Source organism: Mauremys reevesii, linkage group 4, assembly GCF_016161935.1.
Source record: "Mauremys reevesii isolate NIE-2019 linkage group 4, ASM1616193v1, whole genome shotgun sequence".
In the NCBI taxonomy this organism is placed as follows: Eukaryota; Metazoa; Chordata; order Testudines; family Geoemydidae; genus Mauremys; species Mauremys reevesii.
Genome location: NC_052626.1, coordinates 78023188 through 78167366, shown reverse-complemented (window position 1 = coordinate 78167366; position 144179 = coordinate 78023188).

Below are 144179 nucleotides of genomic sequence, written 5' to 3'. Positions count from 1 at the left end.
TTTTGAAGTTTCCATCCGTGGCTTGGTCCCTCCAGCAGGTATGTTTATAGAATTGCCAAACTATAATCTATCATCATGAACATATAGCAAGCAGATTTGTGCTTTCTTCTCCCACAAATCCAGAGACTAAAGGCACTGCTTATAGGAGGCATCAGGTGCCTAAGGGTATAGGGAAGAGTACCAGAGTCATGGCAAGAAGTTGACTATTTTCTGGCATGTGCTTCCTCCCCACCCCCTACCTTTACCTCAGACTCTGATTATCCTAAACCCTTTTAGAAAAATCATATTGAGAGTAACATGGTATCTTTGGTGACATAATTTGTATCTAAAGGCCAAAAGTTTAATTACTCAGTCAGTGCCCTGTAACTTGATCTCTTTGACCCTGAGTAGTAATTAATTACACTGGTCTGTTGCCTCACAGTATGAAGGAGTATAATATATGGGCTATTATAATGTTGGCACAGTTACAGTGTTTGGTATCTAACACATGATCAACACCTATTGGTAAAATGTAATTGCTTTTATTACTACATTATATCCTAGATTTGTTCTTTCTGTTTAATTACCGGAAGGATTAGGTACTAGAAAGGTACCTAGTAGCCATGTAAGTGTTATCTGAAAAGCATAGTTAGTAGTATTGACAGCCTGTTTTCTCAGTGTCATTCCCAGAGTCAGGGGGCGGCTAGGCAGCAAGCGCGCAGCGCAGGCGGCGGCGGCGGCGGGGCAGGCTTGAGCTTTTGGCTCGGGCCGCGGGCGCCGGCGCGGAGGCGCACCGAGGCCCGGCGAGGCCGCACTGCCGCGGCGCCCTCCCTCTTCTCTTCCTCTTCCGGGGCCCCGGGCACGGCGCACGAGAGGCAGAGAGGAGCCGCTGGGAGGAGAGAGGACCGACCGGGGGGGAAAGGCGTGCAGCGCTCGCGCGCTGGGGGCAGCAGCGTCTCTCTAGCCGCCCCTGCCCAGAGTGAAAACTTAATTGACACAGGATGCAGGCACCACATCTCTGGTTGACGTATCAGCACTGACAACCGTAGCATTGCTCTTCACCCTCCGCAGAGGCAATGGTACAGTAGCGAGTTAGTCTGAGAGCATGGAAAGCCCAATGGGAATTTTGGGATAAGAGTAGTAGCTTTTACCTTTGTGTTTCAGGGGTACAGTATAATTTACATGTTTTCAAAGCCCTTTAGCTGTTCTGTGTGGTGGAGAAAGGACAATAAAGATTTCAGAAATGACAGCTGACGCCTCCCCTGCATTATTATAACAGATTCAGCTGAGACCAAAACATAAGGCCTCTGTGTTTCTAGGTACTTTTCTTGCCACTAGACTTTGCTGTTCACTTCAGCTGTTAAATACCTGGTATTAAAACATGTAACTGTGTGGGAGTATATGTGTGAGAGACACATCACACAGTTAATCTTGGGCTTCCTTTCTCATTTTTCTGAGAAAGGAAATAAAAATAATCCCAACTGGAGCCTAAATCTTTGATAGTAGGGACTTGACATTCCCCAGAGAAAGCAAGTAACAGGATAAGCCTTAAAGCCAGTTATTATGATAACTAATAACATAAAAGAAAGCTGTGTTTTGTTTCTTGTCTTTTTTTAATTTGTTTTTTCAATTTACTCTGTCGGGTAACTTAACCCCCTATGTTCAATTATAAAACAATGACCATGGGATACAGAGATATTCTCCTCTCCAAGCTATTATGTTGAAGCTACTTGGAGACAGAGGCTGTGATTCTCTACTCTGATAAAATTGAGAGGGATGACACAGGTGCCCAGTTGCATCTCCCTGATTCAGGATTGCCTGGACAAGGGACTGCTTAGGACTGTTCCACTATGTCCCATCCTATACACACCTACTCCACCCCTGCTCTCTTTGTGCTGGGGGTAATGAGGTCAGCTGGTACAGGAGGTGCTGGCAAAGAATTCCCATTGGAGAGGGTAATTGTCTACCAGCTATACTTGGCTAAATGAAGATGCTGATGAAGTGCAAAGTGGCCTTCCTTAAATGGAGAATCTGGCCTGAAGGTAGAAGCTGTTAAACATACATCAGCCAAGAAGGTAGAGAGATATAAAACTGAGAGTTTTTTTCCATTGGCTTCAATGGGTGCAGGATTAAATTATTAATGAAGATATGTTTCAGAGTGATCAGGTGCTTGTTTTGCAGGGAGTGTAGTTTCAGCAAGCAGCAGTGAAGGCAGAGAGTGGTGGGGAGAGAAGAGGGAAGTATTTGTGAATACACTAAAGACCTGATCCTTCATGTGAAATTCCCTTTACTCCAATGGGAATTCTTGATTCTGCAAGTTATTTTGAGTCATTCTTATTGCCTCTATCCTTTTCCATCTCTCCCCCTCTTTTTTTTTTCTGCAGTAGGGAAGTAGCTGGGGAGACCAGGTAGGGTTACTGATAAATTACAGAGCCCTAAAACTGTTGTTTTTAGTATTTATAAATTCGACGCTGCCATGTTTCTTCATTGCCCCATGTATGCTCAATGACGAGAGTAAATATAAAAATGCTCTTATTGCCTCTGCCTTCAAAGATGAACCCCTTTTATATGAAATCCAAAAGCCTCTGATAATATTCCTTTGTTTTTATGCTAAATAAAGCCTGGAGTTTAATACGTGACAACATGTAATCTAAAATATAGAGATTACAGAGTCAAACAGTGTACAAAATCCACACGTCTGTGTATTTAACAACAGCTGAGGATCTGGCTGAATGTTTATAATATATTTTGAAAAATATAAATGAAATAAAATTGAGCTAAATATTTTCAAGATTCAAATACCAGCAAAATTATGATATTTGGTTTGATTGTTTTGCCAGTTTTTGAACAAAAAGTAAACACATAATAAATAAATAAAATAATTAAAAAACTATTTATTTTTATTTATTAGCTAGTGTTGGGCTAGAAGCTGTACCAGTGTCTTGTACCAATTTATTCAGATGTAGATCTGCCAGGGACATGGGGAGCTAGCAGAACAAATGTACTCTTCTTGTTATGGTACAGAGATCTCCTATTAGATCTGTTATGGATTATAGAGGCCAGGTTTATGATTCTGCAATAGTTCCATGAATGATAAACTGATTCAACAACAGCCCTAGTCAGGGAATGTTTTCCAAATCCTATCTCTTGCAAAACTCTATTGATATTTAGAGAATGGGAAGAAGACTACTTCTTGTGCAATGATAGAGGAAAATACTTTTCTTCCCTCTGGAAATCACCTAGTAATTGCTGTGGCCTACATTATAAATCAGAGTGGCTCAAATCTTCTCAATTTTAACATGTGTGAAATGACTTGGTGGTTCCCTTTCTATTCCTGGTTTCCATTTTGAGCACACAGACACACAAACGCACACACATACCCTATGGTGGCATCAATTGTCCCCTTTCTTAATGCTCACAGAAACGCTGCTATGAGCTGAATGGGGATGGAATCTGACATGCCTCCTAGCTTCAAGAGATTGGTTTCCAGAATAGGGCTGAGACATATTGGTGGAGGAATTGTACGAGGGAGCTGTTACTGTCACTAACTCATGCTGTATTGGTTCTGTGAATTTTTCATTGTGCAGTAACTAGTTAGTAGGATCACTTGCCTTTTCTTTCTGTTGACTGCTATGGAGGAGTCTAAGTAACTTTATCTGCCAAATGACTACAAAATTATCTAGAGAAACAAAAAAAATGTATGGATCAAATCTTAATGAGTGTCTCTCTTAGTGCCAGTTTAGTCACATGGGGGTTCTTACCAGGTCTTTGAGGACATGATAATTAAAGACTTGCAAAATACCCACTATTATGAATTATATTTGATTAATGGGGAAAAATGACAACAATAAGCAGTAAACAATGGTTGCTAAATCTCTTCTGTATGTCACTCAGTGAGCTTTCAACAGAGATTATACCTTAAGAGTGTGCATGACTCTGGTGTGGACATTATTCTTTAGGAAAATTGAAATCAAAGTATGTTATTCTCCAAATCAGTAGTGAAACCAGTTTTGAGTAAGTGTGATGAATGTAGTAGTATTTCTACCTTACACCCATTCTATAGTAGTCTTTCTATATCTGCTGTTTTCACTTCAAGCATGACTTCATTTCTGGACATTTTAATTCATTATTTTATTTGTATTCCAGTAGCAACTGGGGACTGCAATCAAGACTAAGGTCCTATTATACTAGGTGTTGTACAGACACATGGTAAGAGACAGTCCACATCCATAAGAGCTTACAGTCTAAAGAGAAAGTGCAAACAAAAGGTGGGAGGGGAAAGTGAGGGCCAGAGAGGTTGAATAGTTTGCCAATGATCACACAACATGTCAGAGTTGGGATGAAGCACACTTTAAGTCCGTGAGCACTCTGCAACTTCTCTTGGAATGTCAGTGTTTTATACTTTTTTTTACTACATGCTGCTGAAATTTACCAAGAATTCATTTACTAATAAAAAATGCTTGATATATGATTCCATACTTAGGGTTGGTCTACACTTGATAGTTAGGCCAACATGGCTACCTATATCAGGGGTATGAAAAAAATACACCCCTGACAGACATAGCTATCCTGACCTTAACCTAGTGTTGATGCTAGCTATATCAACATAATTTTCCATTGACATAGCTGCATCATTCAAAGAGATGGTGTCCCTACATGGAAGAGATTTCTTTTCTGTCTATCAGTGTGGACTGTCTATGGGCTTTTGCTGGATATCTATGCCAACTTAGCTAAACTAGTGTAGTGTAGTCTCCTTAATGTAAACAGATCCAGATTCTGAAGAGTGCCGAGAGCCTTCTGCTAGGGTCTCTGTGCCCTCAGACCTGACAATCTTCAGTGGAAATGACCATCAGTGAAGAGCAATGGGCCCCAAATCAAAGTATTGGCTAAGTAAAATCTGAAAGACAATTTTGGAATTTGGCCTCTTCATTATAAAAAGATGGCAGTGTAGGATGCCATGTTTAGTAGAAAAATAGGCATAATCCATTAATTGTTTGTTCCTATAACAAACAAAGACAACATTTAACACCCCCCGTCCCCTCTCCCCCCAAAAAGTGAATGATTCCACTTTGGGATTTACCATTATGCCTTTTCTTTTCTATACCTATTTTCTAGACTGTCAGAACTTCAAGGAGTAGATTCTTTATCTTTGTTGCATGCTCACAACTGATACAAGAAGCAAATACATAATAAACACTACTAACAAACTAATAACCCTACAAACCCATAAACATTTCTACTGATTTCAGTTGGGATACTCAACTAAGGGCATGTCTAGCTAGCAATTAGAGATGGGCTTGTTGCATGTGTAGACATTCTCGAGGTAGCTTTAATATAGCTATCTTGGGTACCAATAGCAGCAGAGCCTCAGCAGCATAGATCAGCATAGGCTAGCTGCTTGTGTACATATTCAGGGTCCTGGGGGTGGGATTACACAGCATGTGCTGCTGCAACTTCATTGATATTGGTACCCAAGCTAGCTAGCACACACGCTGCAATGACACACCCTGATTGTAGTACAGACATACCCTGAATTAGGATTACTTGCTGAATACGGATTTGCAGTGCCCTATGGGTAAAATAAGACAAAGGTGAAGTATTATAATACAGACACACCCTCTTGTCCTAATTTCTGGTGTATCTGTGGTACTGCAGGGACTGTGTTCAAAAGATGCTTGAAGGGACATTATTATGTAACAAACTGATTTTATATGCAATATGTAGAGTCTGACTTTCTGTCCAGAGGGAGGTGTGTGTGTGTGTGTGTGTGTGTGTGTGTGTTAAAAATCCCACCCAAGAAGTCTGTTAAACTCTGCATCCTAATGATACAGGCATAAATGCTAATTTATTTCTGGAGCAAAAATTGTAAGACCAATTAGAAGATTATACAAAATTATGCCCACCAAAATGGAGGCTTGATTTGAAAAATTAGGCCCATAACCTACTGTATTGTGGGCAAGTTGTGTATGTTAAAATCATTGTCTGAATTGTCTGTACCGCTCCCCCATCTTCCTCCAAACTCAACCAAAATGGCACTAAACTTTTGCATACGCCAGTACATTGATAACAGTTTTAAAAAATGCTCTTTGGAAAAAAATAGTTCTTAATATTTTAGCCACTTGTGGTGCTCAAATGAAAGCTTACTGCAGAATTATCCCTCAGTTATATAGGGAGGAAATCGGTTCATACAATAAGTAATTGCACGCATATTAAATTGATGAAAAATGCCAATTTCACAAGAAATAGATTTGAATGCCTGAAGGGACCATTGTGATCATCTAGTCTGACCTCCTATGACCACAGATCATAGTAGTGTGCCCAAATAATTCATACAGTACATCTTTTAGAAGAACATCCAATCTTCATTTTAAAAATTGTCAGTGATGTAGAATTCACCACATCCCTTGGTAAATTACTCCAAAGGTTAATCATTCTCTCTGTTTTTAAATACATGCGTTATTTTTCAGTTTGAACTTGTCTAGCTTCAACTTCTAGGCATGGGGTCATGTTATGCTTCTTCTCTGCTAGTTTTAAGAACCCATTATTGAATATTTGTTCCCCTTGTCAGTAATTATGGACTGTTATCAAGTCACCCCTTAACTTTCTCTTTGTTAAGATAGATAGATTGAGCTCCTTGTATCTAAAAGATTAGAAAATATGTCTTTGAGTGATGATCATTGCTGTGACTCTTCTCTCCAATTTATTGACATATTTCGTGAAATGTGGACGCCAGAACTGGACCCAGTATTCCAGCAGTGGTCACACCAGTGCCAAATACAAAGTTGAAATAACCTCTACTCCTACTTGAGATTCCCCTGTTTATGCATCCAAGGGTTTGATGCTCTACTTCTGTCAAGATCAGTGGTTCCTAAAACACAACAGCTCCTGCATTAAGCGTCTGTGCAAATTAAGAATTATAACCCAGATTCACATGTAAATTTCTTAAAAAAAAAATAATTTGCATTATTTATATTATTAGAATATATTAAAGAAATTTAATAAACTTATATAATAAATAATGTAAAAAACAAAAAAAAAAAAAAAAAAAGGTTTTCAAAATTTTTACAATTAATTATATAATAGAACTTATAAAATAAAAAAGCTACTTATAAAAAATCTTCTTATCTTCAATATCTTCAAACTTTACTAAATTCATAAAATTCTATCTATTGCTTATTTCACAAAAATCTTCCATCCAATCATCTTTTCATCCATTATTTTCAACCATCTTTATTTGATAATTTTATCTTCTTCTTTGATAATAATATAAATCCTTCATCTTCACACTTTCCCACACAATCTTTCTTTTCAAATTTTAAAAATTCTCAATACCTTCTTCATTCCTCACAATTCGTCCTCATGCTCTTTCACTTACCTTTGAATTTTATCCACTCAAACAGGCTATGAAAGCATTTCATTTGAGTATCCTCCTGGAACATTCATTTTATTTGTTTTTGCATTTGAAATTCTCATTTCTGTTTTTTCTTTTTTCTGGCTTGAAATGTACTCAATGATAAACAGTGATGTAAGTCCTCCTGAGGTAAGGCGGCTTCAACTTTTTTTTTCTAAAGCCTTCTCTCTTCTTTTTCCATCAACCTTTGGGGTGATGATGCAGTACCTGAGTCCAGTACTAACAAGGATGGCTTCTTTAACTTCCTTTTCTCCTTAGGAAAAGTTTTCCTCAAAGTTTTTCCATTCCTACAACTTTTCAGTATAATGATTTTGCATGCAGCCAGTTTTTTTTTTCATTTTTTTTTTTTTTTAAAATGACCAATGTTGTTTGTTTGTTGGAACATGCATTTGTTTCATTGAGTGAAGTTATAATATTTTTTATTTGTGATTTTTCATTTTTTTGTGTTTTCCTTTTTCAAAATTTGTCTTCTTCTCTTTTTGATAACATTGATAATAAATTTATGATCTTCACTTCATTCTCTTCTGGAATACGCTGAAATTGCCTCTCTTTTTTTCTTTCTAATCTCATGCAAAAAATCTTGTCTTTCTTAAATCTTTGCTTCTCTGAACTTTGAGCTGATTTCATGCTCTTTTGAATTTCATTCATGTGAGCTTCTGAATCTTTTCATGATGATTTGCAACCTGTTCTTATGATTTTTTACAAATTTTTTTGCCATTTTAATGATCTAGCAATTCCATTTTTTTTTTGATATTTCAATATTTTTTTTCTATGATTTTTTTTTCTCTTGTTCATTCTTCTCTCTGTTTTTATCTCAAAATGCCTTGCTGCAGCCTTATTTTTTTGTTTTTTTGCTTATTCTTTTCCTTCTTTTCCTGCTTTATTATCTTGCATTCTTTTGGTGCTCCAAAATTTCCATTGTTTTAGTTATTTCCAATTGCTATTTATTTTAGGAATTAAGTAGTGCAGAAATTTCCTAGTCATTTTGTCAGGAATGCAGTGGATAGCAGTGGTACAGTTTACTTTAGTCCAGATTAGTCAAAATGCAGTTTTAAATTTATTTTTTATGTAAGTTTAAATTAAACTGCAGTGGGTAGTATTCATGTGTGTATGTTTTGTGTTATAAAAGTGGTGTGTGTGTTGTGGTAGTGTGGTGCATGGTGTGTATGTGTGTGGTATGGTAATGTGTGTGTGTGCTGTTATGTGGTGTGTTGTGTGTGTGGTGTGTGATGCTGTGAGCGTATGGTATGGTCAGTGTGTATGTCAGGTTCATAAAATCGCACATACACCCGCTATACAGCATCAGGCCGGCCATGCGCGCACACCGCCAATCGATCTCAAACACGCCCATGGATTAAAAGGAGCTGGACAAATGAACACACACTGCTGCTACGGGGATTGGAGAAGGGTCCTGTGGTGCTTGATCCCGATCCCTATCTGAGCAGGGGAGTGGAGCAAGCTCCCACAGGATCTGCTTTGCAGGGATGGGGTATTGCTCATCAGGTCCTGCCACCTGCCATGCCCATCCCCTATTCCCAGTGTGTGTCTCTCTATTGCCATCCAGCATCCCTCTGTCAGGTCAGCTTCTCTCCAGTGCACACTGCTGTAGGCTTCTCCCTGGGCCTGTCTCCCTGTGCCAATCTGTTTTTCCTTCTTTCCAGGAGGGGTCTGCCTGCTAGTCTTTGTTGTCCTGCTCCCTGTTGTCTCTTTGTCCAGTGTCCCCTTTGCTCAGTTGCAGCCTGCGATATGCCTGCAGTGGCCTGTATATGGTTATTTATATATAGTATTTTTTTCATGTATTTTTACTTGTATACAAGATACGGTGAAACACAAAGAGAGGTAAGAGGCATAAGGAGGGTTTTTAAAAAAATTTTTTTATTACAAGACTTTTATTAATAACTGAAGTTTAAAAAAAGGAAACAAAAACATAATTTAGAACATTAAGCAGTCACAAGTACTTTTTAAATTTTCCTGATAGCGAGTGGGGGAAGAGAAAGAAACACAAAGCAGCGGCAGCAACGTCCACTCCCAGAGAAAGCATTTTGATCACTCTCCAGCGTTAGCAACTCGTTACCTCAGCGGACTCGCCACTTCTACCTCACTGCAACAACTGAAAACTGCTCTGGAGGGCTCTGAGAGGCTGGCGGGAGGGGAGGGGAGGGGGCATCTCGGGGGGAGGGGGGGGGGGGGCGGGGGCGGTGGGGGGGTAGGGGGGGGAGGGGGGGGGCGAGGCTCGGGCCGGGGGGGCGGGGATCGGGGCGGGGGCGGGCAGGGGTCGGGGGGGGGGGGGGGGCTCGGGGGGGGCCGGGCCGGCCGCCTCGGGGAGGGGCGGGGCTAGGGCCGGGCGGGGAGGCCGGGGGGGCGCGCGGGGGGGAGGGGGGCGGGGGGGCTCGGGGGGCGGGGCCGGGCCCGCGCGGCGGGGCGGGCGGGGAGGCCGGGGGGGGCCGCCAGGGAGGCCGGGGGGGGGGGGGGGGCGGGGCGGGGGGGGGGGGGGGGGGGGGGGCCCGGGGGGGGCAGGCGGGGGGGGGGGGGGGCGGAGGGGGGCGCCGGGGGCCGGGGCCGGGAGGGGGCGGGGGCCCCGCCGGGAGGGGGGGGGGGCGGGGCGCCCGGGGGGGAGGGGGCCGCTGGGCTGGCGCTGGGGGGCGGGGGGGCGTGGGGGGAGGGCTGGGGGGGCGGGGGGCGGCGCGCGCGCTGGGCGCTTTTCTTTTCTTCTTCCTGGCTTCTGCCTCAGAGCCTGCCCTGCCTGCTGTTATTATATCGGCGTATAACACGCACACATCATTTGCCCCCTATTTTCAGGGGAAAAAAGTGCGTGTTATACGCCGATAAATACGGTATAGTGAATAGCTTATACGTGCTAGAGGCTTGAGAGAAAAACTCACTGATTACACATCTTTCTCACCCTGTAATGGACTATTTTTCATTCTCTCTGAGGGCGAGACATAGTATTAATTAGTCTGACCAAACACTTGAGGCTTTGGCTCTGTGCTGGCAAGCTTTTCCAGGACTTCACTGCAGTGCAGCCAAAAGCTTATTAAGACACACAAATAACATTTAATTTGCCCCGCCATTTCTGCTTAAATGAACATGCTGCCAGCAACAGGAGAGAACCCAAAGACAATTTCAAAATATTTTTAATAATACCAATCACATCTATGGAGGATTGCAGTGCCCCTCCTACACTTTTGACTAGTCTCACAAGGGATTTCAATTGGATAACATTAGGAGTTCCTGTAATAAATAGAGAATTTAAGGCCAGAAGGGACCACTGGATTACTCAGAGCACCAGTATATCACAGGTCATCGCCGTGACCAGCACCCGTATACTAAACCCAACAACCAAAACAAGACCAAAGTATTACAACCCACGGGAAAGTAGACTATTATGTGCCACAGGCAGAGACTAGGAGGAATAAAAATGCATAAATTGCTGAGGTCCCTGCAATAGCAGGGAAATGATTAAGCAATATATACGCAGATAGCCTGGAAGTGACCAACACCCACATGCTTCAGAGGAAGATGAACACTGCCCAAGGTCACTGGCAATCTGAGGAGGAAAAAAATTCCTTCCTGACTCCATGTATGGCAGTAAGTTAGACACTGAGCATGTGAGCAAGAACCAGCACAAGTAACTGGGAGAGAGTGTGTGATGCCACCTCAGAGCCCTGACCCATCCCATCCAATGTCACTTCCAGCTGTGGATATTCCTGACGCTTCAGAAGGAGATTTAAAAAAAAATCCCCTTCCAGAATATATTCCGGGGTAAAAGTCCCTTCCTAATCCCTATTTTAAGTCTTTCTCTTCCAGCAGAAGGAAGCTTAAGACTTCAGGAGTGTTGGTACAGGAACCAGAAGAGTCAAATACCACAAAAAACGTGATTTGGGACTGTGTTTCCAGCACAAGAAATGTTATATGAAAGAGTTCACCCTTTTCACAAGATTTCCAGTCCAATTTTTGTGGACAAGCATACAAAACTTTTTATGTGTATACAGAGCAAACCTCTGAACCCTCAATGATTTGAGTAATTAAATAATCTGTTGAGAATACAGAAGTTACTTTCCAAAATGCTTTGTAAAATGCAGATTAGGAGCCACATTTTCAGACATTGGTGGCTTCTGTTTTTGGTGGGTGTGTAAAATTGCAGGGACAATTGAGTCTGCAGTCTTGATCACTTAGGCATTCGACTTAGATCCCCTGACTTGTGGGATAAATCCATGATTCAGACACTTAAGTGACTTTAACTGTATGCTCAGATAATTTTGGAGCCAAAATTTGCATCCATGATTATTTATCTGAAATTCTGCAACAAAAAAAATTTAGTTCCAGTTAAGCCTGGACTGATAATTTGGCCCTAAAACATACTTATTTCTTCTATAAAGGCTAGCATTACATTTATCAGGATTTTGGTGTCTCACAAGGGTATATCTGAGATTTTTTCTGTTTGCTGGCATGGGCTGAGGGTGCTTGGATATAATATAAAATTAATCCAGTGGCTGGCCTGCATTGGGGTTTTATTTCCCCTTTTAGCCTGCCAAGTGTTCGTATGGTTGAAAACCCATTAGAGCACAGCACTAATAAGGACTTCTCTGCAGGAAATTATCAGCATTGGAGAAGGAAAATGAAAGAGAACTGAGGAGGAAGTGTATTAAATGCAAGCCCTGAATCAAACAACTCTTACACAGAGAAAGTCCATCTAAAAACATCACGAGGATTTATTGGGATTGCTACATGACTTCATAGTCAATGAAGGATGAAGGTTTGAAGGTTTTTAAATTTATTTTATTTTATTTTAAAGTTTTTTGTGCTGGAAAATATTATTTACAGTGTAATCTCAATTTGAGGATGTTCTAGTCAGCAAGTAGCCTTAAGCCAGCAATCTATATAATTTTGTCACAATTAACTCAGAATGAAATACATTATGACATGACCACCTATTTACCTGTATACAAATGATAGGACAAAGTTTGTTTCCAGACAGTAAACTAATCTCTTCCCTTCTTCTCTCCCCAGCCTTAAAAATTACTTATAACATCTAGCTAATATAAATGGGCGAGAAAGAGAGTTCAATAGAAGCAGGATTTCACCCATGTTCTTTAGAATATCTATAGTCCATAGAAACTATTTGAATATTCAGTTACAAATCCCCTGGTTGTAAACTCAAGGTGTGTTCAGATTTGGGATGAGCATACTCATTAGGATGAAATAAGAACTGACATGAATAGTAACAACAAACGCAACTGGGATCCATGCACATTTTAAGGAGTCAGTGATTCCATGGTATTACACCAGTCCTTCTAGACCTTGCACTAGAAGAGATATGAAAACTTGTATCCCTAGGAGGGATCAGTTAAGGTCTGTTCTAACAGTGTGTTTTACTTGACTGTAGACTAGTCTTCAAACTGAAGTCAGAGCCATCCTTTTGCTTCTGTCTCTCTCTACAAATTGAGAGGAAAAAGCATGAGCAAATATGCTGTAGTGAACTTCCTGCACTGACAAGGGGATCGTCAAGATGACCTAATAGAATTTAATAATCATAGAATCGTAAGACTGGAAGGGAACTCAAGAGGTCTTCTAGTCCAGTTGCCTGCTCTCAAGGCAGGACTAAATATTATCTAGACCATCTCTGACACATTTGTCTAACCTAGTCTTAAAAATTGCCATTTTCTAAATCATTGATGAACAGAACCAGAATTGATCCATGTGGGACCCCCTTGATATGCCCTTGCAGTTTGACCGTGAACCACTGATAACTACTCTCTGGGAATTTTTTTTTCCAACCAGTTATGCATCCACCTTTTCGTAGCCAACTTATAGTAGCTCCATATAGGTTGTATTTTCCTAGTTTGTTTATGAGAAGGTGTCACCATGCCTCAGTGGGTCACAACTGAGGATAACAAATTTAGGATGAAATGCTGAGAAATAAGGCAGACTCACCCCAAACTGGCAGTTAATCTATTATTAGATATACTAAGCCAGAAACAAAAGTAAACTTCTGTCTTGCCACACTAGTTAACAAGAAGTCCTGACTACAGTCTCCTTAGGCATCCCAGCCTTTGTTTCACCACCCAGCCACTAGTCTTAATGATGAATGGCTACTGAAAACCAATTTCATCAAAATGTCCTTCTGATCTCAAAAGATCAGCCACATACCCAGGTCAATATATAACTCAGATCATACCCAATAATCATGCTGTTGCCAATCCTTTAGTATCTAATATCTAAAGGTTTAGTTATAAGAGAAAAGAAAAAGGAGTGAGTGAAAATGGTTAAGGAAATCGAATACATATAATCATTTCAGAGTTCTTGTATCAAGTTTGAAGCAGTGATGTTACAGAGTGGTGGCTTATAAAGTCTCTGGTAACTTCCAAAAGATTAGAAGGTCCTCAGTCCATTGAGTGGAATGCTTCTTTTGGTGTAAGTCCAGAGATCTAGGTTAACTTCACTCCATTTCAAAGATTTCACATTCGCTTTTTTCCTATGAAGATTTCAACTCTTAACTCTGATGTATTTTATAATGAGGTTCTCTACCATGATGGGTAATTACATTTTAATTTAATTTTACTTAATTTAGATTCTTGGCCCTACTGTATTTATCAATCATGTGGCGGAAAACATAAAATCATTATTGATGAAATACGTAGATGGTAAATATTTAAGAGAGCAGGTCACTGATATAGAGCGATAGGGATTTCTCGGTAAGACAGATGTAAACAAACATTGTGCATTTTAAATGTATTAATTAAATGTAATATTGTATGTGTCTTTAAATGCGTACAAAAAAGAATACAGGCCATATTTATAGGATGATAGACTTTATCCTGAAAGCAGTGACTCTGGAAAAGACTTGGGGGTCATGGTAGATATTAGCTGAACAAGAGCTCCCAGTGCAATGCTGTGGCCAAAAGGGATAATGTGATCATTGGATGCATAAACAGGGGAAATGAGTAGGAATATAGAGACTATAGTGCCTCGATATTAGGCACTGGTGTGACCATGCTGACATACATTGATTGGTTCTGATATCACTAATTCAAGAAGGTTGTTGATAAATTGGAGATGATTCAGAGAAAAGTCATGAGAACGATTAAAGAATTGGAAAATGTTCTTTATAGTGATACATTCAAGGATCTTAGTCTATTTAGCTTAACAAAGAGAAGGTTAAGAGGTGACTTGATCAGTATCTATATGGGGAACTCAAATTTGATAATGGGCTCTTCAATCTAGCAGACAAAGTAATAAGATCCAGTGCCTGACAGATGAAGCTAGAGAAATTCAGATGGGAAATAAGGTGAATATTTAATAGTTTGGAACAACTTACAAAGGGAAGTTGTGAATTTTCCATCAATTGCAATTTTAAAATCAAGATTGGAGGTTTTTCTAACAGATATGCTCTAGTTAAAACAGAAAAAAAAATCAGGGAATTTCTATGAGCCGTGTTATACAGGAGGTGGAATTTGGTGATCACAGTAGTCACTTCTGGCTTTAGAATCTTTGATTGGCCCACTCAGTGTCTTAGTGATACCACAAAAAATTTCATAACTCTGCCATGCTGAAGTAAAATCCAGAGTGCTGTCTCCACTATCACTTTTCTACCACACTTACAAACCATCCATTGCACAGCAGGATTATTCTAACATATATGGCCAGAGTTCATGGTACCTTCTAGCTTGTGATGCATCACTTACTCCTGGGGGAATTCTGTCCCCCCCCAAAAAAAATTCTGTGCACAACATTGCAAAATTTTGCATACTTTATCAAAATAACACAATATATTCACACCAGTTTCAATTATTTTGGTAATTCATTTCAAAATACCAGTCAACAAGCATATCTGTGACAATATAGTCAACAAAAAAGATTTAGAAAATATTTTTTGACAAATAGATTCCTTAGTAGGCATATTAATACAGAACTTTGAGTAATAATTCATTTAAATTACAGGACAGAATCATATTTCCCACATCCCTCAGAAATGGTACAAAGGCTTGGGGGAGTCAGGGGTAACGGAGGAGCTCAGGGAAAAGGATGTAATTGCTGGGAAGGAGCCTGGGAGTGAACCTGGAAGGTTGTTGGATGTGGGTGGGAGAAGTATGGAATAGTTCCATTGTGGGGAAGGATTGTTAGGGAGTAGGGAAACCTCCCCCAGTAGACCCTGGCTGACCCCTAACCTCTCCCAATCAGTCAGGCACATTTTCCCCTGTTTCCATGTGGCCCTGCCCCACTCAGCCACTCCTCCTCTTGACTGTCCCCATGCATCCCTATACCCCTTTCCCATCCATCCCTGTACCCCCCTCTCCCATTGCCTTACACCCTGACCTTGCATCCCCACTTAGCCACCCCTGTTCCTATGTGGCCCTGCACCTCCACTCAGCCACACCCCACCACCTGTGGCCCCGCAACCCTCTGCCCCCCATCCCAATGTGTCTCTGCAATCCCACTCAGCCACTGCTCCCCCCATATGGCCCCTGTGCCCCCACTCCCATTCATCCCCCTACACTCTTCCCCCCCCCCCACTAGCCCTTCTGAACAAGAGTCTGTGACACACACACACCCCAGCATCCCCATGTGCCCCGCTCTGTCTGTTCTCCCCACATATACACACATCCCATGGTTCTTCACCTGGCCCCTCGGGCAGGGCGCTGTGAGGAATGCAGCCTCTGCTCTCTCCCTAAAAGCTGCTGACTGTTACAGCCCCTGAGTGATTAGCCACCTGCCTCTGTTCTGGCATCACAGCAACCGCACCTGGTGGGTGAAAAGCATAACTGCAGCACTTCTCTGACTGAATGTATTTTTTTATGGAGAAAAAAAATCTGCATGACACATGAACTGTGCATATGCGGGATGGCACAGGATTCCCCCAGGACTAATCACTAACGCTTGTTATAGAATTGACAAAACATTGATATCTATGATAAATTAGGTGCATGCTTGTTTGTACTATAAAGCAGAATTCAGTTCTACCACCAACTTCCTTATTGATCCTGTTAATATTCTGGGAGTCAGGTGTTCCTATTTACATATTTGCTGTATCTCTAAAAACAGACTATATATATACTATTGTATATATTTCTTAGTTTCCTTACCTCCCAGGATATACAGTAAAAAACAAATTGCATTACAAATATTGGACCATATCCTGTAGATCTTTACTCACTTTAGGAATCTTATCTTTCACAAGTAAGTCAATGGACAGTAGTGTGAGTAAAGGGTGTGCAGTATTGGACTCACTAATTGAATTCAAAGCTACTGAAACCTTGACATAAGTAATGTTGATCTCTATTATTTCCTGTCTGATAACTGACATGACCTCTTTTTCTTCCACTCAGTGAATTCCACTTACACTTTTATTTCTTTATCCACCAGTGATATTTTGGAAGCTATTAAACTTGGGTGAGCTTTGTTTGTGGCCTGAGGCTGTTTCTGTGGTGTATGTTTTTTTTGTTTTTTTTTTTAAGTTTAGATATGCATTTAGCAAACACAGATGAGGGTTAATGGATTGAGTGTCCTCATTGTGTGAAACAAAAAGCTTGTCTTAATAAGGTGACTAATAGACATTTACCAGTTGCCATATCCTTACAATAATTCAGTTTGGCTGAATGTTAATTTTACCTTGCAAATGTATGGAAACCTGTAGGCGGTATTTCAATTTGAGTCACCATTCAATTTGTTGGTCAGACAAAGGGAAATATAGTTGTGTTCATACTTGCTAATTTGTACATGTATGACTGTGTGTGAGAGGGATACCATGAATGTCTCACAATTTTTTTTTAAGACAAAGCATGTTAAAGTTGATAAAAAATTTCCCTCTCCCCACTCTCTTTTTCTGGTGTTTTGCTCATTGGAACTTTTGGAGGAGAAACAAAGTAAGGACCCCTTTACCTAGAGTCAGGATCAATACTACTTACCCAGCCATCAAACTGCAGCAAGAACAAAATGCATAGTTCAGAACAAAGGAAATCCCCATTTCCCAGCAATCTGGGCAAGAGTCTTTTCTGCAGATCCATTGGCTTATCTCTGACTTCCTAGTTTTCTCCTTGGCAGAAGTTTGTAGGTCATGTACCTTTCTCTCTGACTGATACTTCTCACCACATCTTTTACCAACCAATGATGTCATCCTTCATCATCTATTTCACAAATGTTTGACACCTTGTTCCATGCAATTCCCTATGCATGGAATGCCCTCTCTAAACTCCTCTATCCTCCCCTCCCTCAAATCCCTCCTCAAGATCCACTTCTACTCAATTGCTTATTCTATATTGCCAACCTTTAATGTCCAGGTAGAAACACAATAGGGACATATTCTACAGAGACCCCTTGGCAAAGGGTTCACTGTTCTTATCAAACAACTTATCTCAGACCTGACCAAATTCATCATGTCAAACATGTCTTACAGCATATTTATCCATAAAGAGTAACATGGAAGATATCTGAAAAAGCTTGTAACTTACCAAGATTCATATTCATTGTGAGATGTATGTATTGGTAATTGTCAAGGAATAATGTATTTATATGGAAAGTATGCTTTATGGATTTGGAGTAAAAATTAGTCACCAGAATATAATGTTTCAAGTGGTAGCCCATTCAGACAGGAGGGAGTTGACTTCTTGCTCTGGCTAGCTAGTGATGCAGTGCAAGGCTCAGTTGTTTGGCCTTGATCAGTACTAAAGCCTGGTCTAAACTAGAAAATTAGATCTGTTTAACTACTTCAGTCACAGGTTTGAAAAATCCACATCCCTGAGCTGCACAGTTAAGCCGAACTAAGTCCCTGTGTAGAAAGCACTAGGTCAATGGAAAAATTCTTCCATCCACCTTGCTACCACCTCTCAGGGAGGTGGATTACCTACACCAATGGGAGAATCCATCCCTTTGACCTAGGTAGTGTCCACACTGAAGTGCTACCGCAGCACAGCTGTGCCACTGTAGCATTTTAAGTGTAGACAAGCCCTAAGACTTTCAGTGGCAACTGCAAACCATCATAACTACTTGAAGACAAAAAAGGAACATTACAAAAAGACAAAGGTTTTCCCTGTCTATGAATAGAATCAAAACTGCTTCAGTATAACAGAGGAGGAGGAAAGACTCTCTGGATACATTCACTGAGGAAAACCCTTGTGGATTGGTGGTGTTTTTATAAACATTTGGATCCTTGTTCTTGTGAAACTAGACAGTTCTGTAACAGACTGAACTTTGGAGGAAAACATACTTTATTAGATAAGAAAGGTCAGTATTAATAAGTGTAGACCCAGATTCATGTTTTATGATTTTGTTTTGTATTGTATCCATTTGTTTCTATCACCCTCTCTCATTCCTAGTTAAATCATTACCCTTTCTTAAGTAACCCTTCTTGTGAGCAATAAAACAGAAGTGGTGTGTGGTTTACAGGAACAATGGTTTAAGGTAAAAAAGGTAGATTGGGGTACACTGAACCTTTGGGTGAAGAGGATCTGGGATTTCTATGAATAGCCACTCTCAAGGGTTGCATATCACAGAGGAACTATTCAAAGGGACTCAGGGATTGAGGTTCACTTAGTGTTAACTTGAAAGGTGAAAATAGGGCTGCTATAGCCCAAAAGAGACTGCTTGAGTGGCTGAAAGGCGGATGGTACTAGGGAACTGACACTCAATCAGGCACAGGCAAGACTCCCATATGCTGGAGTCAGAGGGTAACAAGATGACTCTTAGTTCTGAGTGCCCCAAGAAGCATCACAGAAGGGACCACTGAAATGGGAAAAAATGCTCAAAACAATGAACTATGTATGTTGAGGGCTGTTGTGATAGGTGGACTTACAAATTGATTCTGATTGTGAGCTCAGTTGTAAAAGTATGTGAAAGCTCATAAGATGATAAACGCTGATGGGAAAATGTACAGAAAGGAGACTGACTGACTGAATTAGTCTAAACCAAGAAGTGTACTTGATATAACTCAAGAATTGTATTAAGACTGTGCATGGTAAACAAGAAAATGTGGGTCTGGAAATTAATGAACCAAAATTGGTGTGTTAGGTATTAGGACAAACTGGGGGACAAAATAATGAGGGGATGGATTATTCCATCCAACACTCTCATTTTGGGTCCTTAAAGAAATAGACTTTGGGGCAGGGGGAATTGAAGAACAAATGGAGGCTACTGAAGCAAGCTTCACCAACATGGCTGCCACCATCTTGTGAGACGCTGTGCCTAATCGGAAGAAATGTCCTGGACAACCTTGGCCAGAAAGGGGGACCAAGATAACATTGCCGCTTCTACTGGCTTCATCTGAATCCCAGCTATCTCTTGGGATGAAATGAGATCAAATTCTCACAGCAGCAGTGACAATAACAACTCCAGCCCATCTCAACTAACTTTTTCTCTTTTCCCCAAATGGACAGTTATTACTATCTTTGATACCAGCTAAGAGACTGTCAAACATGGTGTTTCTTCCCCCTAAAAACTCTCTCCAGCTAAAGAGAGAGGAATGATGGATGTTGTTAAAATGAAAGCTTTATTTAATACTTTACAGTTCAATAGCTTTAGCTAACTTTCCTTCTTTACTTTAATGAAAAAATTGAAAAGATTTTTAATAGTCTGTTTGCCAGAGTTCTAAGGAGGCTGTATACCAAACCTCAAACCTTATTTAATGCTGTTTAATATTGGACAGTAACTGGTTTGTTAACACCTTTAGCCCATTTGTTCCATCTAAATTAATATAACAGAACCTATACCAACACATGATCTTTTTGCAGTTTTTCTCATTTTTCTGCACCTAATATATTGAGACATCAACTTGACTGGGGCTTCTTGGTGTGCCAAGAAAACCCAACTTCAGAAGCTTTGTTAGCCTTGGATGAAGCTTGCAGTAAATTCAGGGGGTTTATTTATGGGGCCCAGTTCAAAATTGATTTATTTTGGCAAGGCCAAAAATGTATAATTTTATAGAGACCTTTAGATTTGAATGTCATTTATCATTCTTGGCAATATAACCTGGTGTATATTTTGCTGCAAGATAACTGAGCTCAATTATGCTGAATGACCTTTTGAAAATACTGATTTACTGCTTATTTATGGCATCTGGTACTCTTAAAGTTACTGGTAATCTTTGAAAAGCTATCTGTGAACTTCAATATTGAAGTAGTAAAAATACTTAAAGGTGAACTGAAAATCATTTATTTGAAATGTGAAGGTCCCAGAGTGGTAACAGATTATATGTTTACACTTGAAAATAACAAATATTTGTGTCTTAAAAACAAAAGGATGGAAAATTGGTTCCTTTTTCACTTATATGCCAAGACTTGAGTTAAGGTTTCCCTGTAACTCTACAACAGCTAATGTTACAAGCAATTATGGCCTGATTTTTCAGAAGGAATAGGTGTTTCAGCCTATTTAAGTCAAAAGAAGAGCAGCTGGTCACCAATTTAAAAACAAAACAAAAACAAAAACAAAACAAAAAAAACAGACCCTTGAAGCATAGCCAAACATATAAAGCAGTGGTGCATGTTTCAATTTTCAATTAAAAGTTTAAGTGTTACAGGGAAAACACACAATCCTAGACTTGCATCTTGTAGAACACTGTTTTCCAATAAAGTAATTTGTTTATGAAGGTTTGGTAATTTTTAACTCCTCCTATAGAATATATTCTGGTGATGGGTGGTTTTCAAAAGAAGCTTCAATTCATTGTGTATAACCATCACAAAATACAAATTCTTATCTGGACATCTTTGGACTGCAAAAATGGGTGAGAAAGAGTAGAGAATCTTGGGCATGATTTTATTCCTTTTTGAAGTCTATAGCAAAAGTTTCTGCAGTAGATGCCCCTCTGAGACCATAGAGATTAGAGACCCAAGATACTATGATCAGGGTAAACACAAGACTGTCTTCATTTCTTGTTTACGCAGATCCTTTCCTCCTTGCGATATGCCCAGTGGACACACTGGATAGTGGCTATAAGTAGTCACAGCTAACACCAGGGACAATCATGAGGGACCAAGATCTGGGCCTTGAGTTGCATAGGGATCTCTGAATTTGAAGTCAACTGGGTTCAAGAATTGTATAGCTCTCAGTAGTCAAGGATAATGGCAAAGGGTCTAGACTGGCAGCATCCATATAGTAGGATTAATCTGCACTCATTGTGTTGCCTACTTTGCCTTTGTGTGACCAGCACATGAAACCTTACACTATCGTATCACTTGTGACCAGGGATTGAGGAGTGTGCAGTAGTGAGATTTTGCAGTTTGTGGGGTTCAGATTTGGTTTCAGTTATAGACAAAGCTTTTAGGGTATAAAACATAAGAACATAAGAACGGTGTACCGGGTCAGACCAAAGGTCCATCTAGCCCAGTATCTGTCTACCGACAGTGGCCAATGCCAGGTGCCCCAGAGGGAGTGAACCTAACAGGCAATGATCAAGTGATCTCTCTCCTGCCATCCATCTCCATCCTCTGATGAACAGAGGCTAGGGACACCATTCTTACCCATCCTAGCTAATTGCCATTTATGGACTTAGCCACCATGAATTTATCCAGTCCCCTTTTAAACATTGTTATAGTCCTAGCCTTCACAACCTCCTCAAGTAAGGAGTTCCACAAGTTGACTGTGTGCTGCGTGAAGAAGAACTTCCTTTTATTTGTTTTAAACCTGCTGCCTATTAATTTCATTTGGTGACCCCTAGTTCTTGTATTATGGGAATAAGTAAATAACTTTTCCTTATCCACTTTCTCAACATCACTCATGATTTTATATACCTCTATCATATCCCCCCTTAGTCTTCTCTTTTCCAGGCTGAAGAGTCCTAGCCTCTTTAATCTTTCCTCGTATGGGACCCTCTCTAAACCCCTAATCATTTTAGTTGCCCTTTTCTGAACCTTTTCTAGTGCTAGAATATCTTTTTTGAGGTGAGGAGACCACATCTGTACACAGTATTCGAGATGTGGGCGTACCATGGATTTATATAAGGGCAATAATATATTCTCAGTCTTATTCTCTATCCCCTTTTTAATGATTCCTAACATCCTGTTTGCTTTTTTGACTGCCTCTGCAAACTGCGTGGACATCTTCAGAGAACTGTCCACGATGACTCCAAGATATTTTTCCTGACTCGTTGTAGCTAAATTAGCCCCCATCATGTTGTATGTATAGTCGGGGTTATTTTTTCCAATGTGCATTACTTTACATTTATCCACATTAAATTTCATTTGCCATTTTGTTGCCCAATCACTTAGTTTTGTGAGATCTTTTTGAAGTTCTTCACAATCTGCTTTGGTCTTAACTATCTTGAGCAGTTTAGTATCATCTGCAAACTTTGCCATCTCACTGTTTACCCCTTTCTCCAGATCATTTATTAATAAATTGAATAGGATTGGTCCTAGGACTGACCCCTGGGGAACACCACTAGTTACCTCTCTCCATTCTGAGAATTTACCATTAATTCCTACCCTTTGTTCCCTGTCCTTTAACCAGTTCTCAATCCATGAAAGGACCTTCCCTTTTATCCCATGACAGCTTAATTTACATAAGAGCCTTTGGTGAGGGACCTTGTCAAAGGCTTTCTGGAAATCTAACAACAAACTTTTTCATCTTAATCTTTAAAGTACTCTGCCTCAAACTAATTAAAAATATTGTTTAATAAATTACTTTAGTATTTTCTGCTCCTAGGGACAATGTTGCTGCAAGTTCTATTATTAGTGTTATTAGAGCTAGTCAAAATTCTTACACCAAAACATTTTCCAAAATCTTCTGATTTTTTTCCAACAGAAAACTAAAAACTGTGAAACTTTTGGTTTGTTTCCATTCATGCCCCCCTCTCTCTGTTTCTCCTAATCCCTGTTTACTTCCACCTTCCCCCCCCACACACACTTTTTTTTTCTCTTCAGTGAAAACAAATTCAAAATTCCCAATTTTTCAGGTTTCTTTTTACTGGAAAAAAAAATAAAATCCCCTTAAAAAGAAACATTTTGGGGAGATTGAGGGGCGAATACTTGCCAATTTTTGTCCAGATCCAATTATTGTTGTTATAGTCCTAGATACCTGTACACATGGACAGTCCTTTATTTTTTTTAATATAATATAAACAGACAAGGGTGAAAGGGGAAACAGGCAAAGTTGAGAATAGAATACCCAGGTCTCCTGTCTCCACTCCTAACCACTACACCGCACTGTCTCTCCCCAGATTCCACACCTTGTGGTAGTAATATTTCTCAACATTATTTGGTCCACAGGGCCAGCGATATTTTAAACATTAGAAGTGGTGTTGTACGGTCAAGTTGCATCATTTACTATGTCTGGTATGTGATGCAGCATGGAAGTAGTTATACATTTATAGACATAATTATTACTTGATAACGAGTAATATGGACAGCATGTGGGGGTGGAGGGAGGGCAGAATTAAGCATGGTTGAGAAAGAAATGATTCAATGTATTCATTTTTGCGTAAAAGACTTGCTGGGTAGTGAGATTTTTTTTTCCAGTGGTCAACACAAATCAGCTGTCTCAAACATAATCAGATTAAATGGAATACTGATGTTGAAATGTGTTGTTTTAATTGTAGTCCTGAGGCTTTTAGACAGAGAAGATGCCAGGCTGGGATTTGTTATATAATGCATGTATTTATAGCTTTATGTGTTTTGAACAATTTAAAAATAGGTAATAGGTTTTCCAGTCTCCACATTTCTCCAAACAGCAGTATTTTATCAGGCTTTTATTTTGTTTTCTAAATATCATTATACCACCTTACATGTATCTATTATTGTGGGAAGAGACTTTCAGGCACAATGTCTAGCTGCTGTAGGTTGGAGTGCACAAATATCCTTCTAAAACATGATTTGTTTTTCTTCAGATAGTAGCACTGAGATTGGCACACAAGGTAGTGGGGCAGCTGATGAGATTGTCTCTAAGAGTTTGCATATTCTGCAATCACACCCTGTGATTGCAGCCAAGATAGCTTTATTCTAGCTAGCTTGCATACCAGAACAGTGAAGCAACAGCAGTGCTTTCAGCATAAGCTAGTCTCATGAATAGCTATCCAAGGTACAGTATATGTGATGGGTTCCCCCCCTCCAGATTGCCACCTGATGTACTGGGGTACCACTGAGCCCACCTGATACAGCAGCCGGGGCTCCCTTACACTGTCTTGCTGAGCCAGGCCCTCTCAAGCCTCCTTCAGGACACACGCAGATAGGGACACAGCTGCAGAAGGAGACAGACACTGAAATCAGCACTGTATGGGAAGACTTCAGCTAAGGAATTGCCCAGCACTCAAGTGCACACCCCCTCTGGAGTGTAAATGCAAAATTGTATCATCTTGCGCTGCACAGACAACTATGCAGTGTAAGCTTATTGAAATCCGCCCCCTCTCTCAATGTGGAGGAAGAGATGCACAGCTTTTTGCCCTTCCCCCCATTATGAATTACAAAAAACAGTTTTAGAGAAAACAAAAACAAGTTTATTAGCCACAGAAAATAGATTTTAAGTGATTATAAGGGATATCACACAAATCAAAGCAGATCACTCAGCAAATAAAGCAAAATTCAATATAAGCTTACAATACTAAAACTGGTTACAAGTAGTAATTTCTCACCCTAAATGTTGTTTTAGGCAGATTGCATAGGTTCTTGAAGGCAAACTGCTCTTGCTTGTAGTTTAAAACTCCAGGTATTTCTTTCACAGGCCAGACATCTTTCCAGCCTGGGCTCAGTCTTTCTCCTCCCCTTTGTCCTTGTTTCTTAGATGTTCACAGCAGTCATCCTGGGTAGGGATTCAGTGAAGAATGAACCCTGATTATGTCACTCCCCTGCCTTAAATAGGTTTTACATATGGCGGGAATCCTTTGTTTTCCAATGTTGTTTCCCCATCCTCTCAGTGGAAAAATACTGGTATTCTGTCATGGAGTCCAGCACCAGATGACTTGATCACTTGAGCCTGCAATGTCAAAGCAGCCATTAGTCACAGGTTATTTGTACCATCCCAGGAAAGCTTCTCAGGAAGGTGGGAGATTAGCATCTTCAAAAACCTATAGTTCTCCCTAATGGTCCATTGACTTGTTCCCAGCTAGCCAGCCAGACTAATTGCATTCTCTCTGGTGTGCATTCCCCAGGTGCAAACACTTTTGTAGTACAGATGTATAGTTAATATTCTTAACATTAGATACAAAAATGGTATGTGCATACAGATAAAATAATCATATTCAGTAAATCATAACCTTTCCAATGATACCTCACATGACCTATCTTGCATAAAACACACTGATTATGACACAATCATATAATGTTACTATGAAAAATATAGGAAGCAGTGTCACAGTATATACATACCCTCGGAAGCTTTATTAAGAGCTCTGTAATAAAACTACTTGACAAAATATGTGGGATTGAAGAGGTGGACAGAGGGTTGCAAGTATGTGCCATGCATTAACACATATAACCGAGCATACATCCTGTCAGATTTCTTACACTTGGCTTACTTCCACTAGACAGATCAGCAAAATCCTTTGCAATAGGACTGGGAGAGAGATCACAGCTCACTTCTTAGGAAACATTAAGTACACTAGAGTTAAGGCTAAGAATATAATTTAGGGTAAACTACAGTACAAGGGTTTTGTAAATATCCCAAACCTAAGAAAATACCCAGGTAAGGATGAATTTAAAAGAAGTTAAAGTTTGGAAATGTATAGTGAGGGCATATGCCTGATCACAGATTCTTCAAACTTCCTATATTGCTAAAAGTCACTGAACTCTTGTGCCAAGGCTAAATATGATTTTTTTTAAAGATTGATGATCAATTTTTCCAAAGGCTTTTCTTCAACAGAAACCTTAATTCTGCCCTGTTGTGACACCAGTAGAAGACAAATTATAAAAATTGAATATGTCTTTAAAAATCAGCTTAATATCATTAAGGTCCACAAACACTAAACTATCTTAAACATAAACTACAATTATGCATATATATTTGAATGGTGTTACTATCTGACCACCATCTCCCATTGTTCTCCATGTGAATGAAGCCACAATTCTCCTCACACAGCACACAGAAGACAAAAATGATGGCAAACGAGGAAGGAGTAAAGATCAAATTGGAGACAAAATTAGAGATAGTGGAAAAATTGAGTAGCTTGGAGGACTAGTGTCAAAGAGTGGAAATAATGAAGATGACATAAAAAAAGAATTGAACTAGCCACTGTTGCATTCAGAAAACTCTGCAAGATCTGGAAGGCTAAAAAAATTAGATAAAAATAAGTCAATGTCTGTTAGACAGCTGTCATGCCAATACTACAGGTCAGAATGTTGGAGTATGAGGAAACCTAAAAGATACTGACTGCAGAAATGATCTGGAAGAGAAGTTTCAAGACTACAGAGAATAAAAATAAATGAAGTGATAAGAAAATGGCCAGGACAAGAAATTATGCTGTTACAGAAAATTCAAGAAAGACCACTGTGAAGCTGGTGCAAGGGAGAAAGTAGTGGAAAGACTTAATTTGGCTCATCGTCACTGCTGAGATGATGGACAGGAATAAAAAGAATATATTAATCTAGTAATCTTTTGATGTCAAACTCAGTATCTTAGTGCAAGGTGCCTGAATAACAGATTAATTTTCATTATTTGAAAATTATCCATAAACAGTAAAGATATTCAGGGCACAAACTCAAAAATCTAAATGAATAGCAATAGATTATGGTTTTGTCTGTTTATTCCCAATGGAAGCAAGAAAAAACAGAGCTCTCAGAAGAAAGCTTTTTGTCATGAGGTTTCCAGGTGAGCTTTTCAGATACAAGGGTTTAGATAAAACTTGAATATGTATTCAAGGTTTTGGAGGGCAGGTTACATGAAAATCATCTAATCTCTGAGGGTGAAATCCTGGCCCTATTGAATTCAATGGCAAAACTTCTATTGATTTCAGTAGGGCCAGGATTTCCTCTTCAATCTTTTGATATCCACTTACCAAAATGAAGAAGAATATGAAGCAAATGGAATAGATATTTCAATAAGATTCTTGCCATTGAGAGTTTTTGTTCCCTTTGCAAGATAATTTCACATGAAATTGTTCATCAGTGCAGAGCTTGGCTACACTGGGTTGTGCCTGTTGCTTTGGAAAAAAAGTGCTTATTATTGTAACCAGTTTCAACTAGGTAGTGGCTTTAACTTCTGGTACTGAATATGAAACTTTGTTCATTAAAAAGTGGGATATTCAAAGAGTCTATGGGATTTATGTGTCTCAATCTCATTGCTATTAAATGCTAAATCCTCTAGGTCTCTTTTAAAATCCTCTAACATTAAATATCCACACAAGCAACACACCCTCACTTTTCCAAGAAAATCTTGTGTAATTCACTTGTATTTAACTCAAACTTATAGTACCTGATCCAGCCATGCACTTAAGCACATGCTTACATTAAGCATGTAAATAATCCTATTGAATCGGTCTATTCTCACAGTTAAAATTAAGCATCTGCTTAAATGCCTTCCTAGATCTGGACCTGAAACACAAATATAAATCAGGTATATTGACACAGCCATACAAACTTATATCACAAATACAAACTTCATTCTCTTTCCCAATGTGACATTTTCACTGAAGCAAGAGGGACCCCTTTAGAAACAAACTTAGGCTTTTGCAATACATCTGTTTCATCGTAATTATTATTTGCATGATTACTGATAGAAAGTAAATCTTGTTTTCTAAAATATGCAGGTTTTTTGTAAGTCTATCTTTTTATCATTACTTTGCAGCATTACTCATAGTGCAATAAAAGATAAAAGCATTTAAAATATATTAGTAGAGTGTAAGTGCAGTTTACCTTTGTGTAAATGATACACAGAATGTTTTTCAAGTAATTTAGTGATGTCTATGAATCAGATCATACTCAGAATAATAATGGGTGTGAATGGCATTTTCCATAATAACTTCCATTTTAAATTCTTTAGCTATACAGGTGGATGTAACATTTAATTCCACAGGGGTTTGGGTTTCATTTGGACACACACTGTATAAATATTATATCTTGCAGATCAGTGCTACTAACAAACTGGAAAACAAACAACAAACAACAAAACCATTGAGGTGATGCATACATTCCCTTTTACACCCAACAGCAATTAAAAAAAAAGAAATTAAATCAAATAAAGACCAAAGTTGATCATTTATACTACATGAACGTATTTTTCCTGTGAAGAGATGTGAGTGGCTCCATCAGCCCTTTAATAAAATGGAAGTATTTGATTCACTCTCCTGATGTTCCAAGGAATATCAGTCTATAAAAAATTAATTACATTGTGACATGCAGCATTTTTCACTTGCCTGTGAATCCAGGCTTTTGAGAGCACATCTGCCTCCTTTGATTAAATAAATTCCCACAAATGATGCAAACTCCCAGAACATCTTAAAATGATTATGTAGTGTATTACTGTAGTACTTAGGATCTCCAGTGATGGAACAGGACCCAATTGTGCTAAGCACTGTACAAATACAGAACAAAATGTTCCTGCCCTAAACAGTTTACAATCTAAGAATAAGACAAGACACAACAGATGGATACAGGGGTAGCCTAAGGAATGATTTAAGTTAAGACATAAGGAGGCCAAACCCAAATTTATAAATGTAGAGGAGCATCTAAGAAGGATATTGAAGTTGCTAGTCTAAGAAAGATAAGTTGGATACAGGGAATAAGACAGGGAAACTGAAGTTAGGAAGGACATGATCCAAGGTTATGTTGCAGTTATGTTTTGCTTAAAACTGTGTTGAGCAAGGTTTAAATGAGTGTTTTTTTAAGAATTGTGAATATTTTATTAAAATGCTATCTAATATTATGGGAAAGACATTTGTGCAGAAGTTAATTTAAATAATGTGTAATGTAAAGAGCCACTAAGGAGGTGGTGGACATATAATTAAGGTAAGGGGCTGTTTAACTTTAATTGGTATTACAATGGATTATAAAAGGAGTAGTTTTGCTAAATTGCAGGAGAGCTCCACGTAATATCAAAAGTGTACATTAAGTTCCAGGACGTTAAGTCTATACTTCACTCTGTCAGTGGACTCATCACCCATTGATACACTATTTCATCTTTGATTGTATGTATAATAATTAATGAGGATATTGATATTACAGAAACTTGGTGGAATGATGATTAGCAACGGGACATGGTAGTTCCAGTGGACAAAATATAGGAATGACGGAGTGTGATGCTGGTGGTGGAGTGGTACTATATTTGAAAGAAAGCATAGAGTCAAATACAATAAAAATCTTTTATGAATCAAACTGTACCATAGAATCTCTACAGATAGAATATGCTTGATTAATAATAGTACAGCAGTAAGAATATACTACCAACCACCTGACCAGAATGGTGACAGTGGTTGTGAAATGCTCAGGGAGATTAGAAAGACTACAAAAACAGAAAAGCTATTATTAATAGGCGATTTCAACTCTCCCTCTTTTGAGTGAAAACATTTCACCTCAGGACAGGATGCAGAGATAAAATTTCTAAGCACCATTAACGATTGCTTCTTGGAACAGCTAGTTCTGGAATCCACAATGGGAGAGGCAACTGTTGAGTTAGTCCTAAGTGGTGCACAGGTTCTGATCCACAACATGAGTACAGCTGAACCACTTTTTAATAGCGACCATAATATAATTAAATTTAGATTCTTATAAAGGGTGGGGGGATTCTAAACAAACCGACCACTATAGCACTTAATTTCCAAAAGGAGAACTACACAAAAGTGAGGAAGCTGGTTGAACAGAAATTAAAAAGAACAGTCAGAAAAGTTAGATGCCTGCAAGATGCATGGAAGCTCTTTAAATACACCAAAGTAATGGCTAAAACTATATGTATATCTCCCCCACCCCCTTTCAAAAAAAGAAACAAACCAGTAAAAGATCTAAAAAATACCATCATGGCTAAACAGAGTAAGAGATAATGAAAGACAAAAAAAGACATCCTGTAAACATTGGAAGATAAAGAGAAGTAAAATAGAAAGGAGTATAAACTGTAGCAAGTCATGTGTAAAAGTATAATTAGACAGGCCAAGAAAAGAATTTGAAGAGCAACTAGCAAAGGAAACAAATATTAACTGCAACATTTCTTAAGTACATCAGTGGAGCTACTGGATGATTGAGGTGCTACAGGAACACTCAAGGAAGACAGGACTGTTGTATAGAAGCTAAATGAATTTTTTGCACTGGTCCTCATTGAAGAGGATGAGAGGGAGATTCCCACACCTGAGCCATTCCTTTTAGGTGACGAATCTGAGGAACTATCCCAGACTGAGGTGTAATTAGAGGAGGTTTTGGAACAAATTGAGAAATTAAACAGTAATAAGTCCCCAGCACCAAATGATATTCATCAAAGAGTTCTGAAGCATCTCAAATTTGAAATTGCAGAAGTACTCCCTGTGGTATGCATCGTATCATTTAACTTAGCCTCCATACTAAATAACTGAAGGTTAATTAATGTAATGCTGATTTTTTAAAAAAGAATCCTGTGGTAATCTTGGCAATTACTAGCCAGTATGCCTAACTTCAGTACCAGGTTAATTGGTTGAAATTGTAATAAAGAACAGAATTATCAGACACGTGGATGAACACAATGTTAGAACATAAGAATGGCCATACTGGGTCAGACCAAAAATCCATCTAACCCAGTATCTTGCCTTCCAAGGAGTGGCCAATGCATGGGGCCGTGAGCACAGGCATGTACTTGGTGCGGTTTACCCCTGTCCCAGACACCTGTCCCTTCTGCGGCGCGAGGGAGACCCTGGTGCACGTTTACTTAGAGTGTGCTAGGTTGCAGCCCCTATACTGACTGTGGGGCTTGTTTCTGATCCTCTGTCTATTCACGCATCCTGGCAGAGTTCGTCTGGGCGGTGTCCACTGGCTCCCTTGATGCCTTCGAGGAGCAGTGGGCGCTGTCCGAGGTTCTCTGCTCAGTGTCCCCGTCAGGATCCCTTCCTTTGACCCTTTGACCGCACTCCTGTCCCTGTTGTTTTATTAGTTGTCCCCCAAACTCAGTTGGGTTTTCAGGTCCTGTAAATCCTCCCTTAGGCTGTGGGGGGGGTGATCCTTTAGCAGTGGGCGGACTTCCGGCAGCTCACTTCTCGGAACCCAATAGGTACAGGGAAGTAAAAAACAGTGGCCAATGCCTGGTTCCCCAGAGGGAATGAACAGGTAATCATCAAGTGATCCATTCCCTGTTGCTCATTCCCAGCTTCTGGCAAACAGAGGCTAGGGACACCATCCCTGCCCATCCTGGCTAATAGCCATTGATGGACCTATCCTCCATGAATTTATCTAGTTCTTTTTTGAACTCTGTTATAGTCTTGGCCTTCACAATATCCTCTGGCAAAGAGTTCCACAGGTTGATTGTGAGTTGTGTGAAAAAATACTTCCTTTTGTTTGTTTTGTGATGGGGTAAGGCCAGATGGCTACAGTAAAGTAGTGAGGAACAGGTATGTTAGCCCCAGGCTAAACAAATCCCTGGTACCATGGTAATCAAATGGCAGTTACTCCAGATAAATCAAGACATCTACGGCCAATTAAGATCATTCTAGAAGGCAGTGGAGATAGCTACATTGATTGGAACACCTGAAGCCAATAAAGGGCTGGGTGGAACTAGTTAAAAGCCTCTCAGTTAGTCAGTGAGGTGTGGGTGTCAGGAGCTATAGGAGTGAGTTGTGCTGTTGGAGGAATGAAGCAGTATGAAGCCATATCAGGTGCAAGGAAGGAGGCTATGAGGTAATGGTGAAGGAGATATTGAGTGGGGGCTGATGTGGGGAAGTGGCCCAGGGAATTGTACACATCCTATTTCCAAAAAGGCAGCTACCATAGCTGCTAATTTTAGGGTCCCTGAGCTAGAGCCTGGAGTAGAGGATAGGCCTGGGCTCCCCACTCCCCTCCCTGATTAATCACTGAGACTGGGAGACAACGGAGACTGTCTGAGGGAGGATTGCTTCTCCTCATCTCTGTTGTTGGCTTATGATGAAAATGGCTCATTAAACTGTGACCCTTGCCTCTAGAGAGAGAAGGGCTATGTGGAGGGTCACAGTGAGCCTCTGAGGCTAGCAAAATCTGCCAGGACATGCAGGACCTATGGAGTTAAGGACAGAACTTTGTCACAGTTTTAAACCTGCTCAGGGCTGCCCAGCGGATTCAGGGGGCCCGGGGTCTTTGGTGGTGGTGGGGCCCCTGCTGCTGAATTGCTGCTGAAGACCTGGCACTTTGGTGGCAGGTCCTGGAGCAGAAGGACCCCCTGCCAAATTGCTGCCAAAGACCTGGAGCGGAAGAAGCTCTGGGGCCCCTGGAGTGAGTGAAGGACCCTGCTCCAGGGGCCCTGAAAAACTTGTGGGGCCCCCTGTGGGGCCTGGGGCAAATTGTCCCCCTTGCCTCTCCCGGGCGGCCCTGAACCTACTGCCCATCAATTTCATTTGGTGACCCTCAGTTCTTGGTTTATGAGAAGGAGTAACTAACACTTCCTTATTTACTTTCTCCAAACCAGTCATGATTTTATAGACCTCTATCATATCTGCTCTTAGTTGTCTCTTTCCCAAGTTGAAAAGTCTGAGTCTTATTAATCTCTCCTCATACGGAAGCCATTCTATACCCCTAATCAATTTTGTTGCCCTTTTCTGAACCTTTTCCATTGCCAATATATATTTCCTTTTCAGATGGAGCGACCACATCTGCACACAGCATTTAAGATGTGGGTGTACCATGGATTTATACAGAGGCAATATGATATTTTTTGCCTTATTATCTATACCTTTCTTAATGATTGCCAACATTAAGTTTGCTTTTTTGACTGTTGCTTCACATTGAGTGGATGTTTTCAAAGAACTATTCACAATGACTCCAAGATCTTGTTCTTGAGTGGTAACAGCTAATTTAGACCCCATCATTTTATATGTATAGTTGGGATTATGTTTTCCAATGTGCATTGCTTTGCATTTATCAACATTGAATTTCATCTGGCATTTTGTTGCCCAGACACCCAGTTTTGAGAGAGCTTTTTGTAGCTCTTTGCAGGCTGCCTGGGACTTAACTATCTTGAGTAATTTTGTATCATAGGCAAATTTTGCCACCTCACGGTCTACCCCTCTTTCCAGATCTTTTATGAATATGTTGAATAGGACTGAGCCAGTACAGACCCCGGGGAACACCACTATTTATCTCTCTCCATTCTGAAAACTGACCATTTATTCCTACCCTTTGTTTCCCATCTTTTAACAAGTTACCAATCTGTGAGAGGACCTTCCCTCTTATCCCATGACAGCTTACTTTGCTTAAGAGCCTATGGTGAGGGACCTTATCAAAGGATTTCTGAAAATCTAAATACTTTATATCCACTGAATCCCCCTTGTCCACCTTCTTGTTGACCCAACAAACAATACTACCAGATTGGTGAGGCATGATTTCCCTTTACAAAACGTTGTTGAATCTTCCCCCAACAAATTGTGTTTATCAGTGTCAGACAATTTTTTTTTCTTGACTATAGTTTCAATTTGCTGGTGTGGCTTGACTCCTGTGGCACCCGCTCATTGATCTTGTACGTGCCTGGCCATGGTCCCAGGCTTCTTCAGACAGGGCAGTCATACGGTTGGTGCAGCTGAACCCCACAATGATTCTTGGCTGCAGTTACCTCACTTGCCAGAGGCTCATAGGTCTCCTCCACAGTCTCCCTTGGCTGGGATACAGAATGTACACAGAATGGGACACAGCTGCTTTGGCTGGCAGGCTGGTGATCCTTCCTATCACGTAGGGCAGTAGCTAGCTCCTGACTTTCCCCAGTCAGCACTGAACTGAGCCAGGCTCTCTCCTTTTCTCTCCCTCCAGGCCCGGCACTGGCTTCAGGTATAATGGGGTGGGAATAGCTGGGCCCAAGGGGACTCCTTAACTCCAGCCAAGCTAGTGGCCAGTTTCTCTGCTTCATCACACTATTATGAATTATTTATTAGTATTGTGGTAGAATCAAGGAGTGCAGTCATGAATGCTATTGTGAAAAGTACTGTATAAACCCAGAATGAAAAGACAGTCCCATGAAAAACAGAGATTGCAAACTGAAAAAGTCTGAAGTCCAAGGGTTGCTATATTCAGTATTTACCAGTATCAAAAAACTACTGTCAGATCCAAGGAACAAGAATGATTTAAAGGTCCAATATCTTGTAAACTATCACAGGCAGAAACACAGCTGTGAGACAAAATGATGGAATGCAGACAATTCAGTGTTGTGTCAAATAGTGTGGCCCCCATCAAATACCCTTCATTATGCAGATTGATGTACGTCATTGAGCAACCAGGTTGGCAGTCCAGTCATCCCACCATTTGTTTCAATATGAGCTGCAAATACATGTTTTTTCATGTCTTCAGCTGGCTTACATTAAACATTATAGTGTATAAGAAAGTCTTATATGAAGATAGGAAAAGTGGTTTTGTGGTTTGGGCCACGTGCTATAACTGAGGCCTGGTCCACACTAGGACTTTAATTCGAATTTAGCAGCGTTAATTCGAATTAACCGTGCACCCGTCCACACCACTAAGCTATTTAATTCGACATAGAGGGCTCTTTAGTTCGACTTCTGTACTCCTCCCCGATGGCTATGTCGAAGTAGGCTAGGTGTGGATGCAAATCGACCTTAGTAGCTCCGAGAGCTATCCCACAGTGCACCACTCTGTTGACGCTCTGGACAGCAGTCCAAGCTTGGATGCTCTGACCAGCCACACAGGAAAAGCCCCGTGGAAATTTGAATTCCTTTTCCTGTCTGGCCAGTTTGAATCTCATTTCCTGTGTGGACGTCGTGGCGAGCTCAGCAGCACTGGCAGCGATGCAGAGCTCTCCAGCAGAGGTGTCCATGCAATCTCAGACTAGAAAGAGGGCCCCAGCATGGACTGACCAGGAAGTCTTGGATCTGATCGCTGTGTGGGGCGAGGAGTCTGTGCTTTCGGAGCTGCGCTCCAAAAAACGGAATGCAAAGACCTACGAGAAGGTCTCCAAAGCCATGGCACTCAGAGGATACAGCCGGGATACAACGCAGTGCCGCGTGAAAGTCAAGGAGCTGAGACAAGGCTACCAAAAAATCAGAGAGGCAAACGGACGCTCCGGAGCCCAGCCCCAGACATGCCAGTTCTACGAGGCACTGCATGCCATTCTCGGTGGGTCTGCCACCACTGCCCCACCAGTGTGCATGGACTCTGAGGATGGGATACTGTCGACGGACTGTTCCTCGGAGATGTTCGCGGACGGGGAGGATGAGGAGGACGAGGCAGTCGACAGCGCTTACAACGCTGATTTCCCCGACAGCCAGGATCTCTTCATCACCCTCACTGAGATCCCCTACCAACCCTCCCCAGCCGTTACCCCGGACCCTGAATCAGGGGAAGGATCAGTCGGTAAGTGCTTTAAACATGTAAACATTTTTTTCTAACAGAACAGGAATATTAACTATGTGAAAAGAAGGCCAATATATATGGGGATGGAACAGAAATCCTCTTGGGAGATTTCTGAGAAGCTCTCCTGCAGGTAATCAAAAAGCCTCCGCATGAGGTTCGTGGGGAGAGCTGCCTTATTGGGTGCTCCGTGGTAGCACACTTTTCCGCGCCAGGCTATCATCAGGTACTCCGGGACCATTGCCTCCACGAGCATGGCTGCATAGGCCCCTGGTTTGTGCTGGCTTTCACACAGCATGCACTCTCTATCTGCCTCAGTGACCCTCCTCAGGGTGATCTCGCTCGGAGACTCCTGCATTTAATTAGAGTAATTTGTGTACTATTAGTATTGGGAGTGCTTCACTGTTCCTTTGCATAACAATGAGCGTCACTTTACAGCCACGCGGTGGAGGCTACAGAGTGGCATCATACAGGGATCTTTCCCAGGGAACAGACACGAGGGGGTGCAACAGGGGCAGAGTTTATGCTTTCAGGATTGACTGTAGCAAGAGGACAGTGGTATACATTCACTTTTAAGCAGCCAAAAGTTTTTGGCTCACCATGCCTGGCTGCTCCACAGATTCTGCTGTCCCGCCCCGCTTGTCTGGTCTGCAGTGCAATCCCCCAGGCAATGAAAGCGAATTCCAAAAATTCAAACTTTCCCTGAGTGAATGCTGTGCATGGTCTTGTTCACAGAGACTGACTAGACTATGTTTCCTCTTTGCGGAAATGTATCTTTATAAGGAAGTCAATCCCTTTTTCCCATCACACAGCTGCACCTGTATCCCGACCTGCTCCAGCATGCCCCTCAGAGAGGCTGGCGCAGATTAGGCGGCGCAAGAAAAAGACACGGGACGAGATGTTCGCTGAACTTATGGGCTGCTCCCGAGCCGAGGGAGCCCAGCAGAGCCAGTGGAGGGAGAACCTCTCTCAGCAGCAGTGCTCACACAGGGAACGGGAGGACAGATGGCATCTGGAGGACCAGCAGGCGACTCAAACGCTGCTTGGACTAATAAGGGAGCAAACGGACATGCTCAGCCGCCTTGTGGATGTTCTGCAGAACCGCAGGCAAGAGGACAGAGCCCCCCTGCACTGTATCTGCAACCGCCCTCCCCCGCCACAAAGTCCCATACCCCCCTCGCCCAAAATAACGAGAAGGAGGTGCACCAGGGGCCGTGAAAACTGTCACTCCACCCCAGCAGAGTGCTCAAGTACCAAAAAGCTCTCATTCGCTAAATTTTGAGAAGTCCTTCCCTTCCTGGATCACCCAAGCCCAAATCCCAGTTTCGTTCCCTCACTGTGTAGTTGATTATTAAAATAGTTTGCTGTTCATTACTATTTCCGTCATGTTTCTTTACAGAAGACTTTGTGTGAAGGGGGGGGTAATTGCATAGGAGGGTCACCATTACCTGGATACATACACGGAGGCAGGATCTACAGCAGGTCACACACACATAGTGCAGTCACTAGGCACCCTGGTCAGTCTGGGAGGTGTTTTTCATGTTTTGTGCATAGGCGGCAGGTGCCCTGCTCCAGCTATATTTGGAGTTGGGTCTCTTCCCCGCTTCTGCCTGGATCGGGCCCTGGCCCCCACGGATCTCTCCCCCGCCCCGCCGCGCTCCATACCTGCCTGACAGTAGAGCAGCTCCCCGCAGAAATGCTGTCTGGTGCCCCAGGGTCCTAGTGCCTGCCATCCACAAATGGCAAGGCAGGCTGCCCTTACCCTGCCCTTCCACCATAGCCCTGAGCCTCTCCAATGCCCCAAACCCTCAGCCCCAGCCAGAGTCCTCATCCCCCTCCACCTCCTCCCCCGTCCCACCCCCCCCTCACCCCGTCCTACGCCCCCACCCCCAGCCCAGAGCCTGCACCCCTCACCCCTTCTTTCACACCCACCTGTAAACGTCCTGCCCCCAGTCCTCCCCCGCCACAAGGCCACATAGCCCCCGCACACAGAGTCCCGAAAAGGAGGGATGGCAGTCTCCGTTGAAACAACCAGTCCGGCAGTGCAGACCGCTCTAGGGGCAGGAGCCTGTCATTCCTCGAGTGTAGAAGCGGTCTGTACATCACTGCACACCCTACCCACCACAGTCTGCGTCCCTGTTTCAACCCTTTAACGCGAATTCATTAGTAAAGAAAACGTTGCTAATTAACAATATTCCATTAACTTTATTTTTAAACGTGTGTTGGAAGGGGGGAAACGTGGTGAACGGGGTATGTAACCGCAGAAGAAAGTCAACAGTAACTGAAGCAGGGGCAGGTTCAGCTTCTCTGTAAAGAAACTGAACAGTCACAGGTTACCCCACTCCCTGAGGAACCTAGCTTTCAAAGCCTCCCGGATGCACAGTGTTTTCCGCTGGGCTCTTCTAATTGCACGGGTGTCTGGCTGAGCATAATCAGCAGCCAGGCGATTTGCCTCAACCTCCCATCCCGCCATAAAGGTCTCCCCCTTGCTCTCACAGAGATTGTGGAGCACACAGCAAGCAGCAATAACAATGGGGATATTGGTTTCGCTGAGATCCGAGCGAGTCAGTAAGCTTCGCCATCTCCCCTTGAGACGTCCGAAAGCACACTCCACCACCATTCTGCACTTGCTCAGCCGGTAGTTGAAGAGCTCCTTCTCACTGTCCAAGGCGCCTGTATAGGGCTTCATGAGCCAGGGCATTAGCGGGTAGGCTGGGTCCCCGAGGATCACTATAGGCATCTCCACATCCCCAACACTTATTTTGTGGTCCGGGAAGCAGGGGCGGCTCTACAAAGTAGGCTGCCCCAAGCAGCGCGGAGCGCTGCGCCGCCCTTCCCCAGTCCCGTGGCGGGTCCCCTCTTCCCGCGGCTCCGGCATCCTGGGGAGGGCGGCATTTGGCTCCGGTGGACCTGCCGCAGGCATGCCGGCGGGAGCTCCACCAGAGCCAAATGCCGCCCTCCCCAGGATGCCGCCCCAAGCGGGCGCTTGGCCCGCTGGTGCCTAGAGCCGCCCCTGCCGGGAAGAAACTACCTTCCTGCAGGCGTCTAAACAGACCAGAGTTCCTGAAAACACGCGCGTCCTGAACCTTGCCTGGCCACCCGATGTTGATGTTAGTAAAACGTCCCCTATGGTCCACCAGTGCTTGCAGCACCATTGAAAAGTAGCCCTTTTGGTTAATATACTGGCTGGCCTGGTGGGCTGGTCCCAGGATAGGGATGTGAGTCCCATCTATAGCCCCACCGCAGTTTGGGAATCCCATCACGGCGAAGCCATCTATGATGACCTGGACGTTTCCCAGGGTCATTACCTTTGAGAGCAGTAGCTCAACGATTGCGTTGGCTACTTGCATCACAGCAACCCCCACGGTAGATTTGCCCACGCCAAAGTAGTTTGCTACTGACCGGTAGCTGTCTGGCGTTGAAAGTTTCCAGAGGGCTATGGCCACTCGCTTCTGCACACTCAGGGCTGCTCGCATCTGGGTGTCCTTGCGCTTCAGGGCAGGGGACATCAAGTCACAGAGTTCAAGGAAAGTGCCCTTACGCATCCTGAAGTTTCGCAGCCACTGTGATTCATCCCAGACCTGCAGCACTATGCGGTCCCACCATTCCGTGCTTGTTTCCCGGGCCCAGAATCACCGTCCCATAGCATGAACATGACCTATTGCCACCATGATATCCACAGCGCGGTGTACTGTGCTTTCTGAGAGGTCTGTGCCACTCTGAGACTTCATGTCCTCACCGCGCTGCCGGAGCCTCCTCGCCCGATTTCTCAGCATCTGACTGTTGAAGAGGTGGACGATAAGGTGCGAGGAGTTGACAACGGCCATAAGTGCAGCAATGATCGCAGCGGGCTCCATGATTGCAGTGGAGTGCTGTGGCGTCCACGCTGTCACTAACAGGAAAAGTGCGCGAACTGATTTCCCGCCGGAGGGAGTGACGGTTGAATGCTGACAGTTACCCAAGACCACCCTCGACACAGTTTTTCCCCCAGCATGCATTGGGGGGAAATCTCAGAATTCCAATGGGCAGCGGGGAGTGCAGGAACTGTGGGATAGCTTCCCACAGTGCACCACTTCCAATTTCGACGCTTGCCCCGTTAGTGTGGACTCACAAAGTCGAATTAGTGTCCTTACTGTGGACACACAAATTCGACTTTGTAAGGTCGATTCTTCAAATTCGACTTAAGTTGATTCGAACTACTCTTGTAGTGTAGACATACCCTCAGAGTACCATGTTCTATTACTAGCTCTACCAAAGACCCCTGGTCCTACTCCCCACATTTGTAAAATGCTAATAGTAATTCTTTCTTTCTTCCACTCTTTCTTTGTTTTGTCTGTCCATCTCGGGCAAGGACTGTCATTGACTCTAATTATGTGCTTATAGCCCATCTAGCACTAGAGAATCCCTGTCTCAGTTGGAGCCTCTGGACTCTACTGTAATAGAAAATAATAAAAATTAAGAGAACAAATATTTGAATTAAAACATGTTCTTAGTTCAAACATTTCCCTGGAATCCAGACACGAGAGCCCTGTGGAATTTGCAAGAGAATCACGAAGCAGCCCTCACTCCAAAGAAATGTAAATGTGGACAGTCATTGTTTAGGCTTAAATGTAATTGTGTATATTTTTATAATTTTGATTAATACTACCGATGTTTATTATTTTTCCCCATTTTATCAAATGTTCACAGTTGAACAAAAATGTTTAACATGTTTTAATTTTTTTATTGATTATAAATGATCACAGTTGAAAGAAATTATGGGGGGGTCAGACAACAATTATTTAATAACAATAGATGTTGAGGGTGCAATTAGACACCTATGGCCAGGGCCATCCCTAAGGGAGTTTGGGGCCTGGGACATAGGTGCCGAGTTTCTATCTGCCGGGGGTTGCTGCTCCCCAGCTCCACCCAGGCTCTGCCTTAATTCCACCCCTTCCCCCAAGGCCTAACCCCTCACTGCCTCTTTCCACCCCTGATCTACCCTGCCTCTTCCCTGCCCAGTTCTGCCCTGTTCCCCCACAGTGCCTCCAGATGCGGTGAAACAGCTGATTGGTGGTAGGCACTGGAAGGGAGAGGGAGGTGCTGATCAGCAGGGCCTGCCAGTGGGCAGGAGCCAGTAATGGGAGGGGATGTTGGGAGGGGGGGCTCCTTCTTGCCCCCTCTGACCTCCTGCCTCAACTCCCCGCCTGCCTCCTCATGAACTGTGGGCCCCCTCAAAGCGATTTGCCGTACCCTAGGGATGGCTCTGCCTATGGATGGCCTGTGCCAGCTGACTTGAACTAAGGGGCTTTTTAATTGCAGTGTAGATGTTCTGGTTCAGGCTGCAGCCCAAGCTCTAGGACACTACTACCTCTCAGTGCTTTAGAGAGCAGGCTTCATCCGAAGACTGAATGTCTACACTGCAATTGAACAGCCCCTTACCCTGACCCCTGTGAACTCTAGTCAGCTGATACAGTCTAGATGGGGTGTGTAACTGCAGTGTACACATAGCCTGAGAGTCAAAAAGTTAACATTTTATAATCTTTAAAACACAGGTTGTCAACACCACATATGAAAATATACAAAGTATGTATCCTTACATCAAACACTAAAGTTTTCAAGCAGCATTTTTCTTGTCTATTTTTAAATTTTATTATCTCTTGGAAATATTTTTTGTTGGTCTGTGTATGTTGAAATTGGCATTTACATAAAAATCAAATCCTTCCAAGTCTAACTATGTTTCCTGGTTCAAACTGAGTCGAATGTACTGCTTCCTGTTGGATGGGGTATTTATCATTGGCCTCACTTTCCCTTTATTTCAAGTAGGAGGGGCTATTCTTTTAGAGAAAGAGGATTCAAGTTCTATTACTGCTGTCACCCTCATGTTCTGAGTGGCCATGGTGTGTGGCATAGTAATAAAGTCCTATTTGACCACAGATTTGTTATAATAGTTAAGAGTAAACAAAGGTTTTACACTTTCATCTTTTGCACTATCCAACTTGTAGATTACAATGACCCAAGCAGCTATACACCCCAAATGTTGCTCTATGAAGTTTGTCTTTCAGAAAAATAAATAAATAAAAAATCAGAAAATATGTATCAACTTTGTATCTTTAGATGTCAAAATATTGTGATTCACACACAATATATTAGCAAGATTCCATCCCAAACTGAGAACAAGAATAACTGGTGTTCTAAATAATCAGATATTAGTAAACGCCACACGAACTTCCCTATAAAAAGTTAAGTGTTTCCTCCAGCCATTGCACTGTAGATTCCACCCATTGATTTGCTGATTGAAAGGTTGTCATCAGTAGTTGTCAGAACTCTGAAAGAAGAAGGAAGAAAAAAACAGACTGCAGAACAGAAAGGAAAATACCATTGAAAATGTTTTTTCTTCAAAGACGGTTGACAGACTGCTTTGATGTGGTCTATACATAAATGGAGCTTTGAAGTGCTTAGATATTCCCTACCTAATTGGGTGCCAACGTTCATTATCATTCTCATAGTCCCTGAATATTGCCCAATTTTTTTCTTCAAACATTGATTTTTATCTAGAAATTGCTGCAGTGACTTTCCCCCAGGCAAGATCCACCTTTTGGAGTGCAAAGCATTATTTTTGATTTCCCAAAGATTTAGGCTAAAGTGTCTTTTTACTGTTTGTCATTGTAATTTTTTCCTAGTGAGATATCATTTGAGTTATCTTTTAATTCAGAAATGCCAAGGGGTAAAAGAGGAATGTGATTTTGTTACCATGCATTTCCCAGACCCCCCAAAAAGTCTCAGGATGCATGGTTTAGAAATGGATTTAGTTCTGCTGTAATGCTATTCAACTAAAATGAATAGGGGGGTTATATTTTTTCTTCGTCACCTGAGCTGGAAAATTTAAATTAGCATGTTCGACTCATTGAAGGGGGGAAGAAAAACCTAAGGGTACGTCTACACTACGGGACTATTCCGAATTTGCATAAACCGGTTTTGTAAAACAGATTTTATAAAATCGAGTGCACGCGGCCACACTAAACACATTAAATCGGTGGTGTGCGTCCATGGTCCGTGGCTAGCGTCGATTTCTGGAGCGTTGCACTGTGGGTAGCTATTCCCTAGCTATCCCATAGTTCCCGCAGCCTCCCCCGCCCCTTGGAACTTCCGGGTTGAGATCCCAGTGCCTGATGGGGCAAAAATCATTGTCGCGGGTGGTTCTGGGTAAATGTCGTCAGTCACTCCTTCGTCTGGGAAAGCAACGGCAGACAAGCATTTCGCGACTTTTTCCCCTGGATTGCCCTGGCAGATGCCATAGCATGGCAATCATGGAGCTTGTTTTGCCGTTTGTGACTCTCACCGTATGTGTACTAGATGCCGCTCACAGAGGCGATTCAGCAGCGCTACACAGAAGCATGCTTTTGCTTTTGCATGACAGCAGAGATGGTTACTAGCCATATTGCACCATCCAAACCCTTCCATAAATTGGAACTGAGGATGATCATGGCTACCAGTCCTTTTGTACCATTTGCTGCTAGTGCCCCTGGCCAATCAGCCAGGGGCGCAAAAGCCAAGATTGGTTACTAGCCATATTGCACCTTCCATCGTTTTGTACCATTAGCTGCTGTCATAAGTGCCCCTGGCCGATCAGCCAGGGGCGCAAAAGCAAGAATTGGGAATGACTCCCTGAGTCAATCCCTCCTTTTTGGTATCTAAAAATAGAATCAGTGCTGCCTAATATAGGCAAGTGTGCTAGAGAACCACCGTATCATAGAACCAGAGAGCACAGCTGCTCTGTGTCAGAGCCTGCAGAAATTATCTGTATGCTATTCACAGGGGGTGCTCCTGTAACAACCCCACCTGTTGATTCCGTTCTTCCCCCAGCCTTTCTTGGCTACCGTAGCATTGTCCCCCCCACTTGGGTGAGGAATTAATAAAGAATGCAGGAATAAGACACACTGACTTGTTAGTGAGAAATGAGTGGAAGGCAGCCTCCAGCTGCTATGATAGTCCAGACAGGACATTAAGCAGTGTGTAGGAGAGAAGCCCAGCATCCCACTGCTAGTCCAGGGGCAACTGAATCTTTTCTTTACACATGAAGGGTGGGGGCTGATGGAGCTCAGCCCCCTGTTGCTATGATGAGGATGGTTACCAGCCATATTGCACCATCCATCCACCAGAAAAAATTAGGGCCAATAGGCTGATGACGAGGACGGTTACCAGTCCTTTTGTACCATCAGCTGAAGCTGATCATGAGGATGGATTTCCAGCTTTTTGCACGATCAGCTGATGCTGATGATGAGGATGGATTTCCATCATATTGTACCATCAGCCGCCCATGGCGGGGGGGGGGAGCAAGGATGTTGGTGTTGAGTGCTGCACTATCACGTCTATCTGCAGCATTCAGTAAAGATAGGGTGACATGTAAAAGAGTCAGAGGATTGTTTTACCTTTCGCTTCTGGGGGTGGGTGGGGGGTGGGTGAGTAGATTGCCAAGCTATGCCCTGACCCGCGGACAGTGTGTTTGACCCTAGAAGCATTTGGAGCTCAGCCAAGAATGCAAATAATTTTCGGAGGCTGCAGGAACTGTGGGATAGCTTCAGTCCTCCAGTCCATGAGCGTCCATTTGATTCTTTGGCTTTCCGTTACGCTTGTCACGCTGCAGTGCGCTGAGTCCCTGCTATGGCGTCTGTCTGGAGTTTTTTAAAAAAGGATTCTGAATTTCATCTTCTGTAACGGAGCGCTGATAGAACGGATTTGCCTGCCCTTACAGCGATCACATCCGCATGGTCCATGTGGGAGCTCTTTTTTTAGTTTGATTTCAGACTGCATCGCCACCCGTGCTGATCGGAGCTCCACGCTGGGCAAACAGGAAATATTCAAAAGTTCGCGGGGCTTTTCCTGTTTACCTGACCACTGCATCCGAGTTCAGATTGCGGTCCAGAGCGGTCACTGGTGCACTGTGGGATAGCTCCCGGAGGCCAATACCGTCGATCAGCGTCCACACTAACCCTAATCCGATATGTTAATGCCGATACTGGCGTTACTCCTCTCGTTAGGGAGGAGTACAGAAACCGGTTTAAAGAGCCATTAAAATCGATATAAGGTGCCTCCTAGTGTGGACGGTTGTGGCGTTAAATCGGTTTTACGCTCCTAAAACCGATTTAAACGCCTAGTGTAGACCAGGCCTAAGTAGCTCAAGCTCTCTGATGTCCACAGTATGTGGAAATACGTAATGAATTAGGCATATAAATGTCGAGTTAAAGCTAGTGGCAATCAATTTGAAATGGAATGAGACTGTTTCAAATGAATCACATTTCCCTAGTGTTGAACATACAAGGTTCAAAAGGAACACAGTTGTTGTTTGTTTATTGTATTGCAGTCTTGCCCATAGGAATCAATCTGGTATTGAGGTCCTATTGTGTTCGGCATTGTACAAGCCTCTAATGAAAATCTGGTAGTCCCAAAATATAAAAGAAAAATATTCTAATTTAACTTTGCATCTTCTGGGGCATCTTGTCTTTTCTTTTTCCTCTTTGTCATGTATGAGTTTGAGGGCAGGAACAATGTGGAACCAGTCCAGTCAGTTGTTGAGCACCATCAAGATTAAAATACTTAATAAGGATTCATGGGAGCCATTTTAAAGTTGGCCTAAGTATTAGAAATAATTGGAAAATGTCCAGTGAAACAAGGATTTTAAAGATAAAACAAAATATATTCCCATATTTGACACGATTATATTTTCCATTTTCTAACCAGTTCTGCTAAATATGGAAAATTGAAGTAATTTTTAAAAAGAGGTTGTCACAAACTTACTCTAACTTTTGGCAAGTGACTTAAGCACAAAGTAGCTAAGTACCCCATCTGGAAAATGAAGGTGTACACATTCTTCCTAGGACAAAGGGATATTTTGGTAGAGAATGTCAGGAGGAGGAGATATTTGAACAGATTCTATAGTTTTCTTTCACTTTTGAAGTGTAACCTGAAGTTGACACTGCTGTTTTTTTCTTTGTTCGCATTGCTAACAGAGAAATTAATTTAATTTACAAATAATGAAAACTTAAACATTTTACACTTTTGGCCTTTAAAATATTGCCTCTTGCACAAGCCCGTGGTCATCAAATACCCTAAGGCAATTTTACACAAGTAGGGCATTAGTCCCAGTTTAGTGGCCAAGTACCAACATTGTTAATTGTGCTGTGCATACTTAAACTACCTTTGCTGACATTAGTTATTCTTCTTCCCTTCCTGTCCTGAACTGGTGTGCACTGTGGTTGTGCAGTGATAAGCTGATAGAAGCAATTGCTGCATGTAGATTGTATATAAACTGAAGTTTGTTAAGCACTCTTTGAATCCTTGTGATGAAAGGTGCTCTAGAAATGTTAGTGTTATTAATTAGCATTCCTTTTATTGGGGAGAATAAAATAAAATAAAAATGTTGCAAAGGTTCCCCCCCTCCACTCCAGGTGGCTGAATACAGCACTAATATCATAGATCTGTTCAAGGCAGTCTAGCACCAAGTGGGGCTCTCCATCTCTGGTACCATACTGACCCTTGTAACAATATTAATTACTATACAATGGTATTTTTTAATTTATTCAGTTGATCTTTTTTAAAGGCCAAATCTCCTACCTGCAACAATGAAAGCAGGATAGAAGAGGACTCCATTCTCTCTTTAACCTTCTCTCTCGTTTTTATATTTCAAATGAATATAAATTGTTAAAACACAAAGAAACTTTTATGTTCTCTCTAAGCCTATCAGAGAAGGATGGAAGAAAGTCTGTGTAACTGAAAGATATGCACCCACTTTACAGGTCACCTTTACTTACCATGTGTGCTTCAGTGACTTCTTGAAGTAGCAAAGATCCTCTCATTATGTTCCTTCATGAATTTGAACATTCCCTGTGGGGATCATGCAACAGAAGTCTTTGCATTTAATGTAGCACTTTCCATCTGAGCATCTCAAAGCACTTTTCAAACATTAGTGATTTTTGTCTTCCCAACACTCCTTTTACATAGGGATGTATTATCATCCACATTTTACACATGGGGAAATAGAGGCACAGAGTGCTTTGAAAACTTTGGCTTAAACCACTGTGGCCAAAACTATTCTGTTAATTTTGTGAATAGTTTCAAACCAATTGAAGTTGCATTTTTTCAATGAATAAACAATTTAGTTAAAGTTCCCAACTCTACTCCTGATCTCTTCTCTGAAACACTCCCCACAACCTGTCCCTATTGAACAACAAGACTTCCCTTTTGTCACTCAAGACTGTTAGCTGGAGGATATATTTGAGTCTCCCCTATCCAAGGCCACCCAGAGGATTCAGGTGGCCTGGGGCAGGGCTCGGTCTTCAGCAGCAGAACGAAGCGGCGGCGGTAGACCAGCCTAAGTGCTGATCGCAGCTCCCTCCCCCCCCCCCACTGCTTGCAGTGCTTGTACTTGGCGGCCTCCGAGGCTTTGGCAGCACTCCAGCGGTGGGTCCTTCACTCGCTCTGAGTCTTCGGCTGCACTGAAGGACCCGTTGCCAAAGACCTGGAGCAAGTGAAGGGCCCGCCGCCGAAGTGATATTGAAAACCCGGGGCAGCTCACAGGGCCCCTGCAGGGCCCAGGGTCTGGGGCCAATTGCCCCACTTGCCCTTGCCTCTGGGCATCCCTGCCCCTATCCCTTACTCCATTCTTCCGACTGTTTCCAAATCCTAGCATTTCTTCATCCTCATCTCTAAGATCTGACTTTTTCTTTCCTTTTAGACAACTAAAATTCTTTTTCCTGGCCCTTAACCACAGAACTCAGTCTGAAGCCGGCCGGAGCCCTGGATTTTGCAGACACAAACCCAGCCCAGCGATGGACCCAGCTGAAAGAGGAGTCTGAGCCTACACAGACCTGGCCATGAACGAGGATGAGAACAGCAGGGAAGTAAAACAATTATTGTACCTTATTGGGGAACAAGGCTGATAGGTCTGCACCACTCCAAAGTGCACCACCGCCTCAAGCCTCACAATGATACTTGGAGCCGTGGGGACTTATTGCTTCCCAAAAGCAGAATGAAACTGTGGAACAACACAGGTTTTTCACTAGAGACCAATCCGAAGAGGAGGAGATACACCCCAATGTTACTCCATTACACACACTTTTTGCACCTGCTACATGCAATTTCTGGGACTTGACAGACCCCTAATTCAGGACAGGATAGTCTGTGGCACTTAGGATCACCACCTGTAGGAGTGGGTGATATAGGAAGGGTGATCCCACATTAAACAAATGCTTAAATATGGGGCACACAGCTGAAGCCTAAAGAGAAAGGATAAAAGCCCTCGAAGGCACAACTTCCCTATAAGGACATGCATGAGACAAGAGCAGGTGGCCAGGGTGTCAAATGTTCAGTAAATGCATTTACTTTGGGATACAGCATGTGTGAGTAAAAGAGAAGTGCTTGGCATTAAGATGACATTGCAAGGAATATAGCAAGTTGAACCACTTTATCAGTGTGTGCAAGCATCAGAAAGAATTAGTCAGACTTATACAAGAGGGAAAGTCACATCAGACAGTGATGATGACATTGCAACTTTCTCCTTGAGTCCAAGAGCATATCAGATTCAGGCTGTTAGGACTGGAAAGCAACAAAGGACAATACTAAACTCTGTGCATGCAAATACATTAACAGGAAAATGCCCTGTATGATTTCAGCTGATACAGGGCCTCCTGCAATGCAATTCCACAGGGTGAATTGGACTCAGACACAACCATTAAAAAAAGCAGGTACAGACAAATAATGTACAATGAGAACATAACATAATCTTGTAGGAAAATATGACCTCATTGTTACTTTTGGATTTGCTACTGATGGTACCAACTAAAGTTTGTGGTAGGCATCAGAGACATCTCTTATGGAATACAGTCATAAAAGCCCTGGATTTGATATGGATGTAGCATCAGAATTTTAGAGTTGCAGTGCAAGAAGTAAAAGAGCAAGTCACAGGGATGCCTTGAAGGACAGCTACAAGAGGAAGTAGATTCCACAGTAGAACCTGTATATTTACCATAAAGGAAAATTACAGGGAAACTACATAATCCAGTATGCAAGGAGCAAGAAAGTTTGCAGAGCAGAGGTCTCATAGCACCTAGAGAGATCAGCACGGCCCTGACAAGCAACATGGTGGTGGTAAAGAAGACATCACAAAAATTATGCATCCGCATAGAGCCAAAACCACTGAACTGGGAATTGAAAAGATGCCACTGTACACTTCCCACAATTAGTGAAATCTGGCCACAACTTTCGGAAGCCAGTATCTTTATGGTCTTTTGATGTGAGGAACAGGTTTTGGCACATAAGCCTGGATAAAGAGTCCCTATGCTGACAACATTTGCAACACCATGTGGTCACTGACAATATGTAGAAGCTCAGCATCACCATCACCATCAGAAGGCTTCCAGAGAAGGCTCACCAAACTCTGGAAGAACTGCCTGAGTTGAAAATAGTTGTAGATAGCTCCTCCTTGTAGGTGAAAAGAGCAATGATAGAGAAGCTGAATGAGACTATGGCAGGAAAAAAAACTATAAGCTTTCCTACAGCGATTCAGGCACAAGGATATAAATCCCAACCCAGAAAAAAATGCAACTCAAACAGCATGAAGGACATGTATTGGACATCTACTCATAGCAGAGGGACTGAAAGCAAATCCCAATAAGATCAAGACAGTTGAAGACATGTTAGCTCCAGTGGATGTGAAAAGGGGACAGCACGTCAGAAGAATGATATATTTTCTGTCCGTACCTGGCTGTCATACCAGAACCCATATATCATATGTAACCATATATCAGCTCAGGGCAGGATGTTGAGTTGGACTGGGCAAGTCACCACAACTAAGTATCTGACAAGTTCAAACAAATTATAACAGATGTTCTTTTTGCAAGAGCAGCTGGTCACTTATGCCAGTAGGCCCATCAGAGACTGATCAGGGATACACCCAAATAGAAAAAGAGAGCTCCTGGCTGTGATATTTGGACTGAAGAAACAATAAATCAATACACCTATGGCCATCAGTAATAGGACAACCAGACCACAACCCACTAGCCACAATCATGACAAATTCCCTTCTTAGTGATCCAGAGAGATCGAAGCACATGTTCATTTGTCTCCAGCACTACCAGGTAGAGATGAGATATTGTCCATGACAATTACTGGTGTTAGCTATCACCCTGAGCAGGGCATACATACCCCACATCAGTGAGTAGGGGGAAGGAGGTCAGAACGCTGACTCCATTAACACAGAATCATAGGACTGGAAGAGACCTCAAGAGGTCTTCTAGTCCAATCCCCTGCACTCAAGGCAGAACTTATTATTATCTACACCATCTACACCATCTCTGGCAGATGTTTATCTAACCTGCTCTTAAAAATCTCCAATGATGGAGATTCCACAACCTCCCTAGGCAATTTATTCCAGTACTTAACTACCCTGGCAGTTAGGAAGTTTTTCCTAATGTCCAACCTAAACTGCCCTTGCTGAAATTTAGGTCCATTGTTTCTTGTCCTCGCCTCAGAGGTCATTGAGAACAATTTTTCTCCCTCCTCCTTGTAACAACCTTTTATGTACTTGAAAACTGTTATGTCCCCTCTCAGTCTTCTCTTCTCAGACTAAACAAACCCTTTTAAAAAAAATCTTCCCTCATAGGTCATGTTTTCTCATTTTTGTTGCTCTTCTCTGGATTTTCTCCAATTTGTCCACATCTTTCCTAAAATGTGGCACCCAGAACTGCACATAATACTCCAGTTATGGTTTAATCAGAGTGGAGTAGATTTACTTCTTGTGTCTTGCTTATAACACTCATGCTAATACATCCCAGAATGATGTTTGCTTTTTTTGCAACAATGTTACACTGTTGACTCATATTTTGCTTGTGATTCACTATGTCCCCAATATTCCTTTCTGCATTACTCCTTCCTAGGCAGTTATTTCCCACTTTGTGTGTATACAACTGTTTGTTCCTTCCTAAGTAGAGTACTTTGTTTTTGTCCTTATTGAATTCTGTCCTATTTATTTCAGACCATTTCTCCAGCTTGTCCAGATCATTCTGAATTTTAATCCTATCCTCCAAACATGCTGCACTCCCAGTTTTAACAGTGAAGCTGATGGAAATCAAAGAGGCTACAGAAAAGGGCATCCAACTACAGGCAATCAACAGAGCAATACTGTCAAAATGGTGAGAAGACAAAAGCCAAGTACTGGTAGCTACAGAAACCTATTTTCAAATGAAAGGTTAGGTGAAAATGCAGGATGGAATCCAATTTTGAAGACAGAGAGCTATTGGCCCCACCTCCTTATGTAAGGAGGTTTTGCAAAAAATATGTGCCTTACATCTGAGCATTGTGTTAGATGGACTCGAGTGTATGTTTATGGGCTAGGAAATGGATGCAAAACTTCATTCCTTGATAGAAGGGTGTGATAACTGCAAGCAGAAAAAAGATGCTTACTATATGAGCTGCACCTCCTCTTATTTATCTTGATTACAGTGGACTACTACTGAATTTTTTTGGGGAGTGGATGCCCTGCCTGATACAAAAAACAAATCAGTGATTGACAAACTGAAGGGCCACTTTGAGAGAGATGGCATTCTGGACACTATATTCACTGACGAGGCCCAAATTTGCTTTGGAAGAGTTCAAGGAGTTTTTGTGCAAATGGGAACCAGTACACTCCTTCCCCAGCATACCCACAGAGTAATGGTAAGGTGGAATCAACTGTGAAAATAGTTAAGAGATTGTTACACCAGGCTGTTTGTTCTGGTTCAGACCTTTAGTTAGCATTTTTGGCACAGAGGAAAACCCCATTGCAGGGGTGCCAAAATAATTCAGTACAGGCACTGATTGGACAAAGTGTCAAAACCCTGCTACCAATGATGGGAGACCTACTGTAGCCAGAAGGGTGAAGATAACTCAGAGAGAAAATGACCATGTCACAGAAAACAGAAACTAGAGTATGACAGGTCAGCCAAGGATCTACCTGTCCTGGAGACAGGCACTGCTGTGAGTATCCAGCCATTAGAGAGACACCAAAAGGAATAGACTAAAGGAGTCATGAGGGGTGGTACATCGGCACCCAAATCATACAAGGTGACCATGCAAGAGGGACAAGTGAATTGAAGGAACAGGAGGCACTTATGAGACTGTGTATGTGACAACAAGAGAGACTCTACAGAGATCACTATAGAACAGAGAGGCAAAGAACTATCTGGATGCCAACCCCACAATGAGGGAGGAGACTCCACAGAAAGAGTATTCTATATTCAGAGACAAGTCACTCGTGGTATGGTCGCCTGTTGAGGAGACCAAAGTGCCTCAAAGACTACATAGCCACTGAATCTATGGTATAGATAAGACTCCAACTTGGCTGAAGGAGCATGGGGTGGGAATCTGGGCATCAACTATCTGTCTGGAATGTTTACATTAAAATATCCATAAAATAGGACAGATGTATCATGATCAGTAGAACTGTAGTCAGAGGGCCAATGTTTCCCGGAGAGACTGTTCTTGAGAGGGGCCCAGATGAACAAAGAACATGGGGAGTTAGGCTGGAAGCAGGTCAGCCACATGGTTGGACAGTCCACAGTCCACAGGGTTTATTAAAGTTCCACTTGTTCAATTTAATCTGCATTCAGCATCACTTTCACAAATGAAATACCCTTTTCTTTTAGCACATTCATTCTTGTACCTCTACTGTGTCAATGATGCTAGTCTCAGTAGTATCCCATTTGCCCACTTCTCATACAATCTTCCTGCTTTTTTGACACTTCCTCCATATAACTTGAATGACTTTTCTGATCAGGTCTGCAAAGACATGACACAACCTCTCCTTATTAAGGGCTCAAACCTGAAAGACATTGACTTCCAGGGGAGAGAAAAGTGCTCAGCATTTTGTAGGACCAAGCTCTGGAGTCTTTCCCCAAGACAAACTTTCTCCACAGAGCCTATAATATATTATCCAGCTAAGACATTTATTTATTGCATTTTTAAAATTGCTTAATTTTCTTCTGCACTGATCCTTACTGCGTAACTGCATTAGCTTACTGCAGGAGCGGCGCCAGGGTTTTTGGCGCCCTAGGCGGGGGTCCTTCCATGCTCCCGGTCGTTGGAGGCAAATCTGCGGCGGGGGGGTCCTTCTGCACTCTCGGTCTTTGGGGCACTTTGGTGGCGGGTCCCGGAGCGAGTGAAGGACCCGCCGCAGAATTGCCGCCGAAGACCCGAAGCGCGGAAGGACCCCCCCGCCGCAGAATTGCCGCTGAGGGCAGCAAAATGCCGCCCCCCCAAATCCTGGCACCCTAGGCGACTGCCTAGGTCACGTAAATGGAAGTGCCGGCCCTGGCTTACTGATATTATCCCATTCATTCTTCCTCTTCCCTACACCCTTCTGATATCATCTCCGATATTAGGATCTAAGCTCCCCAGAGCTAGAATTGTTATCTTATCTATATTATGAGATCCCAAACATAATTATGAGTACTGTAAGAAATTAACTGCAACATCATTGTTAATAATACTTTACCATCACTGCCTTTCATCAAGCTACCCATTTGAAAATGTTGGTCTAAGTAATGTGGTCAGGCTCAGATAGCAAGTAAGTGATAGAATCAAAAATAAAACCCAGAAATCCTGTTCTCTCAGAAACTGTTCTAACCACTAGACAATACTATAAATGCAATAGAATTACCTCAAAGAAAGCTTTTACATTTTTAATTTAGACCCAATGAAATTGCTGTTACTTTAGGGATCAACTTCTCATTTTAAAAAATATAAATAAAATAATTTTTAAAACCCCATTCTATTTCCCCAAAGTAAATAGCAGTGGGTCTTTAAAGGACCTTCCATTCAGGGTAAATGAAAAGAGTCCCATTTCAAAGCAGCCCATTAGTATCTGTGATTAATTAGTGTGAAGAATAATGAGGTGGCTCAGACCAGAGTACCAATTCTTAAATTGATTGTCTGAGTTCTTGAATTAATAAAATCCAATTATTCTCCTTTGTAATTGGGACAAAGTTTATTTGTATCTCCTTTTTAATAAGCTTGCTAATGATATGAGAAGGTAAACAAAACAAACTAATTGTAAATGAAGACAAAGTTCAATTAAATCTCCAAACCCTGCCAAACAACCCTTGTAAACAGATTAGTTCAAAGTCCTTATTCATGCAGAGACCACATACAAAGCTAATGGACATTTATTCCCCACATACTTTTTTGAAACAGATAAAATGTGTTTGTGCTATATTATTAATATTATTATTAATTAGCTAAATTGTGTATATGTGTCTAGGTGACAGTGTCCTAAAACAGCATAGTTGGAGGGCCACTAGTTCATGAATTATTGCAACATATATGGTTGGGGCCTCATGAACGTGGATGAGGGTTAACGATTAATTAAGATGTTCCTTAGATGGTGCATTAAGACTGTTCCTTGGAATGGAGGCTCAGCTGTCTGAGTCAGGTAAATATATCCATAAGAAAGAAGCAAGGGCAGAATTCAGTTCTGGTGTAAACAGAAGCCACTCTATTAATTTCACTTTGCTTATGCCAAGGACAAAATTTGGTCTCATGGGTCTATACAGGGGAATAAAGTGGGAATAAACAGGAGGAAGTGTCTGTTTTAGGTAGGAAACTAGGATGAAAGGTTTTCTTTTGTTGGAAGTGAGGATAGTATACCTGCCATCAAATTAATATTAGAGGAGGGAACAGAGGGGTAACAATAACATCCAGGGGAGAGGGGGACAGATACAAGATAAGATCAGGGGAGAGCAGATAGGGGCAGGCAGAGGTCAGGCTGGTAGGGGACAGGAGCTAGATCTACAGGAAAAGAGTGAGAGAGGTGTCCCTAAAGAGTTGGATTAGAAAGTAAAGAAGAGGACTGGAGCAGCAAAATTAAAATGTTTGGAGACCAACCAGGAATGAATAAAGATGGAATGGGAGGAGGGGAATAGCCGAGAATTGGGTGGAACGGTAGCCATGACTGAGAGTACAAGGTGGAAGGGAAGTAGTAGGAAAGAAGAGATGTGTAGGGGAAATGAGGGGTAATGTAATGAATGCACTAGCAATGCAATGGATAAAAAGGGTAGCAATGCAAAAATGATAGAAATTGGAAAGAAAGCAATGGTCACATATTGAAATGGATAGTGATTGGGGGGGACAGCAATGGTCGGATAGCTACGGAAGGATAGGACTAAGAGTAGACCGGTGAAGCTTCTCTGGGTGTTTTATAGGAGATAGGGACTTTTTAATATGAGGTAAAATACCATTTTAACTTGAATATGAAGATGGAAGTAAAACTGCTAGTGATATAGCATAAAGGCTCAGCTTTTGCTTATTAGGCGTCATAGCTGATGAATTCCTTCAACAAAGTGTGATCTGACTTTGCGAGGGAATTTTTAGAACGGAGGGATGAGTGAGCAACGAGGATGTTGAGGGGGACATGAGGTTGAACCTTGTGTTGAGGAGACATGAACAAAAATAGATCTTGTAAAAATGAACTAATTATCAACAAGTGCATCTGAGACTAGGTTTATGATTTCAAAAGGGCTAACTGGCTAGTTAAGGAAGTAGGCTTATCTAGTTACTATAGACTGGAATATTACTATTTAGGGATCTAAGGGTAGAACAGGTTACTTCAGGAGATAGGTGCAGGAGAGGCAGTTGCATGGAGATGAAGGAAGCAAGTGTCAGAGCAGAAAGGAAAAGAGCAGTTTTAGGCAAGTAGGTAGCAAGGTCAGACCGAAAAACAGAAAGTCAGAAAAAACTGAAAAATGGACAAGTACAAGAACTGGAACAAAGAAGGGAGAAGTCAGGAAGGAGTGGAGGGAGGAGAGAAAGGCAAAATTAAAGAGGGAGATGGCAAAGGCAAGGGGAAAAAATAAGGAGCAAAAAAAAGAGGAAAAAGTAAATATAAAGAAAAGAAAGAAAAGAAAAAAGAAGAAAATAGAAAAAAAGAAATAGTTTGGAGAAGAAGTAGAACTAGAACGAATGGCAAGATTAGGGAGAATTGGGAAATAAATGAACATCTGAATAATTTGGGGTCTTCAAGGGCTGATAATGAAGGGAATGGAGAATGAAGGGAGTGATATGGGAATGAGGATATGCGGGTAAACATTATGGGATATGGGGGAGGAGAAGGCCAAACTTGAAATGGGAAACGGAAGAATCTAAAAATCTTCATCCTAGAGCGAAGGATATTACTATAGCGCTAGTATTTTGGGATTGACTAAAATAATTTTAAGGCGATTTAATAAAAATCTACTGGACTGGATTCCTATATAAAGTGAGATTAGCTAATGTCAAGAAAAAAAAATAACTGGGCTTCTGAAAAAGTAGGTTTTAAATACTGTAGTATGCAAAGTCATGGAAAAAAATTTTAAAAGAGAGAGTGGAGAGAGAGAGAGGATAGTGGCAACTGGGATATAGCATGGATTGGAAAGGTTAAAGCATGCAAACCAACCTGATCTCTTTGCAAAACCTGACAGATTTTCTTTGAAAGTAAAATGCATTTTATCTAATATCTAGATTTCAGTAGATTTAAGTATGCAGTGAGGCATTAGTACTGCTGGTTAAATTGGAAAGGGGAAGGAAAATTGAAAAAAAAAAATGGAAAGGAGAATGTAAAGGAAAAGGGGAGACTGGAGGGGGTAGTAGGGAAGGGGAAGGAAGAGACTGGTCAAGCTGGGAGTTCTCAAGGTTGGGTTTTAGGTAGTTTTTTTTTGGGTCCAATTTATATCAATGATTTATTTGAAACCTAGGACCAAGAGAGTAGGAGCGCTGATGACACCAAGTTGGGAGAGTATTGCCAATTAAAAATTAAGGGGAGATATCCTCCAGGAGAAAGGGATGACCTTGATTTGTAGGGCGAAAGGGATGATATTGGAATAGTGAGAAGTGTAAGGTTATGCATTTAGATGTGACTAACAAGAATTTTAGTTATAAGCTTATTTTTACCAGTTGCCAGTAACGGAGGAGGAGAAGGGGGGAGGAGAGAAGGAGTCCTGAGTCCTGGATGACCATGAGCATGGATGTGAGCAGGCAAATGTGATGTGGGCGGTATTGGTTTGCATGCATATGCGAGGTATTTCTAGTAGGGATAAGTAGTAGATAAGATAAATATAAGTAAGGGTCCCGACCTCATTTGGAGTATTGTGTGCAGTTTTGGTCTCCCATGTTTAAGAAGGATGAATTCAGACTGAAACAGGAAAAGAAGGGCCACTAGAAAGGTCACTAGAATGGAAGGTGAGAATGGAAGGGTCAGACTTGAGAGGAGAGTTTTTTCGAGGCTCAAAAGTTTTTAGAGAGAAGAGGAAGGAACAAGATTTGAATATTAAATATATCAGAGGGATAAGGGGAGGGATAAATACTCAGCTCAGTGCTAATGTTCAGTGCTGGACAAGAATGTATAAATTAAATAAAAGGAATAAAAATTTAATATTAGAAATAGCTTAGAATTAAGGTTTCTAACAACTGGAACAGGAGGGAACAGAGGAACACGAGGGAGGAAAAGGGAAGGACTGAAAGAAGAACTTTTTAGATAAAAGAGAGAGCTAGATAAGTATGGGAGATGCCATGGAGGATTAGGGCTAATTTTAATAACTGGCGGCACACTGGTAAATAACACAATGGGTACAATATATGTTACCTTTTTTTTTTATTAGAGAGTATGGCTGATAGTCTTGCGTGATGAGTTTGGGTTCAGCTTCATTTGGCCATATTTGAAGGAATTTTCCTCCAGGGTAGTCCAGGGATGGCTGGCTGTGGAGGTTTTTTTTTTTCCAAGCATGCCAAGCAGGGGGCGTGGAGTGAATGGGAGTGGGAGATGTGGCCTGGCCTGCATCTGCAGGAGGAGGTCACTAGATGATCATATTGGTCCCTTCTGATCTATGATTCTATGATTCTATGAAGTAATAAAGGAAGGAGCTCTGAGGATAGAGAAGTGTATTAGCTTTTTATTTTGAGGGGAGGACATCCTTTTAATCTTAATCCACCATTGAAAATGAAACCTAATTTCCAGGTGGATGATTTGTGGACACTGGGAGAAAGAACTAGATGTTTGTCAGATATGTAGCAGGTGGGTTCAGTAGCTAAGGGACGAAAAGTGGGATGTGTTTGAGTGGTTGCTGCTTAGTGGCTGGGAGAAGGATTCTGAAGCTTTCCACAGAATAGGGATAACAGGAAGCATTCTGCAACTGGGAGGGAAGAAAAAAATGTTTTTAAATGTACACATTCCTACATGTTTATATCGGAAAAGGCAGGTCAAGGAATGATTGTGTTTGGAGCAGCAGGTGGTGAACTTTACCATGGCCCTCAGTTCCTGTGGGAATTCATTCCACAGTCTCAGACCAACCCCCGGGAAAGTTCTTTCCTGCACACATGAGCCTTACCCTTGTAAAATGGTGGAAGGGCTATAAATATGTAATTATTTTCAGTCGCTCAGAGCAATCCAGTGAAAATACTCAACCTCACGCATACAGCAGGGGATTCTTGTACCCTTCAGCTATCATAATGTGTTGGAAGGAATACACACAATCCTCTCCACAACAGTAAATGATCTTCCACTATTCATTTTTATAGAATATTTTTATTTTATTTATAAGAAATCTAATTATTCCCCTCTTTAAGAGCACCAACTTCAATTTTATTGTTGAGGCCTATGCATTTATGGCAAGAAGGGATGCTCAGTTACCCTTTGCTGTTCAGATGAGAAATAGCATTGGCTGTAGCAATATCATTTCTTTGACATAAAAGGCTATAAAATTGGGGCAGAGGGGGCAGGGAAACGTGCTCCTAAGAAGTGTTGGAAACGGGATTAAATTTTTGTTGTTGCAAAAATGCTAAAAATCATTGTGCCTTCTGTTTGCCAAAGGAAAACCATAAACAGGGGCTCTTTGCTATTGCTGATGCAACTGGAACCTACAAAGAATGAATTATTAATAGCAATCAAACCCTAATAATATTCCTATAATGCTTTAATTTGTGAGTCTCAGAACCTTACAAGCAACTGTTTCTTAAGACTCACAGTGGTGGTGTGGGATGCAGTAGTCACCCTTACAAAAAGAAGAGCTACCAGGAGTCACCAGACAGTTGTATCTGAGAGAACCTGGCTATTTGCTAGTTTAAGTTTCATTATTTTTGAACAGCAGTGTACAAAGACAATCAGGGCCCCATTGTACTATGTGTTGTACCCGCAAATACTGAGAGAGAGTCCCTGTCCCACAGGTTTACAATTTATAGCTACAGTCCTGCAAACACACGTTTAACTTTATTAATATGAGTAGCCCCATTGAATTCAAAACACATAAATATAGGCACCTGCTTAAGTGTTTCCAGGACTGCGATCTAAATAGACAAGAGAGAAAAAGGGTGTATGAAATGAGTATTATTAGCCCAATTTTACAGTTGGGGATATGAGGCACAGAGAAATAAAGTGATTTGTCCAAGGTCACACAGTGAATCAGTGACACAGCGTAGAACTCAGGTTTTCTGATTCTCAATGCTGTGCTCTAATCGCTATATAAAATGTGTCCTTGGAGTCTTTTGTCCTATTTATGTACTGCAGGCCTACATTTAAAAGTGCCTGTGGTTAAATACATCTACAAATACACCCACCCACTCACACTTTTTTTTTTTGGAAGACAAACATTAAAAACTTGCAGTGCTTATAAAGTATGTTCACCAGATCATCTTCTATATAAAAAGGCAGAGATAGTTTTCAATATAACCTAAAGAAGGATAACAACAATAGACACTTTAGTGTGCCCTTGCATCCTCTACATCTTTATTAATCTGAAGATTGTAGAAGGTGATTTTGTTGTTGTTCCTACCTATTTGACTCATGAATAAATTCATTCCTGTTTTACCATTGCTTTCTCTGATATGGAAATGCTGAGGTTCTGAAGGTGTCACAAATATACAGCCCTAATGCCTGACTGATCACTCAGAGTCCATAGCAAAAAATACATAATCCTAAATAGAGATGGTGTGATAGCAAGCTGGAAGATATTGCTGTTGCTAAGTTTAATAAAATAAGATTGATATGCTTGGATTTATCATGGCCAAGATCACATTCTTACAACAATCCAAAATGACACACAGCGAAAATCATTACTTGCGTGCAGAATTCAGCGACTCAGAGCTCAATGCAGCAAAAATTCTCATTCTGGAACACAAATGAACCACCGTCTGTAGTGCAAATCTTGCCTTACACTGAGACCACATGCCTTTCTTCTTGTGATGGCAATTTAGAGACAATTCATAATCTGTTATTTGCACACCTGTTCATTCAAATACAGACCATTATTTATTGCACTGTCCAGGTTGCATTCGTCTAGGACGCAATCTTGTTCTTTAGTTGTTCAGTGTCGACACAGATATCTGAATCTTAGGGGGATTACCCAGGAATACAGTATATACTTTAAAAATAATGTTTTGAATAGAAGTTCATGCAGGGAAATAGGGACCTTCCTCTTGTTTTCCCCTCTCTCCTTGTGCTACTTCATTGTGTTGTTTCTAGCTGTCATCAATGTGTGATATTTGCAAAGAGGGGCAATGACCTCCTAGGTCATCAAGTCCAGTTCCCTGCTCTCTCAGACAACCCCATCATACGATCCCATCCATAAATGTATCAAGATCTATTTTAAAACCCGTAAGGTTTCTTGCCCCCCACTATTCTTATTGGAAGGCTGTTCAAGAACCTCATACTTCTGATGGTTATAAACCTTCTTCTAATTTTCAGCCTAAATTTACTCCTGGACAGTTTATATCCATTTGTTCTTTTCCAGCATTTTCCTGTAAATATTGAAAGATCTGTAGTTGTAAATATACATATCACATTTTTATTCCTTAGTATTTGATGGTCATATTTTAGAAATTAAACTCTAACTTTTAGAAAACTGAAATTTGATTCCCATTATAAAAGGGTTGCCAATGTAAAGAAATATATATATATACAAAGACAGCCAAGTCATTAATTATTTTATCCTTCTTTAGGTTATTTTATTGATTTTTTTATACAAAATCATCCACAGAGGGCATTTACTTGATGACAGTCTTAGAATCCTCATTTCATTGAAATGTTTAATTTCTAGGAGGATAACCATTATTATTATTGATATTGCAATAAGCATCATAGGTGATTTGATAGATTGCAGTATTGAAAATAACTACATCTCACTTGAATTCAAACTAAAAGCATCCCTACTTTGGGAAAAACAAAACAAAAACAAATGACTATTTCAATATGCATGTAATAATCCAAATTTGCCTTGGGGTACAGTATTTGGTTGTGTGGGATGCTATTTACAAATGGGGATTTGAAGATTAATGCTACTCATAAGCATTTCTTTTTTCCATTTCTTCTTGTGCTTTATTTGAGTGATGAATTAGGTTAATGGACCCCGGGATTTTGTACTGTATGTGAAGAAGAGGGAAGAAAGGACATAGCTGTATGTTCCAAAGTGTTATGATTCTTATTTTTAAATACATATAAAACTGGGGATGGATGAACTGATTTGGAAGTAATAAATAATCCAAAGCTTATCCTACCTTAGCCCTCATTCATTTTGAGTAAACCTGTGTCATGCTCAAAATAGGTTATTTTACCCTGGTTTATTCTGTAATTTTTTATTTAGTTAGTTAGTTAGTTAGTTAGTTACTGTTTTTGATTATCACACACCTCTGCTTCTAAGCTCTGGCTGAATTCTGAAGTGCCTTAACTTGTTACATAAGAACGGCCATACTGGGTCAGACCAAAGGTCCATCTACCCCAGTATCCTGTCTTCTGACAGTGGCCAATGACAAGTGCCCCAGAGGGAATGAACAGAACAGGTAATCATCAAGTGATACATCTCCTGTCACCCATTCCCAGCTTCTGGCAAACAGAGGCCAGGGACACCATCCCTTCCCATCCTGGCTAGCCATTGATGGACCTATCCTCCATGAAATTATCTAGTTCTTTTTTGGACTCTGTTATAGTCTTGGCCTTCACAACATCCTTTGGCAAGGAGTTCACAGGTTCACTATGCATTGTGTGAAAAAATACTTCCTTTTGTTTATTTTAAACCTACTGCTTACTAATTTCATTTAGTGATGAAGAAGTAACTAACACTTCCTTATTTACTTTCTCCAAACCAGTCATGATTTATAGACCTCAGTCATATCCCCCCTTAGTCGTCTCTTTTCCAAGTTGAAAAGTCCCGGTCTTATTAATCTCTCCTCATATGGCAGCCATTCCATACCCCTAATTATATTTGTTGCCCTTTTCTGAACCTTTTCCATTTCCAATATTTCATTTTTCAGATGGGGCGACCACAACTGCACATAGTATTCAAGATGTCGGCATACCATTGATTTATATAGAGGGAATATGATATTTTCTGTCTTATTATCTATTGCTTTCTTAATGATTCCCAATATTCTGTTTGTGTTTTTGACTGCCACTGCATATTGAGTGGATGTTTTCAGAGAACTATCCACAATGACTCTAAGAGTTCTTTCTTGTGTGGTAACAGCTAATTTAGACCTCATCATTTTATATGTATAGTTGGGATTATGTTTTCCAATGTTCATTGCTTTGTATTTATCAACATTGAATTTCGGCTGCCATTTTGTTGCCCAGGCACCCAGCTTTGGAAAAAAAAAATGTTGACTCTTCCCCAACAAATTGTGTTCATCTACATGTCTGACAATTTTGTTCGTTACTATAGTTTCAACCAGTTTGCCCGGTACTGAAGTCAGGCTTGTTGGGAGAGATACTTCTCATGATATTTCTGGGGGAAAAAAAAAGATGAAATAGCATACAACTCATAAGGGAATCTAATTTCTTCAGATTTCCACTTCAGGCCAAATTTAAATATTTAATGGACCAAATTAAATCTGTATATAACTACAGTAAAATCTATGGATTTACCCCAGGGATGACTTAGGTCCAATAAATGTGGATAGTTTTGATAAACAACGAAACTTTTGGGTGTTTATGCAAACTGAGCCCAGTTTTGTCAAATCCATGTGATCAAAAACCATGAGTCAGGCCCTTAAAAAAAAGAGATTAGCTTAAAAATTGTGAGATTTTATTAATAATAAACATTGAGATTTTAAATTTGCCTTCTGTGTTTTGAACCATTGTGGTTCACATTTTTAAGTAACCATGAGGGCTAGGAACTTCAATGGTGCTAGTGTTCACAATTTTATCATTAATATAGCAATATTTGGTGCTTTTCCTAAAAATGCCTGCTTTTGGAGTAACATAATTGTGTGAAATCTCAACTTTCACCGGGGGAAAAAGTTCATATCCCTCATGGATTCAGAGTTTTGAAAATGGGAATCTTAAATGTTCAAAAACCATATGCAAATTAAAAGAACCAAATATTGTATTGCCTTTTACTTTCATAATTTTAATTTTTTAAATTATTTTTAAATCTCATTATTAAGCTACTTTCAAGATTTTATGGGGCCTGGAATATTTTGAATACTTGGGACTGGCAATACTATTTTTTTAATTAGTACTAAGGCTCTCACATAATAACATGACTCCAGAACCTGGGGCTTAAAGAAAAGCACCAAATATCATCAGAACCGCAAAAAAGCAAGAATTGGCAACACTCAATCATCACACATTTTGCAATCTGGCCATCATTGGTTAAAACTCAAACCATAGTGTAACATGTTGGCTTCTGTTTATGTGAATGACTTCCTTGTACGGGATGTAACCAGATCCACTCATCAGTGTACTAGCTTGTGGTTTCATCCTATGTCATTTGACCATTAAAGAAGAATGAAGTAGTGTTGAAGTCCATATAGATTTACACCAGCTGAGAATCTGACCCATAAGCTGTAATGCTACTACTAGCTAATGGAAATTCTCCTTTAGCTTAGACGATAAATAGTAATCATACTCTGAGATCTACAGATGAAAAGCTTTGTACAACAGCAAAGAACTTTACAAAGGAAGTATTCATATTCCCATGCACCCAAGGAAGTTGAGGCACAGAAGTGAAATGACTTGCCCAAGGACTCACAATGAGTCAGTGACAGAACCTGAACCAAGAAAAGAACCCAGTGCTTCTTTTTCCCATGCTGATGTCTTTTCTCTTGAACCACAGTCTCAAGTGTAAGTACTGATTTATTTTCCCCATGCTGTATGCCTGTGGCCACCCAATGTGTGTATGTGGCCATGCATCATTGCAATAGGCTCAAAGTTAATGACATCTTTGGAATAGTGATGCAATTAGTGCAGAGGTATTCACAAACCACCGTTAATAATGTCAATGCCAAGTTTTCCCTTTGAGTGGAGTTCTGGCCACTTATAAGCATATCTGACAAATACATCAACTACTTAACTGATTCATTATTCAAAATTCCATACTGTTTCTTCTCTTCTGTTATCTGCACCGGTTAAATGAACTGCTGACAAAGGAATATATCATTTGTTAACTTTAATAACTCTTTAATTCCTTTGAGCTTTGCTCCGAGTCTACTTGTTCATGGCCAATAGGCCATTGAACAGTGCTTAATTTGTAATGAAAGACGTGTCAGAGCTCAAGTAATTTTTTTTGTTTTACTTTCACAACTGATGCAGCAAGCCCAGGCTATGAAATACCAAGCCTAGAGGTGCTGGGTCTCAGCCCTGGCACAAACTAAGCACTGCCATTGAAGAGGATGTCAAAACCTCAGGATCTAGGGAGCTGTGATTCAAATGTGTTAAAGGTGAGGGTGTTGGAGTTAGGACAGGCTATAGGAGATAATGACTGGAAATAAATACAGATAATGCGACATCTTTATTATGGTAGTGCCTATGGACCAACATGTGTGAGGCCCCATTGTGCTAGGCACTGTACAAACACAGAGCAGTAGGTGGCCCCAACCCAAAGAATGTGAAATCTAAATAGACCAGCCAGACACAGGTGCGAAAAGGGCTATTACACAGTTAACAATGGAATTGCAGCCACTGGCATGGTAGTTCCAGAATTTGGGGGGCGGAGGGTAGGGTGACTGGGTGGGGAGGTAGTTAGGGAGATAATCTAAATATAAAGGAAAGGAAAGGTGGTGAGGGAGACAGGGCAGGATAAGAGAGGCACACATACAGTGAAGTTGAGATGAAGAGACTGGGGGTAGGGAGGGTTGGAGCAAGCAATCAATCAGCACAGGGCCAAGGAAGTCCAGTCAGGCCCCTAGAAAATTCTCTAATGGTAGTGTGATCAGATGTGTGAAAAATCAAGGCACAGGTTGGGGGTAAGAGGTACCTATATAAAACAAAGCCCTGAATATCGGGACTGTTCCTATAAAACCGGGACATCTGCTCACCCTACTTAATGGCCAAAGGATCAAAGGTCCCTCCTTTGGCTGCCTCTGCTCCTACCAGCTGGACTCTCTGGAACTGGCTGGTTCCTCTCTGTGGTCCACATGGCAGTGGGGAGGGAAGGTTATTCATCCATTAGCTAAACTCTCACACCTCCTCTCATCAGGGCTCCCTTCCAGTCCACATTGGGCACAGACTTCAAGGCTTCAGCCCCAAAATGGACAGAATTTTGCAACAGTTGCCATGGCTACTGCAGCCTTCAAGCTGCAAAGTTGCAGCTGTGGAATGGATCCACAGCTATTCCCGATTTGTAGTCACTAAAAAAAATTATTTTGTGTTAGAAATGTCCTTAAGGAGTCATATTAACTAAGATGATTAATGCTACTTTACAGACAGGGTTGAACCATTGAGTTGATTCCTTTAAACAGGCTTGACTGTATCAAGGCTCCCTGTGTTATTGTCAGCACAAAAAAACACATCATAAGCATCATAGTTATGTTAGTATGAGTCAGTAATTCAGACTGGAATTTCTAATAACACCCCCTGTGACAAGCACTATACCCATGCCATGTGCTGTCCCATGACAGCCCCTCAAAAAAAAATCCCATACTGCACCACGTGTTGTAGACTCAGCTGCAGTGAAATATGATAGTTTATTAAATCTGTTCTATGTTCTAAATCATCTTTTCTCCAAGCTTTATGCGGGTGAGCCATTGACATTTTTATTGTAAATTCAAGGAGTATAAAAATAATAGAATCTTATATTCTCTTGCCAATATACTCTGAAATAATTTTCTCTGTGTCAGTGATAAACCTGAATAAAAAACTGCCACCCACCAGAACTTGCACATATCTGTACACACTTCCTCTGCTTGTACTCTGTGGAGATGGACAATTGCAGGTCCTCCCATTTGGACTTTGCATATATAATCCACTTGCTTTCATTGCCGTGTTTAGTAGTGTAACCTTTCTGCCAGGTGCTAATGGCAGCAAAATAGGTTCAGGTTTAATTTTCTAGGTGTTTCCTTAAAGTCTTAACTATCACGAGCTCAAGACCATACCCAGAAACCTGGGAAACCATATACACTACCCTGGGTACCCTTGCTGGGCAATACTTCCCCATGAGCAAGCACTGAGTCCTCTCAGAGCAGGGGCAGGCAAACTTTTTGACCTGAGGGTTGCATCGGGTTTCGGAAATTGTATGGAGGGCCGCTTAGGGGAGGGGATCATGCCCCAGCCCCCACCCCTTATCCGACCCCCCATGGGACTCTTGCCCCATCCAAGCCCCCCTGTCCCCTGACCATCCCCAAAACCGCTTCCCCATCCAACTCCTCCTTTCATTCCTGACGGCCCCCCGGGGACCCCTGCCCCATGTAACCATCCCTTCTCCCTGTCCACTGACTGCCCCCACCACCTCATCCAACCCCTCCTCTCATTCCTGACTGCCCTGCCCGGGACTCCTGCACCATCCAACCACCCCTTCTTCCTGTCCCCTGAGTGGCCCGGGAACCCCTGCCCCTGACTGCCCCTGCCAGCCCATCCAAGCCCCTCATTCCTGGCTGCCCCCCCAGACCCCTGCACCATCCAACCACCCCTTCTTTCTGTCCCCTGACTGTGCCCAGAACCCCTGCTCCTGACCGCCACCCACCACACCATCCACCCCCTCATTCCTGACTACCCCCAGGAACCCACCCCCATCCAACCATCCCTTCTCCCTGTCCCCTGTCTTACCCCCGCTGCCCCATCCAACCCCCCCCTCATTCCTGACTGCCCCCCTAGGACACCTGCCTCCATTCAACCCCCCTGTTCCCCACCCTTTGTCCACCCCAACCCCTATCTACACCCCAGCCCCCTGACCATCCCCTCAAACTCTCCTGCCCTCTATCCAACCCCCCCCCCCACACACACACTCCCTGCCCCCCTACTGCGCTGCCTGGATCACTGGTGGGTGGCGGCACTACAGCCATGCCGCCCGGTTGGAGCCGGCCATGCCATCGCCACCACGCAGCACAGAGCTCCAGGTCAGGCCAGGCTCTACAGCTGTGCTTCCCCAGAAGCTCAAGGCCCCGCCGCCCAGAGCATTGTGCCGGCGGCGGAGCGAGCTGAGGATGCGGGGGAGGGGGAACAGCAGAGGAGAGGCCGGGGACTAGCCTCCCGGGCCAGGCAGGAGGGTTCTGCAGGCCACATGTGGCCCACATGCCAAAGTTTGCCCACCTCTGTCTTAGAGGGTGATAAAAAGAGGTGGAGGGAACAGAATTAAATTGGGGAAACCAACAATTAATGAATTAACAAATTCTATGAGGTAAGACTTATATGTGCTCAGGGTGCCTTAACCCCAGTTCTCCTGGCAACGATGAGCAGCTGTTGCAGTCCAGCCACCTCTCTCCCCTCCAACTCCCCACTCACTACTAGCTGTCCTGGACTGGAGACGTCTAAGGATGCTGGCAGGCCAGGCTCCCTGAGATGCTCTACCACCTGCTTCAGCTGGGGTGGTTCAGCTTTAATTGCTTGGTAGGGAGGCCTGCAGCTGAGTCCCTTAGATAGGCTCCTGCTCTCTCTGCTGCTTCAGCCCAAGCTGCCTCAACTCTGCTCCAGCCACCACCACTCTGTACTGTCTGTCACCTTGAAGCTGCTGGTACTCCACTCTGTTTCATCTGCTACCTCAAAAGTGCACTGCTCTGTGCTGTCTGTTGCCTCAAAGTCAACAGTCCTCTGTCCATTAGTCTGAAGCAGTCTCAGCTCAGCTTGGCTTTTAGAGAGAAATCAGTGATATCTAGGGCACTTGACAGAGTGTTTACCACCCAAAGATAGGAGAGATAAGAGCCTTTTTACCACATTATTTCCCTCTTCTCAGCTGTGTCCAAGCTCCCTTGCCCAACTGTGCCTGACAGAAGTCATGGTAAGGGTGACCCCAGGCATATTTGATGCCTTTTACTTGCATTTCCCAATAAGGTCAGTAGCATTTTATTGCCCCTGAACTCAAAATTTAACCAAAATATCCCAAACTGTTCCATAACTAGATGCAAAAGAGGTCTGGCCCATTCAGTCAATTCCCTTTGCTCTCCAACATATGCCAGCAGAAAGCTCCTTCTCCAAAGGAGCTCCTGCTAGTTTGTAGTCCTTAAGCAGCTCTGGGCTGCTCTTCTCTCATTTCACCAAGAAGTGACAACAGAGAGCTCTTTATTTTCTAAGGCTTCAGGACACAGGGCTTACAGTAATATAAGATAAAGGTGAAAACAGACAGATGGCTACATAGTCTCATGTTTTAGTGTTTGGGGGCTTTGTGTGCCTGTGGAGATGGTTAGGGTGATTCTGCTAGATAGACTAGAATCATCCAGAAATTGTGGTGACGGACAGTAGGCATGCTCATTAGCTCCCTGAAGCTACTCTGGTGACCTCCATTATGGGAAAGAAGCTTGATAGAACACAACCAGTCATTCTCTAAGAGTGGAACCAATGGGAACTCTAGGGGAGAGGGAGGAGTTTATAAATAGATGTGGGAGTCAGACTGGAGGACTCACTAAAAAGAGAAGAAGGGTTTGGTATAAGGGTTATGTTTCATGGATTTTTCCTATTTTGTAGGATTATGCTCCCTCACTCCACTAGAGAAGAAAATGAGAATTTACAACAGGCTGTACAAATTGCAGATTGCCCTTGCAAAAACTCAAAAGGAGTTTTGAAGGAGACAGTGGGACTATCAACTGTTTCCTAATTTCAAGGATTTGGCATGCCCTACAGAACGTTTGGACACCAGTCCACAGAGACTGAGGTAAACCCTTGCAGAGAAGCATGTATCATTATATTTTTGCATTATATTGTTACATATATGCATTTTATTTTGCATTTGAACTTGTGGTAATAAGTACTAAAACTTGGGGGACCCCTGGAAGTGTGGACTGTAAATAAGAGTTGTTAGGACATTCATCATAATTGTCTCAAGAGTTATAAGTAAACTGTTATGTATGTTATGTTATGCCATGAGAGAGAGAGAGAGAGTTAAACATTTATCTTTAAAGACTTTGTCATTCTTCTCTCAGAGTTTTAACTCTGTATAATATAGATAGATATAACTAAAAAAAAGCTAATCTCGGATCTGAGTCACAACAGAGTGGAAAACTGGAAAGGGGAAAGGGACATTATACTTAACAGTAACATAGTGTTTCCTAATAATTTAAATGCAAAAGAGGCCTGGCCTATTCAGTCAATTCCTGAAGTGATAGAGATGGGAAGAATTTGCTGCAATGCTTTAATATTAGGTTAAATCAGAGGTTTTGAAAAATATGAGTTGCTTGTGTCTAAGTCACAAATGTGAAGATGCTTTAGGGAAACTGTTATGTGCAGTGAGGTGCTTTTGAGAGACAGGTTGGCACTTGGTCATGTTTAATTTATAGTTTTTGTTTGTTTGTTTCTTGTGGTGGCTGAGTCCACTGTCTTTGTGAATTTTGAGGTTGTTGTGCATATTTGAACTACACAGACACGCGCACAAATACAAATCAACTAGCTCCTGACCAAAATAGTCACAATGTGTTGCATTTCTCCCATAGTTTTGAGGGAGGCACATGCTTCTGGACATGGTACATTTATGAAACTTATTATTTACAATTTATATAGAACCAGAAATAAAGTGCACTATGGGCTTTATAGACAAGTAAGAGGACAAGATCCTTGACACCTTACAGATAAAGGATAGCTTGCCTTCTGTTGGTTTCTTTCAATTTCAGTTGCCCATTTCCCCCCACCCTTCCCCCCATAACACTTGAATTACCTCCTTTCATAAGAAAAAAAATCTTCTTAAGTTTCTCTTCTATTGCTTTGGTACCTCATTTGTACTTTCTTACTTCTCTGCCCTTTCACAATATCTTCGAGGCAGAGAAAGTATCTGAGACTAGGTCTGTAACTTCTAAATTAACAGGACTATATAAGGGCCTAATTCTGGAAGGTGCTACGCACACTCAGTGCCCACTGAAGAATGATGCTCTAACATCATGATGATAAGCACGGCATGAATGGCTAAATAGCTAGAGGTGCTCGGCTTGTTGGAGGTCTAGATCTGAACACTTATTAATATAGTCCTAAACAATGCTGTAAATTTATTATTACAGGTGGTGCCACACAATGGACACAAATGATTGAGTTCATCTGAAGATGCCTCAGTTCTCTTTGCCAGGGCTGCATTTGCAGAACATAGCTATTAGTAAGTCAGTAAAAACTACTGTGACGAGATGAAGAATCTAGGTATGCAATCTGTATAGCACCATACCTGCAATCACCAACTATGCTCTTTGCAATAATTGGTTCATTTAAATTAACAAGATAGAGCAGCATACAGCCAAAGGACTCAGACACAGCCCTCCTACTAAATCCATACCTTCTATAACGGTAAGGGAAATATAAGGGTGAGACATAATTACTGCCATGTTCTCCTTTAATCCTATGTCCACCCCTAGAGGTGCACATTAAAATTAAAAACCTGATGAAACATTGATGTGTTAACATTCTCTATAAACTGCTCCTTATTAGCAGCACAGGCCTTTTTAAACATTTCAGTAAACTTGCAAAATCAATAGCTGTCAGTGGCACAAGTGAAAGTGTTGCACCACTGTGCAGAGGTCCAGCCCATTTTGGGAGTTTAAATGGAACATAACTAGTGCATAGGGCTTGTCCTGGCCCTCTGGACAAGGGTACATTTACCCTTGGTTACCTGATATATCCATGTGTAAACAGATATGTATTGTCCCAGTGAAAAGCCTCAAAGGCATCATTCCCGATTGAGATTTAGTCTGGAGAAGTTTTGTGCCTTCTCTGTCCCATTGTGGAGCAAGGCACAATTCCACCCTCAATGTACTTCATTAAAATAAAAGAATGAATATAAAGATACCTTATACTAGCTGTCTTGTGACATGTATTTTTAAATCATATTGTTAGAATAGCCTGACCAATTATTCCAATATTGATACTGTGAAACATTAGTTATGGAAAGCCTGAAAACCAGATACATATAGTAAAATTTATCGTGGGGGAGTCTGACCTTCAAGTTTTTGCACTGATAAAATACCTATTAACTTCAGGAGCAGACCCCTGCAAGGTAAGATTTACTACAAGTGAATTCTAGCTAAGGCTATGTCATCACACCTCTAGCTTTCTTCAACCAATGGCAGGCTTCCATTTTAACTCACTTGTTAAAAATTCAGCCTGTATGGATTAGGAGAGTCCAAGTTAAATTCCTGACTCTAGTCTCTCTACTTGTTGGTTTCCCAGCCTGGTCCCTTGTGGGCAGTCACAGCAATAACCAACAATGAAAATCCCACAGAAGTTAACACAGTAATACACTTTGATTTTGAACAGTTATGATGCCCAGAAAAATAAAACAGCTTGAAACATATTTTGCTCCACTTTGTTTGGAAGGAAAGTGAAAAACCTTCTCTTGGCTTAACAAGGCCAGCATTAAAGAGCAGAGACTGACAATTATTTTATAGCGGCAATATGCTTTCTTTGAGAGGATATTGCAATTGACTCATTTTAAGTTGTGTTCCAAATAGAGGTGTGTTAGTGCACTTTCTCTATCTACCAGAAAGATGTTTTTAGATAGTCTGTCTATAAAACAGCAAACAATTTAGTGGTTGCCTGGCTTTTGTGTTCTGCAGTAAATTCTTATTGGATGCAGTGAGACAGAGAGGGTCTAATTTAAAATAATGAGGAAAATTCAGAAAGCGTTTTTTCTCCTGAAATGTAAACGTGTGTCAGAGAGCTTTAGCGAGTGACAGTACATACAAACACATATGGAGATTGTAAGTCTTTTTCCTGCTACCTCCTCAATACAGGGCAGATTAACTTTACAATATGCAGACATAAGGATCCCATGACTAGCAATCCATTAAATAAAAGAATATAAAACATATTTTTTTAAATCTTGCCTTACTTAGCAACGTATTTAAACATTGACTTGAAAACATGGGCCATCCCAATTGTTATACTTTAACTTCTTTTAGGGTATTTTCAGATTAACTGCTTACTGAATTTGCAACTGTTTAAGGAGTGTGCAGCATCTAAACTACTTTTCTGAGATGTCCTTCAGATTGATAACTTTTGGAGGTAGCCACTGCATGATGGTAATGGGTACACATGAGGATGGTAATGGGTACAGACCTTTTTGTCTTTGTGTTACATATGTAAATCCAGCTATCATAAGAAGTTAGCTAAGAGATGTCACCATCTGATGGGGAGTTCACAATACCAATTTTTAAAAAAAATCTCAAGTGTATGTATATATTAGTACATTGGGAATCATTAATTCGCGACACTGAGTGTTACTGGATGGCATACAAATAAGGGACCAGATCCTAAAGCCATTACTCAATCCTGTGTCATTCAATACTCAGGCAGTGGAGTCAACAGAAGTTTTGCCTGAATAAGGACTTCCTGATTATAAGGGATGTTGAGAACTTGCAGTTCCATTGACTTTGAGTGATGTTGTGGCTGCTCAGAAATTCTGAAAATGATGTCAGATGTACCGAGGGCAGGACTTTCAGAAGTATTTAGGTGCTTAAGGATGCAGATAGGCACTAAGTGTGATTTTCAGACATGCCTAGGTTGCTAGCAGTTAGGTACTAAGCTCCTACCTGCATCTTTAGGCACCTAAATGCCTTTAAAAATCTGGCCCTAAGGGACAAATTCCATTCTCATTGAAATCAATGGTAAAACTCCCAACGACTTCAGTAGGATCGCCTCAGACCTTATGTAAGTAGAATTGGTCCAGTTGTAAACAACCAAACACACTTCCTGGTATTTCATAATTCTGAGTAAAGGGGATGGGTCTGCCATGTTCAAAAAGAGTATGTTAATTTAACTATATGTGAAGTTTAATATTCTACAAATGTGTGTGTGGGGGGCTGTTTTTGTTTAAATGAGCATGAAATTGTCCACTCTGAGCTGCGACAGATTTGTCATGTGTCTTAGAGCTACAGATACTATTAATTAATCATGAAGATCCAAAGGGAAACACGTGTTTTTGAGGTTATTGTAAGCTTTCAGGATCTCACTGACTACAGACTAGACATGTAGTGACTTTTGAGAAACTATCCAGAGGAATGTGCTCAAGTACTACAGTTCAGTCTGACTGAGTTAGGAAAAAAATGTCTGGGTTATATTATAAAAGTATATGGCCTAAGAATTAGATAATACACTATTCATGTTTGAGACTTGTTCAATAGAGAGCAAAATAGAGGGTCTTAAAGCAGCTTTCTGTCTAAGTGAACTGAATCAAAGTTTATTTTCTGTACATTGTTTAAAGCGTATTTATGTTTGTATGATATGTGTGCTGAGGTAGTAGCAGCGCTGTCTGCTCCTGATTAGAAATGTGCATCTACCATTAGGCTAGATGGTGTCCCTAGAACCTAGTTCCTCTCTGTTTCCCACTTGCTCCCAGGAGTGGTGATTTACTGTTGGCATGAGCTGCCTGTGCCAACAGTAAATTACTACCCCAGCATGCCACCTTAGTTTAGCGGCAGCAGGCATATTGAGGAGATAGAACCTAGCTTTGTTCATTCTCTGTGCACTCCCACATAATTAAGGTGAGGAGAAGGAAGCAGATTTGCAGTCCTTTGTCCCTGTCTGCCCAGACTCAAGATTTAGATGGTCCCTTGTAGGGGAGTTTTACTCTTTTACTCCCCTTTGCAGGTGTTCAGCCCACTGCACAATTATTATTAATTAGAATTCAAGCCCAATTTCATCATGTCTTTTCCTGCCTAAAAAGATTCCATATGGAATGTCCCTGGTGTCCACTTTATACCTCCTTCTGACTTCAAAGCCATGTGGTGTAGTCACCCACCATTATTCTGAATAAGGAGGAATGGTTTGGGCCAAACTGGCTCTTTGGAGTCCACCACTTCTGAAACTTCCATCAGCTGAGGAAATGACTGTTCTCATAAACATAAGGCCCTTCGTCCCCTGGCCCCAAACAGAAAAAAACATGTATCCTTTGTAATACATGGGCCATCCAGGGCCGGCTCCAGACCCCAGCGTGCCAAGCGCGTGCTTGGGGCGGCATTTTGCCGGGAGGGTGGCAGGCGGCTCCGGCGGACCTCCCGCAGGCATGACTGCGGAGGGTTCGCTGGTCCCGCGGCTTGGGTGGACCTCCCGCAGGCATGACTGTGGAGGGTTCGCTGGTCCCGCGGCTCGGGTGGACCTCCTGCAGGTGTGCCTGCGGATGCTGCACCGGAGCCGCGGGACCAGCGCACCCTCCGCAGGCACATCTGCAAGAGGTCCCCCAGAGCCGCAGGACCGGCGACCGGCAGCACACCCCCTGCATGCTTGGGGCGGCCAAATTCCTAGAGCCGCCCCTGGGGCCATCAAGTTAAAATGTGTTTTCAGTGTATGGTACTCTATCCGTACTTGAAACACAAAACCAAGATGAACCAAAGATGGAATTCCCCTGCCAAATTGATGAAAACACATCTCAGATACAGGAGATCCAAGTAGTGATCAAGAAAGAAAACACAGTGTATGATATAATTTTGAAAGTAGCCAGTCCACTCATTAGCATTCTGTGAAGAGGTCCAGAAATAGATTGAAGTTGTATTATCTAGCACTCATATCAGTCAGTCATTTAAAGCATACTAGTTTTGGAAATTCCATCTTCTGGAAGGGAGTATTGCATGCATGACCTCTAACCATGAAGATCTAGGTGAAAATGTGGGATTGGAGGGCATCTAACTTTCTGGGTATATAGTACCTGAAGAGACATAATGTGTTGGGAGCTAGCACAGAACATTACTATATTACTAGGCTGCAGTGAAACTGGTAGTAAAAGGTGACTTGTAGAACTTCAAATAATAGATTTTTTTCAATTTGGTGCCAATTCCAAAAAATAACATTTTCATTTCAGGTCAACCTCAAAATGATTTTTTTTCAAAATTTTTGGCAAATTGAAAAGTTGGAAAAAAATGTGTTTGGGTTGAACAAAGCATTGAGTCTGACCAAAACCAAAACATTTTATTTCAATTTCCAGTATGTGTTAAACATCTTAATTTTTTAAAATAAAATTGAAGGAAATTTCTAAATGAAAAGTAATTTTCAATAAAAATAATGGAAATGGCTTTTTCAATTATTAAAAATAAATGCTTCAACTTTTTAATTTTTTTCTCACACAATTTGGTAAAACCAACATGAATTCATGAAACCTTTTGATAAATGATAATCTTCATTTATCATTGAAAAATAAGTTTTGACCCCAACATTTTGCCTCGTTCTAGTGACCTGTACAGAATATGAAGATCTGCCATGTGCCATTCAAAAACTTTTAGTTAAGAGTGAGATGTAGACCCTGAATACAGAAAGCCTATTGTGGTATGGAACATGTTCTTTATAATGAACCAGATACCAAGCTCAGTTTTTACCAAGTTAAACCCCTATTGATCTCAATGGGAGTTTCCTCAGTGAGAACTGGGTCAATGACAGCATACTAATATATAATCCCTGCCTTATCTATAGGTTTAGTAATATAACTATATCTGTAGATGTCAGCAGCATGAATAACAAAACATGAATATTAATCAGGGATTGTTAGAATCAATGGTGGATTCTGGTTTAAGAATCTAAGTGAAATGAGTTTGTTGGTATCTGCTCAATTCTTGCTGCTCCATTTGCCACTCCCTATTTATCACAGACTAACTTTTTTGAGAAGATTCCAGAGTTAGAACAGAGGTAAACCTTCCAGTCATATTCAATGTGTTGCAACTAACAATGAGTGAACAGGAAAAGCTTGGATTTTCACCTGAACCTCACATGAGCTACCCGTAACCTTGAGTTTGTAAATTTAAAAATCAAACCTGACATTTCTGGTATTTCTATTTATCATTATGCCTAAACTACTTCTGTACATTCAAAAATATCTGTGATATTTTATTACATTCTCTTCTATCCATCTTAAATACTTTCAAGAGCAGAGTCAGACTTACTGGACCTAATCCTCATTAAGTGTAACTCAGTAGAGCTCGCCTGACTTCAGCCAGTTTTTTCTGGACCATTTACTTGAGAGGAAAAAAAAAGTGAAGGCCAAAGCATAGCATGTTGTGTCACAGAATCATGATCAAGATCTATGGGATGCAACATGGTGAATCTTCCCAGCCAAGAAGGCTGTTAGCCTGGTTTCCACTGCCTTACATCAATGTGTCATCATTGAAATCATTGTAAACTGCCTGTAAAATGCTTCTATTCTGGTTTAGCAGCATTTGACAGCCATTTTGTAACCAGGTTCAATTGTTTATACAAGGTCAATGGCAGTGGAGAATCAGGCCCTGAATATCTGAATTATTTTAAGTCCTTTCATGCCACAAAATATTCATATCTGTGTAATCAACTTCCCACTTTCCCTGTCAAACATTGACAAAAGAGTAGTGATGACTGGTGGAGCAGCTTCTCCATTTCTTGCTAGCATTTCAGCTGACTTTATCCATTTATATCCGTCTTAAACTTTCACAAATACTAAAAGTCATAGGCAGAAAAAAAATGGAAGGAAGGGAAGATGGATGTAACCAAGAAAAACTGATTTTAAAATAGAAAAATGTTAGCAAAAATTCCCACAACTGATTAAACCAGCTGGAAATATTTGGATCTGATGTAATAAGTTAGTTTTAATATACAGCAGAGCTTACAGTGAAATGAAATACCTACTGGCTGGAGGGAAAAAAAACCACATCGCTTGAGCTGAGACTATATCTTATAAGCCATTTTCACAGGGGTAAAATATGTCATTCAAAATAAAACTAGTGATACACATTGCTAAGATCATTATTGCACACACAGTCTTTCTATCAGAAGTCTCCCTTAGTGCTAGTTTGGAGTTGAAAGGCTGCAAAGTCATACATTATTTAAACAGAAAACCACTGGCACATCAATGAAATGCGCAATTTACTCACAGGTGCCCTTGTTTGCTACTGTTCCAACCTGACTGCTGAAAGACACTTTCAGCTCACTAAGTAGCTGACATTTACAGCTTATAGAGCACTCAGACATATCCTTTTAATAACTCAAGGCAAAGGTTAGGCTTGTATCAAACAGGAGTAGCATAAATCTTACCTTTAGCATAGTGGTTGCTACATTAAATTATTCAAGTTTCCCCCATCTTGTGGCTTGTCTACACTAAGAAGATAATTCAAATTGATGTAGGGTGTGAATTTAAAGCAGAAGAACGGTTCCTGAGAGTTAATAGTCTCTGTATGGATACTGACTCCAGAATATGAGTGCCTTATTGTGAATTAGCTTAATCTACTTCAAGCCTAAAGTTAGCATAGGTGATTATATTTGCCTTTGCTAAATTTCTGTTACCATTTCATGTGGATACAGAATTCTTACCATTCATTCTACTCAATTAGTGTTGTGCATTGGTAAGCACCTGCTCCATTCCACCCAGGAAATGGCTGTTTTTCAATGGCAGGTAAAGTAACTCCTATATACGGTATGTCATAACTTCCTACCAGAGTATTTTGATAATTATTTATTATTTTCAATGCACTTTCAGATCAATGATTAAAATTGCTATAAATTTACAAAATGATTGTATTTTATTTAAAACATTAATAAAACAATTATTTTCATACTAGCTTTTTAAAATACTTTACTTACTATTTTTTAAAACAGAACATACATGTTAGGCTTACACTACTTGACACTGATATTTTAAACTGTTCTGAAGAGGACTTATAGGAGGGGATGTGTGAAATCTTCACAATACCATAAAACTTAAAGGGTCCAGTCCTCCCAGACTTCTATGTACTTACATGAATAAGTATTACACATATGAGTGAGGCCTGCAGCATCAGACGTGTGCTTGATAACTAGAGCATTTCCAAAAGGACCATGACTGGATGTATATTTATCACTTGGCTGCTGTCTCATCACTTGCTTCATCAAAGAAAATACATCTGCTGCTTGACCCTGCCAGCAGGTAGGGGATCTTGGGGGACAACTACTGCACTGGTGGGGTGCAAAATAAACTTTATTAAGAAAATGCAAAAACAGGGAAAATTCAATAGTGAGGGGTATGGGGTTTATTAAGGTAGACAATTGGGGAGGGGTTTCTTTTAGTAAATAGTATAGGGGGTTTCAATAGTGGGGTACAATACAGTGGGGTACAATACAGTTGGTAACCAATTAACACTGAAGTATAAATGTAACAGATAGCTAACAATTTCTATGTAAAGGGTGTGTCACAGCAGCATATAACCAACTAACAGTTATGGGTAAAATGTGTTAAATAACCAACAAGTCTAGGTAAAAATGTGTTACAGTGGTGTAAATGTAAAATGTGAGGCGTGTCAGAGAGAAAAAGGGTAACCAATGGGGTTTTATGCTAGATTTCAGCAATACAAATGAGGTTTGGCAACAGTAGGAGCGGGGTGAACATGTGGGGGAAGGGATTAAAAGAGAGAGAGAGAGAGAAAGGCAGTGGTAGAGGAATGAAGTTGGGGGATGGGGGAAGAGGAGCACTTGGTGGAGCAGAGACCAAAGGCAGAGGCGCTGTGGAGGGAGATTTAAACTCAGGGAGACAGAGAGCAGACAGGCTGCAAGTTTAAACAGCAGAGAGACTGCAACGAGTAACTGGGGAGCTCAGGGGTTGGGCAGCGGGAAGACAGACTTAACCACAATTATACAGAACACAGCAAAATCTTATCTATGATCTAATTTAACCAAGACTACACAAATTAGCAAGCAACAGAGCACAATACAAACAATTCTCTAAACCTAACTTAACCACAGCTATGCAAAATGAAATTACAACTTATCTAGACTAAGAACCTGAACACTTTTCCTCCCAGGCTCCAGTGACTGTCGGAGTGGCCAATCTTTCTTGATGTAGTGGGAATCTCTTGCACAACTATCCCATTTTAATAGGTGCACCTTACACTATGCCGATTCTTTGATCGGGAGGGGGAGCAGTTCCAGAGGGCAGAATGGTGTGTGCCCAGGGTACAGGAAAGAAGTGCTGGGGAAGAGAGTAGGGAACCTGAAGGAAGGAAGGCAGGAGTATGTAGGACTGGCTGCTGCTCATACAGTATCCTTTCCCATAAGCAAGTGGGGGAAGCTGGCTACTGACTGTAAATAACACATCAGGTTGTGGCCTGCTAAAGAGATATAATAAAGTGCAGTGGTTGTTAAGAACACCTGGAGCTGTGGTGGTCAATTACTGAGGCTGGAAAAGACTCTCAGGGGAACAACCCAGGACACAGTCAAGGGACATTGCAAAGACTTGCCACACTAGCAAAGACTGCTCTGATCAGGCTTAACGATCCCTGTATTTCTGTGATGCTTTTACCAGGGTGTTGTGATATATTCCATGTTCATGTACAAAATTCCCACATAATCAGTTTGTGCCACACATAAATATGAGTGTCTCTCTTAATATGTGAAAATAATAAAACTTCACATGTTTTATAGCACTTTCCATATAAGGATCTAAAAGGATTTAAATCCTAATTAATAAATTCTCATGATACCTGTCTGTGGTGAATGTTATATCTATTTGGAGAGAACTGAGGCAAGTCAGTGATGTGTGTCTGCTAGTAGCAAATATTCCTAATAGCCTGTAATGGGACACTGGATGGAGAAGGATCTGAGTTACTATACTCTTTCCCATGTGTCTGGCTGGTGGATCTTGCCCACATGCTCAGGGTCTAACTGACCAGCATATATGAGGTCGGGAAGGAATTTTCCCCTGGGTCACATTGGCTGAGACCCTGGGGTTTTTTTGCCTTCTTCTGCAGCATGGGACACTAGTCACTTGCAGGTTTAAACTAGTGTAAGTAAGTAGTGGGTTCTCTGTAATGTGAAGTCTTTAAATCAGTGGTGGGCACATGGCCCATCAGGGTAATCTGCTGGCAGGCTGCGAGACAGTGTTTACATTGACTGTCTGCAGTCACGGCCACCCGCAGCTCCCAGGGGCTGCGGTTCACCATTCCCAGACAATGGGAGCTGTGGGAAGCATTGGCCGGGAACGGCGAACCATGGTCACTGGAAGCTGTGGGCGGCTCTGCCTGCGGATAGTCAATATAAACACTGTCTCGTGGCCTGCCAACAGATTACCCTGCTTTAAATCATTATTTGAGGACGTCAGTAACTCAGCCAGAGGTTATCAATCTATTACAGGAGTGGGAGGGCAAGGTTCTGTGGCCTTCAATGAACAAGAGGTCAGAACAGATGATCATAATGGTCCCTTCTAGCCTTAAAGGCTGAGTTAGTTTCTAGTCCTGGCTGTGATACCAAGAGATTTGGTCCTATGCTCTGCACAAGAGAAAATGCTTTGTGTCTCTGTTTTTCTGCACAATTTATACCTTAACTGCTGCTTCATTAAAGCTAGTGGAAATAATTCAGAAAAAGCAAGGTTTTGCATAACAAATGCAAATCACAAGCTTCAAAATATTAGCTATAAAAGTGTCTCAATCTTTATAAATAAGGCAGTGTAGATGTAAATTATTTTTTTACATATTATATAGTAATGAACATAGTCCAGGGAAAGTTCCTGACATTAAGCAGGCAAAAGAAGCCAATTTTACTACGCAGGTGTGCAGTAAGGGGGGCTTACAGAGGGTGCACAAACAGAAAAAAAAAGTTAAAGAAAATAGAGGAGTCAATATAGAGGAGTGAGTCAGAGACAAATCCAGACATTTTAATGACAATTATTATAGAAATATTATACGTACACACAGGGGCGGCTCCAGGCACCAGCGCACCAAGCGCGTGCCTGGGGTGGCAAGCCGTGAGGGGTGGCCTGCCGGTCGCCATGAGGGCGGCAGTCAGGCTGCCTTCAGTGGCTTGCCTGTGGGAGATCCGCCGGTCCCGTGGCTTCGACGCCAAAGGAGCAGGACCTACGGAAGGCGTGGGACTGGCGGACATGCCACAAGCATGCCACCGAATCCATGTTACCAGAGAGCCTCCCAAAGGCACGCTGCCGAAAGCCACCTGACTGCCATGCTTGGGACGGCAAAATACATAGAGCTGCCCCTGCGTACACATACAGAGAATCTGGATATACTCACTTGGGGTAAAACAAGAATAATTGCACTGAAGTCAATGGACTTACTGTACATAGATGTAAATATGGTGTAAATTAGAGGAAAATTAGACCCGTAACTTATAACTACTGATGTGTTGCAGATATAAAATTCACATCTGGAGGCAAACTTTCCAAAATTTTCAGAGTGTTCAAATGTGGAGTTCTGGGTTGGGCCCATCTCACTACATCCAGTTTACTCTGAGATAACACCAGAAGACTTGTCTTCTAACCAGGTGATATGTAGAGTACATTTAATGATAATGCCACTTTCAAAGGTTTTGTTTGGAGAGAATACTGGTAAACCATCCTATATATGTGTCAAACAGAGTACTTTTCAATTGTGGGTGAGTTTAAAATGTAAGAAAATATCATAACATGCCAGAGGAAATTATCCTTTCCACAACAGATGCATTACGCTAAAAATAATTGAGTATTGTGGATGTAGCATCATGCATAGTGTATAATTAAACACACACCTGTTAAAGTAACGTTAAGGTTGCAAAGCCAGACATTCAAAAGTTAGGAAATCCAGAATTAAAGTGTCTAGTGCAAATCACTTCAATAGGATTATTCACATGAACAAGGGCAGGAGGAGTCTCCCTCTCTCTCTCTCTCTCTCTCTCTCCATTAGTTCCCATCCTCCCCTTTCTTCTTCTGCCTCCTTAATGCAGCTCTGGTAAAATGTGCTTACCGTGTCCTTTAAAGCAGGGGACTACTCATGCTTAGGCAGCTGTGCCAAGGTTATTGAGTATCTTGCCTTCCTGGGCTTCTGTTGACCCCAAGCTGATATATAGTCGAATTCTCCCTGGACAATGTCTCTGTGCTGTCTTTACCTTCTTCCATACTACTCCATGTATCTGGAACAGCTTCTCAGTTAAAATACTGGTAACATTAAGTCAAGCTTTCACTCTCCTCTTAAAACCCGTCTGTTCACAGATGCATAGCAGATAGAATCTGTTATCTGCCACTCTGTATTTGTATTGCATTGTTTTCCACTCTTCTTGCTGGTGCCCTCAGATTGTTAGTCCTTCAGGGGTGTGAACCATTCATTTCTATCACTGCTCTCCTGCTGTACAGTGTTATGTAAACATATTGCATTGCATAAATAATGCATAATGAATGAAGATGTAGATATCTCCCTGACAAAGTCCTAAAATCACAATTATCCACACATGAAACCAAATTTTCATAAGATTTTAACAAAAACAAAATCAGAAATACATTCTTGGGTTTTTGGTGGCTTCTAAAATCCTTTCACCTAATCAGGGTGCTTCACAGTTTCCTAACAGCCAGTTATTGAGATGGAAATAGGAGATGAGATGGAAATAGGAGACAGACTTGTTGAAAGTCTCTGGATAAGGATAAAAGGGATAAAAAACAAGGGTGGTGTCATGGTAGGGATTTACTACAGACCACCTAAACAGGTAGAAGAGGTGGATGAGGCTTTTTTTAAACAGCTAACAAAAGCATCCAAAGCACAGAACGTAGTGGTATGGGGGATTTCAACTACCCAGACATCTGTTGGGAAAACAACACAGGAGGACACAGATTACCGAATAAGTTCTTAGAATGTATTCAAGATCTTTTTTTTTTTTTTTTTAATTTCGGAAGGTGAAGACAGCTACCAGAGAAGAAGCTGTTCTAGATTTGATTTTGACAAATAGGGAGGAACTGGTTGAGAATTTGAAAGTGGAAGGCAGCTTGAGTGAAAGTGATCATGAAATGATAGAGTTCCTGATACTAAGGAATGGTAGGAGGGAGAACAGCAAAATAAAGACAATGGATTTCAACAAAACAGACTTTAGCAAACTCAGGGAGCTGGTAGGTAACATCCCATGGGAAGCAAGTCTAAGAGGAAAAACAATAAAAAACAGTTTGCAGTTTTTCAAAGAGATATTACTAAGGGTACGAGAGGAAACTATTCCACTGTGTAGGAAAGATAGGAAGTATGGCAAGAGACCACCCTGCCTTAACCAGAAGATCTTCAATGATCTAAAAATAAAAAAAAGAGTCCTACAAAATGTGGAAACGAGGTCAAATTACGAAGGACGAATATAAACAAATAACACAAATATGCAGGGACAAAATTAGAAAGGCCAAGGCACAAAACAGGATCAAACTAGCTAGAGACATAAAAAGAACCAAGAAAACATTCTACAAATACATTAGAAGCAAGAAGAAGACCGAGGACAGGGTAGGCCCGTTACTCAATGACCGTGTGTGTGGAAATGGCAGAGGTGCTTAATGACTTCTTTGTTTTGGTTTTCACCAAGAAGGTTGGTGATGATTGGATGTCTAATGTATTGAATGCCAGTGAAAGTGAGGTAGGATCAGAAGAGGCTAAAATAGGGAAAGAACAAGTTAAAAATTACTTGGACAAATTAGACGGGCCTGATGAAATGCATCATAGAATACTCAAGTTGCTGACTGAGGAGATATCTGAGCCATTAGCGATTATCTTTGAGAAGTCATGGAACATGGGAGAGATACCAGAAGACTGGAAAAGGGCAAATATAGTGCCTATCTATAAAAAGGGAAATAAGGACGACCCAGGGAACTACAGACCAGTCATTTTAACTTCTGTACTCGGAAAGATAATGGAGCAAATAATTAAGCAATCAATTTGCGAACATCAAGAAGATAATAAGGTGATATGTAACAGTCAGCATGGATTTGTCAAGAACAAATCGTGTCAAACCAATCTGATAGCTTTCTTTGACAGGAAACAAGCCTTGTGGGTGGTGGGGGAGCATTAGACGTGGTATATCTTCTCATAAATAAACTAGGGAAATGCAACCTAGATGGTGCTACTATAAAACCATTCCCATAGAGTAGTTATCAGTGGTTCAGAGTCATGCTGGAAGAGCATAATGAGTAGGGTTCTGCAGGGATGAGTTCTGGGTCTGGTTCTATTCAATATCTTCATCAATGATTTAGATCAGTGTTTCCCAAACTTGGGACACCGCTTGTGTACGGCCCTCGTCCCCGCACCGCTTCCAGCAGCTCCCATTGGCCTGGAGCAGCGAACCGCGGCCAGTGGGAGCTGCGATCGGCCAGACCTGCGGAGAGGGCAGGTAAACAAACCAGCCCAGCCCTCCAGGGGCTTTTCCTACACAAGCGGCATCCCAAGTTTGGGAAAACTGATTTAGATAATGGCACACAGAGTACAGTTATAAATTGTGCAGACAATACCATGGTGAGAGGGGTTGCAAGTGCTCTGGAGGATAGGATTAAAATTCAAAATGATCTGGACAAACTGGAGAAATGGTCTGAAGTAAATAGGATGAAATTCAATAAGGACAAACACCAAGTACTCCACTTAGGAAGTAACAATCAGTTGCACACATACTAAATGGGAAATGACTGGGAAAGGGATCTGGGGGTCATAGTGGACCACAAGCTAAATATGAGTCAACAGTGTAACGCCATTGCAAAAATAGCGAATATCATTCTGGGATGTATTAACAGGAGTGTTGTAAGCGAGACATGAGAAGTAATTCTTCCGCTCTACTCCACTCTGATTCGGCCTCAACTGGAGTATTGTGTCCAGTTCTGGGTGCCACATTTCGGGAAGATGTGGACAAATTGGAGAGAGTCCAGAGAAAAGCAACAAACATTATTAAAGGTCTAGAAAACATGACCTATGAGGAAAGATTGAAAAAAATTAGATTAGTTTAGTCTGGAAAAGAAAAGATGGGGGTGGGGAGGTCATGATAATAGTTTGCAAGTATGTAAATTAGAGGAGGAAGAAAAATGGTTATTCTTAAACTCTGAGGATAGGACAAGAAGCAATGGGCTAAAATTGCAGCAAGGGAGGTTTATGTTGGATATTAGGAAAAACTTCCCAACTGTCAGGGTGGTTAAGCACTGGAATAAATTTCCTAGAGAGGTTGTGGAATCTCCATCATTGGAGATTTTTAAGAGCAGGTTAGACAAACACCTGTAAGGAATTATTTACATAATTAGTCCTGCCATGAGTGCAGGGGACTGGACTAGATGACTTCTCAAGGTCCCTTCCATTTCTGTGATTCTATGATTCTTTGTCTGGGGCTTTGTTGCAAAATAGCTGCCAGCAGCAATTGCATCTTCAGTAAACTTTGCTTAGCAAGTGTTAGGCCTCATGCTCATGGCAACTTTTGAAGACTCAGAAATATCACTTATGTCCTTGCCAACATTTCCTATCTCAGAAAAAACAGGTTGTGTTATGCTCAAGAGTGAGTATGTGAGCTATTGCTGATGGCAAAATGGCTGCATGCAAGCAGACAACTTCATTTCAATGCCACTTGTTCAACTCATTACAAGTCAAGGCACTTAAAGTTATCTTGAACATAACAAGCACTATGTAAAAATGAATTCTCTTCTATTTGTTTCTTTACCTTTGTCAATCTCTGCCATTTAGGCCAATATACCTTGATGTTGACCAGAAGCCTGCCTCTCTGTTGTTGTTCATGTAATCTGCTGAACACAACAAGAATTCTATTAATGTTCATATGAAACGCCTATTCAAAAAAGAAAACAAAAGATAAAAATGTATATTCAGGTTCTAGTCTAGATTTTGAAAGCACACAAGATTTGGCTTGCTAGGTTTGAATTTACAGTCTAAAGGATAAATACAACATGGGATGAAATTTTGAGATGAGGATAAACTAGAGTTTTTGTTTTGGGGATAATTCAATATACCTGTTTCTTTCCACTTCATACTTGCCTTAATTTTACAAGCATCTCTACTGATTTGAATGACACTACTCACATGAGTAAGATCTGCAGCATTTGCCCTGTTTATGATTTGCAAATCATGGTATGTATTTATAACCCTCCTAGAAATTGTTTTTGTTTATGTTGAAGCATAGGTGTCAGTTGGAGGACATATAAATCCTACTAAAACCAAAGAATGAAATGCGAATATATGTTATATAGCTCCTGAATAATAAAGGCATTAAAGTACAGCATACTGCCACTTAGGTAGCTTAAGTAAGACAATAGTTGAAAAGCAAATTTATTTTTTTCACTTGTCAGTTACTTGCCTAAATCTTAATATCTCTTATTTTGATCATCCTGATTGTAGCTGAAACTGTGGTCACTCAAAATATCCGTGACACTTAGTAAACCACAAACCCAGTTTCATTGTATAGTTTGACACAAAACCAGGTTAACTTCTAAGTTTGGGGCTTGAATCATGACCATTTCTGATAGCCAATAGCTAAGGAAATAAAAAAAAATTACTCACAGGTGAACCCCCATTACTTTATTACATTGACCATATGTGACAAACAAACTGTGTGATGATAAGGCTGATATGCGTTTACTGCCTTCTTGAATAATGTAATCAGTGCAAAATTGTGCTAATAAAACTTTATAGCCCCCATGCAAACAGATATTCCCCTTATACTGAAGCTTGGTTCAGTATATAAAAATCATGAACATAAACATAGCTTAGATTTATTTAATTCTGTTCTAGCATTAACAGTATAATTTGTGGTGTGTTTAAGTTAATTTGCTCCTTTCATGCACATCAAAGTATATTGTACCAAATGTGTTTTCTTTATTCATAGTTTATAGTAAGAAAGATTCAGCAAGAGTATAATGTTTGACTTTTCCCAAGAGGTCCCCAGAAAGGCATGTTAGAGACCATGCAAAGTTTGGGCCCAAGGGTGATAAATTATGTTATAATTAAAAAATAAAAAATCTATCTGACTGAGAATTTTCTAGAGTCCCTTAAAGTGTATCATAAATGAGGGGGAAATGTACTTAAGTCATGGAACCTTTGTGGTCCATAGTAGTGCTGGACATAAAATAAGATTTTTATGTTCCAGAAAATAATCGAACTATAGAGACAATACCTGTCTCTTTTTCACTGTCTCTTGTTGGAGCAGTTCCATTTTGTTTAAATAATTATTGGGGCAGAGAGAGAGACTGACTCTATAGCCCAGTGATCAAGCTACTCACCTGGAATATGGGAGACCCAATCAAACAGTGCCAGGACTTGGGTCTCCCACATCCCAGGTGAGTGCTATGTCCACTGGGCTATTGGCTATTTTGGAGCTCTCTCTTTGTCTTCCAGAGATTCCATCCTGGACCTGAGAAACTTTCTAATCAAAACTGATAAGTTTTTGTGAAATGCAGATCCATATAATCCTCCCTTCTTTCAATATGCACATGAGACAACTAGGAGCGATAGTGAGACACCATGGGCTTAGACTGTCAAAAGTATACTGGTGACAGTCAATTATATTTCTCATTAACAATTGATGCAACCACTGTCACTACTAAAATACCAAAAAGCCTCCAAGAAATTGGGTCTTAGCTGAAGAGCAGCTGGTCCAAACTGAACCCAGGCAAGAAAAAAGTGATGCTGGTTGAAAAAGGGAAATACTTTGAAGAACTGGCCAATATGTTATTTCCATTTTCTGGCAAATGCCTACAGCCTTCATTCATCAAAGCAAGCCTCAGAGACCTATTTGATTCCTCGGTAAGTTTGGATACTCATGTAGCCCCGGTTCCTGGAAATGCCTTCTTGCTAGGAAACTTTGTTCCCTCCTCCAGGTCAAGAAGCTTGCCCCATTAATCCAAGCAATTGTCACCTAGAGTCTGTATTCCTGAAACTCATTGTGTCTCAAATTGAAGGTGAAGATGATGCACAGGTTTCAGATGGTACAGAATACAGCTGCCTGTCTTCTCCATGGCTCTGGCCATGGTAAGCACATCAGGGCTCTGCTCAAGTCTCTCTGCTGTTTACCAGTCAGTTTCTGATGCCAGTTTAAGGCCTGGGTCCTTACTGTTAAAACAATTAATGGATTGAGCCCCTGCCACATCAAAGACTGAATTTCAATTTCAGAATCACTGTGACAGTTGCGCTTCTCTGGGGAAATATAGATAACAAATCCCAAGATGAAATGTGTCAGAGCATTTTCAGGCAACAGTATCAGGTTATGAAACAATCTTTCAGACGTGATCAGGTGAATCCAGAGTCTGACCATCGTTAGGAAATGTTGTAAAAACTTCCTCTTTCAGAAAGCCTTCCCACACTAAGTAGCACTCACAAGATGAACATCTCATTCTGTTCCCAAAACTCCATCAACAACCTCTCCTGCCCCAAATAAATAAACCAACAAACATAAACTCATACCCCTAGCAGCATTCGGATGATGTAAAAGGAAAAGTACCAGAAACGCCATGGAATCCAGCAGGGACTTTGGTATTGATTTTATGTGGAAGGTACTTAGATCCTGCAGTGATGGGGAGGGGAGCGGCAGTATAAAGATAAGACAGATGGGTAGGCTTCTGTCCGTGTCCTATATGTTCTCTGGATAAAGACAAGACTTGTCTCTAGGGTTGTCTATCTAACACCTTTCCAGAGACCTACAATTCATTTTAAATAAATAAAGGATTCACAGATGGCAATTTACATTGAAATGTCAAAAAGCAGTGTTACTAGAGAATTGCACTGTTGTAATTCAATCTTGTTGTGTGAAGGTTGGCCCTGTTGGGTATAAATAGGACGTTACTACCAAAAAAGTAGTCAAGATAGAACAGAACAGCTGAAAAGTGAATGACATGTGGGGCTAGTGTTTAATTGTGAAGGTGCCTTTTTTGAAAGGATCGTAAACGAGGAAAATATTAGATCCATTCTGTCATTGCAGGAGAAATAGTCCCTAGTTATTGCACGTGTCACAAAGGGTAAGAACAACTGTGGAACATCTGTGGTAGAGTTGAGAGAGTTTTGTAAAAACCTGCTAGGCCAACAAATATGAGCTCTCTGTCTTTCCCTTTATTGCTGAGTATACTCATTATGTAAAATCTGGTTGAAATTATCCAAAATAAATTTAGACTGACTATCAAGACAAATTTCCAATGGTGATGAGATATGATATATTCTGGATTAGCACCTGAGAGAGTGGTAGAAGCCCCATTGCTTCAGTTATATAAAGCTAAGGTGGACAAAACACTGGAGAACATACTACAAGGAACTATACTGTCAGTACATTGGTACCTGAGGATGGCTTAGATGACCTAGCATCTCTAATTTCTATGATTTTAGGATAATTGTGACCATACAATGAGACTTTACTTGCAAATTCATTACAAATTGCTCATTCCTAACCTTGACACAGCAGATTGGACTGGAAATATTCTATAATAATTTACTTTAATAAGATACCAATGCTCTACAAATTATCTTATCTTTTGTAGACTAATTGTTAGTTCTCTACTTATAAATTCAGTAAAGAGTAGGAATTTAATCTAATACTACAAATAGGGCATCAAGTCACCTGGATTCTATTCACATTGGTCTTTGACTCAGTGAAGACTTTCACTGAAACCAAAATATTAAAATTTAACCATCTAAATCTATGCAGCTACAACTTATATTTAGGCACTTCAATAAATGGCTTGTTTTTCAAACATTCTAAGGGATCTATAAGAATCAGTACTTCTGAAAGTCAAACTACTTGTTTAGGTGCTTAACTATGGATTTGGGTGCCTAACTTTAGGCTCCCCAATTTGAAAACTTTGGTCTTACATTTTTCAGTTTGCCTTAGTTACCACATTTGTTTCTTGGATATAAAAATCCCCATCTCAGAGCGTGCTTTAGGAATTACTGTGTTTGTGAAGTGCTTTCATGCCTCACATAAAAATATTCCAAAAGAACAAATTATTATGATACTTATTACATGAAAAATCAGCAATTTTGCAGAAAGAACTTTACAAACTGAGGATGTAGTGGTTGTTGTCCTTTCTCTGCCCAGTTTATGACAGGAAAGGATCATTACACTGTATTCTGAAGTGGCAACCCCATTCATGGGTTGTTTTCAGTTCTAGCAATACTCTGCCTTCAGTCATCAGAACAATTTTGGAGACATACATGTGAACCATCTAAATGACTTCTAGCTTTATTCAAACCCTAGCTACAGAATTATCCCCATGTTCCTTTGGACCAATTGTATGAAATACAAAATTGGCCTGACCTGCACACTTCACGTTCAGTCATGGCAGTTCCCAAACCTGACAGTCCTGAGCATTTTGGTTCCTTTGGTCATAAGGATACAGATCAGGTGCGAATTTTGGACTCTGATCTCAACATCTCCTAAGTCTGGATGTTTGGGGAATTTGTTTTTGCACAATCTCTAGTTTATATGTTGATAGTGTATCTTGAAAGCTTGGTTCAGTTTGCTAATGCTACAAAAACATGAAATAAGGTGAGGACAGAGATTGAAGTCAAGGACCTCCATGGTAGCATTCTCTGAAATGCTTCCAGTTTCACCCACAGGGCTTTTAGACAGGCAGCACTGTAGGGTCTCAACGCATGCTCAGAGGAGTGATTTAGATTTATTAGGAACTGGGGAACCCTTTGGGAAAGGAGAAGCCTATACAATAAGGATGGGCTCCACCTAAATCAAAACAGAACCAGGTTGTTTGCACTTAGAATTAAAAAGGAGATAGAGGGTTTTTAAATTAAGGGCTGGGGGAAAGCCGACAGGTGCAGAGAATCACAGGGTTTAGACAGACACTTCTTGGGGAGGATTTATTAATGAGGATTCTCTATACCCTAATAAAGAGGAGAGGATAGAAGTTGATAAAGTACAGGTAGGATTTGAAGAGAAACAATCAAATGAACAAGAGTCTCATTCAGTTATATCACATGCAGGAGGATAACTAAATATTGACAAATGCCTAAATACTAATATCTAAATACTAAGATGGGTGAACTTAAGTGTCTGATATTAAATGAGGATATTGATATAATAGGCATCACAGAAAATTAGTGGAACAATGATAATCAGTGGGACACAGTAATAGCAGAGTATAAAATATATTGGAATGACAGAGTAGGTTGTGGTGGTGTGGGAGGGTCACTATAGGTGAAAGAAAGCATAGAGTCAGATACAGTAAAATATTAAATGAATCAAATTGTACCATGGAATCGTATGGATAGAAAATCCACGATTGATTAATAAGAGTTACAGTGTAGGAATATACTACTGACCACCTGACCAGGGTGGTGATAGTGATTGTGAAATGCTCAGGGAAATTAGAGAGGCTATGCAAATAGAAGCCTCAATAATAATAATTCATTAATAATGGGGGATTTCAACTATCCCCATATTGAAGAGTACATGTCACCTCAGGACATGATGCAGAGAGAAAATTTCTAGACCCCATTAATGACTGCCTCTTGGAGAAGCCCGTCCTGGAGCCCACAAGGTGGGAGGCAATTATTTGAGTTAGTCCTAAGTGGTGCACAGGACCTGGTCCGAGAGGTGAGGATAGCTGAAGCTAGTTAAATGAAAACTAAAAGGAACAGTCAGAAGAATGAAAAGTCTTAAAGCTGCATGGAAAATTTAAAAAACACAATAATAGAGGCTCAAATTAAATGTATATTCCAAATAACAAAAATAAAACAGAGGACCCGCGCAAAAGGCCATCATTGCTAAAAAATAGAGTTTAAAAAAAAAAAGGTGGTTAGAGGCCAAAAGGCTTTTAAAAACTAGAAGTCAAATCCTACTGAGTAAAATAGAAAGCAACATAAATTCTGGCAAGAAAGAATAAATTTATAGTTAGGCAGGCCAAAAAAGAATTTGAAGAACAAATAACAAAAGACACAAAAACTAATAGAAAAGAAATTAAGTACATGAGAATTAGGAAGCCTGCCAAACAATCAATGGGATCATTGGATGATCAAGATGCTGAAAGAGTACCAAAGGAAGATAAGATCACTCTGGAGAAGCTAAATTAATTCTTTGCATCAGTCTTCACTGCAGAGGACGTGAGGGAGCTTCCCACACCTGAGCCATTCTTTTTTGGTGACAAATCTAAGAAACTGTCACAGATCAATGTGTCATTAGAGGAGGTTTTGGAACAAATTGGTAAATTAAATTGTAATAAATCTCCAGGACCTTGTGGTATTCACCCAAGAGTTCTGAAGGAACTAAAACACAAGTCGGCAACCTTCAGCACATGGTCCATCAGGGTAATCCACCAGTGGACCGCGAGACATTTTGTTTACATTGACTGTCCACAGGCACGGCCCACTGCAGCTCCCAGTGGCCACGGTTCATCGTTCCCTACCAATGGGAGCTGTGGGAAGCGCCAGCCAGCTCGCACCACTTCTTGCAGCTCCCATTGGCTGGGATCAGCTAACTGCAGCCACTGCGAGCAGTGGGGAGGGGGCTGTGCCTGCGGATGGTCAATGTAAACAAAATATCTCATGGCCTGCCAGTGGATTACCCTGATGGTCCATGTGCCCAAGGTTGCTGATCCCTGAACTAAATTATGAAAGTGCAGAACTACTACCTGTGTTATGCAGCCTATCACTTAACTTAGCCTCTGTAACAGATGACCAAAGGATAGTTAATGTAATGCTGAATTTTTTTTTTTTTAAAAGGGTCCCGGGGCAATTACAGGCCAGTAAGCCTAACTTCAGTACCAGGCAAACTGGTTGAAATTAAAATAAAGAACAGAATTATCAGAGACATAGATGAACACAATATTTTGGGGAAGAGTCAACAGGACTTTTGTAAATCCATTAGAATTCTTTAAAGGTGTTAACAAGCATGTGGACAAGGGTGATCCAGTGGATAGTGTGTCCTTGGACTTTCAGAAAACCTTCAACAAGGTCCCTCATCAAAGCCTGTTAAGCAAAGTAATCAGTTATGGGCTAAGAGGGAAGGTCCTCTCATGGATCAGTAATTGGTTAAAAGTCAGGAAACAAAGTGTAAGAATAAATGGCCAGTTTTCACAATGGAGAGTGGTAAACAGCAGGATCCCCCAAGGATTTGTACTGGGACCAATGCTGTTGAACATATTCATAAATGATCTGGAAAAGGGAATAAACAATGAGGTGGCAACATTTGCAGATTGTACAAAATTACTCAAGATAATTAAGTCCAAAGATGACTGTGAAGAATTACAAAGGAATCTCACAAAACCTAGGTGACTTGGCAAGAAAATGGCAGATGAAATTCAGTGCTGATAAATCCAGTCAAGCCAAGCCACAGCATTCTTATAAACTATGTTCAAGGCACAAACATAGTTTATAAGACCCAGGAAGCTGAGTCATTTTCAATGGTTACCACTCAAGAAAGAGATCTTGGAGTCATTGTGGATAGTTCTGTGAAAACATCTGCCCAGCGTGCAGCAGCAGGCCAAAACAAAACAAAACAAAACAAAAAAAACCCAGAATGCTAGGAACCATTAATAAAGGGGTAGATAATAAGACAGAAAATATCATAATGCCCTATATCAACCCATGGCATGCCCACATCTTGAATAATGCATGCAGTTTTCTGGTTGTCTCCCTCTCAAAAAAGATATGTTAGAATTGTGAAAAGTAGTAAGAAGGGCAACTAAAATGTTTGGGGATATGGATCAGCTTCCATATGAAGAGAGAGTAAAAAGACTAGGACTATTCAGCTTAGAAAAGAGACAGATACCTGGGGATATGATAGAGGTGTAAAATCATGAATGGTGTGGAAAAATTGAAAAGGGAAGTTTATATAACACAAGAACCAGAGGTCACTCAAGGAAATTAATAGGTAGAAGGTTTAAATTAAATAAAAGGAAGGATTTATTCACATAATACATAGTCAATCTGTGGAACTCATTGCCATGGGATGTTGTGAAGGCCAAATGTATAACTGTGTAAAAATAGATATGTTCATGGAGGATAGGTCCATGAATGGCTATTAGCCAAGATGGTCATGGGTGCAACCCCATGCCCTGGGTGTCCCTCAGCCTCTGGTTGCCAGAAGATGGGACTGGACAACAGGGGATGGATTGCTCTACTTTTGCCCTGTTCTGTTCATTCCCTCTGAAGCATCTGGCTCTGGCCACTGTCAGAAGACACTGAGCTAGATGGACCATTGTACTGGCTTATGGCAAGGAAGGTCAATTACTAAGTGCTGATCACACAGTATACCCTGTATTCCAGCTATCATCAGGCAGATGGGATTAGAGAGTCTGTGTAATCCAGAGAACATTAACACTTGTATTCCCTTTTTTTTGACACATCAGATATTCTTTGTCTTCCACCATGAAATTATACTGAAGTGTCCTTTCGGGGTTGACCTATTCAATCATAAGTCAGATTTGCACACTGACTTTAGAAGATGCTTTTATTGCAGTTAATAATTGCTAGGACAGATTTCTCACCCCTCCTCCTCAGAGAAAACATTTAACGACACATTCATGTGCATACACACAATTTTAAGATCTTTACAAGCATATTGTAATCTTCTTCTCTGGTATCTGAATCTTCTTGGGGGGAAAAGGGGAGGGGGAACTGGATCTCAATACAGAATATAGAATTATTGTATATAATGTGCCTGATTTGGAACCTTATATCTAAACAGCTTCCTATCCAGCTTCCCAAATTTGAAAATATTACACTGATGTAAAATGATCTTGATCTAAGCTCTGCATCTATCACTTCTCCAGTTTATCTTTCCCTCATTGGTTCCTCTCTTTTTTCAGTAAAAAACCTTTTTTTTTTTAAAGAATCAGTTGTAGTTTTTATCTGCTTTCTTTTTCAAAATTGCATTTCTCTAATTCTCACTCCCTCTTTATCCTAAACAGTATTCTGGTCTCAGGCTTATCTCTCACACCCAAAACAGTATATTACAATGAAGATCAGGAGGTGTCAATTCCAAAGCTGGGATGTTGGAAGAGGTGAAAAAAAAGGCTCATTCAGCAGTTGTGTATTTAGCTATATAACAGCTATGCCTTTGCCTTCTATTATACTGCCTCTCAGGGCTCTGTTTCTGCACAGTTGGCCATTTTGTATTAATTCCCCAACAAGCAGAAAAGACTTTGCTCGAGGTAGGCTGAATTTTTTTTCAGCGAAAAATGCAGATTTTACACCAAAAAGTTTTGCAAATTCATGTCAGGTTCACTAAATTGTGTTAAAAACATCCAAAAAGTCAAAGCATTTATTCTGACATTTTCTAAATGAAGCGTTTTGATATTTTTGATTTGAAAAGATTTTTTGTTTTGAATTTTCCTTCAATTTTATTCTTTCCATACAAACAGTCTCTTATTTAACTGTGTAGGTTCTAATGTGGAACCATCACTATAGTATCTGAGCATTATGGAAACCTGGAAGGTTTCCAGTTCAATGTAGAAGAGAAATATCTGAAAATATAACAAAGGCATAATGGCCACATAGCTAAATACACAACTACTGAATGTGTTCTTTCCTTTTAACTGTTCCAATGGCTCCCATATTTGGAGCAGCACGGTTTGTTTGTGTGATGTGGGTCAGTGGACACTTTAGATTGACCTGAAGGACACATTGTGATAAAAGAGAGAACAGGTCAGATAATGTGCATATTGTTGCACACTTAGAGGGCTTGCATCGAGATGCTCTTCTCAGGAATTTTCAATGAGCTTTAGTATCAATTATTTCCTGTTTAAGCTCCCTCTGGGTTTTCTTAGTTTTTTATCAATGAAATGGAAACTGAGTGAAACTGAAGCCACTCAAAATAAAGAAAACACATGAATAAATGCAGACTTTCATTAGCAAAATTCACATTTTTAAACAAAATTATGTGCTGATAATGTCATGTAAAGGAAAATATATTGCAAACTTACTTAGGTTCTCGAAAGGTTTTATCTGGGCTGGTGAGTGAGACACACACCCAGTGCCCAGTGAACTCTGGTCTATTCCTGTCCATTTCATGTTTTCACTTACCATGTAATTATCAGATAGCATATTGGCTGCCTAGATCTTGGATTTCTTGTTCCTTGGCACTGATTATGTATCTTTTAAATTACAGCGGGAAATGATTCTTTGATAGATGATTGCAATCAGGATGATAATATATAATTTTGATTAATCAATGGAGTTTGATTAATTTCGGTGTTGATCCTAGAATAATCCTGTGCTGGAAAGAAATGCTGTTTACTGTCATTCAAGATGTGTAATAACAGAGTGAGTGGAACGCTTGTTTTAAAAGCAGCAAAGAGTCCTGTGGCACCTTATAGACTAACAGACGTTTTGAAGCATGAGCTTTCGTGGGTGAATACCCACTTCATCTGATGCATCACCCATGAAAGCTCATGCTCCAAAACGTCTGTTAGTCTATAAGGTGCCACAGGACTCTTTGCTGCTTTTAAAACAAGTGTTCCACTCACTCTGTTATTACACATCTTGAATGACAGTAAACAGCATCACCCACGAAAGCTCATGCTCCAAAACGTCTGTTAGTCTATAAGGTGTCACAGGACTCTTTGCTGCTTTTACAGATCCAGACTAACACGGCTACCCCTCTGATACCTGTTTTAAAAGTCCTCAAAACATTGGTTTGGAGCTTTCCTGCATTTCTGGGTGTCTGTTTTTTCTGGAAAAAATAAACAGGACACAAACATTGCACAAAGTAAAATCCTGTATCATTCTACATGGATTACATGTACACCTATTACAAGCAATTGCTGTGTATGGCCCAAGGGCTCAGAGAAACTTTAAAACAAAACCCCATTACCAGTAGGTCATTTATTTTGTTTCATGATGAGCTGAGTAGGATTAGTGGGATTATTCTTTTCAGTACATTTCCTAGTGCTTTGTCCATTCCACTTTTAGTTCTCATTCCTACAGCAGTTGTAAAAACAAAATCCCCATTGATCCTATGGGAGCTATATGCATGCAGGTATAGGGAAAGGTCCTAAATGATTTGAACAATGGGGCTACCAGCATTTCCCTTAGCAAGCTAGATTTTATTAACAGATTTAACCATTACAATTATTTTCCTGATCCTCAGCCTAAATTGTCTATTGCTAAATTTAATTTTATCACTCTTGAAGTGTCTCAAGCAGCTCTCTTAATATAAATGTAGACAGCTATCATATATTCCTCCTGTGGTCAGAGGTTAGCTAAGTTACTATGTACATAGGGGTTCATTGTTCTAATCAGAAGTCAATGCCACCAGCCTTTCTACTCATTTGTGTTGCTCTTCTATGAATTCTCTCAGATTTGTTAACATCTTCCTGATGTTGAAGTATCCAGTACTGAACACTGTATTATGCTGGTAGGTGTATTCTCACCAGTGTTACATAGAGAAGGACTATTGCCTACCACACATGACATTTTTCAAGCAGTGATGGAACATTTTGTATATGTACATAGTTACACTGCCTTTTGGTACAATTTCAGGTATTAATTAAACTTTAGTCACTTTCCACTCTTTCACAGATACAATAAGCTGAATATGAGTCAACAGTGTGCCCTTGTTGCCAAGAAGGCTAATGGCATTTTGGGTTGTATAAGTAGGGGCATTTCCAGCAGATCGAGGGATGTGATCATTCCCCTCTATTCAGCACTGGTGAGGCCTCGTTTGGAGTACTGTGTCCAGTTTTGGGCCCCACACTACAAGAAGGATGTGGATAAATTGGAGAGAGTCCAGCGGAGGGCAACAAAAATGATTAGGGGCTGGAGCACATGACTTATGAGGAGAGGCTGAGGGAACTGAGATTGTTTAGCCTGCAGAAGAGAAGAATGAGGGGGGATTTGATAGCTGCTTTCAACTACCTGAAAGGGGGTTCCAAAGAGGGTGGATCTAGACTGTTCTCAGTGGTAGAAGATGACAGAACAAGGAGTAATGGTCTCAAGTTGCAGAGGGGGAGGTTTAGGTTGGACATTAGGAAAAACTTTTTCACTAGTAGGGTGGTGAAGAACTGAAATGGGTTACCTAGGGAGGTGGTGGAATCTCCTTCCTTAGTGGTTTTTAAGGTCAGGCATGACAAAGCCCTGGCTGGGATGATTTAGTTGGGTTTGGTCGTGCTTTGAGCAGGGGGTTGGACTAGATGACCTCCTGAGGTCCCTTCCAACCCTGAGATTCTATGATTCTATGATTCTAATTGACACTTGTAGCCTTCAGAGCAAAAAACAGGCCTGGTGGTACAGTTATAACAGAAGTACATAGTAACAGAAGGTGACCCACACATGTTACAGTGGTATGGCATCATTAAGGGCGAAGAGCAAATCAGCTGATGCTGACATTCATTACTAATATTGTAACAGTAACCACTGCAGTATTTAGATACTGAGATCTGACAGGCCATGTGGCAGGGGCCAAGAAATAAAGTTACAGTTACAATACTTTTCTGAGTCAGACTCATATTACAGATTCCATTCATTCCCCCTTTATTCTCTGCAGTTACTTATACGTGTCTATAAAACAGAGCCAAACGGCAGCTTGCCTACCTGTAACTGCGCAGACCCCCAGAATGCATTTGATTCTGTTTTATTGATTGAGGTGCTGTTTTCTACTGTACATTTATGTAGAAGTGCTAGGAGTAGCTATAAAGCTACCTTTCAATCACACTCTGTGTATGCCTAGCTGAATGCAGGGCACTGAGCATCTGTTCTAAACCACAGAGACACATGAAGGCTGTTACAAAAGCATTGCCTAATGCTCCCAACTGGCCTCAGAGGCTGGTCTAGAATATAGACGTCCTCCTCCCCATTACACATAGCTATTTTTCTTCTTTTGTATGTAAATAGCAACATTCACAAGTTAATAGAAAGATTTGAAATCCATTACAGGGCTTCAGGGGATGCAAAGTGCGCCTTTGCTGGACTATATTCTGGAAATGAAATGATGGAGCACTTGTCACAATGTGTTTGATGGTTTGTAGGTCTCCACATTCACCCTGTGGTGAATCTGTGGTGAGTCTTGCATCCGAAGAAGTGGGTATTCACCCACGTTTTGCTCATGCTGCAAAACGTCTGTTAGTCTATAAGGTGCCACAGGATTCTTTGTTGCTTTTACAGATCCAGACTAACACGGCTACCCCTCTGATACTTTGATTCTTCATTTGTGCATCAGGTGTATACATCTTCCATGTAACATCTTAATGCTGTTGATTGTAGGCCACTGTCTTCCACAGAGCAAGAAAGCAGGTGATTCAATGCCGGGATCATCTATGAAGTGTTTATAGTTTATGCCAGAGCCTGCCCATTGAATCCACCAGGTGTCTTCTGGGCTGAAGCTGGATGACAAAAGGGCTTCTCCAGCTGCCCAGAATGGGGGGTGAGATTGAAGCTAATTTTTAGATGGTAGAAAAAGGTTGACATGGAGTGGGAGCTTTTGGTTAGCGAGAGCTTTCTTGTACTTGTGCAACTTAGCCATCTCTCACTGGATGTTTGGAGGAACAATGTTTGCGAGAACTGGAAGCCAAGTCAGAGGAATGGACTTGAGGGAGGCAATTGCAAGTCTTATATCCACATTTTGCTGGATATCAATGACCTCCATGTGTGAACTTTTTCTCCAAACAGGTGCACAGTACTCTGCCATAGAATATACTAAAGCTAGTGTTGTCATTCATTGTGTTCAAGCATCACAGCCCCAGCAAGAACCTGATAGCTTTTGGATGAAATCAATGGGACTCTTCATTTTTTGGCTCACCTGCTTCAGACGTTGTTGATTCATAAGGCTGCCATTTAGAGCGACTCCTAAGTATCAGTGGTTAGGATTGTGGCAATTGCCTTGCCACAGAAATTTATATTCAGCATCCTCTTAGCTTCAGGATTACTGAGATTACACCATTTTTGAGGGATTAGGTATGAGCCACCAGTACTTAAAGTAGTTTTTCATCAGCATTAAGGGCATCTTCTGTTTCCTTGAGCGTTGCAGCCTATGTCATTAGTGTCAGGTTGTCAGTATAAATGCATTTGTGGCTAAACAATATCTTCCATGTCACCAGCATAGAGTAGCCATGCCACACTGAAGATCAGATGTAAGAGACGCGTTAAGGTAGGTATTACTATAGGAGGAAAACTATTGTCATGGGAGTCAGAATCATCACAATAATGATGGATAAAAACACATCAAACAGTTGAAAAGCAGCATCTGGGATTAATCTCATCTAGTTTGCTCACAGCTTTTTTTGCAAGGCCTACCCAGTATATAATACATTTGGTAGCCCATACTAAAGAATGTGCAGTCTGGCTGTAGAGCAGTTTTAATCACAACTAAGAATAGCCCTCACAAATGCTAGAGGAATAAATGTTCTCTCTTCTAAACACCTTTCTCTGAAGTTCCTTCCTGAAATGGCTTTCATACATGAAACAAGATTGCGTCACATTAGCTGCTACTGACTGATGTGACAATGACTATCACAGGTCTGGGTTACCTGGAATAAGAAACCTCAGATCATAAATTCTAGATAAATGTGTTTTCCCCTTTCTGAGCTGTATGTACTCTTTAGGGTCAAATCTACACTAGCGCTCTAAATCGATGTAAATTACACTAGCTAAATTACATAAGTAACATGACTAAATTGACATAGATTACATTGACTTAAAGCAGTGTCTACACCACACTATGTTGCTGGGAGATGCTCCCATTCAGGTGGACTAATTAATTCGATGGGAGTGCACTCTCCTGTCAACTTATCGCATCTTCACTAGACCCGCTAAATCAATGCCACTGCATTGATTGCAGTGGTGCCAATTTAGCCAGTAGTGTAGACAAGGTCTAGGACACATTTGCATGCAACTGATAGATTGAGGGACATACAGCTTTTCATTGGTTAACACAGTCAATAGTCTAGAGAGCAATGTTCTTACCTAGAGAGGGGCTGAGTAGTCAGTATATTGATTTTGGTTTTGCAAATACTTTTTATGAAGTCTGTAAAATTGAAACCAAGATTGTTATGGATTGGGGCTACATTAATCTGAACCCCTAATATGTGGAGGTAAAATATTTGGTTCAGTCCCTTTAACAAACAAACCAGGGTTTTGAAAACATTTGCAAATCTGTCAAAAATTGCAGACCAAATGTGGCTCAATCCTGGTTCCTTTTCATCTAATTAACTAATGTTAGGAGTGAGTTCAAATACTTTTCTAGGGTCAGGCTACTTACTGTCACAGAACATGCATCCAGCAGAGCATCTGCATGTTCTGTGAATACCTCTCAGGAATTATGTCTGTCTTGTGAGTTAATAATATGGAGATAAATTATCCTGAAAACAGTAGGAATTGTTTGGTGGAGTTGAACAATGTTAAAAATTCTCTCTCTCTCTCTCTCTCTCTCTCTCACACACACACACACACTCTCTCTCTCTCTCTCTCTCTCATACACACACCATTATCCTTTCTTAGCTCAAAGATAAACCAACATTTATTTCCAAAGAAATAGATACCCACATAAGCTAAAACATAAATATCATGTTTACATTCAAATCTGCTTTAGATAACAAATGAAAACAATTGTGTGGTCTTTCTTGTTCCCCAACAGATATTGGTCAAATAAAACAAAATTCCACTATAAAGCCAACATTCTCTCCACAGCTTGGTGTAACAAAAGCAGATGTTTGCCTATTTGCCTTTCTTTTAACCAAGGTCATCAACCTGTCACTTCCATTTAAGTATCCTGATGACAAAGCATTAAGATAAAATGTTATTTTAAAAAAGGCACATCAGACTGGTTACACTTTCACTATATTATGTTTAGACTCAATGATGTGGTGATTCCCTGTTTCTTATATGCTCAACAGATTCTGAAAAATGACTATTTCTGTCATTAGGGTTATGCATATTTTGGAATGAAGAAAACCAATTTCTATTTGCTGTGCAACCAGAAAAAAAAGGGGGGGCGGTATATGACAGGGTATACAAACCCCACATCGGGCTGGAAGGCATTAAAGGTTAGTACTGGGCCAAGATAGTCCCACCCCTCCAGCTCTGCAGATTATGCTCCAACTGGAGAAGGGGTTGAAAAAGGAGCAACCCATCTCAGAGGGGGAGGCTGGGGTGGAGGATTAACCTCCTTTGAAGGCTCCCAAGAAGGGTGCTGAAGGAGCGTCCCTGAGAGAAGTGAGACTATATGCTGAACCTGGTCGGGGCTGATGGTTTAGTTACTGTTTTCTTTTTCTTTTTCCCGTATCTGGGACTGAAAGCTGAGAGGGGAAAGCAACGGTAGGGAATGACCCAGGCAGGGAAACTCAGAGGGCAACTTCAGGGGTCAGACATTGTGGACCCTCCTAGGGCCCTGGGTCAGAACCCAGTGCAGTGAATGAGCCAAGGCTCCCCTACCACTACTACAGAAAAGACTTGAGCCACCTGTACTGTTCACCACCCCTCTGAGGGCTTGTATACACTATTGCATGAGGTCGATCTAAGATACACAACTTCAGCTACATGAATAGCATAGCTGAAGTTGACATACTTAGATCTACTTGCTGCGGTGCCTTCACTGCGGTAAGTTGAAAGCTGACACTCTCCCGTCGACTCCGCTAGCGCTCCTTATTCTGGTGAGGTACCAGAGTTGACGGGAGAGCGTTCAGTGGTCGATTTATTGTGTCTATACTAGATGTGATAAATTGACCCGCACTAGATCAATTGCTGCCCGCTGATCCAATAAGTAGTGTAGATGAGCCCTGAGTAACGGGGGCCAGGACTATAAGCCAGACCCACCAGGAGTGGGCACTAGATGCATTAACCACTAGGCCACCTAACCCACCAAGGATCCTACTGCAAGTTCCAAGATCCCTTTGCTAATGTTTGTGTTGATTTGTGTACTTAGAAACAGAAGTATTTACAGGGGCCTCACTATAAACTATTCACAGAGCATAGAAAGCTTTTCTTCTAAGAATGCCCAAATGGATTATAAAACAATACATTACTTTTATGTCCTTATGGCTCATTAAATCTTCTTTAATGCAATATTCTTTTGAATCAGTAAGTTTTGGCTGTACCAAAGTAGTAGCGCAACCTGCAGTTTTCATTATAGGGAGAGATCATTATTCAAATACGTCTATTTTTATCATTATCTGAGTAAACAGTATTAATTTCTGAGTTTAAAAACATTGAGTGGGAATCTATTAATTATTCAAGCAAATAAGCTTTTCAGCAAAAATGGCCCTAGATGGAATGCTAAGCATATTTTATCTTCACTACTTTGCACTACTTAGACTCCTCTTATTTACTGCTCTACATGGGTGCTTTCTTGCTAGCAGATCAACATTTTCCCTCCACAGATATTTTAGTCCCTGATCCCACAAGTGAGCAGACTGGCTTCGGTGAGGTCCTGAAAGCACAGAGACATTGATGGCAGCAAGTCCATAAAGAGAGACTTTCATACTAGGCAGAGGAAGAACGTGTCAGTACATTAGAATAACAACACAAACCCAAGATTTTCAAAAATTGTACCCTAAAATCAGGGATTAAAATACATATTTAGGCACTCACAAAATGGAAGCTGCAAGGTGCTCAGCAGCTTTGAAAACCAGGTCACTCACTTAGGTTCATGAATACAGATGCTAGGTGCATGTTTTTGAAAACCTTTATCCTCTTCCATTACCTTTTCCATAGAAAAGGCCTGATTCTGATCTCACTGACACTTGACTAGGAACTGGATCCAGAGCCTACTCAAATTAATAACTGCCTTTTCTATTTATACCTCTACCCTGATGAACTTGCTTTGATCCGCCAGAGTGTGCACCCACCCCCCACCCCCGGAGCACTGCTTTACCACATTATATCCAAATTCGTGTTATATCCAGCCACGTTATATCGGGGTAGAGGTGTACTTCAAAAGGCTTTGGATTATGCCCTAAATATGGAACAACTTCAGTGAAGTCTTACTGAATAAAAGAATCAGAATCAGATCATTTTTTCTCATTTTCTCTCTTTCTCACATTAAAAGAATACTATTGTATTGTACGGTACTAGCCCAAAACACTGTCATATAGAGAGCTTTGGGTCATTACTATATCAAACTAAAAGTGGGCATGAACTGGATATTCAATTTCATGGAAAATTCCACAATTCTGAAACTTCTCCTCTCTATATATTGGAAAGAAGAAAAAAGAAAAGAAAACAAAAAACATAAGTTTCTGCAGTGAAATTCCCCTCCAGATTAATTTTGGGTTGATTGAAACATTTTATTTAGATAAATTTAACCATTTCAGATTTTGATTTTTTTGGTTTACTTTTTAAACATTTTTATATAAAAACAATTTTCTGTTAATTGCTTTGAAATGAAAAATGCAAATGTTTGGTTCTGAAAATACTGAAATGATCTATTTCAACATCAAAATGCTTCATTTCCGTTTTTTCTAAACAAAATTTAATCTACATCAAAATATTTTGAGATGTTCCAGTTTTGATGAAAACAGTATTTTTCATTGAAAAGACAGGTTGACAATTTGAATGTGTTAACCAGTTGGAGAACACTTTAATCTCCATGGCCACTCGATTACAGACCTAAAAGTTGCAATATTATAACAAAAAAACCTTCAGAAACAGACTTCAGTGAGAGACTGCTGAATTGAAATTAATTTGCAGATTGGACACCATCAAACTAGGCTTGAATAAAGACTGGGAGTGGATGGGCCATTACACAAAGTAAACTTATTTCCCCATGGTTATTCCCCCCCACTCCCACCCCCCAGTTCCTTACATCTCCTTGTCAATTGTTGGAAATGGGACATTTTCATTACCAATACAAACAGTTCTTTTTCTCCCCTGCTGATAAAAGCTCACCTTAACTGATCACTCTCCTTATAGTGTGTATGGTAACACCCATTGTTTCATGTTCTCTGTGTATATATATCTATATATCTATATATATATCTTCCTACTGTATTTTTCACTACATGCATCTGATGAAGTGAGCTGTAGCCCATGAAAGCTTATGCTTAAATACATTTGTTAGTCTCCAAGGTGCCACAAGTACTCCTGTTTTTTGCAGATACAGACTAACACGACTGCTACTCTGACTTCCTTCTCTGCCACAGGTGTCTTCCTACAACCTCATGCTTTGGGCTAGAGGTCAGGGCGCAGGTTGACGAGGTAGGACCATGGACAGAGGATTTGGCTCTGTCTTAATGCAGATGCACTAGCCATTTACAGTAGTAAAGGGGCTTGGCTGCAGTAGTTGCCATACAGTGGCTTGTGGGGAAAGATTTTTTTTTATCCCTTGACACCAAGAATACTGTGTGCCCCAAGCTACTTAGTTTTAGTGCATGGTGGAACACTTCACCTAAGAGCTGAATTCAGCTTCCTATGGTCATCAGACCATTAAAATCTAAAGCATGTGCAGCCCATGTTCTGATTCAGGTGCTGCTGGAGGGGATGCACCCAGCCCTGAACGTAGTTCTTAGGAAGGAAGAACTGAACATTTTTGTTTTTGTTTCTTTTTTTCCCCCTTTTCATTTTTACCTACCTCTGTACTTTCTGGTTCCAGTGGGTAGCCTTATTACCACAAGAAAGTCTGTACTATCATGAGTCTGCAAAACGGCATACAACAGATACTCTCAGCAGCTGCAGTTCTTGGTATTTACCCAACTTGAACTGACCCCGGAACTTTTTAGAGGGTTTGCCTGTCGCTAATAGATCATTAATTCTAATAAGATCATTACTGATTATGTATTTTCATGTAGAATTTATTATTTTCATAACTATACATAATATTTTGCAAAATAATAATTCATTTAGGCTACACAGGAGAGTGTGGAATCTATTATAATTATTATTGCTTTATATAAAAGCTTAACTTAATATCCTCTGGGAGAGGGTAACAGATGCTACTGAAATTGAGGCCATGAGCTTTGCCCTCTAAAACTAGTAGTCCTTCTCAGTTTACAAATTACTGTCAGAGAACAATCTGCATACATAGAGAGGCTATGAATAATACAATATCTAAAGTAACCTTTCATGGGAAGAAATGTGACCTGGGGCTTTTCTGCATGAACATTTAGTTTGAGGCAAGCTGGGGTGTGAATCTATCCGACACTAGACTGCTGCAGACTAACTGTCCATGTGGACCCTGCTGACATGCATTAACAGTTCATCAATGTGGTTTGATGTAGTCATTATTAACACTGTTAATGCACATCATTAGGGTCCATGAGGACAGTTAGTCCTCAGCAGGTGACCGCAGGGTAGATTCATACCCCCAGCTTGCCTCAAACTAAATGTTCATATAAACATACAATTCTCCCCCAAGGCGTTCAGTCACAAATTTAATTAAAGCATTATTTTTTTAACAAGCATCATCAGAATGGAAGCATGTCCTCTGGAATGGTGCACGAAGCATGAAGGGGCATAGGAATGTTTATCATATCTGGCACGTAAATTCCTTGCAATGCCAAGAGGCATAACCTTGGGAGTTTAATACCAGCCTGCCAGGAGAAAAACTGCACTTGGTCTAGGGTGACCAGATGTCCCAATATTAGAGGCTTTCTCTTTCATAGACAACTATATCCCCCCAACCCCCACCTTGAAAAAAAAGTGTCCCAATTTTTCACACTTGCTTTTTGGTGACCCTAACTTGATACCTGATTGTCCCAGATCAGCCAACCAAGATTAAAAACAAATGATGACACACAGCTGTATGGCACAGCTGTATTGAGAATAATGAGAGAAGATGAGAATATAATTAATCTCCCAAAAGGAATAGGAAAGATTAATGTCCTTAAGTAACAGTGGTGTGAAAATTGTTTACTAAACAACTCTGTTAAATAAAAGGAAGTTCAGGCTGAAAGCCTCTCTTACAAGCTTCCACTGATATTTCCAAGAAAATTAATTAGCTTGTCAAAACCAGATAGAGATGGATTTATTAATGAGTCTGTTTCTATTCGGGCATGTGTGTGCTCCAGTGGTTTTCTGAGCTTCCGCTGTTCTGCTTGCTTTGGTAAAAAGACTATTCATAGAGTGTGGTAGCAATTGTCCTTTAATTGTAGGAAACAGAGGTTAAATACCAAATACCTGAAAATCTTGAGGATCCATGCTTAAATAAGAATGGAGAAGATGTATTAAGAAAACAATGCAAGCTAGCTTTATGCTATAAATCATAATTACATTGGGTACACAGTTGTATTCAGAATAAGGACATAGCAGGCTAAATTGTGATTATTTTTAGATAACAAAATAAGTAGAATTATAAATAAAAAGTAAAGTGAACATTTTGCGTCTAACTCTATGAAACAAGATAATAGAAATAATATTTATTTTCTTCATTTGTGTCTACTATTTACATCTATATGCCCTTAAATATCAACAAGACAAAAGTTTAACACAATAAAGAGACAAAATGAAGCATGAAATGTCATTAATGAAATTTAACTTCCAATGAAATGTAGGGTTCACAGCAATATTTACCTCCTAATATAATAAATCTTGATACCCACTGAAACAAGAAGTGTGTGTGTGTGTGTGTGTGTGTGTGTGTGTGTGTATATATATATTCATCTACATTGTTACATCCACATTTGAATGTTTTCATTAGGAATATGCGAACATCTCTCCATTATCACAGAGATTCAGATGAATAAGACCATTAATTATGGCCATGAATTTCCAAAGAGTAATATTTTTTGTAGTGGTTTGTTTGTATTTAAGTAAATTAACATTATTAAAGTGAAAATAAAACTCGGAGTACAGAACAAAATCATTTTCACTATCCCAAGAAGTGATTTTTCCATAAGCTGATGTGCGGCTAAACAAGGATGCACTCATTTGCATATGCAACCTCATTGGCTAATATAGCTGCAGATCCCAGTATTACTGACAGCACAGACGATTAAAAATATAAAAATATGTCACAGAACTATTTTTAGCTAATAACGAACCAGTGTTTTTGCCTGTATGAAACAACGAAAATAATTCCGCAGTGCCTTGTATCCAAATCTATCAAAGCACTAGAGAAACATTCATTCACTCTCACAACACTCCCCTCAGGCTGACACTATCATTAGATCCATTTCACAGATTTATATTCTGAGGCATTCAGATCAGCCCAAAGAAGTCAAAATCTGCCTTTGGCCCTCATAAAGCTACATAACAAGGGGAATTAAATGACTTACTGTAGCCATCTAGGAGGTTTAAAAAATAAAAAAAAGGTGAGAGAGCAGTTGGGTACATATGCACAAGGATTGTTTTGGGCCTAATTGGGGCAGGGTAGTAGGAGGGCTTAATTCACCTGTGGACTTTTAAGGCTGTGCCTACACTGATAAAAGCCTAATTTGGGAGTATCATTGACAGGTGGTTCTTTACAGGATTTTCATCTTAGTAGTAGCTTTCTTCTAAGCAAGATTGCATCTCAGAGAATGACGCTAGAGAGTCTTCTTTCTTGGGCTGGTCAAAAAAGGACTGGGATCTATGAAAATTGAGTTCAGACAGTTAAATTTCCTACAAAAAATTCTGTATATTTGGAGACATATCACTACTGTCATGGTGCAATATTTTTAGAGTTTTTAAGTTCTGTTTTAGGTGGGTGTTTCTGAGGCATGAATAAACAATTCTCTACGGAATGGCCTTAGTCTTAGGACTGACTAATTTAACTCCATGCTAAACATGCCTATAATTGCAAGATGAGGTTAGAGCTAGGACTAAAAACTAGAAGTGCATGTATTCAGCCTGTTTCTAATACCTGGAGAAAATACTTCCTACCTATGAGAAATACCTTCTTAATTCTTTATAGTATTTTTTACTGTAACCAATCTTCCTCACAAACCAGAAATCAATATGCAGGCGTGTATCTGAAAGTAGCACCTTGTTCACTTACTATTTATTTCCTTATATAATGCCAGAGAAAAATGGAGATAATCACATTTTCTAACATAGTTTAACTGGAATCCCTCATCTCTAGAGCTGATGCTCTTTAATTCTAGTTTTGTATTACGCATGTACTACAATTCAGTACTACAAATGAATTATGCTTGGGAGTAGCTCTTCAGATATAATGCTTAAATGAACAAGGACTTTCTATCCATTTCTACTAGCTACCCAAGTGGAAGATAAAGATCTTGTGGCATAGATTTAAAAAAAAGGTGGGCTAGCACAGGTTTCTTGGCTTTGTACATCCTCTCTCAATTAAGTGGGTAGAGTTGTGTGAAATGATTACTCAGCCAATATACCTGAAATCAGCCTTTCTGTAAGTTTTAGTTAAGTCCTTGAACTAGTCATGGGTATGACTTAAAAAAAAAAAAGATAAATTCCTTTGTTCACATTGAATTTTAAGTCACACAATGGAATCCCCATGGTATTTCTCATATGTCTTTGATTAGCTGAGCCCATCTCATGAGATCAACTTTACAGGTTATTTCTGCTTAGTTTCTCACAAAACTTAGTTGATTTCTGATTTGTACCTGTATCAGAGAAGTAAACCACTTGGTGTTTTATTTTTCTTTTCCTCTTCTACCTTGTTTCTTTTTTAAAAAATTCAGATTGTGCCCTAGGAAATTCCTACCGTCTCCAGTTACTACCCCCAGTTATTAGGGAAGCATTTGTTAATCTTCTATATTTTGATTGACATCACTATTCCCCTCAGTTAGAAGGGAAAACCTCTTTGAGATCAATTTTCTTGTTTTAGAAGTAAGGGCTAGTCTCTATGTATTCCTGTAAGAGGCCTATATACTAAAATTACCTCAGAACTGTGTGATAATTGCATGAGATTTTCACTGATAATCGTAGCCCGATTTTAGAAGGGACAGGAGTACTTCAGAGCTGAGGCCTGGTCTCTCTGTCCAGCTGGCCGAGGTCTATACATGCATATGTTAACCCCCCTTGTTATGTAGCTTTATGAGGGCAAAGGCAGATTTTAAGTGCTTTGGGCCAAATTCTCTGCTGCTGTAAATTAGTGCTGCCCCACTGATTTTCAGTGGCCATGCCAATGTATATTAGCAGAAAATTTGGCCCTTCATGTTTTAAATTGTTTGATACCCAATGTACTTATGAAAGCTTTTGTGCAGTTTTAAACCTAAAAAGAAGTGAGAATGTTTTTAGTTCATTTTAGCTTTTTTTGATACTAAAGGGAAAAATCCTTCTTTAAAAAAATAAAAATAAAAATTGTCACAATTAAAGTTGATAGGCCTTGAGGGCTCTCAGCAGTGCAGTTTGTATGGTTAGGCAAATAATGACTGCTTCTCTGCCAGTGTAATAATTGCCTTGGTGGTTTCGAATTCATCTTCTTGTAAAGCATTTTAAAATACCTGGAGTGTGAAAGGTACCATACTGAAGATACAAAACTCTTGCCTTCACCTTTGTCCTGTCTTTGTTTCCCAGTCAATAAATCTTGATGTTAGCCTCAAGAGGTATCAATATCTGCCCTGCTGTTGTTCATACAATATAACTGAATGAAATATTTACTATTCAGCATCAAAGATTGTTTACTTTATTTTAAAGTGGATTATGGCTATCACTGTTGCTCACATATAACTCAACACTGAGTAACCAATTGCTTTCTAAAATCATTGGACACACTGAGTATCAGAGACGCAAAAAGCTAAAGAATAGAATGATCTACAAATACATACTAAGGCTCATGCTGTGGTTGAAGCTACAGCTGCTGCTTCTGCTCAAAGGGAAACTGCTAGATTATAATTATAAACTTCGAGTGTATATTCTTCCACACTCAACAAAGGTATTTGCATTGTTTTAGTCGAGATAAGATGAAATTCTTCATAGGTGGAGAGAGGTCACAGCCCAGAGATAATTCTTGTTTGGAACTGGAGTTTTAATGGTTATTTTTGTTCAGAAGCACAGATAGATTTGTGAAGTCTTCATTTGAGGTTCATCCAACTAATATTTAGCCTTAATCTGTCCTTGTATAAGATTATGAAAGGACTACAATATTTTCCCTTTGGGATTGCTTTGGAGTGTATACATCATTTTTATAATATTGAAATAGCTGCTTGGTCAGCTATTATAGAGAATGATAGCACCACTATTAGTTTATTTCTCTGTCTCCCATTACCATAACAGCTGAGAGTGGAGCTGGAGTGAAAATGGACAAAAAAAGCACTGACCTAAATTTTTGCCCTAAATTCATAGCAGATCCTTTTTTCTTTTTGATTTGGGGGTGCAAGGGGAGGAGAGGGAGTTTGAAAATGTTGGATTACATTACTAAATAAATACAGCTCCCTTGAATTTCCTGATACCTCCTGGGGCAGGAAATGAATATCCTAATATTATTGTTTATGTGTATAACACCACTGGAGTGCACAGCACATGGAAGACAATGGGTTTATTTTTCTGAGTAAGGGTTTGCAGGATTTTGCTCTAACTATGGACAGACATCTCCCATTCCTTAACCATTCCCCCCGATCCCACCCAAACATAATATATCAATAAAATGGATTAAAACCAGCAAAGGCCATGGGAGATTATCTCCGGGAAATCTTATATCTTGTAGTGTTCTCTGAACAAAGATTATTTTGCTAAGTATGGATAAGTTTCACGCAAACATTTGAATATGCTAACCAAAGCCAATCCTCTAGACCATTTGAGGTTTATCCACTACTGGTAGGACATGAGCCCACACAATACAGGCATGATAAGGGATATAAATTGGGCAAGGAGAAAAGGAAATCCATAAAAGCCACCTAAAATGCAATTGTTATGACACTATAAATGTTGTAAGCACTCCAAATCAAGGGCCTTCTGCTAGGACTTTGAAAGGTAGTCAAAATAGTTGGAAGTCAATGAGTGCTCAAAATTGCTCCCCAAAGTAGCTTTGAAGTACAGGCAAACTGCAATCTCTATAATATTTCACCAAGCAGCTGTTTTGGTATAAAAAAAAGTGATGCATGCAACCCCAAAGGGAGAACACTGGAGTCTTTTCATAATTTGATACAGAGACAAAGTAAAGCTAAACACTTCCTGGATGATCCACAAATGAAACCTTAACATATCCACTCATGTATACTCAAGGAAGAGGAGTAACAGCACTAGAGGGTTCCTTAGGCTACGTCTATACTACCCGCCCGGGTCGGCGGGTAGCATTCGACTTCTCGGAGTTCGATATATCGCGTCTCATCTAGACGCGATATATCGAACTCTGAACGCGCTCCCTTCGACTCCGGAACTCCACCACCACGAATGGCAGTGGCGGAGTCGATGGGGGAGCCGCGGACTTTGATCCCGCGGCATCTGGACGGGTGAGTAGTTCGAACTCCCCCCTGTTAGTGTAGACCAGGCCTTAGTGTACTGCAGCACCTGGATTAACCAATCTAATTGATTCCATCTTAATCTGGTACTAAATTGACAAAAATATTGTTTATAAATTGTTCAATGCCATTCACTCCATTCTTCATCCTAATTTACACAACGCTATCTTATATATGACAAGCTAAAAACCTAATACATTGTACTCTTCACCACACATGATGGAGGTCAGCACTCCTAAAAAGATTGTTTTCCTATTCCTTATTAATCCTATTACATCTCTGTGAAACCATCATTTTTTGAGTTGAGAATTTTCTCATGAATTAAAAAATGAGAAAATATAATTATTTCCACGAGTGAATGCATCATTCTCAGAGACAAATTAACAGGGTTCTGCCCAGGCACAGATCACATATTTCCTCCATGTAAAATTTCTCCATTTTTGCAAAATCTATGGGATTTGAATACCAGATTAATGGCCATGGTACATGAAGCTAAATTAAATAGAAATAAAAAGGAATAGAATTGCATCCCATAGAGCGAGCTTTAGGATTTATTTTATTCAGCAGTAACACAAGGAACCTACAGGCCTGTATCCTGTAAGACATAGGCTTCAGCAGGTAGCATAAGGCGTGAGGCCTATAATCTTTGGCACAGATAAATGGTTCAATGGCTCAATGGGAATAGAGTGTTTATGGGGGAAGTTTGCACATAGTGACTCCATGCAACCCTAGGAATATGAGCTAACACCAGCTTTTGGATATTTTAGGATCTGCATATCTGCAGATGTCTGACCACAAGAATGCCATGGCAATTACCTATGATAATACGTTGAGATCATTAATATACTAACCTATAGGAGAAGGGCACCCCAACATTAGTAGAGTGAGGAAATACAAATAAAGAAGAGGGGAGAAACTCCTACTGAATATGCATTAGACAAAGTGGTGTCTGCGTAACGTATTATAAAAGTTATTTCCCAGCCTGTGTACAGGGGGGAGAGAGATGTAGCCTTTGGAAGGTGCCAGGATGATGGCCACTGGTGATGGTATGAGGAAAATAATTGCTAACATTTCAGGTGGTTCTGCAAGTATATGGATGTTCAAATATACATTTGGTATTATCTCTATCTACCTTGTTGGATTAGAGTGTGTGTGACTTTGCTAAATGTATGAATAAACTATTATAAATACAGAAGGATTCCTAAAGTGTGAGTGTTGCAACTGTGCACATTGGGGTTCCCAATTAAACAGTAATTTTAATAATATTGGTCCTGATCTTTGAACAAGAACCTGTCAAACCTCAGAGTGATAACTGGGAATTCTTAAGTAATCAATATAATTAATACATACTCCAGAGATCAAGCTATAGAGGAGAATTTCCATAAGATGATTGCGTGCCAACAAAAGTGCAAATGTGCAAATGAATAACAGTTTCAAAATGATGTGATGCAAGCCTGTTATGCCTTGGTCTGAAACCACCTAACTTATTTCATCTAATGTAGAGTAGAAAAATACGTTAGTGCCTCTTTAAATAATTTGTGAGTCCTCCAGTGGCCCTCACTTTGTTCTATGTTGTAGAAGCCATCAGGAACCAGTCAGAGCAGCAGTGCATATGTAGCTCCTTGCATGTTTGTGAGTAGTTAGTAAATGCTGTTATTTGGGACCCAGTTATACCTGGGTATTTTCTGCATATTATTATTGTATAAAGAGAAAAAGATACATCACATAGAGCAGGTTTTATCACAAGTCTTGAATAGGAGGCAGCACATAGCTACATTAAATCTGGAGCACACTAGGGGGACTGTATTGTGACTCAGAGAGTCACAGTATGGTCCATGGTTCTCCCCTTACTCATAAGGATGGAATAAATTACTCTCCTGTATATCTGGTGCAGAAAGGTTTCATTTCTCCACCAGCTCAGCTGTACAGACTGGCATATTGGTGGGGAAGGATTGAGAAAACTCGCTAACCACTCACCTGTATGTGAGGAGGAATAGCCCCTGCTCTTGTCCCCAGTGTTGCAACCCCTGATACACATAATTCATGCAAGGAAGTAAGAGGACACTTTTGACCCTCTTACTTCTTTGTGAGGGTGCATAATATGGGTCATAATGGTGCCCTATATTTAGATGTGAGATGGAACTGAGGTAGCATTTCTGAATACCAGTGATTGGCAAGAAGCAAGCTTTATGGGGTTTTTCCCTTTAATTCGTTGGAAATTTGAGACATTTCATTTATCAGCCAGATAGTTGCAGCACATACATAGTCATTGTGACTGTATAGAACTCTGAAGCCTTTACAGCCTGATAGATCTATAATCTGCTAATTATAAGTTCTCTGAGTATGTGATTGATCTACCCTTTTTCAAAAGCTTCCAAATTATATATTTACTCAATAGTCATTAGTGACTCCAAAGACTCATTTCAAACAGGCACAAATTATTTCTAGTAGCAAGGTTTGTTTTGAAAATTCATAATACAGCTATATATTTTCTTTTAAATTACAAGCATAGTATTGAAATGCTGCTAAATAATTCTATTCTTAATTAGCATGATGGGTTTAATTAGAACTCAGGAAATTCAGAGAGAATAGTTGCACAGCCAGGTTTACACTTAGGGTTTGGGGTTTTGACTCAACAGCATTATCGTGTTTAATTAGAAAGTATCACATCAGACTCTGCCTGAATTATCTTGCTTTAAAGAACTCAGGTAAAACTCTTTCACATTATATTGTTTGATAGTTAACACTTTAATGAAAGATGTAATGACATTCCTGGATGGGAATGGAACCCAGGTCCTCGAGATTTAAAAGCATGAGGCAGTGTTGCTTGAGCAAAAGGTCCAGGTCCATTAGTTTAGAGGCAGTAGTAAACTCAAGCCTCGCCTTCTTCATGTGTTCATAACACTAGAGGAGGACAAAGATCCACATTTTGCTATTGTACATTACACAGTTATTTTTATAACTAGTTAGACATACTGCCTTCCATGGTAGTTGTAATGATCTTAGGGTTCATTAAATAACAAACCAGTGAATGAGAAAGGAATAAAAGTGGAATCAGTGGCAGCTCCAGTCACCAGCGTCGGAGGCGGCCTGCCGGTCCCTCTGAGGGTGGCAGTCAGGTAGCCTTTGGCGGCTTGCCTGCGGGAGGTCTGCTGGTCCCGCGGATTTGGAGGCAATTCGGCGGCCAGTACGCCGAATCTGTGGGACTGGTGGACATCCTGCAGGCAAGCCACTGAAGGCAGTCTGCTGCCATGCTTGGGGCAGCAAAAAAGTTAGCGCCGCCCCTGAGTGTAATCAAACAAATTGGAGAGCCTCTCTGGTGAACTGCATGCAGCCATGCAGTGTTTCCAACTCCTGCCTCCAGGGAACATCTCAAAATTCCTATGCTCATAATACTGTCCCTCATGAGGAAATGTCTCAAACATATCTACAGTAGTCTCAATTAATATATGGAGATATACCTATCTCATAGAGCTAGAAGGGATCTTGAAAGGTCATCAAGTCCAGCCCCCTGCCTTTACTAGCAGGACCAAGCACTGATTTTGCCCCTGATTCCTGAGTGGCCCTCTCAAGGATGGAACTCATAACTCTGGGTTTAGCAAGCCAATGCTCAAACCACTGAACTATCCCTCTCCCCCCAGGTTAGGCCTAATTGGTATTTAGATGAGTCCTCCAGGGAAAACCCAGGAGTGGCATGACCCGTAGTTGACGATTGCATAGGTCACCTTCTTTGCTGAGTCAGACTGAATGCCTCATGCATCAACATGGTTCCTAGACAGCACTGAGCTGGGCAATCTCTGGGGTGAGACATTTGTAAATACAGCTGATTGAAAACCAACAAACAAAAGTCTTTTGACTTTTTAATGAAAAAAGTCATTGAACTTTTGAAAAATATGAACAATTTCAACTAGTTCTAATAATAATAAATACTAATTCAAATAATAAATAATTAAGAAAAAGTACTAATGCTACAAAGAGACCTACCACATGAAGCCCATTTGATTTCAGCTGGGTTCCACCATGGGCCCACTTATGCTGTTTCCTCTCCTCCTACCTCTCAGTCCCTAGGATCAGGCCCTTAAAATGTGTATAGTACTCTCTCCAAATTCTGTGTGTGGAGAGAGGTCTTCAATATTACCTGGACAATATGAAGTTTCAGGGCTGTGAAACAACATAATGAAATGGAAAATATATTCACACACAGTTGAACTGTGTTTTCTCTTCCCCCCCCTGCCGCCCATTTTTGCCTGAATGGCTTAATTATGAGTAAAACATTTAAATTAATGTCATGTTTCTAAAGTGTTAGCTTGCAGCCAAACAACATAATATCAGATATTGAACAAGGACTCTTATTTACTGTGTGTGTATTTATAACCAGTTGCAAAGGGGTTATCAGTGGTTAAGCCCAGACATCTTCTATACTTGTAGAAACTAAGGAATACAAACAGATAAACAATGTTAGACAAAATACGTTAGGGGCCATTGAGTCAGCACTCTTCTTTCCTGCATGTTTTATGGTACATTTCATTATACAATGCTAGTATCTGAAAAATCATCACAAGGGAAAATATTGGGATTCTGAAAATCAAATAGCCTACTTTTTTCTGCTGTGCTCCAAGATTAATGGAGATCTGTCTTCATAATTCATTAGGTAGTGTATTCTTCTCTTGAAGATCAAGGGGAACTGTTCACAGAGAAAGCCTTTTACATGTAAAAGCCTTACATGTGCACCTTGAGCAATAGAATCCCAGTATTCAATCATCATCAAGTTTTCTCTGTTACCTGTCACAAGATGTTCAGTTCTAGTTCTTAACTTTGCCTTCCTTTAACTTTACGACACTGAATCTTTTCCCATTGTTCTAATGACACTTCAGAGGATTTCTGTTAGAGGGTCTTATACTCTCCTTCAATCCTGGTTAACTAAAGCTCCACTCTGTGTCCCTCTTTATGGGACCTACTTCATCATCCTCCATAATGCAACCATTTGATCTGATCACCATTCACATCTGCACAGCGCATGTGGAGTGTGGTTTTCACTTACATCATATACCAGTTTGTTTCATTTGCTACAGGTCATCAGTAGACCAGGTTAACTTAAAGGATGATGTATGGGAATCGGATGTTTAGGAGGGACTATGTCAATGATCAAGGACAAAACATCATCAGAATGTCCCACCAGATTATTCATAGAGTGAACTGCAGGTTGCAAAATGTTTTTCATTAGAGAGCTTTGAAACTGGTCATACTATTCCCCCTAGGCAGACCAATGACACTGGCCCTTCAACATAAGCTCTTATCTCAAACTGCAGGATGTAATGATCTAGCCATGACAAAGATGTAGTTTTCACCCCTTAGTCACCAAACTCCTCCAGAAAGCTGGATCCAGGGTGTGTTCAGGGTCAGTCCCAGAACTGTCATGATGTCCATAGATCTTAAGTTATTTCACTGAAGTTGTCTAACAAAACAACCCTGAGTGGCCTATGTGCCTCCCCAAGGTAAAACACAATCAGTTCTAGAAAATAATCCACTTATAATGAGCATTACTGCTGTCTTGTGGTGAAACTGTAACCTAACATTTCAACATGCTATATATAGCTATTCATTCCAATATACCCCACGGTTCTAAATTAAGAATATATAGATAAATATGCATTTTACCAAACTTAGTTTTGAAAACTGTTCATGAGCTTATTTTTGTCTGTCAATGGTAATGAAAAGTTATTTATTCTTGGGGTTCCAAGAATTCATTCCTGTCTTTCACTTTGATTTCAATTCTACATATGCCCTTTCCCTGGTAGTCACCACAGTTATACATATTGTTTAACAGTGAAAACCTTGCACACAATTGGTGCGTTTTTACTGCTTTTTAACTGCAATCAGTGTTAGTTGCCTACTCATTAGAAACCTTCTTCATGAATCATCAGATATTCGGGACCACGGGGGAGGGAGGAGGGGAGAAGGGAAGGGGCATGGGCTGGACCTTTCTGTTCTTTTTAAAAGCAGTTGTACCTCTTATTTCCTTTTAAAAAATACAATCTAAAATTAGCAGACCAAAATAATGGCTACATCACACGTTTTAATTATTTTTTTCTCAAAAACTTGGGTTTCTGTTCAGAAATAAAACTTCCTAATGATCCTTAGCAAAGAACAATTTAATGGACAGAGTTATACTTAAAGCAATAGTGTGCATAGGCTAGATTATCTGTATTTACTTTACATAATGAGTCTAGAAATCTGGATGGAACAAAACGTTCTTCCTTTCTTCAAAAGCATATTTTGTTTAGAAGAATGAGACAACTGTGCACCTTTGGTGCATTTCGACGTTTGTAGAACAGTGAAAGCAGCCACTTTTGCTCTTGTGTTTTTTGCTGTTTCATGAATTTTCTCTGGAGATTAATATTTACTTAAGCAGAAAGGGAAACAGGAAGGTCAAGGCTGAGGGCCAAATGCTAGGCTGTGCTTCGTAGTAGCACAGGAGATTCAATGGGAGTTGGGAAAGAAGTTGGGCAAAGGTGGATTCATTCCACCATTACACCTCTTGAATTCTGGAGTGGTCTGGTGGCTGGCACAGCTCCATGATGCAGCCACGGGCTACTGTAATTTATGCTGTCTGACACAGTTCCCTGTGGAGCTGTCCAGTAAATGAGAGCAGCTAATACACAGATTGCTCAAGCCACACCTACTCCTACTTATGCCCCAATCTGCTCTGTTCCAAGGATCTAGAGGATAGAGGCATATGGCTGTTTTGCCAGCTTTTTGCCATGTGGGGAACACAATGCGCCATGAGAAATCCCATTTGGGGAAATCCACCTGTGTTCTGTCCCCTTTTTGCTACCAAAGTGATATAAAGGGGTTGGACCACAGCCCAGAACTGGGTTTCAAAGGTTTAATGTTGGTTTATTTATTACTGTGGAAATCTAGGATTCAGTCTAGGTTCTTAAAAATAATGTGTTCTTACTATATGACATCTGTGTAAAACAAGCAGGCAGGCATGCAGTGTTACTGCCATACATTTTGGTTCAACCCAAACACTATATTACAGGCCACTCAATCTAATAACAGACAACAGCTCTGAGCATTGATTGGACTATCACCATCATGTTTTGCAAAATTCCAATTCACAACAAAGAGAAGCTGAGACAGGAGGGGATTATGTTGGCAACAAGAGGGAAGTATAAAATAAAAAGTAAAAACAAACAGGTTTTATCATCCTTTACTTGTTTGTTTTTCCAGATTGTATTTTCATTCTACTCTCAGGCCAGGCCAGAGAGTGGGTGGAGAGATGTGGTGTAGGGGAACTGGGGAAAGAAATGGACATATCAGGCCTTATTGTGAAAAGGGCCTAAACTCATCCTCTGATTTTACACTCACATTATTGCTCCCATCAAAACCTTTGGACACAGTTTGTAGCACATAGTCTTCTTTGTGGGTTCAAATATAGCGGGTGCTATAAAATATGCCACAATATTTTTGAGGGAGCAAATCAGTGGATGTAAAATTAAAGACCACTTCTGGAAAATGTGGCCATTAGCGTTCTCAGAAGATTGAGAATATACAAGGCTGAAACACTTTGGGATGGTTTTAGATGCACAGCTTCAACAGCTTTAATTGGAATTATATTACTAACTCCCAGTATAGTGCTTTGGAACCTCATAACCCTATTGGGGCCATGTGGTTAATAATGAGTTATAAATGAAACCGGGGATCTGGACACTTCAAGCATAGGGGGATTTGAAATTTGGATTTAAATACTGGAGCTCCAGCCCATTTCTAAATAGTACACAGTTGCTCTAAATTTTTGTGCATTCTTGCTGGTTTATCATTTAGCCTTCACACAGCCTCAGAAACCACTATTCAACAAACAGCTAATAGGAGTTGAAAACCCTGAAGACGCATGTGAAGGCCACGTAAAATAAATAATGCTGATTATTGGTGGTTTTATAAAATCCAATCACATTCCATGTAATGGCAATGCTTTCCCACAGCATAGTGTTCCAACTACCAGATAAAGTGAAAATCCATAAAGTCTCTAGAATTGCTCAACTTTTAAATGGTACTTTTCAAGGGACTCTAAAAATGCTTCTCAGTAATGATTTTCTTCACTGTCCTCAGAAAATTAGTCTGTTCTTTTGATAAGTAATCAATGGTTCTTACATGTGCTGTACAAACAGAAGAAAAACATAGTGGATGATTAATGGGGATGTCTTTGAAAGAATTACTTTTTATTTTCTAGACTTATTTTAAAAAAATGTCAGGAACGGTATACACTTATGAATCCAGAGGATTCCCTTCCCATGACCTCTTGTCCTGTTACTGGTCTAGTAAATTAGCAAATGAGAACTCTTTGGGCATCTTAACATTGTTGAGTGAGCATCTGTGTGCTGTTAAGTGGCATTTTCACAAGGTAAGGAAAGCTGTATCTCAGTATTTCTCAACTAGAATGTGAAGTTTTTTAAGTTAAAGTGAGACAGCTCTGCTTGTGACAAAAAGCAAACGTGAACTATCCTTGGTTGTGCTTGTCAGAGAGTAAAAGACATCCTGAACCCTTGTTGGTGGCACCAGGCATGACCCAGTGTTGACAGAGGGGTGGAAAATGACAGTGCCAATGAAGGCTCCCTGTATTAGGCCTCTGCTTGTCCGAACCGCGTCCATGTTTAGACTTTAATTAACTCCACAGGCTAGATGGAAAGAATGGAATGTGTGGCAACTAGTTATCAGTACCAGGAGGCAATTATACAGCCTGCTTGCACCTGGCTAAAGGGAGTGAAACAGAATGACCGGTCAAGAAAAGTTACTAACGAGATAATATGTTTTTTGCCAAGTATGATCTAACCTGTTTAGAGTAATTGCTACGTTATAATGTATTTGCTGTATGGGAACTGAAAAGGAGGGAGAAGAGGGGGGGGGGAGGGGGGAGCTGGGCATTGGAGGTAATAGACATGCTTAGCTAAGATCATGTATAAAGACAGAGAGCTGCTTGTCTGGGGTGTGCTTGATCTGAGGTGTGTACCTCCAAGCATCCTGCGCTTTGAGATCTCAAATAAACCTTTTTTTGCTTCTCCACCCTGGTGTGTCTAATTGGAGCAAGGCACTCCGGGCAACGAATCACTGTTTGCTGTAGCCTCAGGCCTTGTGCCGGCAACAGTTTTGGCGTCCCTGGGTGGGCTTGAGGCTAAATTTAGCCTTGCCGGACCCCTCCTGGAGGTCGACGGATTGCGGCGACGACCGATGCCTAGCGCGCACCGGTGACTTCATCGGGGGCCTCGGCGGAGACGCGGTGTGGTCGACCCCGGAGGGCACTACGGTGCAACGCGCTCAGATAGTGGAGAAGCAGCTGCGGGCGACGGTAGGGAACCGGTCTCGTGGATAAGGTAGGAACAGTCCAGTGCTGTTAACTTTTTGTTTGCCTGTTAAGACCTGGGGACGCCCAGTGTCTTCCCATAGGTATGGGGCAGGGACAGAGTACAGGCAGGGTACGGTGTACACCCTTAGAATGCATTCTGATGAATTGGAAAGTGTTTGAAAAAGATCCATTGACTAAAAGTAAACTGAAAAGATTCTGTACAGTAAACTGGCCTCAGTATCAGCTAAAGGGCCAGGAAAGGTGGCCACCGAAGGGATCACTTAATTACAACACGATCCTTCAATTAGCTTTGTTTTGTCAGCGAATGAATAAGTGGAATGAATTTATGTATGCACAGTTGTTTATGTTGTTGAGAGATAGGTCAGATCTGTTGCAAGAGTGTAATCTGACTCCGACAGGCTCGGCAGTCACTGTTGTTAGTTCCCCGAACCCCTCCCCGGTTGTAATGGCAGAGTCGGTGTCCCCTTCGGCTCCTACACCCCCACCGTATAAAGACCAGGTGCCTCAGGTTTCAGAAATTGCTCCTTCAGTGGGATTTTATCCGTTGATTACTGAGACTGTGGTGGCTCGCCCGGGAGCAGAGGAGCGCCGGGCCACTACTATGCTAGTTTACTCACATGTGCCTTTTAACCCAGTGGACTTAGCAGCCTTTAAGGCACAGGCAGGGGAATTCTCCACGAATCCCAGCAAGTTTATTTCGGTTTTTGAGGGATGTTTTGCCAGTCACAAGCCTGACTGGGATGACTGTAATAGCCTTATGAGGACCCTGTTGTCTGAAGTGGAGAGGAATCAGGTTATAGCTAAGGCAAGAGAAGGAAAAAAGGCAAGTGAAGATGATGGTTGCAGCAGTACAGGCCAGTGACAAGAGGAAGTTTCAGGAAGGTGGTGGAAGGGGCCGGGAGATGAGAGGTCGTGGACGTGGGCGCCCTGGCTCACAGGAAAGGCGTTTGGGTCGCAATCAGTGTGCCATATGCCGGAAGGAGGGACACTGGAAAAATGAGTGCCCCGAGAGGGAAGATACCCCTATGATGGCAGCAGAGAATCAAGACTAGGGGTGTCAGGGGAGACGGACTATCCTGCCCCCGGAACCCCGAGTAAAAATGCGGGTGGGAAATTCTGAAATAGACTTTTTAGTAGACTTTGGAGCAGCTTGAACCGCTGTAAATCAACCCCTCCAGCTGCCTGTGGCAGATTCCCTCACTGTGGTCGGCGCTACAGGAAAAGGAATCAAATGTCCAGTGTATGCCCCAGCAGAATGTGCTTTGGGAGACAGAACTCTCTCCCACAAGCTGGTTTACCTCCCCGACTGCCCAACACCTCTACTGGGACGGGATCTGCTTTGTCGCTTAGGTGCCACCCTGCACTTCACCCAAGATGAAATCACTCTCACCCTGCCCCCAGAGAATGCCTGGATAATGACTCTTGCAGTTGAGCCCTCAGCCATGCAAGCCCTAGAGTGGAGCCAGTGGGAGGACCAGGTTTTTCCTCTAGTATGGGCATCGGGGGTCCCAGGAAAGGCAGTACATCACACCCCCATTAAAGTTCAGCTCCTGCCAGGAAAAAGTCCGGTGCGGATCAAGCAGTATCCGATCAAGAGGGAGGCCAGAGAAGGGCTGCAGGAAACTATAAATCAGTTTCTGAAGTACAGAGTACTGCGAGAATGTCAGTCAGCCTGGAACACCCCCATCCTGCCTGTTCGAAAGCCCAATGGCACCTATCGGCTGGTCCAGGACCTGAGGGCAGTTAATGAACGGGTTAAGACTCTGCACCCCCTTGTTCCAAACCCCTATACACTGTTGGCATCTATAGGAGGGCAGCACACCCACTTTTCAGTCCTAGACCTGAAAGATGCTTTCTTCACAATTCCGGTCGACACACAATCTCAGGAGATTTTCTCCTTCGAGTGGGAAGATGACCGAAGGGTTAAAAGGCAGCTTTGCTGGACTGTGTTAGCCCAAGAATTTAAGAACTCCCCCACGCTGTTCGGCCAGGCTCTGGCCAAAGACCTGAAGGAGTGGAATACTCCGGACGGGATTCTCCTCCTGCAGTATGTTGACGACCTGTTAATAGGGGCGGTGGGATTAACCCCTTGCCTCCACGCCACTGTGAGCCTCCTGAACTTTGTTGGACTCAGAGGATACCGGGTAGCTCAAAGCAAGGCTCAAATTGCCCTCTCAGAAGTACAGTACTTAGGATTTCACATAAGACAGGGGGAGAGACAGCTTTCAAATGAAAGGAAGGAAGCAATCTGTCAGATTCCTGTCCCAAGCAATCGTAAACAGCTCAGGGCTTTTCTGGGCATGGCAGGCTTTTGCAGAATATGGATCCCAGAGTTCGGACTGTGGGCTAAGCCCTTGTATGAATGTGTTAAGGGAATGGATCACGACCCCTTTCACTGGTCCTCAGAAGCTGACAAGGCATTTAAAGTATTAAAGAGAAAGCTAATGGAAGCCCCGGCACTCGGCCTGCCTGACCTTTCTAAGCCGTTTCAACTGTATGTGCATGAAAGAAAAGGAGTAGCCCTGGGAGTGCTTACTCAATTATTAGGTACTTGGAAACGTCCTGTGGCATATTTCTCTAAACAACTGGATCAAGTTGCCAAGGGGTGGCCAGCTTGCTTGCGAGCTGTCGCAGCAACTGCCCTAGTGCTTGGTGAAGCAGAGAAACTGACTTTGGGGGGGACTGTGCAGGTGTATACCCCTCATATGGTTCAAGCCCTGCTGGACACTAAGGGTGGTCTCTGGCTCACGCAGGCTCGGGTAGCTCGGTACCAGGCTAAACTCCTAGAAAATCCTGAAGTTACCCTGCAGACCTGCCCCTCCCTCAACCCAGCCACTATGTTACCAGAAACAGAGGAGCAGGAACATGACTGTTTAGAAATCATAGATGCCCAGTACTCCAGCCGTCCAGATTTAAAAGATCAACCGCTCTCAAATGCAGACTGTGAGTGGTATACTGATGGGAGCAGTGCTGTCATAGATGGGCAAAGGAGGGCAGGCTATGCTGTTGTGACCCTCTACGATACAGTGGAAGCAGAGAGTTTACCTGCTGGAACATCTGCCCAACTTGCTGAACTTGTAGCATTAACCCGTGCACTTGAACTGGCAAAAGACAAACGGGTTAATATTTTTACTGACTCAAAATATGCTTTTGGGGTATTGCATGCTCACGCTGGTCTGTGGAAACAAAGGGGAATGCTTACAGCTCAGGGGTCCCCGGTCAAGCATGGGACACAGATTCTCCGGCTTCTGGAAGCGGTGCAGCTCCCCTCAGAGGTAGCAGTGGTGCACTGCAAAGCTCATCAACGAGAAGACCAGGACGTAGCCAAGGGCAATGCCAGGGCCAACAGGGAAGCCAAGCGGGCTGCCACCCTGGAACCATTGGAAGCTGAGGAGGCCCATGTGCATGCCCTCATCCCATCAGTGGGTGAGCTCCCAGCCCCTCAGTACTCTCGTGAAGAAAGGAATCTGGACGACTCCCTTGGGCTCCAGGAAAAGGAGGGATGGCTCCACTCCACAGAAGGAAAAATCCTCCTACCTAAAAGCCTAATACGGCCAGTACTACAGAAACTACATCAGACCACTCACGCTGGAAGGGAGGCTCTCATCCAGCTTATGAATAAGTATTTTCTAACCTCTGGATTAAGACCCCTGGCTTCCCAGGTACAGGCTGAGTGTTTAGTCTGTCAAAAGAACAACCCTCGACCAGGAGTGTCAGTGCCACCAGCCACTCTGGAACCGACCCCAGGGCCAGGATTGGTGTGGCAAGTAGACTTCACTGAGTTCCCCCGAACCCAAGGGTTCAGGTACCTCCTTGTCATGGTGGATCGATTCAGCGGATGGCCTGAAGCCTTCCCATGCCGAAACAACACTGCCAGAACAGTGGCTCTCAAGTTTGTCAAGGAGATCATTCCTCGCTTTGGACTCCCCCAGTGGATGGAGTCTGACAATGGAACACACGTCACATCGCAAGTCATTCAGGGGATTTCGGATGTTCTACAGATCACCTGGAAGCTCCACACTCCATGGCGACCACAGGCCAGTGGAGTAGTGGAACGTACTAATCAGACACTCAAGCGGCATCTCTCAAAGGTCTGCCAAGAGGCTTCTCTTCGGTGGCCTAATGCCTTACCCCTTGTTTTGCTCCGAGTTCGTGCTCTCCCAAAGGGCAGGTTAGGGCTTAGTCCCTTCGAGATTATGTTTGGGAGGGCATGGCCTATGAATGGTACACCGGTTCTGTTAGGGGAGTGGGAGGTAGGCTGCGGTTTCTTATCTCAGTACATGTGCTCTCTGTCTGCTGTTCTCTGTTCTCTCCACAGGTATACCAAAAATTTGCAGCCTCTCCCGCTGGATGCCCCTGTCCACTCCCTGCAGCCTGGTGACTCCGTTCTCGTTCGTACCTGGAAGGACGAGCCTCTCCAAGAGAAGTGGAAGGGACCTCACACCGTCCTGCTGATCACCCACACAGCAGCAAAGGTCGAGGGATACAAGAACTGGATCCACTACTCCCGTCTGAAAGCAGTGCCAGCTCCTGAACGGTGGACCGTCCAACCTGGGGAGAAGACTGCCAACGACGATCTGGGACTTAAGCTGTTATTCAGGCGACAGTAAGGCCTGCTGGGAATGCCCTGTGACCCCTTTGGACAGTTACAGCGCACTCCCCGTGAACACTCTGAGCGTTGGCTGTGTTTATTTTCACAGGGCCAGCCTAACCTGCGGGCTTGGTCCCTTTTGTTTTTAATCTGCTTGTTATTAGTAGTAGTAATTTTGTGGGTATTTGGGGAATTGTAATTGTTAGGCCTTAGGATCACTTGCCCAGTATGGATCCAGGCCTAGGGTGTGCCACCATGTTACTCTTTGCTATGGGAACACTCCTCTCGTTAACTCCCGTTTCTCCCCAGGCACATGCGGGATGGAGGGAAACCCCTAACAAATTAAAGTCAAATACGTATAAGAACCTGAAGATTTGCTTTGCCCAAGAGTTTAATCTCTCTAACTGCTCCTCTGTAAACTTTGTACCCCCCGTGCCCCGAAGGTCCCTATGTACCCTCTCATTGACAGCCCCAGCTCCATAGAACTCAATTACGTTTTGTCCACAGTATATGAGAACACTCAGCCAAAGGTTTGTTGAGTATTCTCAAAGGAGAGAATTGTTGGTGGCACCAGGCATGACCCAGTGTTGACAGAGGGGTGGAAAATGACAGTGCCAATGAAGGCTCCCTGTATTAGGCCTCTGCTTGTCCGAACCGCGTCCATGTTTAGACTTTAATTAACTCCACAGGCTAGATGGAAAGAATGGAATGTGTGGCAACTAGTTATCAGTACCAGGAGGCAATTATACAGCCTGCTTGCACCTGGCTAAAGGGAGTGAAACAGAATGACCGGTCAAGAAAAGTTACTAACGAGATAATATGTTTTTTGCCAAGTATGATCTAACCTGTTTAGAGTAATTGCTACGTTATAATGTATTTGCTGTATGGGAACTGAAAAGGAGGGAGAAGAGGGGGGGGAGGGGGGAGCTGGGCATTGGGGGTAATAGACATGCTTAGCTAAGATCATGTATAAAGACAGAGAGCTGCTTGTCTGGGGTGTGCTTGATCTGAGGTGTGTACCTCCAAGCATCCTGCGCTTTGAGATCTCAAATAAACCTTTTTTTGCTTCTCCACCCTGGTGTGTCTAATTGGAGCAAGGCACTCCGGGCAACGAATCACTGTTTGCTGTAGCCTCAGGCCTTGTGCCGGCAACACCCTCAACAGATGTTTCTGTAACCTTCATGAGGTACTCTGCGGTATCTGGGCATTATATATTATATGTATTGATACTGTACTTTGAGTGCCATGTGATCTTACAGTAAGTCTGACAGAGAATGCTCAGATGCTATGCATATAGGCACTTTGGAAATGAAATAAATGCTTAGAGATATCAGAAAAATAGATTGAACTAATAAAGTAAACAATTTATGTTCTAGGTTTCATTGAATCACTATTACTTCTGTATATTTTTGAACTTAAATGTTTTTACAAAGTCTCCATTGCCCCTTCCTTTTCTCTGCAAAAATGGAGCCAAACCATAAAATGCTCTACAAGGCTTAGAACTCTTGATCACATGAGGATCTAGAAGGATCTCAAATTACATCATCCAGGTTGTCTTATCTGTAGCTCAAATTATTCTCTTAACCTCCTTCGATGTTTTTGCATTGCCTAAAAAAAGATTTAGCAGTGGCTGCCATCACCACCAAAGAATATAACCCTTCACTACAGCGTCTCTTTCATTCAGCCTTAGGACAGAACTATGGAGTGATTTAGCCCTCCTTGTCTGTGCTAAAACCCCACTGTGAGGACTTTCTCTCTTTCAGATGTCATTCATTCATTCATGCCCGTCACCCCAACCGGGGTATAGGCCGCCAACAACAGATCTCCATAGTCTTCTATCCTGGGCCATTCGCTCTAGCTGGTTCCAGGTATAGCCCATTTTTTTTTTTATCAACCCAAGAAGGTCGCGTCAGGTATTATTTAGGGGCCTCTTTTTTGCCTTGGGGGGGGGGTTCCACTGCCTGTCTGGTGTGGTTGGTTGGTTGGCTGCTTTGTGTATGTGTGTGTCAGCCCCCCCTTCCCCTTCCCTTTTCTTTTCCTCTGCTGGGAGTTGATGGGTCCTCTCCAAGAGGTGGATGTTACTGATGGTGTCTGGCCAGCGGATCTGGAGAATCCTTCTGAGGCAGCTATTAATGAAGGTCTGGATCTTCCTGGTGGTTGTGCTGCACCAGAATTCCCTCCCTGTAGTGTTATGCCATCCTTAGTGTCAATTAGATGGTAGTTGCGAAATTTCACATGAATCCAAAAACACATTTATAGCACTATCTATCAGAGAACAAGGATTTTTGCTTTAAGAAACACAATGGCTTTAATTCCAGAAGCAGCTGCCAATGTACCTTTTTTTATATTGTACTGTTAAAGAGGTCTGATATTCCCATTTGGCAACTGCTTGACATAAATGAAAGGAATTTTAATTACTCCAAGAAAGATGATTGATTAGAGCTGCCTGTTGTTAATTGCAGCTTCATTCATTTAGAATCTGACACAAGTGATTATTTTTTTAATTACAAAACCTTTAACTGGTTTTAGAGGAAAGCAAGCAGAATGCTTGATACTGGTATTTGTTTGTTTATATATGTATATAAAAATTGGCTCTACAGTTGTTGTCAGTAGACTTTTGACTTTATATTAGAAGTTGTCATACATTCCCATCTGCCAAAAATGTGTCCAGTTTCAAATCACTGTATTTTTGATTTCTAGAGAAACAGCACTGATTGGTAACATTGGTTTCAACTAGGCAATTTGTGTGAGCAAGGAGAGCAGGATCTGGTCCTTTGCACCTAAGTACCTCAAAATGCCTTTGTATTGCAGTTTTGGCATAGAATCATTCCTCTTGCTGGTGAGTTAGAAGGTAGGGTAGAAAAACAGCACCAAGCAAAATAAAAAGGTACAACTGTAAATTTCTGTATGAGCTACTGAATTTTAAAATGCACTGAAAGAACTTTCAAAATGGTTGTAGACATAGAAAATAGAAATTGGCACCTACTTTTTTCTTCAAACAAAACCTGCTTTGTGTGTTATATGCTAAATACTACAAGAACAGATGAGCTATCACCTTGATAACAATGGTTGTGATTTGGAAGCACAGACATGGGTTGTAATTCTATCTGCTTTGGTATATATTGTCATCTGGTGTCCAGTAAGGGAACTACAACAAAGTGTGTATATATATCTTTATTTGGCATATAATGTTAAAGCAACAGACTGATTTATCAAATTTAGAATCACAACCAGAGAACACATGGGAGCAAGATTCTAAAACTTAAACAGCATGGGCAGGACCAAGCCCATCTTTAGCTGTGTGCTAAAGAATCTGTGTATTGAAATTAACCAGCTTGTGTTACCCCTGTTTTATTAACTACAAATAAAAATTAGTGTTTGGCTTGAGCCACAAAGTCTTGTGATTTAGGCATTTAGCTGGAGATATAAGTTCTTTTCCTGGCTCTTCCACAGATTTGTACTTTCACAAGGATACAATATCCTTCACAGAGAAGCTCTTCCACAGATGCCATATTCTATGGAGATAGTGGCTAGAGGACACCTAATTGTTGGTCTCCATCCTATCCTTGGTTTAAGATGAAAAATATAATTTGTGATGTAGCGAACTTCTAATGAATCCATGTAATCAACAGTGGTTATCATGGTCACTATTTAAACTGTATATGAAAATGCGGGTAGTAGAGCTCAGGATCTTGTGTTTCAGACCCACAGATCTCTACTAGATCAGGTGAAGGAGAATCTCTCTTAACTGCTAATAAAACTAGTGCTTATGTAGCACTTTTCATCAGTAGATTGCAAAGTGCTTTACAAAGGAAGTTAGTATCATTATCCCCATTTTACTACTGGGGAAACTACTGCACAGAGAGGGAAAGTGACTTGCCTAAGGTGACACTGCATGCCAGTGGCAGAGCTGGTAACGGAACCCAGGGCTCCTCAGAGTCCCAGTCCAATGCTCTAGCCAATAGGCCAGACCACCTAATAGTATATTAGGGATTGGTTGGTTGGTTGTTAGGTAGGTAGTTTTTGGAGTCCCATTCAGGAAGGAAAATGTAATCATAAACACTAGAGAGGATTAGGTACATCCAACAGAAGTCAAATGAGACACCAAACCACTAGCTAGTTTATTGTAATTTGTTCTCTGGGAACCGGACCAGAATGGTATGCATTTTGGACTGAACCATTTTTCATTCCATGGAGAGGCAGTTACTAGATGACTTTCAAATCAGTCAGAGAAAAGATCCTGCATGGATACCAAGTGAACATGGAAGATAGGCAACATGGAGTAATGCAGGAGGTAAGGCTGGTTTTGTGAGAGATGCAGTCTTTGATTGTCCTCAAAAGCTGAATTTATGATAAATTCCTGTGGAAATACACATTAATGCCAAATTAATTCATCATGATTAATGTTGTTATGATGAGCCTCAAAGGCATTAATAATGATTAACCTATTTATTTCAGCATGTTGCTGAATGGGATAATATTTTGCACTACTGGCACCTACCATGCATTTGTCATTGCTGTTTATGCAGGCACAGATGCAGAATGTTTTATGTTACTATTGCTGTCTTTGGAAAATGTAGGCTAAATGAATTGCACTGTTTCAGAGTCTGATCCTGATCCTCTGAAGTTGAAGCCAATGGCTTCTATGGGAGCAGAACAAAGTCTTATTGATTTTTTTCATTTCTGCGAACTATTGTTATTCAATATATTCTTATGGTCTTCACTGAATATTGGATAAGCGGTCAGAGATGTTGGATTTATCTTAAGGGTTCTTGCTCCAAGAGTCATTTAAACTATTGTGCATAAAAATCAACGATGGTTTAAATCTCAGATAGTTCAGCATTTGGGTTAGCTTTCAATAAGCATCCACAAGGCATTCATCTTCTCTCAAGTTATCTGAACTTCCCACAAGTTAATAGGACTACTCATGTACATAAAGTTACATGCATGCTTAAGTCTTTACTGGGTTGGGAGCTTAGGGCTTACCTGAGACTGAAATGCTGTGCTGGCCCTTCACTGGGTGAATTTCACTCATTGTAAAGAAGTGTGCGTCTGCTCTGGATGATAACAAAACTTGAACTTCCTTCCACTCATTCTCTATGAAGAAATCAGTTTTCTCTTATATAAATAATACCTAACAAATAGCTAGGTCTTTGCATTTTCAAAACACTGTGCAAACATTAAAGAAATAAATTAATCTAATATATTACAATGGAAATTAATGGCATGCACTTTAAAATATAGTCTAAAGAAGAAAAATGTGGCCCTCTTATTCCTTAAAAGTCTTTCTTGCCCTAATAAGGAGGTAATTAGGCAACAAACAAACAATTATTTCAATGCACATTGTTCTTAAATGAAAGATGAATTCTAAGAAGACTAACAAATGGCTGATCACTAACCAGATCAGATCTGATGATGAGATGGGAATTATTTCTGTTAGGTATGGGAAAAAGCATGACATGCATTATGGCTTTTTTATCATTTCTGAGATTAAATATGTGATTTGAAAGCAAGGACGTACTGCAAATATGGCAAAAACAAATGCCTCCTCTATTATGCAGAAGAGTAATTAGACATATGCTCCAGACAGTTCTGAAAGCTAGAGGGTAGAGGTATGTATAGAATTCAAAATATGACAAAGATGTTGTTAAATGAAATATTTTCTTGTTTTCTCTGGTTTTAAATCTCAGTACCTTCTCTGTATGGACAGCACTGGACCAAAGATCTAAAATATCTATGAACTGGTGTACGGTTCATCAAAAAATGCCTTTTAATGAGCAAGAGTATAGGTTTACATGTGCAACTTTGAATGTGCCTTTTCTTGTTTGATGGAGTTCTAAAATGTGTAACCTAGACTGTGATTTGGAATACACAGCTGTGCAAAGGAGTAAAACCACCCCTCAACTGGATCACTTGGTCCTTGGGCCAGATTGCACAAGAGTAAGCAAGCATTGTGCTCCCATTACTCCCTCCCTTTCTGTAGCAGGTTGGGAAGGCCTTGGCTGTGCCTCCACAATGTCCTAAACAGCACATCAGAGTCAGCACAGGGGTGAGTGGGTGGGGGCTGTAATTTGCAGCTGGTATGGTCCTGCTGCAAATTACTATTCCTCAGAGCAAAGGGGAATCAGGGAGGGTAATCTGTGCCAGAGGAGTTCCTCATTCACAGTTGCTACTCCTGGGGTTATACAGCCCCTCCCTCCCTCCTCCAGCTCAGGGCTGACCTAAAGGCACAATCTACTTATGTTTTTCTGTGGAATACATTAATAACCAAGAGTAATAACCTAAAGAGCACTTCTGAAGTTCCACAGTTACAAGCAAGTGCTACATCTGTATGTGTAGTGTAACCTCAAATGGCGTATTCAAATTCATTTCTAAAGGGGAAGAAGAGGGATCCTGTTATTCGCTTCATGCACCTGTTAGAATACCTTTCTGTGATTGTCACCTTGATGAGAATGTCATCGCTCTCCCTTTCCATCTCATCAGTCTCCTGTTGTCATTGTTATGGAAAGGGAATAAAGCTTTGACAGAGTGAAGAAATGCAGTAACAAAACTAGTCAAATAAGAGAAAGCATGTGAGGTTTAAGACAACTATACAAGTGTGTATCTTGTGTAAGTCTGTACAGTGTGCTTGCCCTGTTGATAGCATTTATCCCATTGAGTCCCAGCCTTTGTGTAATTCAGCAGGTAGAGTGCAAGACCTGCAGCTTCTATTCCTGGCTTTGCCGCTAGCTTATCATAATCTTTCTGTGTCTCGTCTGTTAAGTGCTTTGAAATGTATGCATGCAAAATGCTAAGGATTCATTGATTATAAGGATAGAAGGGACCATTGTGATCATCTAGCCTGACCTCCAGCGTAACAGAGAATTTAGAGCTTCCCTGAATTAATTCCTGTTTGAACTAGATCATATCTTTTAGTAAAGCAACAAATCTTGATGTAAAAATTGTCAGGGGCAGACAATCAGCTGCAACCCTTAGTAAATTGTTCCAATGGCTAATTACCTTAACTGTTAAAAAATTGCCACTTATTTCCAGTCTGAATTTGTGTTGCTTCAACGTCCAGCCATTGCCTTGTTATACCTTTATCACCTAGATTGAAGAGGCTTCTTTTATCAAATTTCTGTTCCTCATGTAGGTACTTATAGACTGTGTTCTTAGTAAGCTAAATAGAGTGAGCTCCTTGAGTCTTTGACTGTAGAATGTGTTTTCCAGTCCTTTAATCATTCTTGTGATTCTTCTCTGAAACTTCTCCAATTTTTCAACATCCTTTTTGGATAGTGGACACCAGAACTGGACACAGTATTCCATTAATGGTTGTACCAGTGCGAAATACAAACCTCTCTACTCCTACTCAGTGCTCCGCTGTTTATAAATTTAAGGATCACACTAGCCTTTTTGACCACAGCTTTGCCCTGGGAGCTCATGTTCAGCTGACTATCCATCATGGCTCGCCCCACCCCAAGTCATTTTTTCAGAGTCACTGCTTCCCAGGATAGAGTCCCCCATCCTGTAAGTATGGTTTGTGTTCCTTGCTTGTCAATATATGACTATTGGAGTGCATATTGTTTGTTTGCATCCACTTAACAAACATTCCAGATCGTTCTGTATTAGTGACCTGTCCTCTTCATTATTTACCACTCCCTCAATCTGTGTGTCATCTACAAACTTTATCCATAATGATTTTATGTTTTCTTCCAGGTCATAGATTAGAAATGTTAAGTGGCATCAGGTCAAGGCCCCTGAGGGTCCCCTCTAGAAACACACCCACTCAATGATGATTCTCCCTTTACAATTACATTTTGAGACCTATCATTTAATAATAACACCTGCATCATGTATAGTCATTTTCATCCATAGATCTTAAAGCACTTTACAAACTAAGTCAATACATTAACCCCCATTTAGCCAGTTTTTAATCCATTCAATGTGTGCCTAGTTGATTTCGTATTGTTCTAGTTTCTTAATCATAATGCCATGTGGTACTGAGTCAAATGCCTTACAGAAAGCTAAGAATATTACATCAACACTGTTACCTTTATTAATTAGGTTCGGAAGTTTCTGTCAGAATAATTTTCTGATGGAAATGCCCTTTTTGCTAAATCAGATTTTTCCATGGGAACATTTCAATTCTGCTGGAAACTTTTGATTTTTTTCCATTGATGGGGAGGGGAAGAAATTACTACCCGGAAGACTGTTGTCAATTGGTTGTCGATAGTGTCTATACTCATCTTTCCAGATCATAAATCTTTTCTTCCATCACTGCCCTCAGCTTGCACTTCATACAGAGAAAATCCTTTTGGCTTCCAGTTGAAAGAAACCATAGGGCACCCAGTGGAGGTCACTACCTCTCTTCCATCTCTGACCATCACAGTATTAAATATAGAACCATACCGAGTAACAAAACCTCTCACACTACCTCTGAAATTCACGTTTGCCACTCCTGTTCACCTGCTCATGAGTTCGCCTACCAGCTGACATATGCTAAGCCTCACTGCTCAGCATAACCCCTTCACTAACAGAGAGCAATTAACTACTCAGAGACTTCAAACATTGGAGCATATCCGTAGCATTAATATTTTCCTCACCAACTGTACCAGTTGACCAGACTAAGCCTTCATTGGTACTAGCTTGTGCCTGCTGCCTCCCATTCATTTATGCATGCTCTTGTATCTGGTGGAATTTCAGTTGCTGTAAATTCCAGTCCCATGTTGGCAAATCTGAAGTTAGGTGAAATCCATTCCTGCAAAATGGAAAGAGAAGTGGTCTGGTCTCACCAGAACCTAGAATAGACACTCATTTGTATTACTCTTCTGAAGTGGATGCCTAGAATATCAATAACAAAAATCTGGAGTATTGGTATTAGCACCCATACAAATGGATAGGAGCCATTGCGCCATCCTAGCTCTTCAAGCATTTAAGGATTAATTTCTTCTCCCTGTAGTGTAAATCCTCCAGAAAGGCAAAATACAGCTTAAAGATAGCAATGTGATAATGTATTTACTCTCTTGTAAACGTTAGATATGTCTGGGCTCAAGAAGACATTTTATTTGCCAGCATTTCAATTTTCTCTAGTTAACAGTCCTTCAGAAAGTTCAGGTTTTATAACAGCTTAAAACATTTTAATCTTATCTCTCAGGTTTTAAAAGCAAAACCTACATTAACTTGCATCTCCTTCTCTACAGTTTTGTAAAGCATATGCACTGTGCTTTCTGTCTCTTAATCTTGCCTCCAGAAATACTCCTCTCTGCCATCCCATATAGCAGATATTGCCAACAGACAAAGCCTTTCTAATTGAGTCCACATGCATGCATAGAGCAGGCACATCATCTGTTTACAACTTACTTGTACTTGCTGCCTCTGGCTTCATTTTTCTTATTTTTTCTAATGCTGCTTCCACCCATAAAACGTTTCTATGACAGGAATAAATAACTAATAGGAAACTGAGAGGGGAAAGACAGGGGAAGAGGCAGCCTTGTGCCAATCTGAAGAGATGCTCTTTCAGTTTTCTTGTAATTTATTATTCTAAAGGCTTTTGTGGAGAGAATTAAAAAGGAAAGAAAGAATCTGTGATTTTAGTGCTGGTGAAGGGCTTGGAATTGACAGCCTTGGAATATGAAGGCTGTCATATTTATCCACACGGCAGGCAACAGCACTGTAAGAGGCCAGCCCAGTGTCCTTCCCAGGGTACCTCAGCCTTCTCTGGAGTGACCACCACATTTAGGGGTAACCAAACAGGTCAAATTCTGTGGTTTGTTCGGTTGTCAGCCTTGTTTGCTGATAATAGAAATGTGGTTTTGGTTTTTGTGGCATGGACCATGACCAGTAGAAATTTTACTGAAACCACTGACTCTTTTTAACCACAATGAATGGTCTGGCTTAAGTGGTTGCAACTACAGCTGTGTAAATAAAGGAGTCCAAAAATTAAAAACATATTTTTGGGGTAAAATTGAAAAAAAAAATCTAATTTTTTAGCAAATTAAAATAAAAGAAAAACAATGTTATAAGTTGGACAAAAATGTTTCATTTGACCCAAAATGAAACATTTCAGCTTGATTTCAAACGTTAAACATTTTAAAAATATAATTTCTAAACAAAAAGTAGTTTTGAATTAAATAATCAAAATATTTAGATATTTTTCAGTTTTTATGTGTTTTTGTTAATGACATAATTTGGTGAAATCAACATAAATTATCTAAATATTTCAGTAGCCCCAAATCTGGGGGCTTTTTTCTGGGAAAAATGTTTGAAGAAATTTCACCCAAATGTAATATCTGCAAGCAATGAGGGGTTCCTAGTGTAGTTTGAGATTGTGGGCTTTGAGTCTGTGTCAACTAGACTGATGTAATTCAGGAATAACTACAGTGAAGTCAATGAAATGATACTGATGCAGGTGAGAGAAAATTCTTGACTCATGTTTTCTGTGTTCTGTGTTCATAACATTTTGCTTGCTTTTTTGACCATCACTTCACGGTGAGCACAGGTCTTCACTGATCTGTCAACAGTGACAACCGGGTCTCTATCTTGAGTGCTTACAGTGAATATAAATGAGTGATTCTAATTATTCCAATATATATTACCTTGCATTTGTCAGTGCCAAATATCTGTCGTCTCACTGGCCGTATATCTAGTTTTGTTAGGTCCGTTTGAAGCTCCCCCACTGTTTTCTCTAGTTTTGGGAAAGTTACATAATTTTGTGCAAGTGTTGCCACCTCACTGTCCTTTTGCTCTCCCAGATGATTGATAAATACGTTCCATAACACTACTCCAAATCCCAGGACAGTATCTTTGGATATCATGTTGAAAACCGACCACATATTTCTGTTCTTTGTTTTTGATCTCTTATCCAGTTTCTAATCTGACATAAATTTACCTCTTACCCTGATGACTACTTAGTGTCTTAACAGCCTCTTTTCAGCAACTTTGAGAAAGGTTTTTTGAAAGCCCAAATATATTCTGTCAACCATTCTCCTTTGTCTATTGTTTTGCAGAAATACTGAAATAATTCAAATAGAGTAGAGCAGCACAGTTTTTCTTTAGGGAAACTATCCTGGTTTTCCCCTATCCTATCATGATAATCTAGCTGTCTTATAAGTCTTCTTTCATTATTGTTTTAACTGATTTATCTTTGCTGAAGTCAAGATTATTATTTTATAATTCCCAGGATCATCTCCAATGCCTTTTGATAGCCTATTGTCCTGTGGTATAGTTGCTGATTTTAATTTGCCCATACATTATGGTGATGGTCTGTTCCTTATGCCTACTTTTTTCAGTGCAGAATTCACAAAGGCACAATCTTCAGTAATAATTATATTGAGAATCTCTTTGAAATTGTTCAGATGGAATGAAACATGGAAGGAATCTCCTTAAATTATTCAGACATTTGGGGCCTATTAAGGACGTGGTATAAGTGGGTGCAACTGTGCTGAGTGTTCCCTAATCCATTCTTAAAAGTGGGGTTCATATAAGAAACCGTTCTAATGACACTTTGTTAAAGCCTGATGTCACCTATTGTGGATTAGGGCTTGTCTACACTACTGCTTAAGTCAATGTCAGTTATGTCACTTAGGGGTGGGAAAAAGCCACCTCCCTGAGCAATGGAAGTTACATCAACTTAAAGTGGTATCCACACTGGGCTATGTCAGCTGGAGACGCTCTCCTGCTGACATAGCTTCTGCCTCTTGTTGAGGTAGCGTAATTATGCCAACAGGGGAGCGCTCTCCCATTGGCATAGTGCATCTTCACCAGATGTAGCACAATAGTGTAGACTAGCCCCTAGTAAATGGAAATCCCCTTGAATCTCTGCTGGATAGATCAGGTAGGGTGATGGACTTGGTTAAAATTATCTCACACACACCATCACAATCTGGTTTAGTGGGGTGAGGACAGATGCTAGCATACCAGATGCCAGCTCATGCCAGAGCCCCAGGCTTCACTGAACTCTGACAAATGCATAGCTGGAAACTAGTCTGGTTCACCTCTGTGTTAGCATTGTTAAAAATAATGTCCTTTGGGAACAATAGATGGATCAAGTACTTGAGGAGGACTTTGCAGTACACGGAGACAGTTTATTGTATATAAATAGTTTAGAGAAGTGTTTAAAGCTCGACAGAATCTCTCTCTCTCTCTCTTTTTTTGCCTTAAGATTCATTCTGATAGTGAACTTATTTAGACACTATTGATATACAGCAGCTACAGTATGTCTAGAGGTGACAATAAAGTGCTGAGCAAAGAAGTGTAACACACTTTACAATAAAGCTTATTCAAAGATTTTAGAGTACTTAAACACTAAGGCACTAAAACATCAATTACACTTAAAATGAAGTAAATGTCAGTTACACTCAGAATGTCCAGCTGCAGGGGTTTGTTTATTATCATCTTATCAATAAAGACATCAGAATGTTGAGTAGGGATGCATATGTAGGAGAAGAATGAGAATATAAGACTCCCTTATGGAAAACCAAATGGCTAAGTATACAGTCCTACACAGTGTCTTTTATCTTTCAAATTACTGTATATACAAAACTCTTTACCCATCACTGAAGTGCAGTTGCCTCTGGGGTGGAACATAACAGCTGTTTCTATGAAACCCAATGGAAAAGGAATTAACCACTAGCCCATGCAACTGTAAAAACAGAAGAGGCCTGCCTTTAAAAGATAAAAAATGTATTTTCAATCTTGAATACTGCTCTAATAGTAGTGATGAGCACTACAGAATCACAAAATTATAGAAATGTAGGGCTGGAAGGGACCACAAGACGTCACCTAGTCCATCCCGCCACACTGATGCAGGACCAAGTATACTTAGACCATTCCTAACAGGTGTTTGTCTAACCTATTTTTTAAAAATTCCAGTGATGGGGATTCCAGAACCTCCTTTGGAAGCCTATTCCAGTGCTAAACTATCTTTATAGTTAGAAAGGTTTTCCCAATATCTAACCTAAATCTCCCTTGCTGCAGATGAAGTCAATTATTTCTTATCCTGCCTTTAGTGGACATGGTGAATAATTGATCACTGTCCTCTTTATAAAAAACCCTTAATATACATGAAGACTTTTATCAGGTCCCCTGTCTCTTCTTTTCTCAAGAATAGATATGCTCAGTTTTTTTAACCTTTCCTCATAGGTCAGGTTTTCTAAGTCTTTTCTCATTTTTGTTACTCTCCTCTGGATTCTCTCCAACTTGTCTACCTTTTGCCTAAAGTGTGGTACCCAGAACTGGACAAAGTAGTCCAGTTGGAGCCTCACCAGTGCCAAGTAGAGCAGAACAATTATCTTCCATGTCTTATATATAACACTGTTGTTAATGCACATCAGAATTATATTAGCCTTTTTTCACAATTGCATCACATAGCTGACTTTTATTCAATCTGAGATCCATTAAACCCCCCAGATCCTTTTCAGCAGTACTAGTACCTTTCCAGTTACTACCTATTTTTAGCTGTGCATTTACACTTGTCTTTATTGAATATCCTCTTATTGATTTCAGAATAATTCTCCAATTTGTCACGGTTAATTTGAATTCTAATTCTATCCTCCAAAGTGTTTGCAACCCATCCCAGCTTATGTCATCTGCACACTTTATAAGCATACTTTCCACTCCATTATCCAATTCATTAATGAACATATTGAAGAATACCAGGACAGAGCCATAGGAGACAAAGCTAGATAAAACCTCCCAGTTTGACAGCAAACCATTGATAACTACCCTTTGAATATGGTCTTTAAACTGGTTATATACCCACCTTATAGTAATTTCATCTTCACCACATTTCCCTCATTTTCTTGTGAGAATGTGAGGTTGGACTGTTTAAAAAGCTATACTAATTCAAGAGTGATTGTGTTTACAGCTTTTCCCCATCCACTAAGCCATTCATCCTGTCAAAGAAGGAAATTATGTCGGTTTGCCATGATTTAGTCCTGACAAATCTATGTACTTATGACCGTACTATTCTCTAGGTACTTACCAACTGATTGTTGAATAATTTGTTCCAGTATCTTTCCAGGTATTGAAGTTAAGCTGACAGATCGATAATTCACCACATCCTCTTTTTAAAAGATAAGTACTATTTGTCCTTCTTCCATTGTCTGGGACCTCGCCCATCCTCCATGAGTTCTTGAAGATAATCACTAACAGTTCAGAGCTAGTATCTTAAGGAGCCTAAAATTTATTTCATCAAGCCATGCAGACTTAAATACATCTAACTTATCTAAACATTTTTTAACTTGTTCTTTCCATATTCTGACTTGTGTTCCTTTCCCTTGTTGTTAATATTAATTGTGTTGAGTATCTACTCACAATTAACCTTTTTAGTGAAGACTGAAGCAAAATAGGCATTAAACATGTCAGCCTTCTTGATGCCATTCGTTATTAACACCCCTTTCCTGCTAAGTAGTAGGTATGAACATAGGTGTAGTCGGACAGTATGAACATAGATGTCTGTTTTAAATCCATTTTTCAGAGCTCTGTGTACCTTTTGGAAAATAAATCGTATATTATTTTGAAGAAGTTGCTGCTGTGTCACTGTGAACTCTTATTGTCCACATTTTCCCATTGGGTTTGTTTGGGTATGATGGTTGGCAACCAGGGAGGTGTAACTTGGAGACCCAGTCAGAGAGTGGTTGGACTGAGGAATCCCATCCAAATGAGGATTGGAGGCACAGGCCTACCACTTGAATGGGGTCTGCTGGGAGGACTGAAAAAGGATCTTGGTAGGGGAAGTCTGCCTAAGGAACATGACCTACTCCATTATGTGATATCTTTTGCAAGTGCAGATCTTTGATGGATGGTGAATTCCCATTTAATATTAACTCTACTTGGACTCTTGGCACTAAGCACTATATAGGTATGATATAGTGAATGTGAAAGTTACAAATGATGTCAAGTATCAGAGAGGTAGCTGTGTTGCATCCGACGAAGTGGGTATTCACCCATGAAAGCTCATGCTGCAAAACGTCTGTTAGTCTATAAGGTGCCACAGGATTCTTTGCTGCTTTTACAAATGATGTGGATCATCATCTCTCTTCTCTGTAAATCTCTAATAAGAACCTTACAGCATCAGAAAACACATATGGCAATAGAGAAACCTTGTTAACGTTCTGTCAGCCCTGTCAGAAATATGGAAGAATTTTTTGCACATGAAAATTGTACAAGAATCACTGAAAGGTATCTGTTGCCTTTTAACATGTGTAAGAAACCCAGGCTGGGCTACAGGCTGCAGCATCACAAAGAGAAGTGGTCATTCTGACCATGTGTCAAACTTTGTAGTTTATATGAGGCTAATTAGAAAGTGACTGATCTGAATCAGTTACTGCTTCTGCTGAAGCAAATGTGGTATAGACAGCTTCGGTTTGATTGCACTTCTGTTACTACTAGATAGCATTAGTTCCATCTTGGCCTGTATTAATAATGTGTCACTGCAACCTGCTGATAATATGGAGACACCCAGCCATCAAGAGCACATCGAACTCAGCTCTGGGGCCAAATCTGCCCCTGGTTTAACTCCATTGACTCTGTTGGGCTTACCTGAAGGATGACTTTGGGCCCAGAAGTATAGTGGTTTTAGGTGATTGGTGGGTTTACTAACATGTGATGACCCTGATATTGAAGAGACAAACATTACCTCTACTCTATCACATTTTAAAAGATTGTCTTCAGGATGGCCATGTACATCAATTTCAATGTAGATGTATTGGATTCTTTCTACTTTTCCATTGCCTGTCTCTAGTTGTGAGTGTGATGCCATCTTGAATAATGTCCTTTCCCCGCAATCCAGTTTTAGATATGTACCCTATGATCACCCAGTAGAGCTATAAGTAGAATCTTTCCTGTCCAACTAGACTGCATAGTCACAATTTTCAGTAACACAGAACTAAAAAAAACCTCTTTAAGAAAAAAAAGTTGAACAAGTAATATATATTTTCTATATTTATTGTGTTCTGAATGACACAATCATTTCAAAACAAATAATCATTTAAGAACTATATTAGATTTTTTTTCCTGTGGCTCTAAAAGTTTGATAAGCGTGTATAGCTCCACAAGACATTGTTTAAATAGCCTTTTAATGACTTTAATAGGGGAGTTACTTTGACTGGACAGCAGGGAATGAGAGAAGTACAAAATGTATGTGTGCCAGGGTTTGGGAGGCTGCCCCAAACTTCTACCTCCCCTTCAGTTCTCTGTTTTAGCCATTGACTGAACAAAGGGGGATGGGAGGCATCCAACTGCCTGCCATGGGTCCCCCTCTCCCAGGCATATTTAAATTTTAAGACTGGGTTTTCAAAAGCCTGTTACTGTCCAGTTGGCTGGTCCACCCTACCTCCCTGTAGTTGGAGACTAGGAGCTATGTTGTTTATGATGCTGTGAGTCTGACCGTTTGCTTGTTTTAGCTGTCAGAAAGGATTTTTTTCCCCCACTGGGCCAAATTGACATGTAGCCCACTGGGATTTTTCACCTTCCTCCCAACAGCACAATTGGGTTAGAAACAGTAGAAATCAAGGTTAATATAATGCTGCATTGATTACTGACTTGTTGCATTTTGAAGATAGTGTCTAATAAGGGTAAAGGCAAAAAGGGATCAGCTCCAAAGATAATGAGACCTGGAATTGTGCAGCTGGACCTTGCTCTCATAAGCGAGGAGAAGCTTGAAGTCCTTGCAGACTGAGATTTCCCGCTCTCCCCTTCCACCCCCCCACCCTCCACCCATCAGTCTTGTGGCCTCTGTCACTCCACACCCTTATGTGTGGGATTGTAGGGTTGGAGGAGAGATTTCACAACTGAAGTGTGTCTGTGGGGTAGAACTGGGAGGGTCCCTCCCAAGTTATTATTTGGTTCATGGACAAAGCCCCAGAAGTTGCAGTGTAACCTGTTAAAAGCCTGGAACATGAGAGCCGGTGGTGTGCAAGTAGTGGCCCTCCCCAAGGTGTAATTAATAAAGCTGTGGCCTGCCATTTAAACCATTCCCATGTTTCTGTCCATTATTCACCCGCCTGTCCTAATCAATGATGTATATTACACATATACTGACTTCTGTGTGGTCATTAGTTGTATAACAAATGTACAGTAGTTAATAAGAAATCCTCCATTATCTAATGCCAGACACTCAAAATTCTTAACTTTTCCTAATTAATGGTGATTTATTTTTATTATTAGACAACTATACACCCCATGTGATGTGACACTCTTACGCAAAGTAAATCACAAACACTTCTGATAAAAAACCTATTGATAATACCATCATGATTGTGATTATCCTGTCATGGACAAGAGACTGACTCAAATATTTGTAACATAAAGGACTCAATTAACTAATTTATATCTTGATCACTCTAATGGATTTTTAATACATACAAACCTTTCCTTTTGATGAATTACAAATACTGCAGCACAAAGGAACACTAATTATTGAAGAAGAATAGTACAATTGTACTAGGAATGTTGAGTAAATGGCACAAGAGACTCAAAGGAATAAATGTCTATTGACAGCTATAGCTGTGTGAAAAAAATGTACATACAGTGAAACTGATGATATTTACATACTACTAATTCATTGGAACAGCCAGAAATTCCACTGTTTGCTCAAGGATTTCCATATGACTGAAACTCAAAATTGCACATCATAGAGGAGATAGGGAGCTGAAATTCTAAGTTGAAATTCAGCTTGCTACATCCTTTGAACCTACATATAAGCCTTGCCCATTGTGATCACTGATCAGAAATGCTCATTTTCATACCATAGGATGTGCCACATCTCAAGGAAGACATTACACCAATTGAAATATTTGCAAACACTAGTAAAAAAAAATCAAGTTCTTCAGTGAGTAGAGGTCTATGAGAAAGAATGTGGAAAGTGAAGTGTGGGAGAGAGAAAATGTTCCCAGATTTATGAAAGGCATGGTTTAAACACATGATGCAAAACAACAAATTCCTAAATTCAATCCCACCATTGCTATTGACTCCTGCTCTGACTTTAAGCAAGTGACTTAATTTCTCTATTTCAATTTCTCACTTAAAATAGGAATAATAATTCTGTCTCTTCTCCTAGAGATGTTGTATCTGGGTTATTTACCTAATGTGAGTAAAGGGCTTTAAAGACTAAAATTACTATATAAAACAAGTGTACGTTGAACACAGCTGATGTAATTTGATAACATTTTTTATCCATGTAATAGCTAATATTTGTAAAGTGCTTCGGAGACCATGTAATAAACTGAAGAGCCATGTGATAAATAGCATTTATCACACACCCTTTGACTGCCTCATTTATACATTTCTCCCTATCCCAATTCCT